Source organism: Coregonus lavaretus (assembly GCF_964263955.1).
Source record: "Coregonus lavaretus genome assembly, chromosome: 40".
NCBI lineage: Eukaryota > Metazoa > Chordata > Actinopteri > Salmoniformes > Salmonidae > Coregonus > Coregonus lavaretus.
Window position 1 is genome coordinate 5,857,383 of NC_140027.1, and position 144,179 is coordinate 6,001,561.

Here is a 144,179-nt window from a genome sequence, read left to right on the forward strand (position 1 = left end):
GACATTGAAATAAATATAGAAATTTGGGCAACACACTCATTTTAATGAAATTAATCCTTCCGATAAGAGAAAGAGGTAGCGCATTCCAAAAAGCAAAAGATTGTTTCAAACTGTCTGCTAGAGCAACCAAGTTTTCCTGAAACAGATTTGAATATTTCCTTGTCACTTTGACTCCCAAGTAAGTGAATTGATCCCGGACAATCCTAAACTGAGAGCTTGTAAAAGAGCACTTTAAAGCAGCCTTGTTTACAGGAAAAAGCTCACTCTTGCCTAGATTCAGCTTGTACCCTGAGATTGATCCAAACCTTTTAAGAACAGATAAGGCGCGTGGCAATGAGGTATCAGGGTTAGAGATAAACAAAAGGAGGTCATCCGCATATAGCAAGACTTTCTGCTCTGAGCCCGTCCGGATTATTCCTTGAATGGCATCATTAGAGCGTAATGCAATGGCGAGAGGTTCGATTGCCAAAGCAAACAACAAGGGGGAGAGTGGACAGCCCTGTCTGGATCCGCGGTGCAAGGGAAAATAGTCAGAGGACAAGTTGTTAGTCCGTACCGAAGCCATGGGGGAAAAATAAAGAATCTTTATCCACGCAATGAATTTGGGGCCAAAGCCAAATCTATAAAGGGTGGCTGTTAGGTAATCCCACTCAACGCGGTCAAACGCTTTTTCTGCATCAAGTGAGACCACTACCTCTGGGTCCTCCGACGCAGGGGAGTACAGTATATACATAAGGCGCCTAATATTGAAAAACAAATGCCTATTTCTCATAAAGCCAGTCTGGTCAGAGTGTGTTACTTGATGCAGCGAGCCTTCCATACGGATGGCTAAAAGCTTGGCTAGGATTTTGTAATCACAGTTTAAAAGCGAGATTGGGCGAAAGGATCCACATTCCAGAGGGTCTTTGTTTTTCTTTAATAGTAATGAAATTGAAGCTTGATAAAGACTAGGCGGTAGCTTTGAGGCATTAAGGCACTCTGCAAATAGTCGAGACAAGAATGGGCAAAGCAGACCAGAAAACGTCCTGTAAAATTCGGTTGGAAAACCATCCGGACCCGGTGATTTACCGCTTTTCATTGCGGACACTGCTGTTGCCATCTCCTCAGGTGTAAATTCTTCTTCTAGATAGTCATGGGTGTCTGTATCAATTGAAGGCATATTCAGGCCATTAAAGAAGGAATCAATCAGCAAAGGGTCTTGAGGGGATTCAGAGGTGTATAGCGCAGAATAAAATTGTTTGAATTGATCATTGATCTCTTTATGTATAACTGTGGTGGCACCAGACGGGGTCCTTATTTGTGGGATTAAACGTGAGGCCTCAGATTTACGGATCTGATGTGCAAGGAGTTTACTGGCCTTGTCGCCTTGTTCATACACTCTGTACCGAGCTCGCAAGAGTAGCTGTTCAGCTTGCCTGGTAGAAAGCTCATCAAATTCAGATTGGAGCAGTTGGCGCTCTTTATGCAGATCAGAGGAAGGAACCGTGGCATACTTCTCATCCAATGTGGCTATAGATTCGCTCAGGTCCCGAAGTCGCTGAGAACGAACTCTGTTTTGGTTGGCTGTATAAGAAATAATTTGGCCACGTAGGTATGCTTTGAGAGACTCCCATATGGTAGAGCCGGACATACCTGGTGTTGAATTAGTTTCTAGGAATAAGGTGATTTCAGAAGAAATGAAATTGACAAACTCCTTATCTGAGAGTAAAATGGGGTTAAGACGCCATTGATAACACATAGGAGGTCGCTGGGGAAACTCTAGTTCAAGCACTAATGGTGAATGGTCCGAAATAACAATACTCTTGTAAGTACACTGCCGAAGGTTAGGCAAAAGTTTTTTGTCCAAAAAGAAGTAATCAGTCCGGGAGTATGTTTGATGAACATGAGAATAAAAGGAATACTGTCTATCTGTAGGATGTAGGAAACGCCAGGCCTCAAACATGGCATATTTCTGAAGAAAGGCTTGAATAAGTAGGGCACATTTAGATGGGCCTGTAGTTGTTCGTGAGGACTTGTCAAGAACTGGGGACATTTTGCAGTTGAAATCCCCCCCTAAAATCAATAAATGAGAATCTAAATTGGGTATAGCAGACAAAAAGGAAGAAATGAAACTTGTGTCATCCCAATTGGGAGCATAAACACTAGCCAAAACAAGAGGGGTAGAAAACAGTTTACCGGTTACTATGACGTATCGTCCCTTAGGATCAGCGATAACCTCAGAAGCTACAAAGGGAGTGACTTTATCAACCAAAATGGCAGCCCCTCTTGATTTACTATGAAAGTTAGAGTGGAACACTTGACCAACCCAGTCCCTACGCATCCTAAAGTGCTCACCAGTCCTCAAGTGAGTCTCTTGTAGAAATGCAACATTTGCATTCAAACCCTTTAAGTGTGTCAACACCCTCTTACGTTTCACTGGGTTATTAACCCCTTTGGTGTTCCACGAAATGTATTTGATCGCATTGTTTCGGCCCCTCTGGGCATTCCCGTTATACAACCCCGTCATTAGAGCATAGAATGGAAAAGCAATGAGCGCCCAGAAACCCCAGAATAACTTGTCTCAGAGTAATAATGTACGGTGGTAGATGTTGAGAAAAAGTACCGAAAAAAAACAAAAAAGACAGAATGACAACATTAGAACTGAACAATTCAACCCCTCCCCCCACCCCCTTCCCCCATCCCAGACAGTACCTCCCCAAACGAGGTACAAGCCTAAATAGAGCATGTTCTCTTCGCACAGTATGTCTGTGAGAGTGCGGTCTTAAACCTAAACCCACAGTCCCGCTCTTTAAAGTCGTGTTTTGTTAGTGGATCAAACAGCAAAAAGAGATAATCATTTTTTAAATAAAATAAATTAAGGTGAATCCCTTGTGCAGACGAAATTACAAAAGCACCACTTGTAGATGTATATAATTATATTCCCAGTCTTATAACAGGCATTTGAGAGAGAAAATAAAGAAAATAAATAGAATGTGTAACGGCTCTCAGCCGAAAACCTAATTTGAAGTAAGGAAATCGTAGTAAGACAATCAAAAATGATAATAATTATTATTATTATAATAGTTGTCTAGTTGAATGCTGAGACAGCTTACAACCAAGACCAAAAAACTACGTGTGCGCAACGTTTAACGCTTGCTGGGCATAAATGACGCTCTGAACCTTAAAATTTAAGTGAAGACCCCAAAAAAAACGTGTCGCCTCGGGAAGCATTTACTGTTTACTGGGTCAATGCAAACAGATGCAGTAAGCAAATAACCAAGAATATTTTGAGTCACTGAGACACTATGTAAACAAACTGAATAGGTGAGCAAGACAGCCTAGAAAACACAGGAGTATAGTAAAACCGCAATACAATGAGATTAAAATGACTGAATGCTTGTAAGGCAAGCACACTAGATGATCAAAACATTAGATCACATCAAATAAGCCTGAATGGGTACGCCAACCCCCAAACTATACAAAATTAGCATGTTGTAGCTAAACATAGTTGTACCACAGGTGGGTTACTTACTATCCACCGTTCGCTAGCAACAGTTGCTGAACTATGAGCAAGTTCAAGACTTCTTGATGTGACGTTGAATGTGAGAGAGAGCCTCATCCGGAGATTCAAATGTGTAGTCTTTACCATCATGAGATAGCCATAAACGGGCCGGGAATCGCAGTCCGTACTTCACACCTGGATGGTCCCGAAGTAGTCGTTTGGCCTGTCCGAAAGCTGCGCGCTGCCTGGAAACAGTGGGGGAGTAGTCCTGGTAGATGGAGAAGTTCTGTCCTTGAAAGCTCAGAGTGGTATTGCGGGCTCGTCGGAGAATCTCCATCTTCTCATGGAAAAAGTGCACTCGAAGAATTATGTCACGGGGCCTCTCCCCATCCCGGGGCTTTGGGCGCAGCGACCGGTGGGCACGATCAATCAGGGGCTTTTCATCCAAGGCTAGAACATCCTTCAGCAGCCCAGAAACGAAATCCGTGGCGCGAGGCATTTCCGCTGACTCTGGGACTGATACAAGTCTCAGGTTATTGCGGCGAGAGAATCCCTCCAAACTTACACAGCTCTCCTTCACCTTTTTCAAGTCCGCAGCTAGGCGTTTCACGTCAGCCTCCAGGGATGTAGTTAAGTCGGAGACATTTGTAGCGAAGGTCTCCAGTGCTGCAATCGTTGTAGTGTGCGACTCCATTGTTGTTTTGAGTGATGCGATTGCCGGCACTGTCTCGTTCCGCAGGATGGTTAGATCTGCTTTTAAAGTATCAGAAACCTCCTTTTTTCGGGCCTCAATCGTAGCAACCACCTCCGTTTTCATTTCAACTATCTCAGAGCGTAGTAGTTTGATGGCCTCGAGAATGTTCACTTCAGCGCCGCCAGGCCAAGCCGCCCCCCCGGGTAGAGTATCAGTCCCCGGGTCGTCAGGCTCAGGGGAGGGCGGTGATGAGAGTGTGTCTTGTAGGCCGGGTTTTCTCAAAGTCATGCTTTTGGCCTTATGTTTCGTCGACATGCTGATATTTGGAAGTAAAGTAGTCTTGGTTTTTACGGGAAGGGATCACCAAAATAATATATGAAAATAAATACGGTTTTGCTGCAAAATTCACATAAACTTTAAAAATACCACGGGAGCAAACGGAAAACACGTCAGTCGCACATGGCGTCCCTCCAATCCCCCTCCAAGCTGTTTAAAGGCACAGTCAATTTAGTGTATGTAAACTTCTGACCCACTGGAATTGTGATACAGTGAATTATAAGTGAAATAATCTGTCCGTAAACAATTGTTGGAAAAATTACTTGTGTCATGCACAAAGTAGATGTCCTAACCTACTTGCCAAAACTATAGTTTGTTAAGAAGAAATTTGTGGAGTGGTTGAAAAACAAGTTTTAATGACTCCAACCTAAGTGTATGTAAACTTCTGACTTCAACTGTATATATATATATCCATCCATGCATGCAGGCCAGTGCATGTTAGCGTGAGAGAAGTTTGAAGATCAAGAGACTGAATATGGTTAGCGACTTTTCTTACGTAGTTCTTACAGTTTTTGCTTCCTTCTTCCAGGCTAGCTCCAGTACCCCAGCCAGCACCCCAACACAACCCCCAGCAGCAACCCCATCCTCAGGCTCTACCCAGGGAGACCTGGACCTGTTCAGTGAGACTGGTGGTGGAGTTGGCATTAAGGGGGAGGACACCGGGGCCAAGAAACACCTCTCCAAGGACTCCATCCTGTCCCTGTATGGGAACACCAGTATGCCTCAGATGCCCCAGCACCAGCAGGCCCCGCCTGGTAAGGAGAAATACAGACAAGCGTACACATGCACATACTGTACACTCATGCAGGGCTCTACACTGACCCTTTTTACAAGGAGCACATGTGCGCCTAAGTTGAAAAATGTAGGAGCACAAAAAGACATTTAGGAGCACAATGACAAATATGAGGTTAACAAGCCGTTTTCTTTATAGTAATGAATCTGTGCTCAGTGTATTCTCCATGGCACTCAGGGGCTTCGGTACAGTAAAGTAATCATTACAACAATTATCATCTGGGGGATTTTTTTAAAATCCAGGCGCACTTGTGCTCCTAAATTAATATTCCAGGTCGCACAGCAAAATATTTAGGCGCATATGCCAGTAAAATGGTCGCCCTGTCATGCATCATTTTGGGCATGTGCACGCAAACACCAACCAATAACACAGAAATTGGAAATGGTCCCCAACTGGCTCTGGGCTATATAGTGTAAATACCAAACACTTCTAAAGTAGCAAGTCACCAACCAAGTTGTTCAGTCACTTTCCCACTCTCTCAATATATCTGTGGCAAGCTGTCATAAAGGTTAACAGAACGTTTTATTTTGAAAGAAAGACAAACTGTGCAACCCTGTTCTCAGTATTTCTCCTCTCTTTCCCCAATCCAGCTGGTATATACATGAACCCCGCCCAGATGCAGTTTCCATTCGGCATCCCCCAGCAGCAGGTCCCCACTGGCTACCAGGCCTTTCCTGGCATGGGCACGGGCATGCCCCCCACCACCGTCATGGGTGCCATGATGGCTCAGAGCGGAGCCGCCATGATGGGACCCAACACAGGCATGATGGTTGGCATGACGATGCCCAACGGTTTCATGGGACAAGCGCCTGCGGCCGGGATGGTTGGCATGGCTCCGAGGATGATGGGGGTACCCCAGGGGGGGATGCCCGCGGGTATGGTGCCCGCTCAGGGCATGCAGGGGATGTATGCCGTCCAGCCTGGGCAGCAGGGCCAGTGGAACATGGGACAGGTATGGTAGTTATTTTGTTGTCTCGTTCTTTGGCATTTTGGGGTTTTTCCCCTAGGAGTAAGCTTTGCATTTGAAGTATAAGATGGTTTAATGAGAATACAAGATCAGTATCTTTGGGAGTTAACTTAATTAGATAATGTTACCATATTGCCATAACTATCCAATTTTCTGAGATCAATATAGATGCATTGGGGTAAGGGGTTTGATTTTGTATTAGGCAATATTGTGTTTCCCTGACCCTGACACCTTTACCTTACTACTCGTCTCTCTCTTTCTTCCCCAGATGATTCAGCAGATGTCAGGGATGAGTCTGAACGGTGCCGGGGGGGGGGGGCTTCGGTCAGTCTGCCTCCACCATGGGAGGCTGGGCCGCTTCACCCTCCGGTCAGACCCTCAGCACACAGCTCTGGAAGTGACCCACCTGGAGGTCAAAGATCAGGGATTGGGGGTCAGGGCAGCGGAAGAGGGGGTCTCAACCAGGGGGTCCGAAATTCAACATCCAACCCCCCCAGCAACCTTACTATGAACTGATGCCCGTTCTCCAACTGTTACTGACCAGTCTCCAACATCAAGCTTATCTGTCTCTGTTCGCATGCTGAAGAGATGCATCCTTTCTTCAGTTAAGCACAGATCCATTGGTGATTGGACAGGTGAAAGCAAGGTGACGGTCTTATTACTCTGACTGGCCCAACCAAATCAGATCAGTGATTACTTCAAGGAAGGAAGCATTTCTGAAGTATTCAAACGGGGCACATCTCTCTCTCTCTTTGTCTCTTTCTGTCTATCTTTTGTGAGTGAATTGGGCGTCATCATACATACACCATCATACGCAGGATGGCAGTCTGTGCCTGTTATGTGTTAGAAATCATAACTCTTTTAATTTTCCTTTTTTGGAGAAAAAAAAATGTGCCCTGTCACACAACAATGACATCATCGACAACATATCGAAAAAGCTGCAGGACCAGTTACACAAGCTTTAATTGTATCATTATTATAAAAAATTATTATAGAGAATTAAATAATAGTATTTAAACTTTGGGAGAAGACATGGCTATCATTTCTGTGAATACTGCTCTACTATGTACAGCTCTGTTTAACCTTCTTTTAAAGTACCTGTGGTTCCCCTACAAAATAAAGTATGATAAACTGTGTCTGATGTGTGTTCTAGAGTCTAGACTTCTGGGTTCTAGATTTTGCCATTAACAACATTCAAAGTCAATTCTACCAGAACACCTAAGAAGGTAAAGAAGTTTGCATTAAAACATGTCTACTCCATGTATCTCTTTTTTCCAGGGGTAGGCTACAGACATGCAAATGTCAGGGTGGTATCATTCTTTAACCATCCTTTGCAGAGCTGGCAAGTTATATACACCACATTTACAGTATTACATAAGAGGGAAAATAGACACGGTGAGACAAAAGCTCCCTGTAAGTAGGCTAAATATTTGAAAGAATTCTGTTGATGGTGCAATATGGTAAAAAACATTTAAGAATAATTTTCTGAAAAATAACTGAATGAAGAAGAACTGAACTGAAGAGTTTGGTAGAAAAAACGAATTCCCAGTTGAGGAAAAGCGAGGGACATGATTTTAGCATGGTCCCTTTTGAGTGCATAAACAGTGAGGGTGTTGACCCTAGTTTACTCGATATTCTACAATCAATTACAATATTCAGAGGACGACATATTCTTAACATTTTGGTATTGGCCAGCGTGTGACTCTCATGTGATACACCTTCGGTTGTTGATGATCCACTTGAGGAGGAGAATACAGCGAAGGTGCCCGATTAAGAGCTCCGGGCCCGTCTATCCGACTGACGCTTCTCCCTCCCTGTACCATCGACGCTCCCTCCGCTGCTACTACCTTTCTGAAGTGCCTCAACACCGTCAGCTGTGGAAACCATCCCCCAAGTCAAAACCAGCCAATGTCAGAATCCTACATTAGTTTTGTTTTTAAAGCGTATTTGAAATTCTCTTTAATGAAAAGTGCTATATAAAATAAATGTAGTATTATTAAACAGAGATAGAATTCCTGGTCACACTTTATTTGGATAGTCCCGTATAAATAATCTACAGATGGGCATACTTTCAACAAACGATCTGTTGATAAGCAACTGCTTGCCAAGGTTAGGGTTAGTTTAGAATAAGGGTAAGGGTTACGTTTAGGGCTAAGGTTAAGGGTTAAGGCTTAGGGTTAGTGGATAGTTAGTTGAAATGCTGACAGTTATTGAACATCTACAAACCATCCACTTGGGACTATCCAAATAAAGTGTAACCGAATTCCATTCGAAACCCTGCGTAATGGCATTCTGGACATAAAGAATTCCATCTCTATGCGACAGAGAGGGTCACAATGCCGACGCTTCGTATGGAACTCCAGAACCAGAGAGTTATGTTCAGAACTCTCAATAAATCTTCAGTTCTTGATCGACAAACGAGAGATACAGCATCATGGCAAGCTTTTCATTCATCCTCCCTGAAGACGGACATTATTCTATTAAGGACAACGCAGTTAACTCAGGTAAGAATAATTAAATTATTTCAGTCTTAAAACTAAAATATTAATTTATTTAATTCTTAGTAGAAAGGAAATATCTTCAAACTTAGAATAAGATGGCTGTAAAGGCTTTTGTTGTTAGTTACCAAGCAATGTAACCATGCAAAATGAATATTTACAGCTGTAGATGGTTTTACTTAGGCCAAGTAAAATATGCAATGTCTCAATTATCTCTCCTTCCTCCCAAAGTGCGCACTTGTTCACTTCACTGAATTGAAAAGAAATGACTAGTATAAGAAATATGGTTGAAACTCCCACTAGCCTATGCCTCCACCAATCCAACCGTTTAAGATGTCTGGGAAGTAGAGAAGGAGTGCACACTTTAAGGAAATAGGAGATATTATTGGAACACACATTATTTGCCATGAGTGAAAAGGAAAATATCCCTCCCTTTCTTATAATGCTAAAAATATGTTTTGTTGATCCTGTGCTGTCATGGTGTTTCTTTCAGGGTGGATTTCAATGGTGACCCAACTCAACACCCTTGAAGGTCCAGAGTCAGAGAGTGAGAACATCCGTCAGAGCATTGCAGAGATACTTGGCGACAAGTACCACTACGCGAATGCCATCAACAGCTCTCTGCTCTGGACTGTTGGGTACACCCCCTACATTCCCCCAGTTCTGAAAGGAAGAAGCTTCCCCTCTGTCGAGAGCTTCTTCCTGGATGAGTGGGAGCCACTGACACTCCAGCAGACTCCTCAGGTTCTGTCCACCAGTGTTTCCATCGAGGAAGACAACCTGAACCAGTCGTCTGCAGGCCTAGTATCTCAGGTTCTGTCCACCAGTGTTGCCATTATGGAGAATGACCTAATCCAGTCTGCTGCAGGCCTAGTGTCTCAGGTTCTGTCCACCAGTGTTTCCATTGTGGAGAATGACCTGATCCAGTCTGCTGCAGGCCTAGTGTCTCAGGTTCTGTCCACCAGTGTTTCCATTGTGGAGAATGACCTGATCCAGTCTGCTGCAGGCCTAGTATCTCAGGTTCTGTCCACCAGTGTTTCCATTGTGGAGAATGACCTGATCCAGTCTGCTGCAGGCCTAGTGTCTCAGGTTCTGTCCACCAGTGTTTCCATTGTGGAGAATGACCTGATCCAGTCAGCTGCAGGCCTAGTATCTCAGGTTCTGTCCACCAGTGTTTCCATTGCGGAGAATGACCTGATCCAGTCTGCTGCAGGCCTAGTGTCTCAGGTTCTGTCCACCAGTGTTTCCATTGTGGAGAATGACCTGATCCAGTCTGCTGCAGGCCTAGTGTCTCAGGTTCTGTCTACCAGTGTTTCCATCGTGGAGAATGACCGGTTCCAGTCTGCTACAAATCTAGTGTCTCAGGATGAGGACTCCACCCTGAGAGCCTCCAACCAACCTGAGGTCCATGTGGCTGATGTGTCAACCAAGGGAAGTAGACTTACCATCACTATTTCTATGGGTTCAACCAAGAGTAGCCATGTTGCTTTACGTGAAGTTGATGCTAGTGCTACCAGCCTGGAGCAGTCTGCTGAGAAAATGTCTACCTCTCCTACTGATGTCAACGACATCTCATCAACTGCTGCTGCCAAGAAGAAGAAGAGGTGTGGATTATTCTCATCTCTCTGGAGAGCTCTCAGGGGGAAGAACAAGAAGCCTGTAAGTAATAACTCATACTGTAATTCACTTTTGTACTTAACATAATCATTTATAAACTATTTTGATGCTAATATCCAGTGATAATGGCTGTCTGTAAAATAGGTTTTCTATATTTTATACCTTTCGTTTTTCAGGCTAAAGTGGCTTCCAAGAAAGAGGATGAAATCAACAAGGATGAGAGCCGCCTCACCTGCCACCACAACACTGTACAGGGAGATCACTGATGCAGGCACCAACAATGGTGTTTCTATTTTTTCTTCATCCCCAATCCCCTTCCCACACCCCACCCATTTTATCTTCATTAAACCTTTTGTCGTTGCATTTGATTGTGTTTTGTCTTTGATTGGTATCACTGTCATTGATAAGGGCAGGGGTTTAGTAGTTCAACTACATGTCAATCAATCGCTGGTTAACTTTCAAACTCCGAAGGGAGACAACCGAGGCAAAGACGTAAGCAGGAGGGCAACTGTGACCTTCAGAAATGTGCAAAGATGTGAACAGTTTGTAACAATGTAACAACGCTAATGCGATCAGTTATCTCCACATTTTCTGGAGAATAACATGCATTCTCGCTCAGGGCCTCTAGATGGAGTAGCAATCACAATTCTGAGGGTTCCCCTCATAATGCTTTTATCAGCTGTTGGATATGGGGATATTCCCATATTAGGAATTCCTGTGGGAGATTTATACCATGAAATCCTGCAGCGCCCACAAGGTCCCCCTGCTCAAGAAAGCACATATACAGGCCCGTCTGAAGTTTGCCAATGAACATCTGAATCTCCTGAGTGGCGCAGTGGTGTAAGGCGCCGCATCGCAGTGCTAACTGTAACACTAGAGATCCTGGTTCGAATCCAGGCTCTGTCGCAGCCGGCCGCGACCGGGAGACTCATGGGCGGCGCACAATTGGCCCAGCGTCGTCCAGGGTAGGGGAGGGAATGGCCGGCAGGGATGTAGCTCAGTTGATAGAGCATGGCGTTTGCAACGCCAGGGTTGTGGGTTCGATTCCCACGGGGGGCCAGTATAAAAAAAAATAAAAAAAAATGTATTCACTAACTGTAAGTCGCTCTGGATAAGAGCGTCTGCTAAATGACTAAAATGTAAAAAAAAAAAATTCAGAGAAGAATTGGGTGAAAGTGTTGTGGTCAGATGAGACCAAAATGGAGCTCTTTGGCATCAACTCAACTTGCCGTGTTTGGAGGAGGAGGAATGCTGCCTATGACCCCAAGAACACCATCCCCACCGTCAAACATGGAGGTGGAAACATTATGCTTTGGGGGTGTTTTTCTGCTAAGGGGACAGGACAACTTCACCGCATCAAAGGGACGATGGACGGGGCCATGTACCGTCAAATCTTGGGTGAGAACCTCCTTCCCTCAGCCAGGGCATTGAAAATGGGTCGTGGATGGGTATTCCAGAATGACAATGACCCAAAACACACGGCCAAGACAACAAAGGAGTGGCTCAAGAAGAAGCACATTAAGGTCCTGGAGTGGCCTAGCCAGTCTCCAGACCTTAATCCCATAGAAAATCTGTGGAGGGAGCTGAAGGTTCGAGTTGCCAAACGTCAGCCTCGAAACCTTAATAACTTGGAGAAGATCTGCAAAGAGGAGTGGGACAAAATCCCTCCTGAGATGTGTGCAAACCTTATGGCCAACTACAAGAAATGTCTGAGCTCTGTGATTGCCAACAATGGTTTTGCCACCAAGTACTAAGTCATGTTTTGCAGAGGGGTCAAATACTTATTTCCCTCATTGAAATGCAAATCAATTTATACCATTTTTTGACATGCGTTTTTCTGGATTTTTGTTGTTGTTATTCTGTCTCTCACTGTTCAAATAAACCTACCATTAAAATTATAGACTGGTCATGTCTTTGTCAGTGGGCAAACGTACAAAATCAGCAGGGGATCAAATACTTTTTTCCCTCACTGTACATGCACAACATATTACCTATATGTCTACATCTCAATGATGGCTCAGTTGATAGAGCATGTCGCTTGCACCGCCAAGGTTGTGCGTTCATTTCCCATGGAGGACCAGTGGAAGAAAAAAAAGTATATAGAGTTGAAGTCGGAAGTTTACATCTTAGCCAAATAGATTTAAACTCAGTTTTTCACAATTCCTGACATTTCATCCTATGTAAAATTCCCTGTTTTAGGTCAGTTAAGATCACCACTTTATTTTAAGAATGTGACATTTCAGAATAGTAGTAGAGTGATTTATTTCAGCTTTTATTTATTTCATCACATTCCCAGTGGGTCAGAAGTTTACATACACTCAATTAGTATTTGGTAGCATTGCCTTTAAATTGTTTAACTTGGGTCAAACGTTTCGGGTAACCTTCCACAAGCTTCCCACAATAAGTTGGGTGAATTTTGGCCCATTCCTCCTGACGGAGCTGGTGTAACTGAGTCAGGTTTGTAGGCCTCCTTGCTCGCACACGCTTTTTCAGTTCTGTCCACATGTTCTGTAGGATTGAGGTCAGGGCTTTGCGATGGCCACTCCAATACCTTGACTTTGTTCTCCTTAAGCCATTTTGCCACAACATTTTGCCACAAATGGAAGTTTGTCCATTTGGAAGACCCATTTGCGACCAAGCTTTAACTTCCTGACTGATGTCTTGAGATATTGCTTCAAAATATCCACATCATTTTCCTTCCTCATGATGCCATCTATTTTGTGAAGTGCACCAGTCCCTCCTGCAGCAAAGCACCCCCACAGCATGATGCTGCCACCCCCGTGCTTCACGGTTGGGATGGTGTTTTTCAGCTTGCAAGCCACCCCATTTTTCCTCCAAACATAATGATGGTCATTATGGCCAAAAAGTTATATTTTTGTTTCATCAGACCAGAGGACATTTCTCTAAAAAGTATTATATTTGTCCCCATGTGCAGTTGCAAACCGTAGTCTGGCTTTTTTATGGTGGTTTTGGAGCGTTGGCATCTTCCTTGCTGAGCGGCCTTTCAGGTTATGTCGATATAGGACTTGTTTTACTGTGGATATAGATACTTTTGTACCTGTTTCCTCCAGCATCTTCACAAGGTCCTTTGCTGTTGTTCTGGGATTGATTTGCACTTTTCGCACCAAAGTATGTTCATCTTTAGGAGACAGAACGCGTCTCTTTCATGAGCAGTATGACGGCTGCGTGGTCCCATGGTGTTTATACTTGCATACTATTGTTTGTACAGATGAACGTGGTACTTTCAGGCCTTTGGAAATTGCTCCCAAGGATGATCCAGACTTGTCGAGGTCTACAATTTTTTTCTGAGGTCTTGGCTGATTTTCTTTTGATTTTCACATGATGTCAAGCAAAGAGGCACTGAGTTTGAAGGTAGGCCTTGAAATACATCCACAGGTACACCTCCAGTTGACGCAAATGATGTCAATTAGCCTATCAGAAGTGTCAGGGCGTGCTGAAGGTGGGTGTGGTGTAGGAATCAAGCGCAGGACGCAGAGGCTCAGTCCAAAGGCTTTAGTGCAAAATATATAATATATATCCAACAGAAGCACCATAAGCCCGAAGGCAAAAATACAAGACGCACACAGGCGACCAAACAAATGACGCACAAACATGTGCAAACAACCCTCTCAAAACACTGGAGGGAAAATGTAGCTCCAAACACGAAAACAGATGCTCAATCACACACAACGACAAGCACACACAACAAGAACTAAATAGGACACTAACGAGGACTAACAAGACACAGGTGTACAACATCCAGACAAAACCAAACGAACATGAAACATAGATCGGTGGCAGCTAGTACTCCGGGGACGACGACCGCCGAAGCCTGCCCGAACCAGGAGGAGGAGCAGTCTCGGCCGAAACCGTGACAGTACCCCCCCCTTGACGCGCGGCTCCAGCCGTGCGCCGACCCCGGGCTCGGGGACGACCAGGAGGACGCAGAGCAGGGCGCGCGGGATGGTCCCGGTGGAACTCCGACAGGAGAGATGGCTCTAGGATGTCCCTCCGCGGCACCCAGCACCGCTCCTCCGGGCCGTACCCCTCCCACTCCACGAGATACTGGAGACCCCCCATCCGGCGTCTAGAGTCCAAGATGGACCGAACGGTGTACGCCGGAGCCCCCTCGATGTCCAGTGGGGGCAGAGGAGTGTCCCCTATCTCATTGTCCTGGAGTGGACCAGCTACCACCGGCCTGAGAAGAGACACATGGAACGAGGGGTTAATATTCTTATACTCAACAGGTAGATGTAATCTATAACACACCTCGTTCAATCTTCTCAGGACTTTAAAGGGCCCCACAAACCGCCGACCCAGCTTCCGGCAGGGCAGGCGGAGGGGTAGGTTTCTGGTAGAGAGCCAGACTCGATCTCCGGGTGCGTACACCGGCCCCTCACTGCGGTGGAGATCGGCGCTCGCCTTGTGACGAAGGACGGCCCGCTGCAGGTGGACGTGGGCAGCGTTCCACGTCTCTTCCGAGCGCCTCATCCAATCATCCACCGCAGGGGCCTCGATCTGGCTCTGCTGCCAAGGTGCCAGAACCGGCTGGTAACCTAACACACATTGAAAAGGGGTTAGGTTAGTAGAGGAGTGGCGGAGAGAGTTCTGGGCCATCTCGGCCCAGGGAATGTACCGTGCCCACTCCTCCGGCCGGTCCTGGCAATACGACCTCAGAAACCTACCCACATCCTGGTTGACACATTTTTACATTTTTACATTTTAGTCATTTAGCAGACGCTCTTATCCAGAGCGACTTACAGGAGCAATTAGGGTTAAGTGCCTTGCTCAAGGGCACATTAACGTCATTTAGCAGACGCTCTTAGCCAGAGCGACTCACAAATTGGTGCGTTCACCCTATAGCCAGTGGGATAACCACTTTACAATTGGGGGGGGGGGGGGGGGGGGGGGTAGAAGGATTCCTTTATCCTATCCCAGGTATTCCTTAAAGAGGTGGGGTTTCAAATGTCTCCGGAAGGTGGTGAGTGACTCCGCTGTCCTGGCGTCGTGAGGGAGCTTGTTCCACCATTGGGGTGCCAGAGCAGCGAACAGTTTTGACTGGGCTGAGCGGGAACTATGCTTCCGCAAAGGAAGGGGAGCCAGCAGGCCAGAGGTGGATGAGCGCAATACTCTCGTTTGGGTGTAGGGACTGATCAGAGCCTGAAGGTACAGAGGTGCCGTTCCCCTCACTGCTCCATAGGCAAGCACCATGGTCTTGTAGCGGATGCGAGCTTCAACTGGAAGCCAGTGGAGTGTGCGGAGGAGGGGGGTGACGTGAGAGAACTTGGGAAGGTTGAACACCAGACGGGCTGCGGCATTCTGGATGAGTTGTAGGGGTTTAATGGCACAGGCAGGGAGGCCAGCCAACAGCGAGTTGCAGTAGTCCAGACGGGAGATGACAAGCGCCTGGACCAGGACCTGTGCCGCTTCCTGTGTAAGGCAGGGTCGTACTCTCCGAATGTTGTAGAGCATGAACCTGCAGGAGCGGGTCACCGCCTTGGCTCTTCGCACTCTGGGAGGAGGACACAGCGGAGTTGTCAACCGTGATGGCGAGATCATGGAACGGGCAGTCCTTCCCCGGGAGGAAGAGCAGCTCCGTCTTGCCAGGGTTCAGCTTGAGGTGGTGATCCGTCATCCATACTGATATGTCTGCCAGACATGCAGAGATGCGATTCGCCACCTGGTTATCAGAAGGGGGAAAGGAGAAGATTAGTTGTGTATCGTCAGCGTAGCAATGATAGGAGAGACCATGTGAGGATATGACAGAGCCAAGTGACTTGGTGTATAGGGAGAAAAGGAGAGGGCCTAGAACTGAGCCTTGAGGGACACCAGTGGTGAGAGCACGTGGTGCGGAGACAGCTTCTCGCCACGCCACTTGGTAGGAGCGACCGGTCAGGTAGGACGCAATCCAGGAGTGAGCCGCGCCGGAGATGCCCAGCTCGGAGAGGGTGGAGAGGAGGATCTGATGGTTCACAGTATCAAAGGCAGCAGACAGGTCTAGAAGGACAAGAGCAGAGGAGAGAGAGTTAGCTTTAGCAGTGCGGAGAGTTTCCGTGACACAGAGAAGAGCAGTCTCAGTTGAATGACCAGTCCTGAAACCTGATTGGTTTGGATCAAGAAGGTCATTCTGAGAGAGATAGCAAGAGAGTTGGCTAAAGACGGCACGCTCAATAGTTTTGGAAAGAAAAGAAAGAAGGGATACTGGTCTGTAGTTGTTGACATCAGTGGGGTCGAGTGTTGGTTTTTTGAGAAGGGGAGTAACTCTCGCTCTCTTGAAGACGGAAGGGACATGGCCAGCGGTCAAGGATGAGTTGATCAGCGAGGTGAGGTAGGGGAGAAGGTCACCGGAGATGGTCTGGAGAAGGGAGGAGGGGATGGGGTCAAGCGGGCAGGTTGTTGGGCGGCCTGCAGTCACAAGTCGCAGGATTTTATCTGGAGAGAGAGGGGAGAAAGAAGTCAAAGCATAGGGTAGGGCAGTGTGAGCAGGACCAGCAGTGTCATTAGACTTAACAAACGAGGATCGGATGTCGTCAACCTTCTTTTCAAAGTGGTTGACGAAGTCATCCACAGAGAGAGAGGAGGGGGGGGGGGGGGGGGATTCAGGAGGGAGGAAAATGTGGCAAAGAGCTTCCTAGGGTTAGAGGCAGATGCTTGGAATTTAGAGTGGTAGAAGGTGGCCTTAGCAGCAGAAACAGATGAAGAAAATGTAGAGAGGAGGGAGTGAAAAGATGCCAGGTCGGCAGGGAGTTTAGTTTTCTTCCATTTCCGCTCCGCTGCCCGGAGCTCTGTTCTGTGAGCTCGCAGTGAGTCATCAAGCCACGGAGCTGGAGGGGAGGACCGAGCCGGCCGGGAGGATAGGGGACACAGAGAGTCAAAGGATACAGAAAGGGAGGAGAGGAGGGTTGAGGAGGCAGAATCAGGAGATTGGAGGGAGAAGGATTGAGCAGAGGGAAGAGATGATAGGATGGAAGAGGAGAGAGTAGTGGGAGAGAGAGAGCGAAGGTTGCGGCGGCGCATTACCATCTGTGTAGGGGCAGAGTGAGTAGTGTGGGAGGAGAGCGAGAGAGAAAAGGAAACAAAGTAGTGGTCGGAGACATGGAGGGGAGTTGCAGTGAGATTAGTAGAGGAGCAGCATCTAGTGAAGATGAGGTCAAGCGTATTGCCTGCCTTGTGAGTAGGGGGGGACGGTGAGAGGGTGAGGTCAAAAGAGGAGAGGAGTGGAAAGAAGGAGGCAGAGAGAAATGAGTCAAATGTGGACATAGGGAGGTTGAAATCCCCCAAAACTGTGAGGGGTGAGCCATCCTCAGGAAAGGAACTTATCAAGGCGTCAAGCTCATTGATGAACTCTCCAAGGGAACCTGGAGGGCGATAGATGACAAGGATATTAAGCTTAAATGGGCTAGTGACTGTGACAGCATGGAATTCAAATGAGGAGATAGACAGATGGGTTAGGGGAAAAATTGAGAATGTCCACTTGGGAGAGATGAGGATTCCTGTGCCACCACCCCTCTGACCAGATGCTCTCGGGGTATGCGAGAACACATGGTCAGATGAGGAGAGAGCAGTAGGAGTAGCAGTGTTTTCAGTGGTAATCCATGTTTCCGTCAGCGCCAGGAAGTCGAGGGACTGGAGATTAGCATAGGCTGGGATGAAGTCAGCCTTGTTGGCAGCAGAACGGCAGTTCCAGAGGCTGCCTGAGACCTGGAACTCCAGGTGTGTGGTGCGTGTAGGGACCACCAGGTTAGAGAGGCAGCAGCCACGCGGTGTGGGGCGTTTGTGTAGCCTGTGCGGAGAGGAGAGAACAGGGATAGGCAGAGGCATAGTTGACAGGCTGCAACAGATGGCTACAATAATGCAGAGGAGATCGGGATGAAATGCACTGAACATCAGGGAAAGGAGAGTGCAGGCCTCCCTCACCAAAAAATAAATAAATATATAACTCTCCCAACTTCCACCTCAGAAACTATGATTGTTTCACTGAACCACCCGAATAAAACTCTCCCAACTTCCACTCTAGAAATTAGAATTGTTGTAAGCTACAGCAGACTGTTATCAGTAGCTGTAATTAAGTACAGCAGCTACCAACCACCTAACGTTAATGCCTCGGATGAGGTTAGAAAAACAGCTGAATGGTAGCAGCTAGCTGGCTCAATCACAGGTACTCTCAAGCATGAAATAACATTGGAAACAGCTAACCACAGTTGCTAAAAGTTACCGATAGCTACCCTCTAGCTAGCTAGGTTTGTTGGTCCAGGTAGTGGGTAAGCTAGCCTCGTGCTTCGCCTGGGCTCCGCCGAATAAAATCCTAACCTACAATAATAACCTACAATAACTACCGGAGTAAGCTGCCTATAATACCAGACTACAATACCTACCTACAATCTAAATACATGGTTTAAGCTTAACTCAACACCATATAAGAAGCCAAGCTTACCTTTCATAACGCAGCAATGATTAAACGTTGGGTAGCTAGCACAAAGATATTGTATTTAGCTACCACAGCCTGCTGGTAGTGTTGGCTAGCTAACAATGGCTACTGTGTTGACTTTGTTTGAAAAACGGCGTCGCTGTGAGCGAATGTAGCTGGCTAAAAGGATATTGTTTTTAGTTGCAACCGTTGCTAATAGCAACTCGCCAGCTAATCCAGGAGGTGAGTTAGCTAGCTAGCTTCTTGCTACATCCGGCACCGCCGAATACAAAAGTAACCTACAATAACTACACACAACAGCTACCCGCAACAGCCCACGATGCCTCCCTATACTACTTAATAATATACAGCCCACGATGCCTACCTATAGTACTTAACAATCTAAATACATAGTTTAAGCCTTACTCGACAAAGCCCAAGCTATGTATAAAGCCAAACTGGCAGACTGCAATCAGTAGCCGAAATTAGGTACAGCAGCTACCGACCACCTAACGTTAATGATAATGAGGTTAGAAAAACAGCTGAAGGTGGCAGCTAGCTGGCTCAATTACAGGTACTATTAAGCATGAAATAACATTGGAAACAGCTAACCACAGTTGCTACAAGTTACCGATAGCTACCCTCTAGCTAGCTAGGTTTGTTGGTCCAGGTAGTGGGTAAGCTAGCCTCGTGCTTCGCCGAATAAAATCCTTACCTACAATAATAACCTGCAATAACTACCGGAGTAAGCTGCCTATAATACCAGACTACAATACCTACCTACAAACTAAGTACATGGTATAAGCTTAACTCAACACCATAAACGAAGCCAAGCTTACCTCTCCTGCTAGAGAAAAACACAACCTCTCCCGTCTCCCGTTCTCCGTCTCTCTCATTCTACCTGCCCGTTACTCTCCGGGTGGTACCCTGAGGTAAGGCTAACCGAGACCCCCAAACGCTCCATGAACGCTCTTCAAACACGAGAGGTAAACTGGGGACCTCGATCAGACACTATATCCTCGGGTACCCCGTAATGCCGGAAGACATGGGTAAAGAGGGCCTCAGCGGTCTGTAGGGCAGTAGGAAGACCCGACATAGGGAGAAGACGACAGGCCTTAGAGAACCGGTCCACAACGACCAGGATGGTGGTATTCCCCTGAGAGAGGGGAAGGTCTGTCACAAAATCCACCGAGAGGTGGGACCATGGTCGTTGTGGAACGGGCAGGGGTTGTAACTTACCCCTGGGCAGATGTCGGGGCGCCTTACACTGGGCGCACACCGAGCAGGAGGAGACATAAACCCTCACATCCCTAGCCAAAGTGGGCCACCAGTATTTAGTGCTAAGGCAATGCACCGTCCGGCCGATACCCGGATGTCCAGAGGAGGGTGACGTGTGAGCCCAGTAAATGAGTCGATCCCGAATCTCGCGCGGAACGTACTTCCGACCCTCAGGACACTGTGGAGGGCTGGGGTCGGTACGCAACGCTCGCTCGATCTCGGCATCGACCTCCCACACCACCGGTGCCACAAGGCAAGACTCCGGTAGTATGGGGGTGGCTCAACGGACCTCTCCTCCGTGTCATACCGCCGGGACAGCGCATCTGCCTTACCATTCTGGGACCCAGGGATGTACGTGATTTTAAATACGAACCTGGTGAGAAACATACTCCATCGAGCCTGGCGAGGGTTCAGTCTCCTCGCTGCCCGGATGTACTCCAGGTTCCGATGGTCAGTCAAAATGAGGAAAGGGTGTTGAGCCCCCTCAAGCCAATGCCTCCACACCTTAAGGGCTTGAACTACAGCTAACAGCTCCCTGTCCCCAACGTCATAGTTACGCTCCGCCGGGCTGAGCTTCTTAGAGTAAAAAGCACAGGGGCGGAGTTTAGGTGGCGTGCCGGACCGTTGAGAGAGAACGGCCCCGATACCAGCCTCAGACGCGTCTAACTCGACCTGAAAGGGTAATGCGGGATCCGGATGCGCCAGCACCGGAGCCGACTTAAACAGGTCCTTCAGTCTCCTAAAGGCCCTGTCGGCATCGGCTGACCACTGCAGGCGCACCGGACCCCCCTTCAGAAGGGACGTGATGGGAGCTGCCACCTGTCCAAAACCCCGGATAAACCTCCGGTAGTAATTCGCAAAGCCCAAAAACTGCTGCACCTCTTTTACAGTAGTTGGGGTTTGCCAATTACGCACAGCGGACACATGATCCACCTCCATTCTCACCCCTGACGTGGACAACCGATAACCCAAAAAAGAGACCGACTCCTGGAAAAACAGACATTTCTCTGCCTTGACATATAGGTCGTGCTCCAACAGCCTCCTCAACACACGACGCACCAGGGTTATATGCTTGGCTCGGGTAGACGAGTACACCAGAATGTCATCAATGTACACGACCACCCCTTGTCCCTGCATATCCCGGAAAATGTTATCTACGAAGGATTGGAAGACTGAAGGAGCATTCATCAACCCATATGGCATGACGAGATATTCGAAATGACCAGACGTGGTACTAAATGCTGTCTTCCATTCGTCACCCTCCCTAATGCGCACCAAGTTATACGCGTTCCTGAGATCCAGTTTTGTGAAAAACCGCGCTCCATGCAATGACTCCGTCATGGTCGCAATCAGAGGGAGTGGATAACTGTATTTCACAGTAATCTGATTGAGACCACGGTAATCAATGCACGGGCGCAACCCTCCATCTTTCTTTTTCACAAAAAAGAAGCTCGAGGAGGCGGGAGAAGTGGAGGGCCGAATGTATCCCTGTCTCAAAGATTTGGCTATATAAGTCTCCATAGCTTTTCTCTCCTCTTGAGACAAAGGATACACATGGCTCAGTGGGAGCGCTGCTCCTGCCTGGAGATCAACCGCACAATCCCCCTGTCTATGAGGAGGCAACTGCGTCGCCCTAGTCTTGCTAAACACGAGTGCTAAATCCCCATATTCAGGCGGAATGTGCAGTGCGGGCACTTGGTTTGGACTTTCCACCGAAGTCGCCCCCACGGAAACACCCAGACATCGCCCCTCGCACTGAGCAGACCACCCATCGAGAGCCCTCTGTTGCCACGAAATAGCAGGGTTATGGGTGCTTAACCAGGGAATCCCCAGCACCACTGGGTACGCAGGAGAGTCGATCAGATACAACTGTATAGTCTCCTCATGACCCCCCTGCGCACACATCCGAAGTGGTGCTGTGATCTCCCTGATCAACCCCGACCCCAACGGGCGGCTGTCTAAGGCATGAACGGGAAAAGGTTTGTCAACAGGTAGGAGAGGGATCCCTAACTCAAAACAAAACTTACGATCAACAAAATTCCCAGCTGCGCCTGAATCTACTAGCGCCTTATGCTGGGAATGAGGTGCAACCTGTGGGAAACAAACAGGTATACAAAAGTGTGCAACAGAAAGCTCTGGGTAAGTGGGACGTCTACTCACCTGGGAGGCCCCCCCAGTGCGTGGCCTGTTGCCGTTACTCCCGGAGAACCCTCCCCAGCACCTGGCCGTATTGTGCCCTCCACGACCGCACTTGGTGCAGGAGACCGGCCCCCTCGGGCTCTTCCTACTCCGTTCTCTAGCGCCGGCACCCCCGAGCTCCATAGGGCTCGGCTCGGAGGTGCCGGAGGGCGGAATGTACGGACCCCCCTCGGGACGTCCACGGGTGGCCAGCAGGGTGTCCAGACGGATGGACATATCGACCAACTGGTCGAAGGTAAGATGGGTATCCCTGCAGGCCAACTCACATTGAACATCCTCTCTTAGGCTACATCGAAAATGGTCGATGAGAGCCCGTTCATTCCACCCTGCATCCGCCGCTAGAGTCCGGTACTCTAGAGCGAACACCTGAGCGCTCCTCCTCCCCTCTCTCAAATGGACTAGCCGCTCCCCCGAACTCAGCGTAGGTGATGGTGTTGGTGTCCATCCTCCTCCACTCGGCGTTAGCCCACTCCAACGCCTTGCCCGTGAGACAGGATATGAGAGCGGACACGCTCTCGTATCCCGAGGGCACCGGGTGTACAGTGGCCAGGTAGAGCTCCACCTGTAGGAGGAACCCCTGACACCCGGCAGCTGTTCCGTCATACGCCCTCGGGAGTGAGAGCCGAATCCCCCTGGGTTCCGAACCTGGGACTGGTGGACCGACCGATGGGGTGGAAAGGGTAGGTGGAGGTGTGGGTACCCTGCTGGCCTCCCATCGGTGCATGTTGTTGATTACTTCCTGTAGAGCGGTCTCCAGTTGTCGGATCTGGTCCTCTTGCCCACGGAGATGCTCCTCGAGCGACACAGGCGTCCCTGCCGATCCTGCTGATTCCATAGTTATGGTGTGTGATTCTGTCAGGGCGTGCTGAAGGTGGGTGTGGTGTAGGAATCAAGCGCAGGACGCAGAGGCTCAGTCCAAAGGCTTTAGTGCAAAATATATAATATATATCCAACAGAAGCACCATAAGCCCGAAGGCAAAAATACAAGACGCACACAGGCGACCAAACAAATGACGCACAAACATGTGCAAACAACCCTCTCAAAACACTGGAGGGAAAATGTAGCTCCAAACACGAAAACAGATGCTCAATCACACACAACGACAAGCACACACAACGATAACTAAATAGGACACTAACGAGGACTAACAAGACACAGGTGTACAACATCCAGACAAAACCAAACGAACATGAAACATAGATCGGTGGCAGCTAGTACTCCGGGGACGACGACCGCCGAAGCCTGCCCGAACCAGGAGGAGGAGCAGTCTCGGCCGAAACCGTGACAAGAAGCTTCTAAAGCCATGACATAATTTTCTGGAATTTTCCAAGCTGTTTAAAGGCACAGTCAACTTAGTGTATGTAAACTTCTGACCCACTGGAATTGTGATACAGTGAATTATAAGTGAAATAATCTGTCCGTAAACAATTGTTGGAAAAATTACTTGTGTCAGGCACAAAGTAGATGTCCTAACCTACTTGCCAAACTATAGTTTGTTAAGAAGAAATTTGTGGAGTGGTTGAAAAACAAGTTTTAATGACTCCAACCTAAGTGTATGTAAACTTCAGACTTCAACTGTATATATATATATATATATATATATATATATATATATATATATATATATATATATATATATATCCATCCATGCATGCAGGCCAGTGCATGTTAGCGTGAGAGAAGTTTGAAGATCAAGAGACTGAATATGGTTAGCGACTTTTCTTACGTAGTTCTTACAGTTTTTGCTTCCTTCTTCCAGGCTAGCTCCAGTACCCCAGCCAGCACCCCAACCAGTGGCGGCTCCTGAAAAAATTCTCAGGAGGGGCAATTTTTCTGATGATTTAGGTGACCTACACACATTTTAAAAAAGATATGTCCAGCAACAACATGAAGACAGGGGCAGCATATAAGTCAATACCAGAAGCATTTATTGACTGATCTGGGGAGATGGATTCCAGTTTCTGTGACAGATTATAAATAATCTCTGATGCCTTTGTTATATTAGCTTTTGGTTGAATGTACTGTCGTAGTAAATATATAATGTTATAGCTTGGTCTGACTAAAATCTTGTGCATGACACATTTTGTGTTGGGCCTTTGTATTCAATACAATGAACAAGAGTCCTATCTTGTCAGCCTTGTCAGCAGGTGGCTAAGGATAACACCCACGCCATAGGTCTCTCAGTTCTTCCAACTCACGAGTTCTTGCCCTGAGGACACACACACACACACCCACACACACACACACACACACACACACACACACACACACACACACATCATCACTGATAAACACACACACACACACACACACACATCATCACTGATAACAAACACACACACACACACACACACACACACACACACACACACACACACTGATAACAAACACACACACACACACACAAATCCTCTTCTCTTAGGCTGAACATCTGAAGACAGAGAACCCGACTCAGAGCCAATGCAACAGTGACACTAGCCTGGAGGTGACCTCGCCCAACTCATCAGGACCAATCAGAAGATCAGAACTACTAGATTCAACCTACTTCATTTTATTGTATAAAATGTCAGCACACAATGTTTAGGGGCTCTTCTGATAAACTCCCTACGAGTTTGACGAACGGGTCCGTGCACGCGATTCCAGATATCTTTACCTCTGAATAAACTGCCTTATATTATACAATTATCCACCTTGTCCAAAAGTCTCTACTTGGTCTCCGTTCTCCAGTAAACTTGTTTTATCAACAATAGTAAGGTTCAATGACACAGAAAGCAGTTCAATGTCGGGGTACAGAGTCGCTCTCTTACCAGGATCGCGGTCCGCTCTGACCAGGGTGAAGCCGGCCGGCTCCACCTCTCTGTCCGGGACTCTGTCATCCAGCCAAGTCTCCCAGCTGTATTGGGATTCCGCTGCCAGCAGCGTTTTCATTATTTAGTCCGTTCGTAGCGGGTATGTACACGATCAACAAGATCAGTCCAAAACCGAAGATCAGTCCAAAGCAGAATGTTTGCAGAATGTTTGTAAACTAAGTCTACAAATTAAAAACATAAAATAACGCCACACTGCAGGTCGCAACATAGACGCTGTTAGCCGCCATTGTCTTAGTTACGTTCAACGTTACGTCACGTATGACTCCTGTAAGTCTCCTGAGTGGCGCAGTGGTCTAAGGCACTGCATCGCAGTGCTAACTGTGTCACTAGAGATCCTGGTTCGTATCCAGGCTCTGTCGCAGCCGGCCGCGACCGGGAGACTCATGGGCGGCGCACAATTGGCCCAGCGTCGTCCAGGGTAGGGGAGGGAATGGCCGGCAGGGATGTAGCTCAGTTGATAGAGCATGGCGTTTGCAACGCCAGGGTTGTGGGTTCGATTCCCACAGGGGGCCAGTATAAAAAAATATATATATATATATATATATATATATATATGTAAGTCGCTCTGGATAAGAGCGTCTGCTAAATGACTAAAATGTAAAATGTAAATGTAATGACGAAAGCGCGTAAGTGCATGCCCACAGACACCCATAGAGAATGTATTGAAAGCTTTGAAATTTGAAAAAAATAGATTTTACATGACAGGCTATGAGAGACTTCTGGGCGATTTTCAACATGACTGAAATCGCCCAAAAAACGGGCGGGGCCATTTGAAGCACGACTTTAGCCTGATTTGACATTTAGTGGCTGGCAGATCAGACGTGAACACTGATAACTGCTGTTGCCGTGATATAATTGATTAGAAAAAAAATCCCTTCCTTTTCCCGTTTGGCAGTGCGTCGCCCATATCGCCCTATTGAACAAGCCGTCCCTGACCCCAACACAACCCCCAGCAGCAACCCCATCCTCAGGCTCTACCCAGGGAGACCTGGACCTGTTCAGTGAGACTGGTGGTGGAGTTGGCATTAAGGGGGAGGACACCGGGGCCAAGAAACACCTTTCCAAGGACTCCATCCTGTCCCTGTATGGGAACACCAGTATGCCTCAGATGCCCCAGCACCAGCAGGCCCCGCCTGGTAAGGAGAAATACAGACAAGCGTACACATGCACATACTGTACACTCATGCAGGGCTCTACACTGACCTTTTTTACAAGGAGCACATGTGCGCCTAAGTTGAAAAATGTAGGAGCACACAAAGACATTTAGGAGCACAATGACAAATATGAGGTTAACAAGCCGTTTTCTTTATAGTAATGAATCTGTGCTCAGTGTATTCTCCATGGCACTCAGGGGCTTCGGTACAGTGAAGTAATCATTACAACAATTATCATCTGGGGGAATTTTTTTTAAATCCAGGCGCATTTGTACTCCTAAATTAATATTCCAGGTCGCTCAGCAAAATATTTCAGTAAAATGGTCACCCTGTCATGCATCATTTTGGGCATGTGCACGCAAACACAAGTGCATGCACACACACACTCACCAACCAATAACACAGAGGTTGGAAATGGTCCCCAACTGGCTCTGGGCTATATAGTGTAAATACCAAACACTTCTAAAGTAGCAAGTCACCAACCAAGTTGTTCAGTCACTTTCCCACTTTCTCAGTATATCTGTGGCAAGCCGTCATAAAGGTTAACAGAACGTTTTATTTTGAAAGAAAGACAAACTGTGCAACCCTGTTCTCAGTATTTCTCGTCTCTTTCTCGGCTCCAGCTGGTATATACATGAACCCCGCCCAGATGCAGTTTCCAGTAGGCATCCCCCAGCAGCAGGTCCCCACTGGCTACAAGGCCTTTCCTGGCATGGGCACGGGCATGCCCCCCACAACCGTCATGGGTGCCATGATGGCTCAGAGCGGAGCCGCCATGATGGGACCCAACACAGGCATGATGGTTGGCATGACGATGCCCAACGGTTTCATGGGACAAGCGCCTGCGGCCGGGATGGTTGGCATGGCTCCGAGGATGATGGGGGTACCCCAGGGGGGGATGCCCGCGGGTATGGTGCCCGCTCAGGGCATGCAGGGGATGTATGCCGTCCAGCCTGGGCAGCAGGGCCAGTGGAACATGGGACAGGTATGGTAGTTATTTTGTTGTCTCGTTCTTTGGCATTTTGGGGTTTTTCCCCTAGGAGTAAGCTTTGCATTTGAAGTATAAGATGGTTTAATGAGAATACAAGATCAGTATCTTTGGGAGTTAACTTAATTAGATAATGTTACCATATTGCCATAACTATCCAATTTTCTGAGATCGATATAGATGCATTGGGGTAAGGGGTTTGATTTTGTATTAGGCAATATTGTGTTTCCCTGACCCTGACACCTTTACCTTACTACTCGTCTCTCTCTTTCTTCCCCAGATGAACCAGCAGATGTCAGGGATGAGTCTGAACGGTGCCGGGGGGGGCATGGCCTTCGGTCAGCCTGCCTCCACCATGGGAGGCTGGGCCGCTTCACCCTCCGGTCAGACCCTCAGCACACAGCTCTGGAAGTGACCCACCTGGAGGTCAAAGATCAGGGATTGGGGGTCAGGGCAGCGGAAGAGGGGGTCTCAACCAGGGGGTCCGAAATTCAACATCCAACCCCCCCAGCAACCTTACTATGAACTGATGCCTGTTCTCCAACTGTTACTGACCACTCTCCAACATCAAGCTTATCTGTCTCTGTTCGCATGCTGAAGAGATGCATCCTTTCTTCAGGTAAGCACAGATCCATTGGTGATTGGACAGGTGAAAGCAAGGTGACGGTCTTATTACTCTGACCGGCCCAACCAAATCAGATCAGTGATTACTTCAAGGAAGGAAGCATTTCTGAAGTATTCAAACGGGGCACATCTCTCTCTCTCTTTGTCTCTTTCAGTCTCTCTTTTGTGAGTGAATTGGGCGTCATCATACATACACCATCATATGCAGGATGGCAGTCTGTGCCTGTTATGTTTTAGAAATCATAACTCTTTTAATTTTCCTTTTTTGGAGAAAAAAAAAAAGAGCCCTGTAACACAACAATGACATCATCGACAACATGAAAGCTGAAGGACCAGTTACACAAGCTTTTATTGTATCATTATTATAAAAAATTATTATAGAGAATTAAAGAATAGTATTTAAACTTTGGGAGAAGACATGGCTATCATTTCTGTGAATACTGCTCTCCTATGTACAGCTCTGTATAACCTTCTTTTAAAGTACCTGTGGTTCCCCTACAAAATAAAGTATGATAAACTGTGTCTGATGTGTGTTCTAGATTCTAGACTTCTGGGTTCTAGATTTTGTCATCAACAACATTCAAAGTCAATTCTACCAGAACACCTAAGAAGGTAAAGAAGTTTGCATTTAAAACATGTCTACTCCATGTATCTCTTTTTTCCAGGGGTAGGCTACAGACATGCAAATGTCAGGGTGGTATCATTCTTTAACCATCCTTTGCAGAGCTGCCAAGTTATATACACCACATTTACAGTATTACATAAGAGGGAAAATAGACACGGGGAGACAAGAGCTCCCTGTAAGTAGGCTAAATATTTGAAAGAATTCTGTTGATGGTGCAATATGGTAAAAAACATTTAAGAATAATTTTCTGAAAAATAACTGAATGAAGAAGAACTGAACTGGAGAGTTTGGTAGAAAAAACGAATTCCCAGTTGAGGAAAAGCGCGGGACATGATTTTAGCATGGTCCCTTTTGAGTGCATAAACAGTGAGGGTGTTGACCCTAGTTTACTCGATATTCTACAATCAATTACAATATTCATAGGACGACATATTCTTAACATTTTGGTATTGGCCAGCGTGTGACTCTCATGTGCTACACCTTCGGTTGTTGATGATCCACTTAAGGAGGAGAATACAGCGAAGGTGCCCGATTAAGAGCTCCGGGCCCGTCTATCCGACTGACGCTTCTCCCTCCCTGTACCATCGACGCTCCCTCCGCTGCTACTACCTTTCTGAAGTGCCTCAACACCGTCAGCTGTGGAAACCATCCCCCAAGTCAAAACCAGTCAATGTCAAAATCCTACATTAGTTTTGTTTTTAAAGCGTATTTGAAATTCTCTTTAATGAAAAGTGCTATATAAAATAAATGTAGTATTATTAAACAGAGATAGAATTCCTGGTCACACTTTATTTGGATAGTCCCGTATAAATAATCTACAGATGGGCATACTTTCAACAAACGATCTGTTGATAAGCAACTGCTTGCCAAGGTTAGGGTTAGTTTAGAATAAGGGTAAGGGTTACGTTTAGGGCTAAGGTTAAGGGTTAAGGCTTAGGGTTAGTGGATAGTTAGTTGAAATGCTGACAGTTATTGAACATCTACAAACCATCCACTTGGGACTATCCAAATAAAGTGTAACCGAATTCCATTCGAAAGCCTGCGTAATGGCATTCTGGACATAAAGAATTCCATCTCGATGCGACAGAGAGGGTCACAATGCCGACGCTTCGTATGGAACTCCAGAACCAGAGAGTTATGTTCAGAACTCTCAAGAAATCTTCAGTTCTTGATCGACAAACGAGAGATACAGCATTATGGCAAGCTTTTCATTCATCCTCCCTGAAGACGGACATTATTCTATTAAGGACAACGCAGTTAACTCAGGTAAGAATAATTAAATTATTTCAGTCTTAAAACTAAAATATTAATTTATTTAATTCTTAGTAGAAAGGAAATATCTTCAAACTTCGAATAAGATGGCTGTAAAGGCTTTTGTTGTTAGTTACCAAGCAATGTAACCATGCAAAATGAATATTTACAGCTGTAAATGGTTTTACTTAGGCCAAGTAAAATATGCAATGTCTCAATTATCTCTCCTTCCTCCCAAAGTGCGCACTTGTTCACTTCACTGAATTGAAAAGAAATGACTGGTATAAGAAATATGGTTGAAACTCCCACTAGCCTATGCCTCCACCAATCCAACGGTTTAAGATGTCTGGGAAGTAGAGAAGGAGTGCACACTTTAAGGAAATAGGAGATATTATTGGAACACACATTATTTGCCATGAGTGAAAAGGAAAATATCCTTCCCTTTCTTATAATGCTAAAAATATGTTTTGTTGATCCTGTGCTGTCATGGTGTTTCTTTCAGGGTGGATTTCAATGGTGACCCAACTCAACACCCTTGAAGGTCCAGAGTCAGAGAGTGAGAACATCCGTCAGAGCATTGCAGAGATACTTGGCGACAAGTACCACTACGCGAATGCCATCAACAGCTCTCTGCTCTGGACTGTTGGGTACACCCCCTACATTCCCCCAGTTCTGAAAGGAAGAAGCTTCCCCTCTGTCGAGAGCTTCTTCCTGGATGAGTGGGAGCCACTGACACTCCAGCAGACTCCTCAGGTTCTGTCCACCAGTGTTTCCATCGAGGAAGACAACCTGAACCAGTCGTCTGCAGGCCTAGTATCTCAGGTTCTGTCCACCAGTGTTGCCATTATGGAGAATGACCTAATCCAGTCTGCTGCAGGCCTAGTGTCTCAGGTTCTGTCCACCAGTGTTTCCATTGTGGAGAATGACCTGATCCAGTCTGCTGCAGGCCTAGTGTCTCAGGTTCTGTCCACCAGTGTTTCCATTGTGGAGAATGACCTGATCCAGTCAGCTGCAGGCCTAGTATCTCAGGTTCTGTCCACCAGTGTTTCCATTGCGGAGAATGACCTGATCCAGTCTGCTGCAGGCCTAGTGTCTCAGGTTCTGTCCACCAGTGTTTCCATTGTGGAGAATGACCTGATCCAGTCTGCTGCAGGCCTAGTGTCTCAGGTTCTGTCTACCAGTGTTTCCATCGTGGAGAATGACCGGTTCCAGTCTGCTACAAATCTAGTGTCTCAGGATGAGGACTCCACCCTGAGAGCCTCCAACCAACCTGAGGTCCAAGTGCCTGATGTGTCAACCAAGGGAAGTAGACTTACCATCACTATTTCTATGGGTTCAACCAAGAGTAGCCATGTTGCTTTACGTGAAGTTGATGCTAGTGCTACCAGCCTGGAGCAGTCTGCTGAGAAAATGTCTACCTCTCCTACTGATGTCAACGACATCTCATCAACTGCTGCTGCCAAGAAGAAGAAGAGGTGTGGATTATTCTCATCTCTCTGGAGAGCTCTCAGGGGGAAGAACAAGAAGCCTGTAAGTAATAACTCATACTGTAATTCTCTTTTGTACTTAACATAATCATTTATCAACTATTTTGATGCTAATATCCAGTGATAATGGCTTTCTTTAAAATAGGTTTTCTATATTTTATACCTTTCGTTTTTCAGGCTAAAGTGGCTTCCAAGAAAGAGGATGAAATCAACAAGGATGAGAGCCGCCTAACCTGCCACCACAACACTGTACAGGGAGATCACTGATGCAGGCACCAACAATGGTGTTTCTATTTTTTCTTCATCCCCTATCCCCTTCCCACACCCCACCCATTTTATCTTCATTAAACCTTTTGTCGTTGCATTTGATTGTGTTTTGTCTTTGATTGGTATCACTGTCATTGATAAGGGCAGGGGTTTAGTAGTTCAACTACATGTCAATCAATCGCTGGTTAACTTTCAAACTCCGAAGGGAGACAACCGAGGCAAAGACGTAAGCAGGAGGGCAACTGTGACCTTCAGAAATGTGCAAAGATGTGAACAGTTTGTAACAATGTAACAACGCTAATGCGATCAGTTATCTCCACATTTTCTGGAGAATAACATGCATTCTCGCTCAGGGCCTCTAGATGGAGTAGCAATCACAATTCTGAGGGTTCCCCTCATAATGCTTTTATCAGCTGTCGGATATGGGGATATTCCCATATTAGGAATTCCTGTGGGAGATTTATACCATGAAATCCTGCAGCGCTCGCAAGGTCCCCCTGCTCAAGAAAGCACATATACAGGCCCGTCTGAAGTTTGCCAATGAACATCTGAATTATTCAGAGGAGAACTGGGTGAAAGTGTTGTGGTCAGATGAGACCAATATCAAGCTCTTTGGCATCAACTCAACTTGCCGTGTTTGGAGGAGGAGGAATGCTGCCTATGACCCCAAGAACACCATCGCCACCGTCAAACATGGAGGTGGAAACATTATGCTTTGGGGGTGTTTTTCTGCTAAGGGGACAGGACAACTTCACCGCATCAAAGTGACGATGGACGGGGCCATGTACCGTCAAATCTTGAGAGAGAACCTCCTTCCCTCAGCCAGGGCATTGAAAATGGGTCGTGGATGGGTATTCCAGCATGACAATGACCCAAAATACACAGCCAAGGCAACAAAGGAGTGGCTCAAGAAGAAGCACATTAAGGTCCTGGAGTGGCCTAGCCAGTCTCCAGACCTTAATCCCATAGAAAATCTGTGGAGGGAGCTGAAGGTTCGAGTTGCCAAACGTCAACCTCGAAACCTTAATAACTTAGAGAAGATCTGCAAAGAGGAGTGGGACAAAATCCCTCCTGAGATGTGTGCAAACCTTGTGGCCAACTACAAGAAACATCTGACCTCTGTGATTGCCAACAAGGGTTTTGCCACCAAGTACTAAGTCATGTTTTGCAGAGGGGTCAAATATTTATTTCCTTCATTGAAATGCAAATGAATTTATACCATTTTTTGACATGTGTTTTTCTGGATTTTTTTGTTGTTATTCTGTCTCTCACTGTTCAAATAAACCTACCATTAAAATTATAGACTGGTCATGTCTTTGTCAGTGGGCAAACGTACAAAATCAGCAGGGGATCAAATACTTTTTTCCCTCACTGTACATGTACAACATATTACCTATATGTCTACATCTCAATGATGGCTCAGTTGATAGAGCATGTCGCTTGCACCGCCAAGGTTGTGCGTTCGTTTCCCATGAACGACCAGTGGAAGAAAAAAATATATATACAGTTGAAGTCGGAAGTTTACATCTTAGCCAAATACATTTAAACTCAGTTTTTCACAATTCCTGACATTTAATCCTATTAAAAATTCCCTGTTTTAGGTCAGATTAGATCACCACTTTATTTTAAGAATGTGACATTTCAGAATAATAGTAGAGTGATTTATTTCAGCCTTTATTTATTTCATCACATTCCCAGTGGGTCAGAAGTTTACATACACTCAATTAGTATTTGGTAGCATTGCCTTTAAATTGTTTAACTTGGGTCAAACGTTTCGGGTAGCCTTCCACAAGCTTCCCACAATAAGTTGGGTGAATTTTGGCCCATTCCTCCTGACGGAGCTGGTGTAACTGAGTCAGGTTTGTAGGCCTCCTTGCTCGCACACGCTTTTTCAGTTCTGTCCACATGTTCTGTAGGATTGAGGTCAGGGCTTTGCGATGGCCACTCCAATACCTTGACTTTGTTCTCCTTAAGCCATTTTGCCACAACATTTTGCCACAAATGGAAGTTTGTCCATTTGGAAGACCCATTTGCGACCAAGCTTTAACTTCCTGACTGATGTCTTGAGATATTGCTTCAAAATATCCACATCATTTTCCTTCCTCATGATGCCATCTATTTTGTGAAGTGCACCAGTCCCTCCTGCAGCAAAGCACCCCCACAGCATGATGCTGCCACCCCCGTGCTTCACGGTTGGGATGGTGTTTTTCAGCTTGCAAGCCACCCCATTTTTCCTCCAAACATAACGATGGTCAATATGGCCAAACAGTTCTATTTTTGTTTCATCAGACCAGAGGACATTTCTCTAAAAAGTATGATCTTTGTCCCCATGTGCAGTTGCAAACCGTAGTCTGGCTTTTTTATGGTGGTTTTGGAGCGGTGTCATCTTCCTTGCTGAGCGGCCTTTCAGGTTATGTCGATATAGGACTTGTTTTACTGTGGATATAGATACTTTTGTACCTGTTTCCTCCAGCATCTTCACAAGGTCCTTTGCTGTTGTTCTGGGATTGATTTGCACTTTTCGCACCAAAGTATGTTCATCTTTAGGAGACAGAACGCGTCTCTTTCCTGAGCAGTATGACGGCTGCGTGGTCCCATGGTGTTTATACTTGCGTACTATTGTTTGTACAGATGAACGTGGTACTTTCAGGTGTTTGGAAATTGCTCCCAAGGATGAACCAGACTTGTGGAGGTCTACAATTTTTTTCTGAGGTCTTGGCTGATTTTTTTTTTATTTTCCCATGATGTCAAGCAAAGAGGCACTAAGTTTGAAGGTAGGCCTTGAAATACATCCACAGGTACACCTCCAGTTGACGCAAATGATGTCAATTAGCCTATCAGAAGCTTCTAAAGCCATGACATAATTTTCTGGAATTTTCCAAGCTGTTTAAAGGCACAGTCAACTTATTGTATGTAAACTTCTGACCCACTGGAATTGTGATACAGTGAATTATAAGTGAAATAATCTGTCCGTAAACAATTGTTGGAAAAATTACTTGTGTCATGCACAAAGTAGATGTCCTAACCTACTTGCCAAAACTATAGTTTGTTAAGAAGACATTTTTGGAGTGGTTTTAATGACTCCAACCTAAGTGTATGTAAACTTCAGACTTCAACTGTATATATATATATCCATCCATGCAGGCAGGCCAGTGCATGTTAGCGTGAGAGAAGTTTGAAGATCAAGAGACTGAATATGGTTAGCGACTTTTCTTACGTAGTTCTTACAGTTTTTGCTTCCTTCTTCCAGGCTAGCTCCAGTACCCCAGCCAGCACCCCAACACAACCCCCAGCAGCAACCCCATCCTCAGGCTCTACCCAGGGAGACCTGGACCTGTTCAGTGAGACTGGTGGTGGAGTTGGCATTAAGGGGGAGGACACCGGGGCCAAGAAACACCTCTCCAAGGACTCCATCCTGTCCCTGTATGGGAACACCAGTATGCCTCAGATGCCCCAGCACCAGCAGGCCCCGCCTGGTAAGGAGAAATACAGACAAGCGTACACATGCACATACTGTACACTCATGCAGGGCTCTACACTGACCCTTTTTACAAGGAGCACATGTGCGCCTAAGTTGAAAAATGTAGGAGCACACAAAGACATTTAGGAGCACAATGACAAATATGAGGTTAACAAGCCGTTTTCTTTATAGTAATGAATCTGTGCTCAGTGTTTTCTCCATGGCACTCAGGGGCTTCGGTACAGTGAAGTAATCATTACAACAATTATCATCTGGGGGAATTTTTAAAAAATCCAGGCGCATTTGTACTCCTAAATTAATATTCCAGGTCGCTCAGCAAAATATTTCAGTAAAATGGTCACCCTGTCATGCATCATTTTGGGCATGTGCACGCAAACACAAGTGCATGCACACACACACACACTCACCAACCAATAACACAGAGGTTGGAAATGGTCCCCAACTGGCTCTGGGCTATATAGTGTAAATACCAAACACTTCTAAAGTAGCAAGTCACCAACCAAGTTGTTCAGTCACTTTCCCACTCTCTCAGTATATCTGTGGCAAGCCGTCATAAAGGTTAACAGAACGTTTTATTTTGAAAGAAAGACAAACTGTGCAACCCTGTTCTCAGTATTTCTCCTCTCTTTCTCCGCTCCAGCTGGTATATACATGAACCCCGCCCAGATGCAGTTTCCAGTAGGCATCCCCCAGCAGCAGGTCCCCACTGGCTACAAGGCCTTTCCTGGCATGGGCACGGGCATGCCCCCCACCACCGTCATGGGTGCCATAATGGCTCAGAGCGGAGCCGCCATGATGGGACCCAACACAGGCATGATGGTTGGCATGACGATGCCCAACGGTTTCATGGGACGAGCGCCTGCGGCCGGGATGGTTGGCATGGCTCCGAGGATGATGGGGGTACCCCAGGGGGGGATGCCCGCGGGTATGGTGCCCGCTCAGGGCATGCAGGGGATGTATGCCGTCCAGCCTGGGCAGCAGGGCCAGTGGAACATGGGACAGGTATGGTAGTTATTTTGTTGTCTCGTTCTTTGGCATATTGGGTTTTTTCCCCTAGGAGTAAGCTTTGCATTTGAAGTATAAGATGGTTTAATGAGAATACAAGATCAGTATCTTTGGGAGTTAACTTAATTAGGTAATGTTACCATATTGCCATAACTATCCAATTTTCTGAGATCAATATAGATGCATTGGGGTAAGGGGTTTGATTTTGTATTAGGCAATATTGTGTTTCCCTGACCCTGACACCTTTACCTTACTACTCGTCTCTCTCTTTCTTCCCCAGATGAACCAGCAGATGTCAGGGATGAGTCTGAACGGTGCCGGGGGGGGGGGGCATGGCCTTCGGTCAGCCTGCCTCCACCATGGGAGGCTGGGCCGCTTCACCCTCCGGTCAGAGACTCAGCACACAGCTCTGGAAGTGACCCACCTGGAGGTCAAAGATCAGGGATTGGGGGTCAGGGCAGCGGAAGAGGGGGTCTCAACCAGGGGGTCCGAAATTCAACATCCAACCCCCCCAGCAACCTTACTATGAACTGATGCCCGTTCTCCAACTGTTACTGACCACTCTCCAACATCAAGCTTATCTGTCTCTGTTCGCATACTGAAGAGATGCATCCTTTCTTCAGTTAAGCACAGATCCATTGGTGATTGGACAGGTGAAAGCAAGGTGACGGTCTTATTACTCTGACCGGCCCAAACAAATCAGATCAGTGATTACTTCAAGGAAGGAAGCATTTCTGAAGTATTCAAACGGGGCACATCTCTCTCTCTCTTTGTCTCTTTCTGTCTATCTTTTGTGAGTGAATTGGGCGTCATCATACATACACCATCATACGCAGGATGGCAGTCTGTGCCTGTTATGTGTTAGAAATCATAACTCTTTTAATTTTCCTTTTTTGGAGAAAAAAAAATGTGCCCTGTCACACAACAATGACATCATCGACAACATATCGAAAAAGCTGCAGGACCAGTTACACAAGCTTTAATTGTATCATTATTATAAAAAATTATTATAGAGAATTAAAGAATAGTATTTAAACTTTGGGAGAAGACATGGCTATCATTTCTGTGAATGCTGCTCTCCTATGTACAGCTCTGTTTAACCTTCTTTTAAAGTACCTGTGGTTCCCCTACAAAATAAAGTATGATAAACTGTGTCTGATGAGTGTTCTAGAGTCTAGACTTCTGGGTTCTAGATTTTGCCATTAACAACATTCAAAGTCAATTCTACCAGAACACCTAAGAAGGTAAAGAAGTTTGCATTTAAAACATGTCTACTCCATGTATCTCTTTTTTCCAGTGGTAGGCTACAGACATGCAAATGTCAGGGTGGTATCATTCTTTAACCATCCTTTGCAGAGCTGCCAAGTTATATACACCACATTTACAGTATTACATAAGAGGGAAAATAGACACGGGGAGACAAGAGCTCCCTGTAAGTAGGCTAAATATTTGAAAGAATTATGTTGATGGTGCAATATGGTAAAAAACATTTAAGAATACTTTTCTGAAAAATAACTGAATGAAGAAGAACTGAACTGGAGAGTTTGGTAGTTTGGTAATTCCCAGTTGAGGAAAAGCGCGGGACATGATTTTAGCATGGTCCCTTTTGAGTGCATAAACAGTGAGGGTGTTGACCCTAGTTTACTCGATATTCTACAATCAATTACAATATTCATAGGAAGACATATTCTTAACATTTTGGTATTGGCCAGCGTGTGACTCTCATGTGCTACACCTTCGGTTGTTGATGATCCACTTAAGGAGGAGAATACAGCGAAGGTGCCCGATTAAGAGCTCCGGGCCCGTCTATCCGACTGACGCTTCTCCCTCCCTGTACCATCAACGCTCCCTCCGCTGCTACTGGCGGCAGGTAGCTTAGTGGGTAAGAGCGTTGTGCCAGTAACCGAAAGGTCGCTGGTTCTAATCCCCGAGCCGACTAGGTGAAAAATCTGTCGATGTGCCCTTGAGCAAGGCACTTAACCCTAATTGCTCATGTAAGTCGCTCTGGATAAGAGCGTCTGCTAAATGACTAAAATGTAATGTAAATGTACTACCTTTCTGAACTGCCTCAACACCGTCAGCTGTGGAAACCATCCCCCAAGTCAAAACCAGCCAATGTCAGAATCCTACATTCGTTTTGTTTTTAAAGCGTATTTGAAATTCTCTTTAATGAAAAGTGCTATATAAAATAAATGTAGTATTATTAAACAGAGATAGAATTCCTGGTCACACTTTATTTGGATAGTCCCGTATAAATAATCTACAGATGGGCATACTTTCAACAAACGATCTGTTGATAAGTAACTGCTTGCCAAGGTTAGGGTTAGTTTAGAATAAGGGTAAGGGTTACGTTTAGGGCTAAGGTTAAGGGTTAAGGCTTAGGGTTAGTGGATAGTTAGTTGAAATGCTGACAGTTATTGAACATCTACAAACCATCCAATTGGGACTATCCAAATAAAGTGTAACCGAATTCCATTCGAAACCCTGCGTAATGGCTTTCTGGACATAAAGAATTCCATCTCTATGCGACAGAGAGGGTCACAATGCCGACGCTTCGTATGGAACTCCAGAACCAGAGAGTTATGTTCAGAACTCTCAAGAAATCTTCAGTTCTTCAAAGTACTCCTGAGTGGCGCAGTGGTCTAAGGCACTGCATCGCAGTGCTAACTGTGCCACTAGATCCTGGTTCGTATCCAGGTTCTGTCGCAGCCGGCCGCGACCGGGAGACTCATGGGCGGCGCACAATTGGCCCAGCGTCGTCCAGGGTAGGGGAGGGAATGGCCGGCAGGGATGTAGCTCCGTTGATAGAGCATGGCGTTTGCAACGCCAGGGTTGTGGGTTCGATTCCCACGGGGGGCCAGTATAAAAAAATATGTATTCACTAACTGTAAGTCGCTCTGGATAAGAGCGTCTGCTAAGTGACTAAAATGTAAAATGTAAAATGTTGATCGACAAACGAGAGATACAGCATTATGGCAAGCTTTTCATTCATCCTCCCTGAAGACGGACATTATTCTATTAAGGACAACGCAGTTAACTCAGGTAAGAATAATTAAATTATTTCAGTCTTAAAACTAAAATATTAATTGATTTAATTCTTAGTAGAAAGGAAATATCTTCAAACTTAGAATAAGATGGCTGTAAAGGCTTTTGTTGTTAGTTACCAAGCAATGTAACCATGCAAAATGAATATTTACAGCTGTAAATGGTTTTACTTAGGCCAAGTAAAATATGCAATGTCTCAATTATCGCTCCTTCCTCCCAAAGTGCGCACTTGTTCACTTCACTGAATTGAAAAGAAATGACTGGTATAAGAAATATGGTTGAAACTCCCAGTAGCCTATGCCTCCACCAATCCAACGGTTTAAGATGTCTGGGAAGTAGAGAAGGAGTGCACACTTTAAGGAAATAGGAGATATTATTGGAACACACATTATTTGCCATGAGTGAAAAGGAAAATATCCCTCCCTTTCTTATAATGCTAAAAATCTGTTTTGTTGATCCTGTGCTGTCATGGCGTTTCTTTCAGGGTGGATTTCAATGGTGACCCAACTCAACACCCTTGAAGGTCCAGAGTCAGAGAGTGAGAACATCCGTCAGAGCTTTGCAGAGATACTTGGCGACAAGTACCACTACGCGAATGCCATCAACAGCTCTCTGCTCTGGACTGTTGGGTACACCCCCTACATTCCCCCAGTTCTGAAAGGAAGAAGCTTCCCCTCTGTCGAGAGCTTCTTCCTGGATGAGTGGGAGCCACTGACACTCCAGCAGACTCCTCAGGTTCTGTCCACCAGTTTTTCCATCGAGGAAGACTACCTGATCCAGTCTGCTGCAGGCCTAGTATCTCAGGTTCTGTCCACCAGTGTTGCCATTATAGAGATTGACCTAATCCAGTCTGCTGCAGGCCTAGTATATCAGGTTCTGTCCACCAGTGTTTCCATTGTGGAGAATGACCTGATCCAGTCTGCTGCAGGCCTAGTGTCTCAGGTTCTGTCCACCAGTGTTTCCATTGTGGAGAATGACCTGATCCAGTCTGCTGCAGGCCTAGTGTCTCAGGTTCTGTCCACCAGTGTTTCCATTGCGGAGAATGACCTGATCCAGTCTGCTGCAGGCCTAGTGTCTCAGGTTCTGTCCACCAGTGTTTCCATTGTGGAGAATGACCTGATCCAGTCTGCTGAAGGCCTAGTATCTCAGGTTCTGTCCACCAGTGTTTCCATTGTGGAGAATGACCTGATCCAGTCTGCTGCAGGCCTAGTGTCTCAGGTTCTGTCCACCAGTGTTTCCATTGCGGAGAATGACCTGATCCAGTCTGCTGCAGGCCTAGTGTCTCAGGTTCTGTCCACCAGTGTTTCCATTGCGGAGAATGACCTGATCCAGTCTGCTGCAGGCCTAGTGTCTCAGGTTCTGTCCACCAGTGTTTCCATTGTGGAGAATGACCTGATCCAGTCTGCTGAAGGCCTAGTATCTCAGGTTCTGTCCACCAGTGTTTCCATTGTGGAGAATGACCTGATCCAGTCTGCTGCAGGCCTAGTGTCTCAGGTTCTGTCCACCAGTGTTTCCATTGCGGAGAATGACCTGATCCAGTCTGCTGCAGGCCTAGTGTCTCAGGTTCTGTCCACCAGTGTTTCCATTGTGGAGAATGACCTGATCCAGTCTGCTGCAGGCCTAGTATCTCAGGTTCTGTCTACCAGTGTTTCCATCGTGGAGAATGACCGGTTCCAGTCTGCTACAAATCTAGTGTCTCAGGATGAGGACCCCACCCTGAGAGCCTCCAACCAACCTGAGGTCCATGTGGCTGATGTGTCAACCAAGGGAAGTAGACTTACCATCACTGTTTCTATGGGTTCAACCAAGAGTAGCCATGTTGCTTTACGTGAAGTTGATGCTAGTGCTACCAGCCTGGAGCAGTCTGCTGAGAAAATGTCTACCTCTACTACTGATGTCAACGACATCTCATCAACTGCTGCTGCCAAGAAGAAGAAGAGGTGTGGATTATTCTCATCTCTCTGGAGAGCTCTCAGGGGGAAGAACAAGAAGCCTGTAAGTAATAACTCATACTGTAATTCTCTTTTGTACTTAACATAATCATTTATCAACTATTTTGATGCTAATATCCAGTGATAATGGCTGTCTGTAAAATAGGTTTTCTATATTTTATACCTTTTGTTTTTCAGGCTAAAGTGGCTTCCAAGAAAGAGGATGAAATCAACAAGGATGAGAGCCGCCTCACCTGCCACCACAACACTGTACAGGGAGATCACTGATGCAGGCACCAACAATGGTGTTTCTATTTTTTCTTCATCCCCAATCCCCTTCCCACACCCCACCCATTTTATCTTCAGTAAACCTTTTGTCGTTGCATTTGATTGTGTTTTGTCTTTGATTGGTATCACTGTCATTGATAAGGGCAGGGGTTTAGTAGTTCAACTACATGTCAATCAATCGCTGGTTAACTTTCAAACTCCGCAGGGAGACAACCGAGGCAAAGACGTAAGCAGGAGGGCAACTGTGACCTTCAGAAATGTGCAAAGATGTGAACAGTTTGTAACAATGTAACAACGCTAATGCGATCAGTTATCTCCACATTTTCTGGAGAATAACATGCATTCTCGCTCAGGGCCTCTAGATGGAGTAGCAAGCACAATTCTGAGGGTTCCCCTCATTATGCTTTCATCAGCTGTTGGAAATGGGGATATTCCCATATTAGGAATTCCTGTGGGAGATTTATACCATGAAATCCTGCAGCGCCCACAAGGTCCCCCTGCTCAAGAAAGCACATATACAGGCCCGTCTGAAGTTTGCCAATGAACATCTGAATTATTCAGAGGAGAACTGGGTGAAAGTGTTGTGCTCAGATGAGACCAAAATCAAGCTCTTTGGCATCAACTCAACTTGCCGTGTTTGGATGAGGAGGAATGCTGCCTATGACCCCAAGAACACCATCCCCACCGTCAAACATGGAGGTGGAAACATTATGCTTTGGGGGTGTTTTTCTGCTAAGGGGACAGGACAACTTCACCGCATCAAAGGGACGATGGACGGGGCCATGTACCGTCAAATCTTGGGTGAGAACCTCCTTCCCTCAGCCAGGGCATTGAAAATGGGTCGTGGATGGGTATTCCAGAATGACAATGACCCAAAACACACGGCCAAGACAACAAAGGAGTGGCTCAAGAAGAAGCACATTAAGGTCCTGGAGTGGCCTAGCCAGTCTCCAGACCTTAATCCCATAGAAAATCTGTGGAGGGAGCTGAAGGTTCGAGTTGCCAAACGTCAGCCTCGAAACCTTAATGACTTGGAGAAGATCTGCAAAGTGTAGGACAAAATCCCTCCTGAGATGTGTGCAAACCTGGTGGCCAACTACAAGAAACGTCTGACCTCTGTGATTGCCAACAAGGGTTTTGCCACCAAGTACTAAGTCATGTTTTGCAGAGGGTTCAAATACTTATTTCCCTCATTAAAATGCAAATCAATGTATAACATTTTTGACATGCGTGTTTCTGGATATTTTTGTTGTTATTCTGTCTCGCACTGTTCAAATAAACCTACCATTAAAATTATAGACTGATCATTTCTTTGTCATTGGGCAAACGTACAAAATCAGCAGGGGATCAAATACGTTTTTTCCCTCACTATAAGTACTTTACACCACTGTGCACTACGCTACCCTGTGCCCCAACCTTCCCAAAAGCAAAGAAATATACAAAATTAGGCAACCCCCCCAGTAAACTTAGAACTATCCCTTAGGGCCCCCAAAAAGCTAGGGCTGGCCCTGAACTTGTGTATCAGATAGCCATATGTCAGAAGCTAGTGGACTCATGACAGTGGAGAGTGGAATGGGGAGGACAACAAATTGTTAGCTAGCTAAATGTCTAAAAGGAAGTTGGTTAAAAAGTTATGAGCTATACCTCCGTGTCAGTGGAGCCTCCTCAGAGGAGGAAGGGGAGGACCATCCTCCTCAGTGAATTTCATAAAAAATGTAAATGGTAAAACATTAAAAAAGTTATCCTTTTTACATAAAACTATACTAAATATAATCACGTCACCAAATAATTGATTAAAACACACTATTTTGCAAAGGTCTACCGTAGCCTCAACAGCACTCTGTAGGGTAGCGCCATGGTGTAGCCGGAGGACAGCTAGCTTACGTCCTCCTCTGGGTACATTGACTTCAATACAAAACCTAGGAGGCTCATGGTTCTCACCTTCTTCCATAGACTTACACAGAAATTATGACAACTTCTGGAGGATGTCCTCCAACCTATCAGAGCTCTTGCAGCATGAACTGACATGTTGTTCACCCAATCAAAGGATCAGATAATTAATATAGTACTGAAAGCATAAACTACAGCTAGCTAGCTAGCACTGAAGTGCATAAAATGTGCTGAGTAGTTGACTCAAAGAGAGAGAAAGACAACAGATGAACAGTTTTGAACAAATTCAGCAAATGCAGCTAGCTAGTTTAGCCTACTGAAACACCCTTCTCAAACAGAGGGATGCTATGTTAGCTAGCTGGCTATGACTATCCAACACAACATTGGAACTCTTCCAAGTCAAGGTAAGCTTTTGGTTTTACTAATTTATTGCCACCGGGGCCTGCCGGTGTAACTGCTTACTGACGATGTAGGCTGTGTGTAGCGGCTTGGCTTGGAAAGTTTTTTTTTGCCTGGTCACATACAGCTAATGTGTTGTGCATTGAAGTCCACACGCGAAGGGATGAAGTGAGAGGAGGAGAACGCATGGATGCGAGAAGGAATACAACGTGGCTGTGTGTTCAGGGGTGTATTCATTCCGCCGTTTCTGTTGAAAAACGTTTCTTAAACGGAAGCAATCTCATGATGGGTATCATGTAGTAGCCTAAACCTATCGCTGTTACATTGAACTGGGTGAATGGAATATGAATGACAGTCATCCAATATGCTGTAATAGAAATAAGGCCACCCTCATCTTAAATGGCACTGACCGCCACTGCTCCACAAGCCAGACAACTGTTCTGCCTCTTGGCTGGTTGAATATGAACTTGAGACCCTTACTTTTTATACTGTAATGTCTGGCTTTATTTATACTAACTAGCTAGAAAGCACTGTAATTGTAGCTACCAGGGGTGGACTGTTTCGCTAGCAAATTATGTGAGCTACAGTAGCTAGTTGTCACACCTGTCTGTGGTGTTCTAATCAAATGACAATTTGACACAGGTGAGGAGGAGCAGCGCGTGCTCCTTTTCGCTGTGAGTAGCTGTGAAATACAGTTTACATATAGCCATTTTATTATGTCAAATTGAGAGGAGAAACGTGTCTGACCTTTCCCATTTCTTGATCAATTATTCTTGAGGAAGAATAGACATGTAGTTATTCTAAGTGAACAAGCAGAAGTGTCAAATTATTGCAGCGAAGACCTTCTTCCGGTTTGTACCCACTGAGGTATAATAACAACGGTTGTACCACAGACAGAAGGAGCAACCCAGACAGGGGCTATAAAGCTGAAGCGTTCGTTTTCTCACCACCAAATATGGCAGTGAGAGAATGTACAGTCGCGGGTAGTGGGAGAATATGGAACTAGGTGAAACTGGGCCGACATTCTGCTATTTTTTTCATCAATTAAACATCTGCTCTCAATACATTTATGTTCCCAAAACTATAATCTGTTACGAACACAGTGCACTGAGTTTTATAGACTTGATGCTTTGCCAAAGTTTAAAAAATGGCGTTGTTTAGAAGGAGTGCAACGTCGAATTGAGTCTGTGCACATGCGCACTTCAAAGGAGGCGTTCCCTAACGAAAATATGCAAATACATGCTATAACGCGCCAATAGGATCTCGCTAGCTCGTGCTTGGCTTTGCCCACCTCCTTGCGTGTTCTGCCCACTATGCTGCATTTGCTCCCACTGTAAACCACACAGATAAGCTGTCTTGGGTTAGTTATAAATATCTTTGGTCGTACTTTGTGTTGTTTCGTGACGTCTCTCCACGTTCCCAACTAGGGTTCTGACTGCCCTCTCAATTTCCCCTGTGTTTAGCTTAAAGCTTGCTGCTAGACTCTCCAAATCCCTCCTGAACCCCCCTGTTCCTGTCTTAGGGTGCACTACACCCTCTATAGCTCTTACTACCTCTTTCTCTCTATCTAACTCTACCCTTCTATCATTACTGAATCAATGATAATACATTTACATTCTAGTCACCCAGCAGACACTCCTATCCAGAGCGACCTACAGTTAGTGAATACATATATATATATTTTTTTACTACATTCCTACCATCTGAACTTATGTACTGTCTCTCACTCGCTCTCTCTAGCCCCTCCTTTTGCTGTTTTTTCAAATTCATTTTATATGCAACTTTTTACTTCGAGATGCCCAATAAATTCATACCTCTTCTCCCAAATGGATCCATAAAACATATTTCTTCGATCTCTTCCTAACATATATCTTTCATCCCCCGTTAATTCCCGGACCTCTTTAGAAGATTTATTTCCCATGGTGGAAAAATAAAAATCCTCCCCTTTAGTAATAATTCCCAGAATGATTCTTCTAGGAGCTATTATTTTAGTGCGTCTCTTGAGCCAATGTATGATCTGCTTTTGTGATTAACCATTTAAAATTATTTAACCCCTAACCCAGAGTTTTTTATTTAAAACTCCGGTTTCATGAAAGGGGTCGATAACCATTTTTTCTCACGCGACCTATTTTTTTTTTTAGCTCCTTCCTTGAAACAATTATCACGTATACTGATGGATTCTCAAGTCTCACATGTACACAACATTATACAGTCATTTGCTAAACCTATTTGTAACCTAGAGCTCGTAACTGCTCTAGTTTCATGAAACAGACAGAGTTCTAGCAAATCCCCAGTCGTATACGCGACTTTTGACCTGTTTTATGTATCCATAGCACACAACAAAAATCATCCCTTTCCCTGTTTATCGTAGCACTGTACCCAGTACAGTCTCAATAAAAACTAGTTTACATTGATGATGGCCTTTCACCCCTTGTCATTTCGGACTAGATTATTCTGGTAATAGCTATTTACCTAGGGTCAATTGCGGACCCTCCCCGTTTCGTAATAATTATTACTTCCTTTGAGATTTTGGTAACTTTTCTCTGCACTCCACAAGAATTACTATTCTCATACAAGTTCAAATCATTTCACCAAAATCCATGAATAAAAATTACTGACCTTTTCCTTGCAGTTTGGATTTAAATGTTTTTTCAAACTCGTTAACGTCTTTATCGTTCATAAGAGTAATCACCGGCCTGTTTATAACCTTAACGTCGAAGGCCAGGACTCTTTCACGGATGCTATGCACGGATTCGGTGTCCTTAGAACGATAAAGACGTATTTAAGCTCCGCTCAAAGGACCAATCTGTCATGTGAATTTCTATCTCTAATTCAACCTAAGCTTGAATCATTACCAGAGGTTGTAAGGCTCTGGTTTTAATCATCAATGATTCAAGGTCCATAACCACGAAGAATGATTTTTTGTATGTTTATTCATGGAGAGCTCTGGCGCCAAAGACACATACATACTGTTTTTATACCTCTTGACAAACAAAGGCACTATGCTCCTCCCACCTTTAGGTGTCTTTCTTAAACAGTTTCCGCCTTCCCCTTCACCCTTGAATGTTTAGTACCGCCCCCTCTGTTAGTGGGTTGACACTACATGATAATTCTAACATTTATACTGTATTTGGGGTGAAATCCTTTAGTCATTATTCTTAAAATCCAAATTAATCTAACAATCTTTAGGAGACAGAACGCGTCTCTTTCCTGAGCAGTATGACGGCTGCGTGGTCCCATGGTGTTTCTACTTGCGTACTATTGTTTGTACAGATGAACGTGGTACTTTCAGGCGTTTGGAAATTGCTCCCAAGGATGAACCAGACTTGTGGAGGTCTACAATTTATTTCTGAGGTCTTGGCTGATTTTCTTTTGATTTTCCCATGATGTCAAGCAAAGAGGCACTGAGTTTGAAGGTAGGCCTTGAAATACATCCACAGGTACACCTCCAGTTGACGCAAATGATGTCAATTAGCCTATCAGAAGCTTCTAAAGCCATGACATAATTTTCTGGAATTTTCCAAGCTGTTTAAAGGCACAGTCAACTTAGTGTATGTAAACTTCTGACCCACTGGAATTGTGATACAGTGAATTATAAGTGAAATAATCTGTCCGTAAACAATTGTTGGAAAAATTACTTGTGTCATGCACAAAGTAGATGTCCTAACCTACTTGCCAAAACTATAGTTTGTTAAGAAGAAATTTGTGGAGTGGTTGAAAAACAAGTTTTAATGACTCCAACCTAAGTGTATGTAAACTTCTGACTTCAACTGTATATATATATATATCCATCCATGCATGCAGGCCAGTGCATGTTAGCGTGAGAGAAGTTTGAAGATCAAGAGACTGAATATGGTTAGCGACTTTTCTTACGTAGTTCTTACAGTTTTTGCTTCCTTCTTCCAGGCTAGCTCCAGTACCCCAGCCAGCACCCCAACACAACCCCCAGCAGCAACCCCATCCTCAGGCTCTACCCAGGGAGACCTGGACCTGTTCAGTGAGACTGGTGGTGGAGTTGGCATTAAGGGGGAGGACACCGGGGCCAAGAAACACCTCTCCAAGGACTCCATCCTGTCCCTGTATGGGAACACCAGTATGCCTCAGATGCCCCAGCACCAGCAGGCCCCGCCTGGTAAGGAGAAATACAGACAAGCGTACACATGCACATACTGTACACTCATGCAGGGCTCTACACTGACCCTTTTTACAAGGAGCACATGTGCGCCTAAGTTGAAAAATGTAGGAGCACACAAAGACATTTAGGAGCACAATGACAAATATGAGGTTAACAAGCCGTTTTCTTTATAGTAATGAATCTGTGCTCAGTGTATTCTCCATGGCACTCAGGGGCTTCGGTACAGTAAAGTAATCATTACAACAATTATCATCTGGGGGATTTTTTTAAAATCCAGGCGCACTTGTGCTCCTAAATTAATATTCCAGGTCGCACAGCAAAATATTTAGGCGCATATGCCAGTAAAATGGTCGCCCTGTCATGCATCATTTTGGGCATGTGCACGCAAACACCAACCAATAACACAGAAGTTGGAAATGGTCCCCAACTGGCTCTGGGCTATATAGTGTAAATACCAAACACTTCTAAAGTAGCAAGTCACCAACCAAGTTGTTCAGTCACTTTCCCACTCTCTTAATATATCTGTGGCAAGCTGTCATAAAGGTTAACAGAACGTTTTATTTTGAAAGAAAGACAAACTGTGCAACCCTGTTCTCAGTATTTCTCCTCTCTTTCCCCGCTCCAGCTGGTATATACATGAACCCCGCCCAGATGCAGTTTCCATTAGGCATCCCCCAGCAGCAGGTCCCCACTGGCTACCAGGCCTTTCCTGGCATGGGCACGGGCATGCCCCCCACCACCGTCATGGGTGCCATGATGGCTCAGAGCGGAGCCGCCATGATGGGACCCAACACAGGCATGATGGTTGGCATGACGATGCCCAACGGTTTCATGGGACAAGCGCCTGCGGCCGGGATGGTTGGCATGGCTCCGAGGATGATGGGGGTACCCCAGGGGGGGATGCCCGTGGGTATGGTGCCCGCTCAGGGCATGCAGGGGATGTATGCCGTCCAGCCTGGGCAGCAGGGCCAGTGGAACATGGGACAGGTATGGTAGTTATTTTGTTGTCTCGTTCTTTGGCAATTTGGGGTTTTTCCCCTAGGAGTAAGCTTTGCATTTGAAGTATAAGATGGTTTAATGAGAATACAAGATCAGTATCTTTGGGAGTTAACTTAATTAGATAATGTTACCATATTGCCAAATCTATCCAATTTTCTGAGATCAATATAGATGCATTGGGGTAAGGGGTTTGATTTTGTATTAGGCAATATTGTGTTTCCCTGACCCTGACACCTTTACCTTACTACTCGTCTCTCTCTTTCTTCCCCAGATGAACCAGCAGATGTCAGGGATGAGTCTGAACGGTGCCGGGGGGGGGGGGGCTTCGGTCAGCCTGCCTCCACCATGGGAGGCTGGGCCGCTTCACCCTCCGGTCAGACCCTCAGCACACAGCTCTGGAAGTGACCCACCTGGAGGTCAAAGATCAGGGATTGGGGGTCAGGGCAGCGGAAGAGGGGGTCTCAACCAGGGGGTCCGAAATTCAACATCCAACCCCCCCAGCAACCTTACTATGAACTGATGCCCGTTCTCCAACTGTTACTGACCAGTCTCCAACATCAAGCTTATCTGTCTCTGTTCGCATGCTGAAGAGATGCATCCTTTCTTCAGTTAAGCACAGATCCATTGGTGATTGGACAGGTGAAAGCAAGGTGACGGTCTTATTACTCTGACTGGCCCAACCAAATCAGATCAGTGATTACTTCCAGGAAGGAAGCATTTCTGAAGTATTCAAACGGGGCACATCTCTCTCTCTCTTTGTCTCTTTCTGTCTATCTTATGTGAGTGAATTGGGCGTCATCATACATACACCATCATACGCAGGATGGCAGTCTGTGCCTGTTATGTGTTAGAAATCATAACTCTTTTAATTTTCCTTTTTTGGAGAAAAAAAATGTGCCCTGTCACACAACAATGACATCATCGACAAAATATCGAAAAAGCTGCAGGACCAGTTACACAAGCTTTAATTGTATCATTATTATAAAAAATTATTATAGAGAATTAAAGAATAGTATTTAAACTTTGGGAGAAGACATGGCTATCATTTCTGTGAATACTGCTCTCCTATGTACAGCTCTGTTTAACCTTCTTTTAAAGTACCTGTGGTTCCCCTACAAAATAAAGTATGATAAACTGTGTCTGATGTGTGTTCTAGAGTCTAGACTTCTGGGTTCTAGATTTTGCCATTAACAACATTCAAAGTCAATTCTACCAGAACACCTAAGAAGGTAAAGAAGTTTGCATTTAAAACATGTCTACTCCATGTATCTCTTTTTTCCAGGGGTAGGCTACAGACATGCAAATGTCAGGGTGGTATCATTCTTTAACCATCCTTTGCAGAGCTGGCAAGTTATATACACCACATTTACAGTATTACATAAGAGGGAAAATAGACACGGGGAGACAAGAGCTCCCTGTAAGTAGGCTAAATATTTGAAAGAATTCTGTTGATGGTGCAATATGGTAAAAAACATTTAAGAATAATTTTCTGAAAAATAACTGAATGAAGAAGAACTGAACTGAAGAGTTTGGTAGAAAAAACGAATTCCCAGTTGAGGAAAAGCGCGGGACATGATTTTAGCATGGCCCCTTTTGAGTGCATAAACAGTGAGGGTGTTGACCCTAGTTTACTCGATATTCTACAATCAATTACAATATTCAGAGGACGACATATTCTTAACATTTTGGTATTGGCCAGCGTGTGACTCTCATGTGCTACACCTTCGGTTGTTGATGATCCACTTGAGGAGGAGAATACAGCGAAGGTGCCCGATTAAGAGCTCCGGGCCCGTCTATCCGACTGACGCTTCTCCCTCCCTGTACCATCAACGCTCCCTCCGCTGCTACTACCTTTCTGAAGTGCCTCAACACCGTCAGCTGTGGAAACCATCCCCCAAGTCAAAACCAGCCAATGTCAGAATCCTACATTAGTTTTGTTTTTAAAGCGTATTTGAAATTCTCTTTAATGAAAAGTGCTATATAAAATAAATGTAGTATTATTAAACAGAGATAGAATTCCTGGTCACACTTTATTTGGATAGTCCCGTATAAATAATCTACAGATGGGCATACTTTCAACAAACGATCTGTTGATAAGCAACTGCTTGCCAAGGTTAGGGTTAGTTTAGAATAAGGGTAAGGGTTACGTTTAGGGCTAAGGTTAAGGGTTAAGGCTTAGGGTTAGTGGATAGTTAGTTGAAATGCTGACAGTTATTGAACATCTACAAACCATCCACTTGGGACTATCCAAATAAAGTGTAACCGAATTCCATTCGAAACCCTGCGTAATGGCATTCTGGACATAAAGAATTCCATCTCTATGCGACAGAGAGGGTCACAATGCCGACGCTTCGTATGGAACTCCAGAACCAGAGAGTTATGTTCAGAACTCTCAAGAAATCTTCAGTTCTTGATCGACAAACGAGAGATACAGCATTATGGCAAGCTTTTCATTCATCCTCCCTGAAGACGGACATTATTCTATTAAGGACAACGCAGTTAACTCAGGTAAGAATAATTAAATTATTTCAGTCTTAAAACTAAAATATTAATTTATTTAATTCTTAGTAGAAAGGAAATATCTTCAAACTTCGAATAAGATGGCTGTAAAGGCTTTTGTTGTTAGTTACCAAGCAATGTAACCATGCAAAATGAATATTTACAGCTGTAAATGGTTTTACTTAGGCCAAGTAAAATATGCAATGTCTCAATTATCTCTCCTTCCTCCCAAAGTGCGCACTTGTTCACTTCACTGAATTGAAAAGAAATGACTAGTATAAGAAATATGGTTGAAACTCCCACTAGCCTATGCCTCCACCAATCCAACGGTTTAAGATGTCTGGGAAGTAGAGAAGGAGTGCACACTTTAAGGAAATAGGAGATATTATTGGAACACACATTATTTGCCATGAGTGAAAAGGAAAATATCCCTCCCTTTCTTATAATGCTAAAAATATGTTTTGTTGATCCTGTGCTGTCATGGTGTTTCTTTCAGGGTGGATTTCAATGGTGACCCAACTCAACACCCTTGAAGGTCCAGAGTCAGAGAGTGAGAACATCCGTCAGAGCATTGCAGAGATACTTGGCGACAAGTACCACTACGCGAATGCCATCAACAGCTCTCTGCTCTGGACTGTTGGGTACACCCCCTACATTCCCCCAGTTCTGAAAGGAAGAAGCTTCCCCTCTGTCGAGAGCTTCTTCCTGGATGAGTGGGAGCCACTGACACTCCAGCAGACTCCTCAGGTTCTGTCCACCAGTGTTTCCATCGAGGAAGACAACCTGAACCAGTCGTCTGCAGGCCTAGTATCTCAGGTTCTGTCCACCAGTGTTGCCATTATGGAGAATGACCTAATCCAGTCTGCTGCAGGCCTAGTGTCTCAGGTTCTGTCCACCAGTGTTTCCATTGTGGAGAATGACCTGATCCAGTCTGCTGCAGGCCTAGTGTCTCAGGTTCTGTCCACCAGTGTTTCCATTGTGGAGAATGACCTGATCCAGTCTGCTGCAGGCCTAGTATCTCAGGTTCTGTCCACCAGTGTTTCCATTGTGGAGAATGACCTGATCCAGTCTGCTGCAGGCCTAGTGTCTCAGGTTCTGTCCACCAGTGTTTCCATTGTGGAGAATGACCTGATCCAGTCAGCTGCAGGCCTAGTATCTCAGGTTCTGTCCACCAGTGTTTCCATTGCGGAGAATGACCTGATCCAGTCTGCTGCAGGCCTAGTGTCTCAGGTTCTGTCCACCAGTGTTTCCATTGTGGAGAATGACCTGATCCAGTCTGCTGCAGGCCTAGTGTCTCAGGTTCTGTCTACCAGTGTTTCCATCGTGGAGAATGACCGGTTCCAGTCTGCTACAAATCTAGTGTCTCAGGATGAGGACTCCACCCTGAGAGCCTCCAACCAACCTGAGGTCCATGTGGCTGATGTGTCAACCAAGGGAAGTAGACTTACCATCACTATTTCTATGGGTTCAACCAAGAGTAGCCATGTTGCTTTACGTGAAGTTGATGCTAGTGCTACCAGCCTGGAGCAGTCTGCTGAGAAAATGTCTACCTCTCCTACTGATGTCAATGACATCTCATCAACTGCTGCTGCCAAGAAGAAGAAGAGGTGTGGATTATTCTCATCTCTCTGGAGAGCTCTCAGGGGGAAGAACAAGAAGCCTGTAAGTAATAACTCATACTGTAATTCACTTTTGTACTTAACATAATCATTTATCAACTATTTTGATGCTAATATCCAGTGATAATGGCTGTCTGTAAAATAGGTTTTCTATATTTTATACCTTTCGTTTTTCAGGCTAAAGTGGCTTCCAAGAAAGATGATGAAATCAACAAGGATGAGAGCCGCCTCACCTGCCACCACAACACTGTACAGGGAGATCACTGATGCAGGCACCAACAATGGTGTTTCTATTTTTTCTTCATCCCCAATCCCCTTCCCACACCCCACCCATTTTATCTTCAGTAAACCTTTTGTCGTTGCATTTGATTGTGTTTTGTCTTTGATTGGTATCACTGTCATTGATAAGGGCAGGGGTTTAGTAGTTCAACTACATGTCAATCAATCGCTGGTTAACTTTCAAACTCCGAAGGGAGACAACCGAGGCAAAGACGTAAGCAGGAGGGCAACTGTGACCTTCAGAAATGTGCAAAGATGTGAACAGTTTGTAACAATGTAACAACGCTAATGCGATCAGTTATCTCCACATTTTCTGGAGAATAACATGCATTCTCGCTCAAGGCCTCTAGATGGAGTAGCAAGCACAATTCTGAGGGTTCCCCTCATAATGCTTTTATCAGCTGTTGGATATGGGGATATTCCCATATTAGGAATTCCTGTGGGAGATTTATACCATGAAATCCTGCAGCGCCCACAAGGTCCCCCTGCTCAAGAAAGCACATATACAGGCCCGTCTGAAGTTTGCCAATGAACATCTGAATTATTCAGAGGAGAACTGGGTGAAAGTGTTGTGGTCAGATGAGACCAAAATCAAGCTCTTTGGCATCAACTCAACTCGCCGTGTTTGGATGAGGAGGAATGCTGCCTATGACCCCAAGAACACCATCCCCACCGTCAAACATGGAGGTGGAAACATTATGCTTTGGGGGTGTTTTTCTGCTAAGGGGACAGGACAACTTCACTGCATCAAAGGGACGATGGACGGGGCCATGTACCGTCAAATCTTGGGTGAGAACCTCCTTCCCTCAGCCAGGGCATTGAAAATGGGTCGTGGATGGGTATTCCAGAATGACAATGACCCAAAACACACGGCCAAGACAACAAAGGAGTGGCTCAAGAAGAAGCACATTAAGGTCCTGGAGTGGCCTAGCCAGTCTCCAGACCTTAATCCCATAGAAAATCTGTGGAGGGAGCTGAAGGTTCGAGTTGCCAAACGTCAGCCTCGAAACCTTAATGACTTGGAGAAGATCTGCAAAGTGGAGTAGGACAAAATCCCTCCTGAGATGTGTGCAAACCTGGTGGCCAACTACAAGAAACGTCTGACCTCTGTGATTGCCAACAAGGGTTTTGCCACCAAGTACTAAGTCATGTTTTGCAGAGGGTTCAAATACTTATTTCCCTCATTAAAATGCAAATCAATGTATAACATTTTTGACATGCGTGTTTCTGGATATTTTTGTTGTTATTCTGTCTCGCACTGTTCAAATAAACCTACCATTAAAATTATAGACTGATCATTTCTTTGTCATTGGGCAAACGTACAAAATCAGCAGGGGATCAAATACGTTTTTTCCCTCACTATAAGTACTTTACACCACTGTGCACTACGCTACCCTGTGCCCCAACCTTCCCAAAAGCAAAGAAATATACAAAATTAGGCAACCCCCCCAGTAAACTTAGAACTATCCCTTAGGGCCCCCAAAAAGCTAGGGCTGGCCCTGAACTTGTGTATCAGATAGCCATATGTCAGAAGCTAGTGGACTCATGACAGTGGAGAGTGGAATGGGGAGGACAACAAATTGTTAGCTAGCTAAATGTCTAAAAGGAAGTTGGTTAAAAAGTTATGAGCTATACCTCCGTGTCAGTGGAGCCTCCTCAGAGGAGGAAGGGGAGGACCATCTTCCTCAGTGAATTTCATAAAAAATGTAAATGGTAAAACATTAAAAAAGTTATCCTTTTTACATAAAACTATACTAAATATAATCACGTCACCAAATAATTGATTAAAACACACTATTTTGCAAAGGTCTACCGTAGCCTCAACAGCACTCTGTAGGGTAGCGCCATGGTGTAGCCGGAGGACAGCTAGCTTAAGTCCTCCTCTGGGTACATTGACTTCAATACAAAACCTAGGAGGCTCATGGTTCTCACCTTCTTCCATAGACTTACACAGAAATTATGACAACTTCTGGAGGATGTCCTCCAACCTATCAGAGCTCTTGCAGCATGAACTGACATGTTGTTCACCCAATCAAAGGATCAGAGAATTAATATAGTACTGAAAGCATAAACTACAGCTAGCTAGCTAGCACTGAAGTGCATAAAATGTGCTGAGTAGTTGACTCAAAGAGAGAGAAAGACAATAGATGAACAGTTTTGAACAAATTCAGCAAATGCAGCTAGCTAGTTTAGCCTACTGAAACTCCCTTCTCAAACAGAGGGATGCTATGTTAGCTAGCTGGCTATGACTATCCAACACAACATTGGAACTCTTCCAAGTCAAGGTAAGCTTTTGGTTTTACTAATTTATTGCCACCGGGGCCTGCCGGTGTAACTGCTTACTGACGATGTAGGCTGTGTGTAGCGGCTTGGCACGTTTTTTTTTGCCTGGTCACATACAGCTAATGTGTTGTGCATTGAAGTCCACACGCGAAGGGATGAAGTGAGAGGAGGAGAACGCATGGATGCGAGAAGGAATACAACGTGGCTGTGTGTTCAGGGTTGTATTCATTCCGCCGTTTCTGTTGAAAAACGTTTCTTAAACGGAAGCAACCTCATGATGGGTATCATGTAGTAGCCTAAACCTATCGCTGTTACATTGAACTGGGTGAATGGAATATGAATGACAGTCATCCAATATGCTGTAATAGAAATAAGGCCACCCTCATCTTAAATGGCACTGACTGCCACTGCTCCACAAGCCAGACAACTGTTCTGCCTCTTGGCTGGTTGAATATGAACTTGAGACCCTTACTTTTTATACTGTAATGTCTGGCTTTATTTATACTAACTAGCTAGAAAGCACTGTAATTGTAGCTACCAGGGGTGGACTGTTTCGCTAGCAAATTATGTGAGCTACAGTAGCTAGTTGTCACACCTGTCTGTGGTGTTCTAATCAAATGACAATTTGACACAGGTGAGGAGGAGCAGCGCGTGCTCCTTTTCGCTGTGAGTAGCTGTGAAATACAGTTTACATATAGCCATTTTATTATGTCAAATTGAGAGGAGAAACGTGTCTGACCTTTCCCATTTCTTGATCAATTCTTCTTGAGGAAGAATAGACATGTAGTTATTCTAAGTGAACAAGCAGAAGTGTCAAATTATTGCAGCGAAGAACTTCTTCCGGTTTGTACCCACTGAGGTATAATAACAACGGTTGTACCACAGACAGAAGGAGCAACCCAGACAGGGGCTATAAAGCTGAAGCGTTCGTTTTCTCACCACCAAATATGGCAGTGAGAGAAAGTACAGTCGCGGGTAGTGGGAGAATATGGAACTAGGTGAAACTGGGCCGACATTCTGCTATTTTTTTCATCAATTAAACATCTGCTCTCAATACATTTATGTTCCCAAAACTATAATCTGTTACGAACACAGTGCACTGAGTTTTATAGTCTTGATGCTTTGCCAAAGTTTAAAAAATGGCGTTGTTTAGGAGTGCAACGTCGAATTGAGTCTGTGCACATGCGCACTTCAAAGGAGGCGTTCCCTAACGAAAATATGCAAATACATGCTATAACGCGCCAATAGGATCTCGCTAGCTCGTGCTTGGCTTTGCCCACCTCCTTGCGTGTTCTGCCCACTATGCTGCATTTGCTCCCACTGTAAACCACACAGATAAGCTGTCTTGGGTTAGTTATAAATATATTTGGTCGTACTTTGTGTTGTTTCGTGACGTCTCTCCACGTGCGCAGGACAAAGGCGGAACCAAACAGCTCTTGCCGCGTTCAAAACAACTGGGAACTCGGAAATCTAGTTTTTAATGATCATCCAAGTCGGAATTCCAAGTCAGAAACACGGCATCTTTCTAGAGCTCCGGATTTCCGACCTGACGATCACGGACGTTATGATTTGACCTCGTTTTTTTCCCGAGGTCCCAGTTGTCTTGAAAACCCCAAGTGTCACACAAAAGTTCAAATGTAGCAGTTTCATTGCAGTGGCACTAAATCCTAACTTGTCTTTAGATTGTGGGCTGTGTTCATGGTCTGTTCCATATTTGTTGATTGCCACGTAGTGGGCATTAGGCAGTAGTACCTTGGACAGCTCCTCAGTACCCATATACTTTTATTTATTTATTTTTATTTCACCTTTATTTAACCAGGTAAGCCAGTAAGCCAGTCAATATACAGTAATTAACTTTTTTTGATGTTGCCAAAAAAGCACTTTCAAATGACATTTTAAGCTTCGAACTGGCCCTCAGTGCATACTATACAGCTGTAATTCAGAGACCATGTTCCATGCCCTTCTAAAAACCCACCTTTTCACCCTCGCTTGCATGTAATCCAGTCCATCCATCGGTTCACCCATTCATCCACTCAAGGAATGTTCAACTCTTTCTGATGATAATTTTGCCTGACTGATGTGTGACAGCTCAAGTCACCTACATACAGATAACTAAATGCATCCACGTTGACACGGTCAAATTGAGTTTAAACTAAGATTGCAGCGTGCATCGCCCAATCATAGGTTGAAGCCGGATAAAAAATTTAATGATACACTACATGACCAAAAGTATGTGGACACCTGCTAGTCAAACATCTCATTCCTAAATCATGGACATTAATATGGAGTTTGTTATAATAACAATAAATAATATGCCATTTAGCAGACGCTTTTATCCAAAGCGACTTACAGTCTTGCGTGCATACATTTTTTGTGTATGGGTGGTCCCGGGGATCGAACCCACTACCTTGGCGTTACAAGCGCCGTGCTCTACCAGCTGAGCTACAGAGGACCCCTTTGCTGCTATAAACAGCCTTCACTCTTCTGGGAATGCTTTCCACTAGATGTTGGAGCATTGCTGCTGGGACTTGCTTTCATTCAGCCACAAGAGCATTAGTGAGGTCGAGCTCTGATGTTGGGCGATTAGGCCTGGCTCGCAGTCGGCGTTCCAATTCATCCCAAAGGTGTTCGATGGTGTTGAGGTCAGGGCTCTGTGCAGGCCAGTCAAGTTCTTCCACACCGATCTCGACAAACCATTTCTGTATGGACCTCGCATTGTGCACGGGGGCATTGCTGAAACAGGAAAGGGCCTTGCCCAAACTGTTGCCACAAAGTTGGAAGCACATGATCATCTAGAAGGTCATTTTATGTTGTAGCGTTAAGATTTCCCTTAACTGGAACTAAGGGGCCTAGCCAGAACCATGAAAAACAGCCCCAGCCCATTATTCCTCCTCCACCAAACTTTACAGTTGGCACTATGCATTCGGGCAGGTAGCCGCCAAATCCAGATTCGTCCATCGGACTGCCAGATGGTAAAGCATGATACATCACTCCAGAGAACGCAGTGATCTTAGGCTTGTGTGTGGCTTCTCGGCCATGGAAACCCATTTCATGAAGCTTCTGATTAACAGTTATTGTGCTGACGTTGCTTCCAGAGGCAGTTTGGAACTCGGTAGTGAGTGTTGCAACCGAGGACAGACGATTTTTACGCGCTACAGCACGGTGGTCCAGTTCTGTCAGCTTGTGTGGCCTACCACTTTGTGGCTGAGCAGTTGTTGCTCAGATGTTTTTACTTCACAATAACAGCACTTACAGTTGACCGGGGCAGCACTAGCAGGGCAGAGATTTGATGAACTGACTTGTTGGAAAGGTGCCATCCTATGACATTGCCACATTGAAAGTCACTGAGCTCTTCAGTAAGGCCATTCTACTGCCAATGTTTGTCTATGGAGATTGTATGGCTATGTGCTAAATTGTATACACCTGTCAGCAACGGGTGTGGCTGAAATAGCCAAATCCACTCATTTGACATCAAAAGTATGAAAAAAACACATATGGAATCATGTAGTAACCAAAGAAAAATGTTAAACAAATCAAAATATATTTTATATTTGAGATTCTTCAAATAGCCACCCTTTGCCTTGAAGACAGCTTTGCACACTCTTGGCATTCTCTCAACCAGCTTCATGAGGTAGTCACCTGGAATGCATGTCAATTAACAGGTGTGCCTTGTTAAAAGTTAAATTTGTGGAATTTATTTATATCCTTAATGCTTTTGAGCCAATCAGTTGTGTTGTGAAAATGTAGGAGAGGTATACAGAAGATGGTCTTTTACCAAATATGGCTAAGTCCATATTATGGCATGAATAGCTCAAATAAGCAAAGAGAAACGACAGTCTATCATTACTTTAAGACATAAATGTCAGTCAATATGAAACATTTCAAGAACTTTCTTCAAGTTTCTTCAAGTGCAGTCGCAAAAAAATATCAAGCGCTATGATGAAACTGGCTCTCATGAAGACCGCCACAGGAATGGAAGACCCAAAGTTACCTCTGCTGCAGAGGATAAGTTCATTAGAGTTGCCAGCCTCAGAAATTGCAGCCCAAATAAATGCTTCACAGAGTTCAAGTCACATCTCAACATCAACTGTTCAGATGGGACTTTGTGAATCAGGCCTTCATGGTCGAATTGCTGCAAAGAAACCTCGACTAAAGGACACCAATAAGAAGAAGAGACCTGCCTGGGCCAAGAAACACGAGCAATGGACATTAGACTGGTGGAAATGTGTCCTTTGGTCTGGAGTCCAAATTGGAGATTTTTAGTTCCAACCGCTGTCTTTGTGAGACGCGGTGTGGGTGAACGGATGATCTCCGCATGTGTAGTTCCCACCGTAAAGCATGGAGGAGGAGGTGTTATGGTGTGGGGGTGCTTTGCTGGTGACACTGTTGGTGATTTACTTAGAATTCAAGGCACATTTAACCAGCATGGCTACCACAGCATTCTGCAGCGAAACACCATCCAATCTGGTTTGGGCTTAGTGGGACTATAATTTGTTTTTCAACAGGACAATGACCTAACACACCTCCAGGCTGTGTAAGGGCTATTTTACCAAGAAGGGGAGTGATGGAGTGCTGCATCAGATGACCTGGCCTCCACAATCCCCTGACCTCAACCCAATTGAGATGGTTTGGGATGAGACGGACCGCAGAGTGAAGGAAAAGCAGCCAACAAGTGCTCAACATATGTGGGAACTCCTTCAAGACTGTTGGAAAAGCATTCCAGGTGAAGCTGGTTGAGAGAATGCCAAGAGTGTGCAAAGCTGTCATCGAGGCAAAGGGTGGCTATTTGAAGAATCTCAAAAAAATGTGTTTAACACTTTTTCGGTTACTACATGATTCCATATGTGTTATTTCATAGTTTTGATGTCTTCACTATTATTCTACAATGTAGAAAATAGTAAAAAGAAAAGAAAAATCCTTGAATGAGTAGGTGTGTCCAAACTTTTCACTGGTACTGTATATGTTACACAAACAACAGGACAACTTTTAATTTTCATAATTCAAGTTTAATCATTTCAAAAAATGTAAAGGCGCTATTTTATATTAATTTAAAGTTATTTTTTAAACATAATTATTAATTTCAAGGGAAATAAAGATATGCAACATTATCGTTGTCTCATAGGAAGGGAGGCTAGACGAGAGAATGGGAAACAACAGGAGATGGTTGGTGACAGACAAACTAGACAGAAATAGCCCTCATATGTAAATGAGATAAGTAGAAGTGAAGGTTGACAGAAGTTGAGTAAAGCAGGTGACATAGCAGATACATTTCAGTCTTTGCAGTGACACTATGTTGTTGAGGTCAGTTGATGAAACTGAAAGGGAACTGAAGATATCAGTCTCTGGTTTCAAACAACACAGTGAGACACTTCTAAAGCACTGTTTTAATAATAATAATAATAATAATAATAATAATAATAATAATAATAATAATATGCCATTTAGCAGACGCTTTTATCCAAAGCGACTTACAGTCATGTGTGCATACATTTTTACGTATGGGTGGTCCCGGGGATCGAACCCACTACCCTGGCGTTACAAGCGCCATGCTCTACCAATTGAGCTAACTAACATTGAACACGACAGGAGTGTGAGGGGACAAAGAGACATATCCAGGACTGGAACCGTTCTCCAAAGCTTGGTGAACCGTTGAGCATGTTACACATTGTGTTGATATTATGTTACACATTATGAGTTTCCTTTGATAAAGAGCTGGAAAGTAGGAAACTATGCTAGTCTATGCCTAGACATGCTTCAAGGTTAAAATGAGTACAGAAGAAGAGAAGTTAAGTTCAACTATACATCCTCAGACCTGACATGGGCGACACCCTTACAGATATTTACAGTTATTCATTATTTCATTTATTCACTTTCTGTTTTAATTTAATTCTGAGCGGGTCCTTTCCTCAGTGAGCAAAGCCTTTCATGATATTCCAGTTAGACACACACTGTACATTATAGACTGGTCACTTTGACCTTGGGCTTCATTATCATCAGCAGTTAAAAACAGACAGGTGCTGCTAGCCTGATTGGCCGATAATCATTGGAGTGAGATCCGATGCCCATCAACAAACACGTCTTTGGCCCTCTGTAACATCACGCAGCAGCACGGTGGCACTCTGACCAAGCTGGATGGGCTTACTTGTCTTGAGAGAGCCTCAGCTTTTCAATGGAAGGCAAACTGTTGGGTTTTATTTTTCTCATAATTGGATCTGTATGAGATGACTACCTTGGAAGGAATGCATTGATGTAGATTGTTTCACTTGGCAAGCTGTGATTAATGTGAGGAGCTGTTTTAGGGAGTAAGGGGAGATAAGAACTTGTGTCTCAAAGTACTAGACCTCACTGCCTCTTTGTATTCTGTGAAACTGTCCTTGAACCTGGATACAGTGGAGATTGTGTATTCTCGGTGCTGGCTCTGCAGGTTATTATCATAGCAACCAAGCCTGGCAACAACTGGAATGCCAAGGAGTTGAGACCAACCCCTGCGCCAACGGATTGGCTGAACCACACTCAGTCCTTTGCTCTGGTTGGCCAACAGAAGAAGGGACTGCTTTCTGTCAGAGTATTTGAGAAAGAATCTGAAAACAGATTCTTAGTTCTCTGTCGGCCCTGCGTGGTTTGACAGTGAGCCCGTATACGAACCTTCATACTTATCATACAATACATTTTGCATATAATAAATTAAGCTTAGATTGAAGATCTCTTGATTCTTATTCCAATACCAGATTTGAATTACGCAATCTCGACAATTGGTGACCCCGACGTGATCTGGTAGCGGAACTTCACTTCGCTGGAATTCACCCAGCCTATTGGACATCACTGTCATCGAACTGTGTTTCACAAATTGCCCGGGCTTTTAAAAAGGTAAGCAAAACACCTATTGTAATATAACTGAAGTTTTGCACATTGGCTTTATCCAAATTAATTTTGTGAAACACCTGTTTGATGTAAGTGAACCCTATTCTACTATAAATAACAATTACAGTATACTATTTCGATTTCATAATGTACTATGCAAATGTTTGATAATTGTGATGGTTAAACCCATGGGAGTGCAAACTATGACTAGAAGTTCATAGGTGGCACTTTAAAGCGAATAAACAGTGTGACCTATGGTTAGAGGGTGTGACTCCCATAGGATGTATTTTAAATAAACACTGTGACCTATGGTTAGAGGGTGTGACTCCCATAGGATGTATTTTAATTAAACACTGTGACCTATGGTTAGAGGGTGTGACTCCCATAGGATGTATTTTAATTAAACACTGTGACCTATGGTTAGAGGGTGTGACTCCCATAGGATGTATTTTAATTAAACACTGTGACCTATGGTTAGAGGGTGTGACTCCCATAGGATGTATTTTAATTAAACAGTGTGACCTATGGTTAGAGGGTGTGACTCCCATAGGATGTATTTTAAAATAGATTAGACAGTGCGACGCTATGACTGAAGGCTCATAGGAGGTACTTTAAAATAGATTAGACAGTGCGACGCTATGACTGAAGGCTCATAGGAGGTACTTTAAAATAGATTAGACAGTGCGACGCTATGACTGAAGGCTCATAGGAGGTACTTTAAAATAGATTAGACAGTGCGACGCTATGACTGAAGGCTCATAGGAGGTACTTTAAAATAGATTAGACAGTGCGACGCTATGACTGAAGGCTCATAGGAGGTACTTTAAAATAGATTAGACAGTGCGACGCTATGACTGAAGGCTCATAGGAGGTACTTTAAAATAGATTAGACAGTGCGACGCTATGACTGAAGGCTCATAGGAGGTACTTTAAAATAGATTAGACAGTGCGACGCTATGACTGAAGGCTCATAGGAGGTACTTTAAAATAGATTAGACAGTGCGACGCTATGACTGAAGGCTCATAGGAGGTACTTTAAAATAGATTAGACAGTGCGACGCTATGACTGAAGGCTCATAGGAGGTACTTTAAAATAGATTAGACAGTGCGACGCTATGACTGAAGGCTCATAGGAGGTACTTTAAAATAGATTAGACAGTGCGACGCTATGACTGAAGGCTCATAGGAGGTACTTTAAAATAGATTAGACAGTGCGACGCTATGACTGAAGGCTCATAGGAGGTACTTTAAAATAGATTAGATAGTGCGACGCTATGACTGAAGGCTCATAGGAGGTACTTTAAAAGTTAGACAGTGCGAGTGTTGTCGTATGCATGAGAGTGTGAATGACAAACCTGTATACTTTGTTAGAAAACTAATTAGAAGTTAAAACGTCTGTGGCTGTCCAAACTGTGTAATTTGGGGATAACTGTTGGGTTCGTGATTGTTTAAACCATATAACCCATCAATAACAATTGGGAACATAAAGCTAAAGTGATTAATTGTGTGACTGAACTGGTTTTGAATAGTTGTGTTGAAACAATTTGGTTTATTATTTGATTTAACGTTTGATGTTTGACCCTGCAAAATACTGGTTAAACAATTAGACTGAAATAATTCGGTTTATCGTTGAAAAATAAATATGCACCAACTTTAACTAATTAGGTGGGAATGATTTGTTTTAAATAAATAGACTAAAGTAGTTTAAATAACGGCAGAATATTTGGAACACTAAAACGAAAAACAGCTCCTCAAAAGCTGAAGAGAGAGTTGCGAGGGGAGGGGCTGGAGAGAGCGAAACTGTGGCTTTTGGAGCGAGGAAAGACTGGAGTTGGCTGGGAACACCACGGGGTGATTATTTGAGAGGTGCATGTGGGTTTCTGACGAGGGATGAGATGGGTGAGAAAGTAGAGAATATTTACATTTGCATTTTTGGTGATTTGGCAGATGCTCTTGTCCAGAGCGACTTGCAGGAGCGATTGGGGTTGAGTGCCTTGCTCGAGGGCACATCGGCAGATTTTTCGCCTGGTAGGCTCGGGGATTGGAACCGGCGACCTCTCGGTTGTTGGCGCGGCGCTACTGATCACTAAGCTGCCTGCCGCACCATATGGGTTTAAGGTTGTGGCGTTGTTTGATCATGTGATAAGGTTTAATTTGTAATCGGACCATAACTAAAGTGGTTGTAGAAGTAATGTATAGGTAGGGGAGAGCCAATAGGGGGCTCCATTGAACTATTATGGTCTATTTGGCATTTCAATGGCATAAGGTGAAATCTGTATGCATGAGGGGAATTCGATTATGTATTATTATAGTATTATGGACACTTCGTAATAAATAAATTCAACCAAACAAGACGTTACTACAGCAAGAGAGAATAGTTAATGTTGTTACGTTAGTTCTTAAACCCGATGATAGAGGAAAATGCAGAACGCTGTTAGAGTGTGTTTTATTTTGGCTACTAGGTTGTTTGAGACGGAAGGGCTGGCTAGACGGGGATGATGACGTGGCTGGATGTGCGACGTGAAAGTATTTACTTTGAGAGAATAGTAGATGGTGTGGAGTGACTGGCGATGTCACTGGTTCGAACACAGGTAGGGACAGTAGATAAAGCTTACGCAGTGGGGCTATATACCTGAAAGGTTGAATTAGATAGACTTTTCTAGAATATTTCTATTTAAGCTATGTAAATATGTTATAAGGTTACCATGCGCTCTCTCCGAAGGAGAAAGGGGAGGGTGAGAGACAGTACAGTTCAGATGGTAGGAACATAATTAAATGTATGCTAATCAACGATAGCAAGTATTTGTTTTATTAATTACGGCATAATCAGAGAGAACAGTTAAATAAATTGAATAGCGAACTGAAATGGTTTAGCTGGGAAATATTTATTTATTTTTTTTTTTTTTGGTACATTTTAGAACGATAATGTATTTTGGTTAAGTGGATGCAAGTGACATTGGCTGTTGTGATGGGGGAATGGCGCCAGCCTGTGGTGGGTTATGGATTTGTTACATAAACTTATATTTTAAACTAAAAGTGATGGAATAGGCTACAATTATGACATTATCAGAAAAAAGACACAATTTAATGTGAAATAGTTATTACAATTATTATTGATAGTTATTACAGTTATTATCATTGATCCAGTAATGATATAAGGATAGTAGAGGAAGGCAGGGGATTTAATCTCATTTAGGGAAGTTATATTAGGAAGAAAATACCATTAGAAGAGGGAACATTTGATGTAACCGTGATTGTATTGGCTAAAAACTCAAATATGACATTTACAGGGGGGACAGGAACAATAGAAGGGGAGAAAGATTTTCCTAGGGGGTTGAATAAATAATTGATAAATGGATCATTTGAGATGAGATCACATGTAGCAGAGTTAGGGTAATCAATTAAATAATCATAGTATACTCGAGGAATTTTGAGTGGTTTAATGGATTAGTTAGGAGGAATTAGAATGATACAAACAATTATTGATGGGTTAAGACTGGGAATATCTATCATGTTTTGTGTGTACTACCATCTTTAGAATATCACTAGGAGAAAGAGATTAGCTCATCTCAGTTAGGCTGTATTTAGGTCATAAAAGTGAACTACCAAATTAAGGCCTGGCTATTTGTGGTTGTTTTTCAAATTGGGTTTTCAAATAAAAAACAACACACCTAGTATGATGTTTATAAAGCCTTGTTGTTTCAATTTTGGGGGGTTTCAGCAGGTCAAGGGTGATAGGTCTTAGAGGAGCACACAGTGAATTTTATGGAGTTTTTTAGCTTTTTGGCTGAGTTTGGGGTATATATGATTTCTTATGAGAATGAATGTCATGAGGATTTAATGAACACTTGGGATAGCTAACATTTATGAAGTATTTAGAATAATGGTAATGTTTAGTATACTATGGGATTAAACAGTTCGTTAAATGATTTCAATTGCCTCTGAACTCTGTTTTAACATTCTGGTGTTATTTTAATCATCCACACTAGTAAATTCTAAAGGCATGAGAGGAGGACTTTAGGATAGTTTATTTTACTAAGTTGAGGGTAATTTATAGTACTGTGAAAATTGTGAAGAAGATTATAATTTGGTAATAATATATTTGATTTGAACCATAAAATAACAGAAGAGAGAGTGGAGGAATGGCAATCGGATAATGAATTACCAATATTAACTAAAGTGATTGTTTAGATAGGTGGTAATATTGACACATGGCCAAATCATGTGTCAAAAGGGGGATGGTTGGATTAAATATTAAATATATACAAAGGAGAGGACAAAATACTTAAAAAAAACAACAAACATATATGATAGTTTATTAACCACACCTGTATGTCAGAGGTTTTGTGCCCCACAGGTGAACTAAAGGAGAAGGTGACCCACTCTATCTAACCAGGAGACTGAAGCAGGCCTGGCGGGAAGGGCCCTACCAAGTACTGCCTTTGCCAGCTGAGAGATCCATCTGGGTGCATGTCACACACTGTAAAAAGGCAAAACCCAGCTACACCTGACGAACAAACACAGAGTTAGGAGAAAGATCCGATAACCACAAGGGTCCGGGGGTTGGCTCCTTAACGAAGATTCCCTTACCCTGTCTGATCATCCCTGTGTGAGTTCGATAGAAGGTGAAGCAATGGGTTGGCCTCTGGCATCTGACATGTTCTCAGGGCAAGGGTGGGGATTCACAGGTCTCCCGACGGTAGGTAGCTGTCTGATTGTGGGGGCCATATTCCTAACACGCACGGACCCTCCTGTTTCAGCCAGAAGTAGTAGTTAACCTAACACAAGTTGAAAAGGCATAAGAGACAGCTAGACGTAGGGAAAGGGGAAATTCTAGAGTAAACCTCTCTGAGGGAGGTGGTGAGACCGGGGCTGTGGTAAAGATAGTGCAAAACTATAGACCTGGAGGAAGTAGTACAGGTGAGAACGGGGTATAGAAATCTTAACCTGTGGTTGGAATGGATTCACTATACGGCAAAAAACTATGTCTAAAGAGGACTGTTTTGCCTGTGGGACAGCCAAACCAGGGTTGACAACTACTCCGTTCCCCTTGACAGGCTTTGACTCTCTGTCAGGTTTATCCTCCATGCAAGCCCGATAACGGGGTCGTCCCGACCTGGGTTGCCTACGTTTGAAGTCTCAGGGGATTCTAATTGTTTTTCTAGGACTAGTAAGATAGGATACAGAGTAGGGCATCTTAGCTCTGCTCCTACACAGAGAATATCACAACTGAAAGAAAACATGACTAATATTTCCTTTTTGTTGCAGTCAGAGGATTATAGGAGTCAAAACCAGGCCCGTGCTGACATCTGATGGATGTGTGGTGATAACTGATTGTGAACTCACCTACATACGCAAACAATCAAACGTGTCAGAGACTGGTGAGTTGTCACATAGAAAGTAGGACCTCCTCCCGGGAGCCTTTGATGAAAGGATCCTGTGATGGGATAGGAGTACCTCGAGAGGTTACAGAACAATTCAAAGCTAGGAATCAGATCGCAGCTGAGTTTGAATCAAGTATTTTCTGATGGTCAACAATTAATAAAAATATAGATTGGATAAATTATATTTAATATAACCAGCAAAATATTTATAAACCACACTCGTGATGCAATAAAGGGATTAGCTGAGCAGACAGCGGCAACTAGCTTAATGACATGGCAGAATAGAATAGCTTAGATATGCTTTTGGCTGAGCAGGACGGGGTTTGTGTTCTGTTTGGATATATGTGCTGTACTTTCATCTCCAACAATATAGCACCGGACGGGCCCGTGACCAAAGCGCTTGAGTGACCATCACCACGCTGGCGAACGAACTGGTTGAGAACTCTGGTATTGATAGCTCCATAAACGGTTGGTTTGATAACATATTTGGTAAATGGAAAACTATTGTTGTGACTATTCTGGGTGAAGTTATAGATTCTATGGGTATACTTGTTCTTTGTGGATGTTGTCTTATTTCCTGGCTGAGTGACTGGTTTGGTGAGTACTCTTCTATGGTGGTTACTGGATTTCTGACCCTAGTAATTGTGTTTTTGCTGTTAATGTGTTGTGCTGCTTGCATCGTCCCCTGTCTCAGGAGGTCAGTGGTAGGAGCGGTGCAGGCGTCAGGTATGATGCTGTTGTTACCGGCCCAGGATGATGCGGGTGACTCTGCTACTGACTCTGAGACCAAGCTGGATGATCCATGGTTTGCCTAGTAAAATACATACACGCATTTATTTTCAGTTCTTGCTCATTTATTACCTTATGTTTTTACTAACCACTGTGATTGTTTATTCTTCCTGATGTGAAGGTAAAGGATTCCTGGGTGGCTGGTAGCCAACTCAGTACATGTTAGGTGTAGGGGAGGAATAGAGGGTTAAAATTATAATTTTTTATTTTTTATTAACATTAAATGTTGTGATTTAATTTCCATATCCTGTTATTCTTAAGGGTGATTATACTCTGTTTAGAGTGACACCATAAATGGTGTCAAAAGAGGGAATTCAAAAATGTCCCTTTAAAAATCTTTAATCACACCCTAGAGTTTTAATAATCTTGTGTTTTGTGTTCTATTAATCCTGTGTTTTATGCTTTATTAATCAAGTTAGCCATGTGAATGTTTGTCTTTCCTTATGTGATGGTTTGAACTTCTTTGATGACTAGTAACAGTTTGCAAGTTGGGTGTCGATGGAAGGATGGAAGGACTGAAGGACTTTTATTATCAAATTGTCTATTAATAAAAGTGTTTATTTTTGTTTGTATTGTATTTTAATGAGTGACACCCTAGAGGGCGTCAAAAGAGGGAATTGTTGGGTTTTATTTTTCTCATAATTGGATCTGTATGAGATGACTACCTTGGAAGGAATGCATTGATGTAGATTGTTTCACTTGGCAAGCTGTGATTAATGTGAGGAGCTGTTTTAGGGAGTAAGGGGAGATAAGAACTTGTGTCTCAAAGTACTAGACCTCACTGCCTCTTTGTATTCTGTGAAACTGTCCTTGAACCTGGATACAGTGGAGATTGTGTATTCTCGGTGCTGGCTCTGCAGGTTATTATCATAGCAACCAAGCCTGGCAACAACTGGAATGCCAAGGAGTTGAGACCAACCCCTGCGCCAACGGATTGGCTGAACCACACTCAGTCCTTTGCTCTGGTTGGCCAACAGAAGAAGGGACTGCTTTCTGTCAGAGTATTTGAGAAAGAATCTGAAAACAGATTCTTAGTTCTCTGTCGGCCCTGCGTGGTTTGACAGTGAGCCCGTATACGAACCTTCATACTTATCATACAATACATTTTGCATATAATAAATTAAGCTTAGATTGAAGATCTCTTGATTCTTATTCCAATACCAGATTTGAATTACGCAATCTCGACAAAACGCTTACCAACCCTTTGAAACAGCCCTACAGTCTAATCTGTAGAGAAGTTCATTATCTCTTCTGTGAACTAGAAGCTCACAAAATAGCCCCTAAAAACAAACATGGAAGCTAGAAGACGGAACGGACAGTTTTTTTGTTGGCTGGTCTTTGGCGCTTTAGAAGCACAAGGTGACTGTACAGAACATTATTTGCATGGGTACATTGCATTACAATGGAAACATCGACAATTTTGTCCACGTCACTCAGGCGAGGCAAAGGGGGTGTCCCCTAAAGCAGATATATTTCTTATATACATGGTTAGTTACAAAGGCTAAAATGGTCCTAACAAATGGCTCATGAGTAGTATCTGTTACTATGGTAACTCCTAAACTAAAATCATCAATCAACCATATGAGCATGCAGCAACACACTTCACTCTCACTGAAAACTGTAACAAAATCCAACCAGCACTAGTCCAAGTACATGTATCCATCAATACATTTCTACAAATGGCGCAGTAGCAAATGATAAGCTTCACCACAAAAAAACATTCACTTCCTCCCTCTCTATATCTACACCTCTAAAAAGAATAGCAGTTTGACCTAGTCAACCTCTGACCCTGACAGTTCGGGGAATTCCATTGGCTAGCAAAATCTCACCTGACTGATCATCAGTAGCACATTCAATCAATGGCCACTCAATGACAAGGCATCTCAATAACAACCACACCTACCTACGTGTCAAGTTCATTCCTGCAGACAGGGACAGACAGGAAACACTCAGTTTGGGGTGGAATCCATTCAAATTAAAGTCAGAGTAATTGAAATTCAAGAATTTAAAAGTCATCACTGGTTAAGTGTCTTGTGCCAAAAAGAGACTAGTAGATGTGCACATGAATTTGCAAACACATTCAAAATGTGTCAATTCAAATTCCATTTGTGAATTCAAATGTAAAAAATAACCTCTGGCAATTTATTTAGGTAATTTCTCCAAATGAAAGTTTAGCTAAATTAAATGTGTCTGTCTGTCTGTCAGTCAGTCAGTCAGTCAGTCAGTCAGTCAGTCAGTCAGTCAGTCAGTCAGTCAGTCAGTCAGTCAGTCAGTCAGTCAGTCAGTCAGTCAGTCAGTCAGTCAGTCAGTCAGTCAGTCAGTCAGTCAGTCAGTCAGTCAGTCAGTCAGTCAGTCAGTCAGTCAGTCAGTCAGTCAGTCAGTCAGTCAGTCAGTCAGTCAGTCAGTCAGTCAGTCAGTCAGTCAGTCAGTCAGTCAGTCAGTCAGTCAGTCAGTCAGTCAGTCAGTCAGTCAGTCAGTCAGTCAGTCAGTCAGTCAGTCAGTCAGTCAGTCAGTCAGTCAGTCAGTCTGTCTGTCTGTCTGTCTGTCTGTCTGTCTGTCTGTCTGTCTGTCTGTCTGTCTGTCTGTCTGTCTAGCCACACCCGGTAACTGGAAGGTCACCTATACATTGCACATAGCACACATGAGGACAAACCTCCATACACACATTTTCATGATAAATAGAAATGTAATTATGTCAATAGTAGAAATTCAAACTCTGCTTATTGCTTCTAAACGATACCTCGCTACGGCTTTACCCCAATCATGACCTATAAACAATTCATCAGGTAGAGACAAACCCCACTGGTGATATGGCAAATACTGTGTATTTTTGTATGTCATTGCAGGTGTGTTTATGGTTTGTGTGTATTCAGTATGTTTGTGTGTGTTCCTATGTTTGAGCATGTTTGTCTGTAGGTTTGAGCATGTTTGTCATCAACACCTTGGAAATGTGCATGGGTGTAAAGTATTCTAATGCATACAGTGGGGAAAAAAAGTATTTAGTCAGCCACCAATTGTGCAAGTTCTCCCACTTAAAAAGATGAGAGAGGCCTGTAATTTTCATCATAGGTACACGTCAACTATGACAGACAAAATGAGAAAGAAAAATCCAGAAAATCACATTGTAGGATTTTTAATGAATTTATTTGCAAATTATGGTGGAAAATAAGTATTTGGTCAATAACAAAAGTCTCAATACTTTGTTATATACCCTTTGTTGGCAATGACACAGGTCAAACGTTTTCTGTAAGTCTTCACAAGGTTTTCACACACTGTTGCTGGTATTTTGGCCCATTCCTCCATGCAGATCTCCTCTAGAGCAGTGATGTTTTGGGGCTGTCGCTGGGCAACACGGACTTTCAACTCCCTCCAAAGATGTTCTATGGGGTTGAGATCTGGAGACTGGCTAGGCCACTCCAGGACCTTGAAATGCTTCTTACGAAGCCACTCCTTCGTTGCCCGGGCGGTGTGTTTGGGATCACTGTCATGCTGAAAGACCCAGCCACGTTTCATCTTCAATGCCCTTGCTGATGGAAGGAGGTTTTCACTCAAAATCTCACGATACATGGCCCAATTCATTCTTTCCTTTACACATGACATTCTCCCAATCCTCTTCTGGATCATCCAAATGCACTCTAGCAAACTTCAGACGGGCCTGGACATGTACTGGCTTAAGCAGGGGGACACGTCTGGCACTGCAGGATTTGAGTCCCTGGCGGCGTAGTGTGTTACTGATGGTAGGCTTTGTTCCTTTGGCCCCAGCTCTCTGCAGGTCATTCACTAGGTCCCCCCGTGTGGTTCTGGGATTTTTGCTCACCGTTCTTGTGATCATTTTGACCCCACGGGGTGAGATCTTGCGTGGAGCCCCAGATCGAGGGAGATTATCAGTGGTCTTGTATGTCTTCCATTTCCTAATAATTGCTCCCACAGTTGATTTCTTCAAACCAAGCTGCTTACCTATTGCAGATTCAGTCTTCCCAGCCTGGTGCAGGTCTACAATTTTGTTTCTGGTGTCCTTTGACAGCTCTTTGGTCTTGGCCATAGTGGAGTTTGGAGTGTGATTGTTTGAGGTTGTGGACAGGTGTCTTTTATACTGATAACAAGTTCAAACAGGTGGCATTAATACAGGTAACGAGTGGAGGACAGAGGAGCCTCTTAAAGAAGAAGTTACAGGTCTGTGAGAGCCAGAAATCTTGCTTGTTTGTAGGTGACCAAATACTTATTTTCCACCATAATTTGCAAATAAATTCATTAAATATCCTACAATGTGATTTTCTGGAGAAAAAAAATCTCAATTGGTCTGTCATAGTTGACGTGTACCTATGATGAAAATTACAGGCCTCTCTCATCTTTTTAAGTGGGAGAACTTGCACAATTGGTGGCTGACTAAATACTTTTTTCCCCCACTGTATATGTAACGGTGCATCCATTTTTTATCCGGTCCCACAACTCCTTAAGAGTGTGACAATTGCTTGACCCGGCATTGCGCTCCATGGGTGTGACACTTCCCACACCTACCAAAGTCTCAGCAAGCCAAAAACATTCTGCCAACGTTCTGTTCAGCAGCCCAGCAGAAAGCTGGGAAGAAATATACATGGCCTTCTGCAAGAAAAACGGAGCCCTTTAAATCACAAGTCTTTGTTTTCAGTTTTTCAACCGCCGACATCTTCTTTATCCTCTGTTGTGCAAGCATGCTTCAGTTCCACATTGTGACTGACTAATAGTAGTACAGGTTTCAGGTGGTTAGGGTGGAAAGTGTGGACTGAAGGCTGGAGGAGCTGGGACTTTTAATCCAGCAGAGGGAGAATTGTAGTCCTTGGCAGGAGTTGTAGTCCTCTACCTGGAGATCATGGAGCTGGACTGGGAGTGGTTAGAAGAGGAGGTGGCGTGGCTGAGCTGGGAGAAACCACTGTGACTCGACTCCAAACTGGTCATAGAGCCCCTGAGAGAGAGAAATAAGGTATAATGATTTTAATTTTGTAAAAACGTATTGTTGGCCTAACTAAGGTTTTAGAACTACATACTAAATGGTCTTAAATCAGGGTGCAAATACTATTTGAAATCTTTCAATTACTTTGAGCGTTTGCATTAGGAGTGACAGGTGGGAGGGGTTTGTGCTTGTGGGACTCTTTTATTGGTTATATTGCAACAGGAAAGCTCAATCAAGCACAGCTTAAGTATAAACAAATAAAATGTTTTATTGTCAAATAGGAATTATTTCAAATAGTATTTGATCCACGGTCTGGTATTAATGATGCCCAGCTCCTGCTTTGTCAAGTCTAGTGCCAAATAGTGTAGATCATGCAGCAAGTCAAACCAAAGGGAGGTGAATCCACTCTGTGACATAAATTTAGCATACTGCCCTAAATAGGTTGTTCTTCTAACCCACAGTGACTAAAACATGGCCTCTCATGCTTCAGTGAGAGTTTTGAGGGGCATGAATGAAAGACTTATCCTTATCAACCAATTTGCAGAGGCAGAAAAACACAGCAGGGATCATCAACTACATTCAGCTGTGGGCTGATTTTGTCTTGAGCGGATGGTTGGGGGGCCGGAAGATCATTACAAATAATTTGCAAGAAGCCCAAACAGATATCATACTTGGATTAAAACATAATAATTTTGAATGTACTTCACATGCCTCTATTATGCGTGGGAATACTTTGGAGCAGATTTCCTACATTAAAATCACTTGGAGCTGATTTCCTGGTGTTTTTACAGTTATTTTATGTCCAACAATGAAAATGCACACAAAAAAACTTGCGGGGCCAAAAAAACTTTGGGGGCCAAATAAAACCACCTGCGAGCCGCCAGTTGGGGAACCCTGAAATACAGGTAGCCCTTTGTGGCAAAGGAGGAAGGCAACTCAAACTAAAATGCATGTGTCTGTTAGTCATTCATGCAAGCAAGGGTGAGACTAGCTAGCTTAGTGAGTGAGTGTGAGTGCCCTTTCTCTAACTGAAGCACAAAGAGAAAGCATTGCTGGGGAGGTCAAATAAAGCCATAAGCGAAGGGTCAGGATGCTAGCATCTTACAGAGCTGTCGCCAACTGTTAAACGGGAGTTCTCATAAGCAACCAAACACAATGCAAAGCTAAGGGAACACAAGTCCACTTACAAACTTTGAACATCAAAGCAAGCCGCTCTTCACAGGAAGAGAGAAGGAGTGGAAGAGGGGTTGATGAGCGATAGGAGGACAGGAGCACATTGAAAAGAAAGAGTGGAGGGTAAAAAGGCCGTCTATCTCTTTAGGAGGGGAAGCCTACACTTGGCACTTCATCATGGCTACAATGGACATTAATGTTAATGTCAATATTGTATAAAAAACATATCAAATGGAACAAAAGTGATGATACAATACAATCATAACACTAAATACAGTATGATTTAAAAAATTACATTTACTATGATGACCTATTTGATCTGAGCTTTCTCACAGACACAAGCACACACAGCTACTAACCTGAAGTCCTCGGAGCCAATGACCTCTGTGTAGTACATGACTTTGCACTTGTGTGAGGAGACCTGCAGGGAGGCGAGGACGTCGTCCACGCGGGGCAGGTTGGTGGAAGCGCTGCCCGGCATGGTGTGGAACCTCCACTGGAGGATGTAGAACCCGGGCCATCTGGTCACGTGGGAGCCCTGGGAGAGGGACGGCGAGAGGGGGAGGAGAGAGGGAGAGAGGGAGAGATGGGGGAAAGAGAGATGCATTAGATGAGAGGTTTTAATCATTGTCAATCTGGATGTTCTTAACATTAGATTCATGAAGTATTGAATGGCATTTAAATCACACTTAACACTAAACAACTGCTTTCAACATTGGTGTAATATGCAAACCTGTATATTTTAATGAGTCAATCTTAAATTTCGTTAATTGAGTCAAGAGATTTTATCAGGCACTGACAAAGTGCCACCTGCATGCCTCATATCTTTCTCAACACTATGAATAACTAGTCTGCTCCAATACTGACCTGCACGCTTTCCCCCTCCTTGCAGGTGAGTGGTGACTCCACCATGCTGTAGTCCCGGCCTAAGGTCCAGGACTTGTCTATGAGCTGGACGTTGTTCCCCCCGGGGGTGGTGATGCTGCTGTGTTGCCCCACTAGGGGGTCCTTGCGGGGGGGTTGGGGGGCACGCTTGGAGTGGTAGATGTGGAAGACCACGTCGCCCTTACACACGTCAAAGTCCCAGGTGATCACAGAGGAGGCGTCGATGATCTCGATCCCCACCTGAGAGGGAAAGCAGGGAGAGGAAAAGAGGAGGGTTGAAGAAGGGAGGGGAGAGAAAAGGAGAAAGAGAGGGAGGGATGAGAAAAGAGAAGAGTAGAAATAAGAGAGAGATTGAGAAATAATTAAAGAGAGCGAAAAGAACAGATGACAGACGGAGGTAAGACTGCAGATTTCTACCGAATAGTATCCACATGGCATGGCTCCTTTTTTAACAGATTATATCACCTCTCTACTTTTATGTAACAGAAACATGGGTGCAGATTCCTGTCAAAGCAAAGTTCATGTTCAATTTGTGACAGAACAGTGGCTAAATGTCTGAAGATCAGTTTGAATGCACTTTCAGGATTTCTCCAGTGGGTGGCAGTGTTGGTCAAGTAACTTCAGCAGACCAACGTTTGGCTTGTTTTTTTCCTCCGTCTTTCTATCCACATCTTTCTCTCATTCTTCCCATATCTCTTTCCCCATCTCTCTCTTTCTCTCCTCTCACCTATCTGCCCTTCTCTCTCTCTCTCTTATTTCTCCTCCTCCCACAAATGACTTCAAAGCTCCAGCTAAGGCCCCAGTCGCCCCTCTCTCCTCGAGTCCTCTCTGCTCTCCCCCAGCCGAGGTGCAGTGTGTTGGGGCTCACCTCGTGGGGTGCTCCCTTAAAGACGCTGGCACTCTGGTAGATAGTCTCTGTCCACAGGCTGATGTCTTCGTTCTCCAGCTCCTCTGCAGTACGGTACAGAGACTTGGGCACCAGGCCTCCCTCTGGGACTTCACACTGCACACAGACACACACACACACAGAATTAGGCCATATGACAACAAAAACGTCATAGAAAGTATATGTTTGCTATGATCCTCAATGGAAATTCTGCTTTATATGCACGCACAGACACGAAAAAGGGACATAAACATTATCATGGCAACCATACGACAATGTGACTATGCTGGGTGATGACGCCACACACACGGTGACTCACCATACACTCTCCTCCCAGGAAGTCAGGGATGACCTCCTTGTCTATGTAGTCCAGCAGGCCGCCAGGGCCCTGGTAGTCATTACCGGCGTAGATCAGGAACTTCTTACGGGTGTTCTCATCGATAAATGGGCTCACCTGAACACAGGACAGAGAAGGGGGGAGGAGTCATCACCCTACTGCTCCCAGCTAAATACCTCATGCCAAAATTGCCCTACGAGCACTACATAGGGAATAGGGTGCCATTTAGGAGTCTCCAGCCCTAGTGTTTCATAGTGTCTCACCAGGGTCCAGAGCACAGGGAAGACTCTAGGAGCCCTCAGTATGAGCAGACGTCCCAGGGTCTCTGGGTAGTTGGCCTCCACCACCTCAATGATCCTCAGAAGGGCCTTAACCCCCGGTCGCCACAGGTGGCGCATGTTTAACCCTTCGAGGTCCACCAGACACGTCCAACAACTAGAGGGAAGAGCGAGAGAGAGAGAGGAGGTAGGAGGGCGAGATTTTAAATACTATACACAGATTGTAAGTACAATACACATTACATTTCCAAATATGATCCTATGACGTCAAAAAACGGAGACAGATTCCTCCCACTCTCTCAATCAGGGGCTATCTCGCTCCCTATGTCTTACGTGAGCGAAGCTCCGTAGCTTTCCACCCTAGCACACTTCAGATACATTCCTGCATGGCTTCGCTCCACAGTCACGTCCATCTGATAAGCCTGACAGCTGCCAGATAACGGCGCCATTCTCACCTTCTCTCTTTTTTCCCCCCTCTCCCTCTCTTCTCCGTTTCTCCTCTCACTCGCTCCATTTCCCTCTCTCTCACACCCACACCTTTCAGAGAGGAACCCTCCACATTTTTGTCCATCTTGCCTAGAGATAGCTTTAACTTTAAAGAGAATCCCCCACACTCAGCACTCTCTGCGTTAATAATCCCACTGCACCAAGGCAATTCCCATGATACACGTTAGCTTAGCAACAGCTACAGAGCTCCCACAGGACTCATTACTGTTTAGTCCTCTTCTCCCACGGAACTTATGTCCTGTAGATCTGAGAGGCTTGGACGGGTGTATGCAATATGGCTTAAACTCTACTTGACCTATCAGAGGGAGTGGTGGAGCTACTACCAAATAGCAACGGGTGTGTACCTGATTGGTCGGCCGAAGACTTTGGTGTTCTCCTCACAGCGCCTGAGGCCCTCCTCGTTTATGGATAGAACCTGAAGGGTTAAAACACACACACACACACTTAATGTGGGTATGCTTACACACACACACACACACACACTTTGGTTACCACGTGTGATTGACAGCAGAAGAGGCCCACTCACATGTCTGAGTAGAGACTCCTCCCCCAGGGCTCGGACCAGCCCCTTGGTGTCCATCTGTCCCAGACGCAGGATATAGAGAGGACGACCCTCTGGAAGGACACACAGACATAAGTATATTTGAATAGTCTAGGGATGCAGATTTCGATCAATTTTGCTGTCGACTAACCAACCCTCATTAACCAGTCAACAAACAGTTACAGTTTTTATGCATGCATACAAGGAATGGATATTTTTCATTACGAGACACATGCAACAATAGCAAGCCTATCGTCTTACAGTCAAAAGGCTATAGCCTATTATTGAACATGCAACTCCTGTAATGAAGCAGCTAAAAAAATTTCATTTTCAAACATTTGCCAAAATGCAATTTGTGGGAAAACACCGTTCTAAACAGCGCACCTCATGCAAGTTGCTCCATATATAACTAGAAACCTGGAAAGAGGGAATCTAATAGCAACAACTAGGATGGGTTACTAATATGACCAGGATTGTGCCTTTGGCTTCTGGACAACGAAATAAAGTTGATATGAAAACCAATAGAACAGGAGAGAAATGCTGGTTAAATGGTATGAGGAAGTCTTTATAAAATAATTCTGGTTAAATGGTATGAGGAAGTCTTTATAAAATAATTGCCTCCAGTTTCTAGGATTAATTTTGGCAAGGCTACTTTGAAGCAGGGAAAGACATGCCTCGTTATTTGAAGTAAAGTAAAACGTTCTGGTTTCAAACAATCATACTGTCTCAAGCTCACATTGCAAAGTGGTGGGTGTCGCGCTGATAGCCTGCCTACCATTGACTTTAGCCTATGCACTCGAATGGCGAATGGGAGGCGCGCTTTAATTACGAGTTGAGATTGAGAAATAAAAACAGTAGCTCTTTTTCTAATCGTGGCCATCAAAACAGTTTAACACACGATTGCATTTAGAGTTGTTATTTGTTGTGCTATGACTGGGCTTCGAAAAGCACGTTAGACTCCAGTATCTGCTTTCTGAGGAGCTGCTCTCGCGCTGTCTGACTGGTGATTGGATATTCCGCTCCTCATACTAGGCTCTTATGCAAATTAACCTATAGACCGATAAGCATGACCTGTCAAATGTATTTCGGCAGCTAACAGATTAACGGTTAACATCCTTAATACAGTTAATTGTGTGATGAGGGCAATGCCTTGGGACTGCCGTTAAGACAACAATAAACCAGAGCATGCAAATACCCAGAGCAAGTATGAAGTAACAACAATGTATTTGAAATTTGGACTGCAATGCAGTCAATTCTAAGTTGTATTCCTTCATTGGACAAATATGGTGTGTGTCAGGAAGTTGTGGCTTAGACAGGGACTTCTTTTTCTATTTGTGAAATAGAAAGTGGCGTTTTGGGAAGTTACTTCTGTTAACAACTTATAAAGAAACAAGACACACACAAAACAGTTTTTTTTTACCATGCGTAAATAATACGAGTGCAGGAGGTTTTGTGCCATGTGGGTCTAACTCTGAGTGACCACTGTATTTTGTGAACATCATATGACTACCCCTCTACATCAAATCAAGACTCCATGACAATTATTAGCGACTAATTGTGTGTGCATGCGTGCGTATGCCTTAGCATCTCTCTCTCTCTGTGTCCATCCTCCATACCTTTATCATGGTGGTGCCACCCTCCAGTGTAGTAGTCGTTGAGGACCTGTGGTGACGTCCACGTCTCTAACAGATAGTCCACCTGGTGCTGTTTCCTCCATGTTAAGGACTGACACAGGATCTCCCTGGCCTTCTCCATGTTAAAGTCCCTGGCCCGCAGGAAACGAAGGATGTGCTCGTCCTTAGGGATCTGGAAAGGTGGCGAGGAGGGAGAGGAGGGAGTGAGGGCAAGGGTCTCCAAGGGGGGGAGGTGGGGGGTGGTGTTCAGAGGGGGCAGGGTAAGAGTGTGCGTGTGCGAGCATGTCACACATGCCTCTGTGTCTCAAGTAGCCGAGTATGATTTTAAAGATAGAATATGCTTTAGTATGTGTGTATTGAAAGCTGTAAGGGTGTGTGTCTCACCTTGCCCTTGTGGCTCTCTTGCAGCCATTGGCGTAGTCGGATCAGACAGCTCTCCTGCAGAGGCGTCAGGTCTCCCAAGTAGCGCTTGATGTAGTCTGCATCCAACTTGTCTACAACACAAACACACACCATTTAGAGAATTCTCAATTCAGTCAATTCAATCTCATTCAAATCACTCACACAGCTAAACACCACTTAAAAAGAGAGTTTCCCATTGTACTAATGTAATGAAACTTTTTAACAGTGTCTCAATCATTCATTAGTACTAACCATCAGGTGTGCCCGTCTGGTTCTCTGTCTGGTTGTCAGGCTGGCTATTGGCATCGTTGCTGGTGGCATCACTTTGGTTGGCATCATTATTGCTGGCATTGGCAATCTCATGGTGATTGGCATCAGTAGACACAGGGATTGAGACGGCGGGAGTGACAGGGAGCTCCAGGTGGAGGACCTTTGGGGTGGCACAGATGGGTTTGGTGGTGATGGAGGAGGAGGGAGCATCCAGGGAGGGAGTCCAGCGGGGCACGTGGGTTATCCCCTCTTCCTCTAGCTGGTTTAGGTAGAACTCTATGATCTCCTTACCCTAAAGAGGAGAGAGGGGGAGGGGGAGGAAGGAGAGAGAGGGGGAGGTGGGAGTACGGGGGAGGAGAGAGAGTGAGAAAAATAAGAAAGAGAGAGAGAGAGTTAGAGTTATTATTAGGGAAGGGGGCTCAGTAGGGACTAGGAGTTTACACAAGCTTACCTTTGTTTACACTGGCTCGGCAAATTGGCTTACATTACATAAGAAGAGCCACTTAGCACTAGACGGCCCAATGGTATGTCTGCTGTATCAACACTGCATTCCGTGGTTGGGGTCGGTTCCATTTCAATTAACTCAATGCAGGAGATGCATTAAATTCCCAATACAATTAGGTTATTTTCGAATGTTGAATTGGAATTTCAATTCACTTGAAATGGAGCCTAGTTGGAGTCATTATTTTTGCACGAGGGAAATGTTTGGCGTCTGGTGAATTCTCTAAATGTGATACATCTGGGTTGTATTCATTAGGGCGCAACGTACCAATGGAAAACGAAAGCCAGCATTTCTTATTGGACAAGGTTCAGGTAGTCCCGCCACCTTTCAGTCTGTTTTCTTACTGTTACTGTCTAATGATCTGGCTCATACACACCTTCTTGATACTGCTGGCGTACTGCTTCATGGCTATCTTCTCCACCGTGCTCTCGAAGCCGAAGAAGGACTTGATGTCCAGGCTGGCCGACTGCTCGAAACACGTCCAGTCGTCATTCTCAGGGTGGGCCTGCACACACACGAAAGAGAAGAGACACGTGTTACCGTGGCAACCACACACGGCAATGTGACTCTGTGCTGAGCACTGACGCACACTGCAAGCTACACATCCTCAGCTATGTGTGGGAGTGCGTACCGATGACACACTATCCACTGGCATTTTACCAATACTGACAGGTTGTGCCGTTATATGCCAACAAATATTGATATGGTATCAAGCAGACAGCACATTCACACACAGCCCGAGATGGTATAAAAATAGATTTTGTCGGATGTCAGTGAGTAGAGTGTGTTAGATAGGTCGGGAGTGAGAGTGTTGAATGTCATAGACCCTGCCAGGCAAACCAAGGCAAGTCATACAGTAATCCCTCCGTGACATACAACTTATGAAAGAGCTTATTTTACTATGTAGCTCTTTGGCTAGCTCCGATGGCTATTTCCGTAATTGGATACCTGTTTTCTTTGGCTACCAAATTATGTCAGCTTTAGCCAACTCTAGCCTATTAGCTCAGTCTAATTGAGCTGCCTAGCCTTGTTAGCATCCGCTAGCTAACTGTAACTGTTCTTCATAAGGATAGCTGCGTAATGGATTTAAAATAGCCACGCTAGCCTCGTTAGACGCTAATGCAATGTGCTTGACCTCATTAACTCACAGCGCATTCATTCACCATGGGAGCCTGCTGAGAGTAGCACTGAGGTCAGAGTAGGGAGTGCCGTAACACACTGCAGTAGGCCTGGGAGGTGTGAAAGAACTGACTCCAGAACAGTGTGTGAGTGTCTTGAGGCGGAGTGATGCAGGGAGCAATGGGAGGTCTGAATTATTCAGTGGGAAGGAAGCAGCATATGAGAGGCTGGTTGAACACAGCTTTCTCTGTCTATCTGGAGAGAAGCATTGAGAGTGCAAGGTGGGAAGGGGTCAAACATAAGTGTACTGTCGACAACTTGCTTTTACAGGGCTATGAGTGTTTGTGTGTGTGTGTGTGTGAGTGTGTGTGCCATGTGAGATAAGGTGATATAAAACCAAGGCTTAAGTTTAGTGTGTGTAGCTCCATATGAGGAGCTGGATGGAACACAGCTTGATCCTTCCATTTGAAGAGAAATTGTGAATGCATGGAGGAAGCGGGGGGCTTCAAAGTGGTTTAACAGCGCTTTGTGAGTGTGTGATTGAGTGTGTGTGTGCGCGCGTGCGTGCATGCGGTTGACTAAATAAAACAAAGGCTTGAATGTGTGTTAGCGAATGGACAGGTAGCTTACGTAACCATTCTAACCAAAGCTACATTTTAATGTGTGTGTGTGTGACTGTGTGTGTAACACACCGAGTAGCTGCAGAGTTCGTGGATGATGACTCTGTTGGAGAAGGTCTCGTTGTGGGACTCGATGTGGAGCGTCCTTTCTCTCTTGTTCAGAGTGTTCTCCTGGCTGAAGTACACATAGTCCACCCCCGCAATCTGAACACAAAGGACACTCATGAAATCAGTTGCAGCAAAACTAATGGTCAAAAAGGAAAATCAGATACACGGATTACAAAATTCTTGCTATTTCCTCATAGAACATGATGTCATCTCCCTGAGGAGGATGAGCTGGCCAATCAGCGGTCTACTCACATGAGTAGACCGCTGTGGTTGGGGTATGCCCACACCATTACAACACAGGAAAGCTACTTTTTAACATACTTAATTAACATTTTTGGGAAGGAAAACTATTTCACTCATATTTTAAGTAATTATAGGTCATATTTCATAGAAATCTGGAAACACTGGGCAGTAAACAATACTCAAACATTCATATGGATTCTGCTTTTGCTTGTCCTTTGGGGTCTAGGCTGGGTTACTGTAAAGCACTTTGTGACAATCCCTGATGTACAAAGGGCTTTAAAAATACATTAGACTGATTGATTGACTTACAGTACAAGACTCACATTAACTGACAATGCTTTATAAATACATTTGATTGATTGATTGATTGATTGATTGACTGACTGACAAGACTCATGAGAGAAGATAGCAACAGGTTAGTGACGTCAGGCGTACCCGCTTGAGGAGGCGAGGGGCGTCCACGTCCAGTTTGCAGCGGCGCTGGACCTGGTGTAAGGAGCCGTCCTCGCTCTTAGTTTCCTCCAACACCTCGCTGTCCACAAACATGGGAATCAGGTGACACGTGGGGAATCGCCTCTCGTAGGCCTGAGAGAGAGAGATGGAAAGAGAAAGAAAATGTTATTATTGTGGGACTAATTTGTTTTGGCAATGCAAGCTCCTTTACTTTTCATGTTAATAAAGTTGATTGAATTGAGAGAGTGAGATGCATCAGACAAGACAGTCTAGCCATTGCATATCCAACAATGACATCTAATGAAATAGCCTAGTTCCCAAAATCAATATTGTCAGCAGGAGAGCAAGAGAGAAAGAAAGTGATAAAGGTAGGCAAGAGAGGTTAGGGTAGAAAAGATAGGTACACAGATAGACAGCGAGAGACAAAACACCATTCAGGTCTATTCAACTCTATGACCCGCACATCTCCTCACTATAAGGTCCTTGGCATACTACTGATCCTGGACCTGATTTGCAGGGTTATGTAACCAGCCAGGGGAAAAGAGAGGACATGTATCGACAGTGCCCCGATCAGTTTGGACAGGTGTGGGAGACAAGGTGACGCTCCAGCCCACCTAAATGACACTGAGCTCAGAACAGTCAAGGGACTTGTACATTATGTCAGCATCTTTGCTAATTCTAGGCCTAAGTCTGTGCCATGTGTTGTAATAAAGGACCTTGTTGACCTACAGTCCCTCATTTTGTCTACTTCTTCCTGACTGGTCTAGACACCATTATTTCTTTCATTTTGTGCTGAATGGGCAGATTTTTTTCCTGACCCAGTTGGAGTCTGCAGTCTTGAGAGAGCGAGAGAGAGAGACTGAGAGAAAAGAGGAAGGAGAGAGAGAGAGAAAGGAGCAAAGTTGCGTTGGGGCACTATGAGGCCACCACTTAGTCAAGATGGCTCAGACTGGAAACATACATGTAAAAGCACTCACCAAAAACTAAGTAAGACAGCAAGAGAGAAAGAACAATAATTGTTTTACTCTAGGTTGGCAGGGTTCACAGCTCCATCTTCAGTTATAATGGAGCAAGATGTCCCTGTCCTCTAGAAAGGGCTTTGGGTTCAGCTCAGGTCCTCTAACACCAGTGTTCTGCTATCTTTTCCATACCAGGGACTCGCATGCTATGGCTTTTCCTTTTTGGGGCCACAGACTGGAGGTTGAGAAACAGCGCTCTAGCCTAGACTAGGGCCTTGTCGTAGAACTGTAATAAGGGTTAGAGCTTACCCTGCTAAAATGGGACCGGTATTCAGGCCAGGGTGTGAGGCGGCGAGCAAACCAGGCTAAGTAGGGGCTTTGGAAATTGGCAATAGCTGCACCTCCCATTCTTTGTAGTTCCAGTCAGCATGGTACCAGACTGCCTAATAACACTTCCAGGGCTATTGGTTGTGTCCCAAATGGCACCATGTTCCCTAAAGTGCTAAAGTAGTGCACTATATAGGCAATAGGGTGGCAGTAGGGAGGCAGCCATTGAGCTGTGCCCACTATCATCAGTCATGCTGAGTTGTGTTTTTCTCTCTGGTCTAGAACAGAGGCTCTCAGAGCTGTACAGTCAGCACTATGGCAGGAGTAAACACTGTTTGGTGTTCACCCATCAAAACAGGCTACTGCATCAACATCAACAAATGCTCTCAACGGTGGTAAACATCACATGAAGGGGCAGGCCAAATACAACAAACTGAATTCTTCACACCCAACAACATACCTCAACACAAAACAGACTGGTATATATATATATATATATATATATATATATATATATATATAACAGACACTCAACGTCAAACATCATGTCAGACCCAATAACAACAATTCAAACCTCAAACAGACTGCATAAACAAAGCAAACATTTCTTGGTAAATCTACTTGAATTCAATCACTTTTTGACACCACCCGTTTTGATTTGAACGAAACATTCCATAAATATTTGCCCATTGTAGAAGTGCTCAGAAAGTGACTTGTTCGACCTGAATGCCAAAACATTAACATAAAGGTGATCAAAGTTAACCCATTTTGCATACCCCACCATACCATGAGACATCCATGTCTTAATCACTGGGAAATATAAAACAGTTGAGATTGATATTTAAAAGCTTACAAAACAGGGTTGTTAACCTATTTGATAATTTCTGGAAAAAGTTTAAAAAAAAAAATCAATTATCTAAAAACGGTGAACAATTATTTGTTTTTGTTTTTTACATATTTGCATATGTTGTAGCTTAGACCCTATTTTGCATCATCAAAGGTTGTGTTTTGCCCGCTATTGGTTGAGACACAACATGCTCTTGAATACTGGGTGGGTGTTATGTTTTGGCTGATAAATGTACTAAAATGGGAATAAAATTGAAATTTCTACTTTCAGATTGTAACACAAAGATGGTTAGATGTCCACACATCAGAGAATGCTGACCTGAATGGGAATATCTGTTCATTTAAATTATACTGTTAATCCTCCATAGGAAACCTATTGAAATCATAGAAATCTAGATCATAGAATAGACATGACCATTTCAGTTGACATTCGACGTTGGGTGGAATGACGGCATCTTTGTGGTAGTTAAAAAAAGAAGCTAAATTGCAGTGGTCTGAAGGGATAGGTCCATTCTATGAATTCTATTTCTATGATTGAAATTACACCCACCCCTGTATTCAAGAGTATGTTTTGTCTCAACCGATGGCAGGCACAACACAAAAACCTCAGATGATGTGAAATAGTGTCTATGCTACAGAATATGTGAATTTTGCGAAGTTGAAACAAATCTGAGTTTAAAAGGTTTAACATTTGTTTTTTTTGGTGAAATAATAAAATAGTTTGACATCGCTGTAAGCTTTTCAATTATATCAAACTCAACAGTTTATATTTTCCAGTGATGAAGACATGTCTCATGGTATGGTGGGGTATGCAAAACTGGTCAACTTTTATCTCCTGAATGTTTTTAAAGTCATTCTATGACCACTTCTTCCATATGAAACGTTGTTTTAATTAAAAGCAGTCAAAAAGTGATTGAATTCAAATGGATTTACCCTTATGTAAAACAAAGAACACTAGGCTATATACACAGGTAACTGCCAAAATAAAGGAAACACCAACATAAAGTGTCTTAATAGGGTGTTGGGCCACCACGAGCCAGAACAGCTTCAATGCACCTTGGCATAAATTCTACAAGTGTCAAACTCTATTGGAGGCATTAGACACCATTCTTCCACGGGAAATTCTATAATTTGATGTTTTGTTGATGGTGGTGGAAAACGCTGTCTCAGGCACCGCTCCAGAATCTCCCATAAGTGTTGAACTGGGTTGAGATCTGGTGACAGACGGCCATGGCATTTGGTTTACATCGTTTTCATGCTCATCAAACCCTGTGGATGGGGTCATTGTCATCCTATTGGGGCATTGCCATGGTAGCCAAAATAATGGCCTGCCCAGCATTTTTATACATGACCCTAATCATGATGGGATGTTAATTGCTTAATTAACTCAGGAACCACACCTGTGTGGAACCACCTACTTTGTATCCCCCATTTACTCAAGTGTTTCATTTAATTTTGGAGGTTAGATGTACATAAGAGTCAATATACACCCAATGCTAAACAAAAGTCACATGACAATGAATAGGAAATGTCCTACTTATTACATCTGTATCATTCCGTATCAAAGGCCCGAGTCACATCACCGAAACTCAAATACCACATTTGCAAGCATGACTCATTGCTTTGTCACAGCTGAGCACATGCTCAAACATCAGAAACTCACAAGGGCGACTGGGTCAATATTTAGGCCTTAGGCCGTCTAATATTGACACAAAGCATCATGGTCCTCTTAAAAGTCAATTCAAGGGTGTCGGTAAAAGTCACGGAAGAAGCGTGTCACGCTCTGTGTTGACAGGTGGCAAGAGGAAGACGAGGACATGTTCCAATACTCTGACATGGTCTCCTTCCTTGTTTCATTTCCATCATTACTGTTGATAGGTGAAATGGCGGGATGGTTTCCCAACATGTTGCTTTAACCGATCATATCAGAGGTTGTGTATTGTGACGGAAAGTCACATGATTCTAACAGAGCTACAGTCAGTCAGATGCAACTGTTGGCGCTCCACCACAGTACGGCAATTATTGATTCGATTGCCTCCAGCTCAACCCTTACCTGGAGCAGATTAGGCTAGCTATCAAACGAAACGGAAAGAGAAAACATTTTACTAAATTCGGTTTGAGGTTTCCAAATAGGCACGCAAGCGTTTGTGTGTTTATGTGTGTGTGTGTGTGTGTGTGTGTGTCAGCCCAGGTCTCCATAGCTACAAAATACAGGATAGGCAGGCCAAGTGTGTGAGTAACATTCCCAGGAATTTAGCTGGGATGTTTATAGGATATCACTTTCCAGACACGCATGGGGGAAATATCAAAACAATACACTGTTACCTAATCATTTCCAGGAAATAGAAAACATGCTTTCTTCCTTTAGGAAAGGATCGTAAGACTCTGGCATGGAAGACAGGAAGTGGAACTATTTCTTAGGGTTTTCAGGAAGGGGAACGGAGGACACTTTGGAATGGAAAGCAAGGAAGTGAAGTCAGTGGGAATAAATGAGTCGGGTGGAAAAGGAATCAAAGGATATTATTGAGGCTATTTCCAGACAAGAGGGGACTAGATGGTGTGTGTGTGTGTGTGTGTGTGTGTGTGTGTGTGTGTGTAGTGTGGCTTTGAAAGAGGCTGGTCATTAGAAAGGGAAGGACACTGGCAGCTCTGCCAAGGTCAGGCTGAAGAACTGATCCCAGAGCAACCCTTAGCTTAATTAGAGCTGATGTAATTGGCGTGATGTGAGGATGATCTGCGTGTGTACCATGCAGACAGCCTGCTCCGCGCCTAAGCAACATGAGCCTCTACCCAACCCCACTTCTTTCACACATACAGTAGGCCTACATAGCAGGACGGGTCTCAGAAACACACAGAGGTCAAGTTGTCATTGACTTCGCAGGGCACGTCAATTTCCCTTCCCAACACACACACACTCAAACATTATCACTGCTAGTGACGAACGTTGCGGCAACACTGAGGCGGTCACACGCCCACACATCAACTCCAGCAGCCTGAAGTTGATGTGAGTCCTAGCACCCTGCCCTTCAATCAGCAGAGATCTAGCCGACACGGAGAACCGACACTAGATCAGATGACAGGATCTGATTAAGAGCAGCTTAAAAAAATGGACAATGCAGACAGGCCCTACTACAATCTGAGATCACAGATACCTAGTCCTACACTCTCCCTAACACACACACACACACACACACACGGAGGGAATATTGATGTAATTGCACAGTGCTGATGTAGCCTAATGGTTAAATCAATTTACAGTAACCACAGATTGTTGGGAGCTGGGGGGACACACGGCTTATACAGTGAGGGAAAAAAGTATTTGATCCCCTGCTGATTTTGTACATTTGCCCACTGACAAAGAAATGATCAGTCTATAATTTTAATGGTAGGTTTATTTGAACAGTGAGAGACAGAATAACTACAAAATAATCCAGAAAAACGCATGTCAAAAATGTTATACATTTATTTGCATTTTAATGAGGGAAATAAGTATTTGACCCCCTCTCAATCAGAACGATTTCTGGCTCCCAGGTGTCTTTTATACAGTTAACGAGCTGAGATTAGGAGCACACTCTTAAAGGGAGTGCTCCTAATCTCAGTTTGTTACCTGTATAAAAGACACCTGTCCACAGAAGCAATCAATCAATCAGATTCCAAACTCTCCACCATGGCCAAGACCAAAGAGCTCTCAAAGGATGTCAGGGACAAGATTGTAGACCTACACAAGGCTGGAATGGGCTACAAGACCATCGCCAAGCAGCTTGGTGAGAAGGTGACAACAGTTGGTGCGATTATTCACAAATGGAAGAAACACAAAACACCTGTCAATCTCCCTCGGCCTGGGGCTCCATGCAAGATCTCACCTCGTGGAGTTGCAATTATCATGAGAACAGTGAGGAATCAGCCCAGAACTACACGGGAGGACATTGTCAATGATCTCAAGGCAGCTGGGACCATAATCACCAAGAAAACAATTGGTAACACACTACGCCGTGAAGGACTGAAATCCTGCAGCGCCCGCAAGGTCCCCCTGCTCAAGAAAGCACATATACAGGGCCGTCTGAAGTTTGCCAATGAACATCTGAATGATTCAGAGGAGAACTGGGTGAAAGTGTTGTGGTCAGATGAGACCAAAATCGAGCTCTTTGGCATCAACTCAACATCATCGTGTTTGGAGGAGGAGGAATGCTGCCTATGACCCCAAGAACACCATCCCTACCGTCAAACATGGAGGTGGAAACATTATCCTTTGGGGGTGTTTTTCTGCTAAGGGGACAGGACAACTTCACCGCATCAAAGGGACGATGGACGGGGCCATGTACCGTCAAATCTTGGGTGAGAACCTCCTTCCCTCAGCCAGGGCATTGAAAATGGGTCGTGGATGGGTATTCCACAATGACCCAAAACACACGGCCAAGGCAACAAAGGAGTGGCTCAAGAAGAAGCACATTAAGGTCCTGGAGTGGCCTAGCCAGTCTCCAGACCTTAATCCCATAGAAAATCTGTGGAGGGAGCTGAAGGTTCGAGTTGCCAAACGTCAGCCTCGAAACCTTAATAACTTGGAGAAGATCTGCAAAGAGGAGTGGAACAAAATCCCTCCTGAGATGTGTGCAAACCTGGTGGCCAACTACAAGAAACGTCTGATCTCTGTGATTGCCAACAAGGGTTTTTCCACCAAGTACTAAGTAATGTTTTGCAGAGGGGTCAAATACTTATTTCCCTCATTAAAATGCAAATCAATTTATAACATTTTTGACATGCGTTTTTCTGGATCTTTTTGTTGTTATTCTGTCTCTCACTGTTCAAATAAACCTACCATTAAAATTATAGACTGATCATGTCTTTGTCTGTTGGCAAACGCACAAAATCAGCAGGGGATCAAATACTTTTTTCCCCTCACTGTATCAACACATAGTGACGATACTACAGTGCTGGGGTTACACAAAGCAACTTTTACACCATTTTTGTTGCAGTTGCAAGGGACATCATCTCAAAAGCAATTGAAATTGCCTGGGACTCCAGTGGACTTCCTAGTTAGGTGTGAGTGTCGGCTCATCTCCTGACTGTATCAGCATTGTCGTGTAACAACAGAGCCAAGAGCCAACAGGACGTCAGTCCCTATATTTATAACAACCGTTTAACAGCGACTGGGAAGACATTTTGGTGAGGGGCCGCTTTTGAGATGAAGACATTTGATGAGGAGGGCTTGGTTGCCATGCAATATCAAAACAAAAGCAAAACAAGGCATTTAGATGTTCGTGATAGGGCCGGAATGTTCTTATTGGGGTTTTTGGTTGACAAAACGATTAGCTTGTTCGAAAAGACAGACGTTTACCTTAGAATTAAGCGATTTGTACAAAAGAGATTGAGGTATTTGGAGTGTTAGGTTACATACGAAGCTCTTTTGTCCAACATAGACCTACACAAGTCTTCAGATCACATTTCATACTAATATTTGAAATGAAAACAATCCCCTTTTTTCCTTTCCCTATATTCCATTATTCAATTTCTCTTCTCTTTTCCACCACAAACAGTGGCTTGAATTCAGGGCAGGGCCCACACACACACACACACTCACATTGTAAACAGAGGAACAAAAGGTGCATTATTGTGTTTGCTTGCGGCAATATTCTGGAAAGTACTGTACTGCCAATACCAGGCTTGGATGCCAGGGGCTTGCTGTGTTGCTGACTATGAGGGCAGTGATCAATAGACGCTTTGAGTGGGTCTGAAATGGTATCCTATTCCCTATACAGTGCACTACTTTTGACCAAGGCCCCTATTGAACAAGGCCCAGGGCTCCATGGTGGTTCAATATCTTCTTAAGCAGGACTGTAGGGTAGGGGCAGGTGTCAGAGTGCCACATGCTGGTTGTAGCCAGGTGGCGGTATAGGGTGGCATGGCCGTGGTGGCTATTGATTAGACTGACTGGCTCATGTCTACTGACCTAGCTGGCAGAGAGGATGGTGTGTTTGTGTACGTGTATGACGTGTGTTGGTCAGATAACCACTTGACCCTAGAGTGTATGTGACGCAGAGTGTATGTGACGCCTGCGGCTGGGTCCTGTGCTGCGGCTGGGTCCTGTGCTCCGGCTGGGTCCTGTGCTGCGGCCATGTAGTCCAACTGGCAATATTTTGGGCACCTCTCCTACTGGCATTTATGCTCAAATATGGAGCATACTTCCACATCTATTCAAGAGAGATGAAGAGATCACACACACACACACACATACATACACACGTCTGCTTACACAACTTGATTACAACAAGACTGCATCCATCCTAAAAGGGTCAGGGCAGGCTTTCAGGTGTGCTGCACTCTGCATTGCACCAAATGTAATGTGGGGGAAAAATTCCTCATGGAAAAGCCATAAAGTCAAAAATAGGTCACTGTGGAGCACTGGGAGAGAGAGCGAGGAAATCTACTGAGTGAGCAGTTTGAGAGACAGCTGTGTTCCAGACGGTTCTGAACGGTCGAAATGCAAAGACAATATTCTGGTTTTGTGCAAGTGCAGACTTGGTATAATGAAGTTCCATGAAGTGACTCCCTTTCCTTTGTGAGTAATGATATTTAAAAGGGGTGGAAAGGTTTCATAAACCATCATAAACGTTCAACCATCACATCCTTTAGCATTAGTGGTCAAGGAAAGGAGATGAGGAAGGAAGCCATTACAAGCTATTGAAACACAGCCTAGGGGCTTTAAGGATCTCTATTACATTTCTATGGTTTGTCTTGTCTGTAGACAGAGTAGAATATCCTACATCCCCTTTAAAAATGGCAAACTCCTGCCAGGTGTCATGGCTTCCATTTAAACCAGTCTTTTCACTGCTCACCAAAACCGGATTCCTTATTCTGCCCAGTCTCTCACCTCTCCTGTTTAGTAGGATAATAGCTATTGACTGAGTGATGAATGGGGAATAGCTAATGTGGCCTGGAGTAGGTGGAACCGCGCCGTTGGGAGTCCTTGGGTAAAACACTGAGACCTGTCACTCCTGCTCAATACAGAGCATAGACTAACAGGTTATACAGCTTTAAAGTGGGGCATCTCAGGGATGCAATGGCTTTCCATGTTATATTTTATACACAGAGTACAAATCATTTGGAACATCTAAATCCACTTCAATCAGTGTAGATGAAGGGCAGGAGATAGGTTAAAGAACGATTTTGAAGCCTTAAGACAATTGAGACATGGATTGTGTATGTGTGCCATTCTGAGGGTGAATGAAAGACAAAATATTTAAGTGCCTTTGAACGGGGTATGGTAGTAGGTGCGAGGTGCACCGGTTTGAGTGTGTCAAGAACTGCAACGCTGCTGGGTTTTTCACGCTCAACAGTTTCCTGTGTGTAACAAGAATGTTCCACCACCAAAAGGACATCAAGCCAACTTGACATAACTGTGGGAAGCATTGAAGTCAACATGGAACAGCATCCCTGTGGAATGCTTTCGACACCTTGTAAAGCCCATGCCCGACGAATTGAGGCTGTTCTGAAGGCCAAAGGGGGTGCAACTCAATATCAGGAAGGTGTTCCTAATGTTTTGTACACTGTGTATAGGCTACTTTATTGTCAATATCCTGGTTGTTTCATCTCAATGCTAAGTAGCTACAGAGTTGAACTGCAGTATTCACTATGGCGCACCAGCAGCATGGCTTTACAGCACACTCATTAAGATTGTGTTTCGGTGGAGAGGTGTGTAGGGGTGAAAACTATAAGAACTATTTGAATAGCTACATAGCTAGCCTAAACTCTGTATAGGGCAGCTACTTACCATCCACCACCAGCCACTCTACAGCTCTCATCAACACAGGGGTTATTGTCCGGGCAGCATTCTTGGCTCGGCCAAAGAGGGTATAGTGGGTATGAGCCCCCCTTTGTGGGAATGCAGTGGGCATGAGACAGTATGCGCGTGTGTGTGTAGACTGAGGAGAGCATGGGAGGAAGCCCATCTGTCAGCCGTCAAACACTCTTGCCATCAAAACAGGAAATGCTGAGCTAAAAGTACAACTAGACTGGCATTTAGAGAGGGCACTGTCTATGTGGCATACACAAAGCTAATGTGTTGCCCTGTAATGCTACAAATGCTTCTACCTCTGCAACATAAAGTTGTTCTTATATTTAACCAACTGAGTTAAGCTACTTGAAAAAGAGGAGTCAAATGTAGATACAAGTACAGAATGAGGTGGTCACAGGGCAGAATGAAGTGGTCACAGGGCAGAATGAGGTGGTCACAGGGCAGAATGAAGTGGTCACAGGGCAGAATGAGGTGGTCACAGGGCAGAATGAAGTGGTCACAGGGCAGAATGAGGTGGTCACAGGGCAGAATGAAGTGGTCACAGGGCAGAATGAGGTGGTCACAGGGCAGAATGAGGTGGTCACAGGGCAGAACGAGGTGGTCACAGGGCAGAATGAGGTGGTCACAGGGCAGAATGAGGTGGTCACAGGGCAGAATGAGGTGGTCACAGGGCAGAATGAGGTGGTCACAATTGATACGGAGTTGTTTCATAGCCTACATTTTGTCTGTCACACAGCATTTCCTGATGCTGACTACTGCATTAAACATAGCAGTCTGGTGGTTGGTATCAGGTTACATGACATCTCATTGACTGGAAGTTCCTGTAATGGGAAACTTGCATCGTCATCAACTACTGTAGAAAAACAAGAAAAACTGGCATCTTCATCAACTTTTAAAAGTAGACAGTATCATACCCTCATTGACTGTAAAGGGCATCTTGTATGAGCAGTGCTGCAGGTTCATTGATTGTAATGGGAAATACTGTAGGTATCAAATCTTAATTGCCTGGCGATGGGCACATTGACCAGCGCTGCACCGTCATTGACTGTTAAAGGAAACAAGAAACTCTGGCATCTACATTGAAGTTTATGAGTAATAATGTCTTCCTATCCCCCTTGACTACATATGGCCAGTGCTGCACCTCCATTGACTTACTACAGGAAACGCATATCCCTGGCATCTTTATTGATGGCTGTGGGAAACTGCCAATCTATAACATCTTCCCATCCCCATTGACTAGTTACAGGAATCAATGTGGCATCTTCGCTGACAGCGATTGGAAACTGGTAATCTTTTTTATAATGTCTTCCCATCCTCATTGACTGTGGTGCACCTCCATTGACTGTATTAGTGAATGGTGCAGAGGCTGCGTTGAGCATTATCATCACTTCCTGGAAATAAAGGCTGCTGTGTCAGGAGGCTATGGGCCGTGAAGTTTGGGACAGCAGGGAAGACAGGGGGAGCAGGGCGCAGGTGATTTGTGCTCTACTGCGTCAGAGAGAATTAACGGCACAGAGGGAGACAGTGTGTTACTGTGTGTGTGTGTGTGTGTGTGTGTGTGTGTGTGTGTGTGTGTGTGTAAGTGAATACGCAGGATGATAGGGGAGGGACTCACACACTGTACATATAGCCTAGCCTACATACTGGTATACAATATATGTACACACACACACACACACTATACTGTATGGGAATATGTAGGTCAATCATATTCCTATTAACGTCACACTGGCTCCCTACGTCTGCAGTGAGTCACTGACTGCAGCTTGGCTCTGCTTAGACTGCACCATGTAGGTGCAGCAGAATACGCTAACGGTCAGTTGTGTGACGAGTGTGTCTGTGTGTGTGCCACTGCTGGTAGAGCGAGGCGGTGGAGTAGGGGGGGGGCTGTCGTCGATTAGTCGTCGCAGCATCTCCACCTTGCAATGAGGAGTCTTGTGATAAGTGAAACGGATCAGGATAATTCTCTCACAGGCCAGAGTCAGTTGGTAGAAACCGATACACTCTTTTCAATGCAGCCTACTCACATATAGCAGGCCCAGAGTCAGTCTTTCATCAATGCTGCCTCACAGAGCAGAGCGCTTCTCTAGGGGCTGTAACCCGTCTCTGGCAGAAGCAGAACTGTCTCCGATGAAGTGAATTACACTCTGCAGGCGGATGCTGCTCGCTGACAGACTCATTCACAAAGTGTGTGGAGGAACATTTCTGAACCAAAAGATGTTGGCGTGACGCCAGCCACTGGGGAGACGGCAACTCTCTGCATAATGCATAAACAACTAGCATCATAGAGAATGGAAATTATACTGTAGGCAATATGTAACGAGTTCCCATGTTCCCCAAAACCTCAATTAAAAAGACCTCTAGCCAAACCAGCAGCAAAGAAAGAATGGAAAAACAGCTCCGTCTTGCATAAATTCTCATTAGCGCAGTAAGTGCACTATAATTCCCATTAGCTCAATAGGTTAACATAGGAATGAATCAGCTTTACTTAGCCTACTACTGTTTAAATCCTAATGACAAAATCCTGAAATGTGACGCGCTGGACAGGATGCATTGAGAGAATAAATCGACAATCCCCAGGCTTAGGGCCTATAGGAGATCGTAAAGAGATTAGAACAACAACACAGCTAGAGATAGAGATGAAAAGTTAAGCTATGGCACTTCAGGTGAGAATGTTCTAGATCTGGGATGGAGGAAGGGGGATGTAGGAAGTGGGTCAGGACATGGCAGGATGAGGATGAGGGATGGGATGGCTGCCATGTCATACCGAGTTGTTCTTCTACACTGGGCCAGAAACAGACAGAGACAAACAGAGACAGAGCGCAGCAGGCCAAGCCAGCAACCTAGTTTAGAAATAGTGCCTTGGAGGTAAAACAGATCCACCTGTAGTGAGTAAAGGAGAATGGACAGGTAGTGAGGTTAACTCAATCTAGTCTGACTGGTCTTCAGGTTTCAAATGGTATTTCCATTGGGCTGGGGAGACGTGTGTTTGGTGGATCTGCAATAATATGCTTGATTTAATAACGTCTGTTTGTGTGTTTTTTTTTTTTTTTACATTTTAGTCATTTAGCAGACGCTCTTATCCAGAGCGACTTACAGGAGCAATTAGGGTTAAGTGCCTTGCTCAAGGGCACATCGGCAGATTTTTCACCTAGTCGGCTCGGGGATTAGAACCAGCGACCTTTCGGTTACTGGCACAACGCTCTTACCCACTAAGCTACTTGCCGCCAGTGTTCATCTCCAATTCTACAATGTTTATTCCCCTTGGCTCTAGGTTCATCCCTGAAAGGATGAGACGAGCCTTTGAAAATGCTGTAAACACAGTGAAAACAGTACTATAGTGCCAGAAGCTCAGGGGGACAACCAAACGTGGCAGCAAACAGGCCTATTTGATCAAGCTGGCCATAGGCCTTGTTCACACACAGACCTGCTGCACTGTTGGCACAACTTTACACTGAGGCCAAACACCCCACAGAGAGAAAGTGAGAAAGGTGGAGAGAGAGAAACAGAGGAGTGAGAAACAGAAGTGACAAGGAGATAGAGGAGAGTAAAAAAGAGAGAAGTTAACCAGCCAGCTGACTACACACTGCACAGAGAGGGAGAGAGAAACAGAGAGAAAGTGAAAAGGAGAGTGGGTCCTCGGAAAAAGGACAGAGAGAGCGAATTGGAACAAGTTGACTGCGGTCTAGTTAACCGACATCAGCGCTGTCCAGCGGTTGCCAAGAGCAGTTGTTATCCTCATAATTAGTTGGTTACATACACAGTTACGGCATATATAGACCCAAGGGCTTCGTCTCTGCAGCCAATCCAACACCCAGTGCAGCCTTGGCCCAAGGGGAGTCGAGTGCCCTCAAACCTCTTGAGTGAAATCTAAACCCTCCCCACAAAAGTCTTTATATTTCACAATACACCTAAAAGATTCCACATAAAGATTCCACTAATAATACTGTAGCATTCAGAATCCTCATCTTGTGAGGTAGAGGGGTTGGAAGTTCAACATTTAGGAGTGTTGTCAAGTGGACATAATCTAGTTTAAATGATATCATCATCATCATTCTACAGGTTCTGAGGTTTCTACAGCCAAGCTTCTAATGCACTTTCCCTCAGCATAGAATCATAGTGGGGAGATTGTAAGGCTACAGTGGCTTCAGAAAGTATTCATACTACAGCCTGAATTCAAAATGGATTTTTTTTAAACACTCACCCTTCTACACACAATACCCCATAATGACAAAGTGAAAACATGTATTGAAAATTAACTATAAAATATGTCATGTACATAAGTATTCACACCCCTCAGTCAATACTTTGTAGAAGCACCTTTGGCAGTGATTACAGCTATGAGTCTTTCTGGGTGAGTCTCAGAGTTTTTCCACACCTGGTTTGTACAACATTTGCCCATTATTCTTTTCAAAATTCTTCAAGCTCTGTCAAATTGGTTGTTGATCATTGTTAGAACCATTTTCAGGTCTTGAAATAGATTTTTAAGTAGATTTAAGTCAAAACCGTAACTCGGCCACTCAGGAACATTCACCATCTTCTTGGTAAGCAACTCCAGTGTAGATTGTACCTTGTGTTTTAGGTTATTGTCCTGCTAAAAAGTGAATTCATCTCCCAGTTTCTGGTGGAAAGCAGACTGAACCAGGTTTTCCTCTAGAATGTTGTCTGTGCTTAGCTCCATTCTGTTTCTTTTTTATCCTGAAAAACTCCCCAGTCCTAAATGATTACAAGCATACCCATTACATGATGCAGCCAGCCAGCCACCACTATGCTTGAAAATCTGGAGAGTCGTACTCAATAATGTGTTGTATTCGATTTGCCCCAAACATAACACTTTGTATTCAGGACAAAAAGTGAATTGCTTTGCCACATTTCTTGCAGTACAACTTTAGTTCCTTGTTGCAAACAGGATGCCTTATTTTCACTCTTTCAATTAGGTTAGTATTGTGGAGTAACTACAATGTTGTTGATCATAGCTGCGGTAAGATGTTTGGGGGGTGGGGGTGCCGCAATCTTTTTTGGGAGGGGGGCGGGAAAAATGATTTTGCCCGTGCTAAAGATGGCTATATTGGTCCACTAACACAGGACTAGTAAAGGCCCAGTGCACTACTTTTGTGAAGAAATATACACTACCATTCAAAAGTTTGGGGTCACTTAGAAATGTCCTTGTTTTTGAAAGAAAAGCATTTGTCCATTAAAATAACATTGAATTGATCAGAAATACAGTGTAGACATTGTTATCATTTTAAATGGCTTTTGTAGCTGGAAACTGCTGATTTTTAATGGACTATCTACAGTTGAAGTCGGAAGTTTACATACACCTTAGCCAAATACATTTAAATTCAGCTTTTCACAATTCCTGACATTTAATCCTAGTAAAAATTCCCTGTCTTAGGTCAGTTAGGATCACCACTTTATTTTAAGAATGTGAAATGTCAGAATAATAGTAGAGAGAATTATTTATTTAAGCTTTTTTTTTCTTTCATCACATTTCCAGTGGGTCAGAAGTTTACATACACCCAATTAGTATTTGGTAGCATTGCCTTTAAATTGTTCAACTTGGGTCAAACGTTTTGGGTAGCCTTCCACAAGCTTCCCACAATAAGTTGGGTGAATTTTGGCACATTCCTCCTGACAGAGCTGAGATGTTGCTTCAATATATCCACATAATTTTCCTTCCTCATGATGCCATCTATTTTGTGAAGTGCACCAGTACCTCCTGCAGCAAAGCATCCCCACAGCATGATGCTGCCCCACCCCCCAAGGATAAACCAGACTTGTGGAGGTCTACAATTTTCTTTCTGAGGTCTTGGCTGATTTCTTTTGATTTTCCCATGATGTCAAGCAAAGAGGCATGTCTTCACTATTATTCTACAATGTAGAAAATAGTAAAAATAAAGAAAAACCCTTGAATGAGTAGGTGTTCTAAAGCTTTTGACCGGTAGTGTGTGTGTGTATATATATATATATATATATATATATATTTTTTTTTTTTGTCTGATTTGTTAGGAGGAGCTGCAGCACCCTCAGCACCCCTACTTCCCGTGGCTATGTTGTTGATCCATCCTCAGTTTTCTCCTATCACAGCCATTAAACTCTAACTGTTTTAAAAAATCACCATTGGCCTCATGGTAAAATCCGAGCGGTTTCCTTCCTCTCCCGCAACTAAGTTAGGAAGGACGCCTGTATCTTTGTAGTGACTGGGTTTATTGATACACCATCCAAAGTGTAGTTAATAACTTCACCAAGATCAAAGGGATATTCAATGTCATAATTATTTTATTTTTTTACCCATCTACCAATAGGTGCCCTTCTTTGAGAGGCATTGGAAAACCTCCCTGGTCTTTGTGGTTGAATCCATGTTTGAAATTCACTGCTCGACTGAGGGACCTTACAGATAATTGTATGTGTGGGGTACAGAGAAGAGGTAGTCATTCAACAAACATCCATGCAACTTATTACGTGACTTGTTAAGCAACTTTTTACTCCTGAACTTATTTAGGCTTGCCATAACAAAAAGGTTGAATGCTTATTGACTCAAGACATTTCAGCTTTTCCACTTTGACCTTATTGGGTATTGTTTGTAGGCCAGTGACAAAAATTATCTCAATTTAATCCATTTAAATTCAAAATGTGGAAAAAGTCCAGGGGTGTGAATGCTTTCTGAAGATTTGAGGTGAGGAAAGTTCTCAATTCTGAGATGACGTTAACCATTAAGATGTTTAAAGTGTGTTCTTCAACCAGAGAAATTATATCGAAAGAGAGTAAAGAGTCTACCAAAAACAGGGCCCCACAAGGTTATTAAAATTATATCCAGAAATTCTTGGAATCTGGCCTGAAAATCCACTCATCAGGACCACACAGACAAACATAGACTACTCTCTCCTCCCTTCTCTCTCTCCATTAATGTGATGCTGTCTGATACAGTATCAAAGCTCCAACCCATATTAACCTATAGGCTACTATCCACAAGCATACAACCATCCGCCCAATGACATCAATTCGTCGAAAAGCTACTTATTTCACTAGTGCCATGGAAAATCGCATCAGTAGTCTATGCCACACAGATGCTTGGCTGATGGCAAAACCCAGACATTCCCATAAAATATTAAGGGAGATTACCCTGAGATGGCCTATCTCTATCCGCTAGAGAGTGTGTCGGTAGCCAGGCTGCAACCCAAAGAGGATGACTAAAAAGAGGACACTTCCACTTCTCGAAACGGTGCACTGATGTGCAGCTGCAACAGCAGGCTGGCATGGGTCACACTGTTCATTCCCAAGGTCTAAGGCGTTTTGTCCTAGCGGATTAGCCTAGCGCAACCCTCCACTTATAATGGGCATGCTAGACTAGGCTTATGGCCACGCTAAATCACCTTTCTGACCGTGCCCAGATGTGCAGCAGGCTGGCATGGGACACACTGTTCTGTTCCTTCCCCCGATGACCCGGTGGTGCTTTGTCCTAATCTAGTGGATTAGCGCATCCCCCTGTCTGTTGTGGCTCAGTTGGTAAGAGCGTGGCATTAGCAACCCAAAGGAAGTGGGTTCTATTCCTACAGGGATCACAAACACATAGGCTAGACCCACTAACAATGTATGTACTCTAAGTCGCTTTGGATGGTATCTGCTAAATAGTGAGCTATGCGAGGCTACTCTAATTCATCTGGACACTATTGGAGTCTGAGGGAGAGGAGGGAGGGAGGGGTGGGGGTTGGTTGCTTCAATGAGAACGCAGAACCTCTCTTCACCTGAAACAACAAACAGTGTTCGTCTCTCGCCTACTTTGGGAACACAATTTCCCCCAAAGGGCAAACCTTAAAACTCATATAGTCTGTAGGGGAAATAGTGGTTGTTTGTTTCAAGGAGGAGGACACTGAGTCCTCTAACCTGGAACAACAAGTCTCTCGACATTCCCCTCTCCTCCCATGGGGAACACTATCTCAAATCAAATGTTATTGGTCGCATACACATATTTAGCAGATGTTATTGCGAGTTTGTGTAGCGAAATTCTTGTGAAATGGTCATGGGCTCCATGGACCGGCGCGGCGTGCTAATAGCAACAATAACATCGACTACACTTCCTGTTATTGCGGAGAAGGCACGCAGGAGTCGGGAGTGAGAAGGGAGGCTATGGGCCACTACTGTGTTTATGTAGCTATTGTTGTTTTCCCTTCCAAAGCCCTTCCTCTAGAGAAATATTACACGGGTGAAAGCTGGACGGTATGCGTGCGACCCATGCATATGCACGTGTCCAGATTACTGAAGCACACTAGTTAGCTGTTGCAGTAGTAGCCGATGGACACTTTCTTCTGAGAGACTCTGCTGACAGTGTCATGCGTTATCTAGCCTAGTTAAAGAGGAAGTTGTGTTTCCCATTGCTGGGCTGCTGGGTTCGGTGTTTCTCAGCAATTCTCGCTCCTTATCAGTCACGTTCACAGGAGTCCTTTGCAATTATTTCCTGACTCACCGTCCAAAAAAAACTGTAATTTTGGAAAATGATGAAGTGCTAATCACTCAAGACGGTGGTCTTATCTTTTTTAATTAATGTTCAGTGTTTCCGCTATTTCTTAGGAGGGCCGCAAAGGCAAACTAATTGGAGTCATATTGTATAACAGTATGCTACATAGGCCTAATCATCAGCCCCTAATACATGGGCCCAGCACAGGAGGTTGGTGGCACCTTAATTGGGGAGGATGGGCTCGTGGTAATGGCTGGAAAGGACTGGTATCAAATACACCAAACACATGGTTTTTCATTTTAAAAAGCGGTTTAATGTAACGTAGGCCTACTTTAACTTAACTCCTCTCAAATTGCCCAAGTCAAAGCAGGATCGAACTATTTTAATACTTAAGGAAAATAGACAGCTACAAGGCAAGAACGGGCTAAGGACTTCATGATGCTGTTAATATATTCCTTAGAGCCTAATGGCAACATCGTTATAGGTGGAAACATTTTGCTTCAATCCTGTCATCGCCTTGAGTGGGTGGTTGAGGCGCAGCAAAGAAAGAGGCTGTATTTCTTCTAGAAGGAATGTGTTTAAAGGTAATTGACAGATAGTCAGAGGAATGCAGCGCTTTAGTTCTCTCCTTCCAAAGACGGTAAGAGGGTGTTTCAGAAGACTGACAGTTTCCAAACAGAGAAGAAAAGTGGTCAGGGAGAGAAAGAGAGACATGCAACATTCCTCAAAGCAAAATGTCAAATAAAATCCCTTAAAGAGAGAATGAGAAGCCATGTTTTCCGTTGAAAGACGAACTGCAAGGGGAGAACTAGCCTAGTCATACCAAACAGAATCTAATGACAACACAGCACGGTCTATAACACACCCACACTGACATATCAACCACACGCACACTTCCTGCAAGAACGCCTAAAAACATGCACACACGTGCGGCGCAAGCCCACAGCTATGCTGCATGAAGGTGTGGAACGAAGTAGAACATCCTGCCTCACTATTAGGGACACTCAAATAGGTGCAGTCAAGGCGTTAGCTGGGGGCAGTGCAGGAATAGACAGCTTGCAAGGCTTTGTGATCTCACTGGGGCATCAATAACACCAGGGCAATGTTCTGTTCAGTAAGGCACACCGTAGCAAAACGTATTGTTTTCACTCAGCTCCATGGCAGAATATTTAGAATCGCAGGAAATTGCTTTAAAAATGCTAAAATGTCTCTACACCGCCAAGATGGGGGACCACCACCTAAGCCCCTTTTTGATCCAGAAAATACCTTGAGTGTCTGCCAATTTGTAAATTCCCAGTGGAGCATCGCGGAGAGCGAATAAATCAAACTGCCTCTTGAAACGCACCAGCTTTAGAAGGGGCCATATCAGTCAGTGTAAATGTTCCAATCTCGCATCAATAAAGAAAAGAACAGACAATAGGCTAGAGAATACGTGGCATAGTGAGCCACCTCTCTTATACCGATTTCATTTGATCTACTAGGCTACATCATTCTGAAGAGTCTAAAAAGAAGGCTCCGATTCTGACAACTCTGATTCAGGCCTACCTGTTAAAGAGATATCACTTTTTTTAAAAGACAGGACAGACAGACAATTGTTTTTTTTGGGCTGTTTTTCTCGAGGCAAGCTGAAGCCGGTAGTGAAGTCTTGGCCCCTTCGTCGGTGTTTGGTCAACAGTAGGGATTATTCATTCAAGTGTTTGTTGTCATTCAACGAGAGACTAATCGTTTTCATGCAATTTTTTTAACTTGAGAAATACTGCACCAAACATCTTAGTTAGATGTAAAACTGCACGACTAAGATCTCCTCGGGAAAAATGTCAAAATTAATGACAGATCTCTTGCGTTATCTTAGATTAATTCTGACTATTTTGAGGAAGTGTGTCTCAAGATGGACAAACAGTACTATTGCATCTTATTTCTCGTTTTTCAAGTTAAGGTCTTTTAAGGGTGTATGCGAGCACAATCGTTCGGTTCACCTAGCCGAGTTGGGCTAGGCGCCAGCCGAACCAAAGCATGCAGAAGCCTTAAGGCAGCTCGGATGTCCCTTAGGCAGGGTCATCTACAGTACAAAGCCCCTCAGGCAGCCCAATGTGGTTTTACTCCTATTTCAGTCCAGCCCCCCTCCCCTCTTCCTCCCCTGCTAATCCCCAGGTGTAGAGATCCAGCAGCCTCCACTCACAAGACTATTTATAGCCCCCTGTCCAGTGTTTGCCCACCACTCATCCAGCCCAGCGCTAAGGAGATTTGCCTCTCCTCGTCGCTTTAGTAGAGGACGCTGATTTGAGGCAGAAAATAGCACCTGCATGCATGGCTACAATCTTAAACTCAAGAGTTTATTGAATCACATTCAATCGAAATGCAGTTACATTGGATTGAACTGAAACAATGCTTTGGCTGCATAAAAGCCGTGCAAATCTTCTAGAAATAGTTACAGGTCTTGAAGTTGGCCAACCTTGATTTGCCAATGAACATTTTGTAACAACACCTATTAAGTAAAGCAAGACGAGGTGGTTAACCAAAATGATGAAAACATGTTGTCCTCCTCCTAGCTATGTACAACATGGTCATGAAGAAGTAACACTACTAAATTACCACAGATAATTATTCTGATGATAATCCACCATAACACAGTTCAATGTAGTGAACATGCGCCTCCTGGCCTGTAATAATAATAATATGCCATTTAGCAGACGCTTTTATCCAAAGCGACTTACAGTCATGCGTGCATACATTATTATTTTGTTGTGTCTGGGTGGTCCCGGGGATCGAACCCACTACCTTGGCGTTACAAGCGCCGTGCTCTACCAGCTGAGCTACAGAGGACCACATGTAGTCATGTAGCTACTTTACTGTGGTACTGTGGAGAGGCTGAATAAGCCAGTGTTTTTCCACTGCTCTTCTGCCACTGAACCGTTTATTCAGTGAACTCTCTGTGACAGCCCTGCCTGACTGACTGTCCTGTCCTCTAGCTCTGGAGGCTGAGCAGAGAGAGAGAGAGAGAGAGAGAGAGAGAGAGAGAGAGAGAGAGAGAGAGAGAGAGAGAGAGAGAGAGAGAGAGAGAGAGAGAGAGAGAGAGACAGAGAGACAGAGAGACAGAGAGACAGAGAGACAGAGAGAGAGAGAGAGAGCGAGAGAGCGAGAGACAGAGAGACAGAGAGACAGAGAGACAGAGAGACAGAGAGAGAGGAAGACCGGTGCCAAGAGAGGGAGAAAGATGGAGCGAAAGAGAGGGAAAGAAAAAGTGGACAGTGAGTGCATTTACATGTACAGTAATAATTAGATATTAAACTGATTATGGCAGTAGGCTGATTATGCAATAGTCATGTAAACACCTTCCTCTGCTTATCTTACAATCGGCGTAAGGTCAAAATCTATGTAAGCATACACCGATTACAACACCTAGTTTTAAATTGGCGTTCCAGCTGTGCATTTGATCTGCGCATGGGCTAGCACCAGCCGAGCGAGCCTCCCTCTTTAGTGCAAGTGAAGTGAGTTTGGAACAGCTAAATGTATGCAAAGTAGTTTTCAGAATTAAATATGCTTCCCAAAAATAACATGGTCGCTGTGGTAGAACATTTATTTTTGTTGGCGATTTTCTGCATTTATCAGAGTGCCATCAGGTAGCCTGATTTCAGATGTGTCCATGTAAACAGGATTATTAGGGAAATTGTTCTTCTTGCAAAGCTTGTAAACGTTTTAATCAAACTATTATATTAATCTGACTATCCACAATAATCACATTATTGTGTGCATGTAACCATACTCATTGAGGCAGAGAGAGTGGAGGAGAGAGAGAAAGTGGTAGAGATAGAGGGAGAGAGAGACAGAGAGAGAGAGACAGAGCTAGACAGAGAGAGACAGACAGACACAGAGAGACTGATAGCGAGAGAGACAGACAGCGAGAGAGACAGACAGCGAGAGAGACAGACAGCAAGAGAGACAGACAGCCAGAGAGACAGACAGCGAGAGAGACAGAGAGCGAGACAGTGACAGAGACAGAGAGAGAGAGGCAGACACTGTCTATACTTCTAGTTTTTGTACTGCACACATCCTCTCATCGGATCTGAGTGAGTGAGTACAACTCAAGCATACTGTAGGAGCCAGAGTAGACACTCACTCACCAAAAGCCTGCACAGGTGCTGCATTTTTTAACAGAGGAAGCAGACCAGCAACCAACTCAGCAGTGGTACTTTTGTTCAACATAACAGTGCCCATCATTTGCTACTCAGATATTTAAAGGGTTTGTGTAGGGACATAGCTGGCAGCGGTTCCACAGCTGGCTGAACAGTGTTCAGGTTCTCAACAATGGCCTGAGATGGTGTGGAGGTTTGAGTTGTCTACATACTAGTTGGACTGGAAGTGATTTGTGCATCCTGGACTGGACTTGGCTGGACAATTCTTGAGTGGTATGCTTGGTACATTACACAAATGACCAGTCAAGACAATCACAGTATTATGACCGCTAGTGCATGTTAGACCCAAGCAGCTAGATCGTTCGCAACAGTGCAACACAACCACACATCATGTGGCACACATATTCAATATGAAGCCAAGGACAAGGTTGCCCTGATGTACTTTACCAACCATTCCCTCAAGGTGGTCTTGGAGACCCATTCATTACCATTACATAACCCAACCACTACTGCCTGTGTATTTGTTAGACCTAGGCTTCATCTCATACAACCATTTTGTCAAGTTCAAGTCAATCATATGAAGGACAATGTTGCCCTAACATCCTTACTAACCATTTCCTAGAAGTGGTCTTGGGGACCCATTTATTACCATTACATAACCACTACAGTACATATAATATTCATGTGAAGTGTCAATGGAGGTCAAGAGTAGAGGGCAGAGTAACACTTACCTCCATCACCAGCTCAAAGGGCTGCTTGTACACCCTGATGGGTGACTGATACTTCTGCACCATGGTGGGAACGACTGTGGTGCCAACGACCTGAGAGAGAAAACAATCTGATATTAGAGCTTATATAACTATCTTCACAGATTTGTCCCCATGTCTTGGTGGGAGAAGAGAATGGGCCACAATGCATCAGATTGGGTGAATAACACACAAAGAAAATAGTGCTTGAGGTGGCAAAATGTCAGTATCGTTCTGGATGGCCCCGCAGGAGGCATTTGACATGTCATTAAGTAAGCTTTGTTTGTTTGTTTGTTTGTGTTTGTGTTTGTGTTTGTGTTTGTGTTTGTGTGTGTGTGTGTGTGTGTGTGTGTGTGTGTGTAGCAGCAGTTGGCGGGGAGCCCGGAGCACTAGGCAGTTGTCTGCAGTGATAGATTGCAGGAAAGCACTCTGCTCTGCTGTGGGTGAGGAAGCGCGTCTCATTGAGCTGATCAATGAATGCAGCGTTTTGCACCATACATCACACATTCAGGAACTGAACTGCATAGGGAACAGAGATTGGGATAGACATGGCCAAAAACAGGAAAGTCAGGGACTGCTAAATGCCAACTAGTCACTACTGCATGACTGATTAGTTATTTAGGTAGACCTACATTGATGAGTATGGGGGGGGATGGGGGGGTAAAAACGTGTATTTTTTCATATATAGGACACACCATATGTGATTAAATAAAATAAACTATATATGCATTGAGCTTGTCTGATGCTTTAAGCACACTGTTTGATGAAATAAGACACAAATGACTCAAGAGGGAACCAGAGATCAAGATAACAAAAAAACATGACCTGACCATTCTCCTCCCACTCCTACTGGCTTTCGCATATTCTGCCATTACTCTCCTGAAGTTGCCTGTAATAGGCTACACGAGGAGTCGGCAACCTTTCTCATGTGGAATGCCAATTTATCTTACAATTTCTACCGATCTGCGTGCCAGTTATAGTTTTCATGTGCATATTTTGTGAAACTTTTTAATCTCATTTATAATAACGTCTTAGTATCTCAAAATCATTGTCATGTGGTTAATCAAAATTCTATCCAAATCTAAATGAAAATGATACAATCCTAAAAAGTAACTTCTATTGCCATTGCCAACTATGTAAAAATATCCTATAAAGCCAACAAATAAAAACATTGTAACCTGCAGGTAGATAATATATCCTGATAAAAATAAATATCCTATAAATCACATTGGCTACGCATGGCCTGTCTGCAACGAACTTGAAACATTGTATCAACTATTAACTTGGGACATTGGATAAATTATTCTGGGCCTTCAGAGTTTCCTGTGCCAATGAACTCGGGACAGACACAGCTGTAGGCTATTTGCACAACGGATAAGAAGTAATTAAGTAGGCCTATTTTATGACGTTTCCACTGGATCAGAGCATTACATTTTTCCCTTTCACTCTGAGTGGTTATCGAAAGGGTGAAAGCTGGAAAGATTTTTCAAATACTTTTAGGAACTATCGTCATTCTCAATTAATGTAAAAAGAGACTGTTTGCATACTGTTTCAGCTGAAGAAAACATTAGAGAAGCTCCACAGCTCATTAGTGGTGGTGCGTTATGCCAATCAGAAATACTATCATATCCCCAAATGGGCACATTTATCTGCCTACATTTGCACACAGGCCAGGTAGCCTATAGGCCTACTTCTATGCGGAATCAGGTGCACGTCCTTACTCAACATTGACAGGAGCGCTCCAAACAAAAGACAATGAATAAATTGACAAAACTCATAAATGGAATGAAATAAACCAAAACTTGTTTCTCACAAGTGTAGCCTAGGCTATGCACTCTGCAAACAACGTGTCCATTCCGACAATGACAACGGTAAGACTGTAATAATAATATATTGAATGCATTAACAGAAATTACAGTAACCAAACAAACATTGTAGATTAGAAATTATAGGAATTAACGGTACATTTACTACTGGTGATCTACTGTATGTAATGGGGAATTGATAGACACTAACAATCAAACGCAAACAATGCATACAATGAAGTTATGAAACAATGAATGTGCACAAATTGGCAGGAGAGAGCACATTCTGGAGAAAGACATGCATCTTAAAGGCATTGCATGGTCAATCCAACATTTTGCATTGGCCGTGCAGCATTTACGGTGATACGGCATCTGCAGAAGTCAGGGCATTCATCCTTATTGTGCTTGTGGAGCAGCGCATAGCTGTTGTGAAGGAAGTTGTCAAGGAAGTGACTGTGTTTATACAGGACCTCCCGCCCCCACCTACTGTCAACCAATCATGTCAATGCAGAGCTATAGGGAGCCCTCCACATTGTTACAAAATTTGAGAGGCGCACGGCGATGCGGTACAGAGCTCGATTTGGCCTCTGCATGCCACCGGAGGCTCCGCAATTGCGCCACACCCTCCATATGGAGCATCCGCCACATTCTCGGATCAAGCATAAATTGGGTTTAATCCATAGCGCAGGCCGCGGAGATGGCACAGTCCAATAAGAAGGGGAGTGTGGCGAAAAAGGCCATTCATGCTTGATCTGAAAAATGCTCCGTATTGCAGAGGCCAAATCGTGCTCTTTACCGCATCGCTGTGCGCCTCTCAAATTTTGTAACAATGCGGAGGGCTCCGTATAGCTCCGCATTGACATGATTGGTTGACGGTTATGTGAGAGCGGGAGGTCCTGTATATACACATATTCACTTCCTTCACAACAGCTCTGCGCTGCTCCGCGAGGAGCAAGAAGTATGAATGCCCTGACTTCTGCAGAGGCCGTTTCACTGTAAATGCTGCACGGCCAATGCAGACTTCGGATTGACCATGCAGCTCCTTTTAGTCTCTGCCTCCGCAATGAATTAGTTCACTGAGATGGGCGCGAATAAGACAGGTGTCTCGTGTGCCATAAAAAGGATATCTATATATATTTGCTACTGCTCGACTAAAAAAATCTTGGTCGACCAACAGGCTATAGACCTGTCCTAGTACAATGTTGATACAGTCCCAAAATGTTTTGCATCTCAGCAGTCAAGTTAACACATTTTGCATCAACATGATGGTGTGGCAGGTGACACTTTGCTTCTTGAAAGTCCAATATATCTTGAAAACTTGACTGCTGACAAGCAAAACATTTTAGGAGGTATCAAATGTCTAAGGAACTAAATATATATATATATATATATATATATATATATATATATATATATATATATATATATATATATATATATATATATATATTATTTTTTTCTTCTTCTTTAATTACCTATAATGTCAATTTTTAAGTACCAGAGTCCACTGGAAATATTGTTCCAAACAACAATAAGCTAAATCAAAAAAGGTACTTTTGAGATATTCATATTTGTTATGTTGAATAAATGAAGTGATATTTTTTATTTCAGAATCTAGACATACTCCATATTTGAGAGCACACTGTAAGGAGTACAATGACACCAAGATGGTGGCAATGTCCGAACACCCATACTAGCGTACTCCATCCTTAAACTGAATACTCAGCGCTCCAACCCCAGCTGTAAATAACCTGGTCAATCTTATCAACCAGCTAATTATTAGAATCAGGTGCATTAGATTAGGGTTGGAATGAAAATCTACATGATGGTAGCTCTCCAGGAACAGGGTTGGAGAGCCCTGATCTAGTAGAATTCACTCATCGTTTCTGACAACAACTGATAATCCGATAAATTGATGCGCCATACCAAAATAAACTAAACTAATGGTGGGAGTCAACGCCATCGGAGTACTATTTTCAAAATGTCACATACTTTAACACTTTATTTACGCATGCTATTTAGTACGCTAGTATGGGTATTAGGACATAACCGTTATCTGTATCTTGTACGGTTCAGCTCATAGGGTCTTACAGGAGTTATGTAGGCCCTATTTACATTTGACATTTTAGTCATTTAGCAGACACTCTTATCCAGAGCGACTTACAGTTAGTGAGTGCATACGTTTTGTATTAATTTTTTCATACTGCCCCCCCCCCCCCGTGGGAATCGAACCCACAACCCCTGGCGTTGCAAACGCCATGCTCTACCAACTGAGCTACACGGGAGTCTAAAAAGGGCCTAAATTGGCCACTTTCATCATGATTTTCTCAAATGGTTTGTGATACAAATGTAAAAAGCATGTCAAACATTCTTCCTCCCAATGAAGTTTCTATGTGAGAATTGCCAGACCAATCTGAGATACGTTAAATATTTCCGTCCTGGCGTGGAATCGCCCTGTTGTCTAATAGCTATTTGGTAAACATGGGTTGTGTTTATTAGGGGCACAACGAGCGCTTCTTATTGGACACGTTCAGATTTTACTACCTCCCTGTTTCAGACCATTTTCTTATGCTTTGTGCATACTGAACACAATCCAGATGTACAAGATCTCAAAAACTAAAATCACATTGCGAAATGTTAGTGTTGCTGTAAACCAATTCCGATACAAGGACATGTAAAGACAGGCGGAGTACATGCCCAGTCTTAGCGCACCTTACTTGTTCAGTGTTGTTGATTTATTTAACGTGCAGATACATGTTCCTGAGCAGTAAGTGTTGCCTGACCTTTTCAGCAGCTGTGCCGCAAGAAAGGGATCTTGTGTGATAGGGGTGTTAACACTTGCTACACAGCACTACTTCTGGTAGGTCTGGTCCAGGACGTTAGGTTCGGCTTGAGCCTCCTTCAACGTTTAAGAAGGCATACACCGCACGCACGTAACGCACTGGACCAGAGCTATACTTCTGAGGGATATGGGGCTATTCAACTAAAACATCACACTAGCCTCGGTATCAGTCTGTTTCCCCCAAAGAAATTTGCATGACAATTTTATAGGAGTTGGCAAGAGACCAGAAGACTGGTACCAAGGCTACATCTATGCTAGTGTCTGTAAAAGCTAACCATCTTCTACGAAAGTGACAACTAGGCTACGCCTTTCCATTTAGCCAACTATAGGGGTTATTTAGGCTACTTTAAACAGTTGAACAATTGTTACCGTCATGTTTTAAAGAGAGATGATACTTCTCTGTTGAACAAAATATGTAAGTCAAGGGGAAAAGAACAGGCGACATTTCAGAAACCAAACCACAATATTTACAGGTTCTTTGTTCACTGTTATCCATTACGCCATAGCGATGGCTAGCAGCACTGTAATCTACTGTACAAGCAAGCAGTGCCACTCAAAACACTTAGCTACAGCTGAGCCCTTCAGAAATCAAGAACACTCACTCAGTGATGCTCAGTGAGTGACAATCTCGCACACGCACGCACACACACACACACACACACACACACACACACACACACACAGCCTATATAGCTATAACATGTGAAGTCGTTAGAAGCCTAGTTTAGGCTACTTTGTCTACATTTTAGGTAAATTAGCTGGTCATCACAGTGCACAATCACAGCAAGCAATACGAATTCACACATGTATAACTGAACAAATATAAATGACACTCACCAATTAATTAACAGAACTTCTTCAACAATTATCTGGTTCTTTCGATATATTTGGCTTGTACTGTTTAGTCTGGACAGGGCACTCAAGTACCGTTATACTGTTAATCCATAGCCTTCTTCGGTTCCTTTTCGCCGGTCGGTGATGAACCAGTGCTGAACCTTAGCTAGCTGTTTTGCTAGCCAGTTAGCCATCGACCTGACAGCGACAACAACAGCATTTTAAAAAGGCATAGCTAGCTAACAACAGGTTCAGAATTGGGTTTTCACCGCGAAAAGATTCCAGATGCCGCTAGCGAGCTAAAGACAGCCAGCTGAAGGTTTGAGCCTTGAGGACAGGAGAGAATTAATGTATTTGAATGCTCGAGCTTTCTCATGGACAGTTACGCCCCTCCCCTTTGGTACCGACAGAGCGCAGCAGTGCCGCGGTGCGGTGTGCGGTGTGCGGAGCGGTGCGCTCATTCAAACAAAATCCACTGCTTCTCCATCCTTTTCATATGCGATTACAATAAAAAATCTGTTTCTAAATAGTATGTAGGTCTATCAGGGAAATAATAGTTGAGTGCTGGGACAGAATATTAGAGACAGATGAGCTGGCATATTATGCTACCAGCTCAGCTGTCATAAGATTAATGTCAAATGTTTTTTTATACTGTGAAGAGAGACAGGGGATAAAGGTACATGATATGAGTAAAGCCATGTCATCTTCACTGCTCAGGGAACTGTCCACATGCAAATTTGACATACGTTTTTTTCATGACCATGCATCAATTCATATTGGACAATAGGCCCATGTGACATTTGTTAATTGGTCTCTTTCATCATACTTCCGTTTGCAAAATGAGTGTAATTTACTGTACGTGGATCCCCTAAAATCCATACTACATTTATAAAATAATATTTGCCTAATTCTGCACTCAAATATAATATAATCTTGCATAATTTATAAGAGGGCTTTATCCATTTAAAATACAGCATGACATGGCATGCACTTCACAACTCATGAGCAGAACTCAGTGTCTAGAACCCATTTATTGGATTTCAGCTTAGTTCTGCTAAAGTCCATGTGCCAGTCTTTCAAATAAGTGTGTGGCATAAGTGAGTTGGCAGTGCAGTTGATCATAAGCATGAGTTGAAGGGTCCCCCAAAATGATTGGGTTATGGTTACTGTATAGGATAAGATTGCATGAGGAACATGTTCAGTAGGCTGCATTGAGTCACCGTTGGGAATTCAATCACCCATGTACTATACAGCAAAATGAGTCATGGGATACAAAGAATGAAATATTTTATAAGATAGTTTCAGGATTTCCATCTAACCTGAAAATCATTAAATGTTTTGAACTTGACTGAACTGGTAATGACATTTTCAATACCAACCCCATTAGCCATGTAATAAGATCTGCTTCCACCGCTGGAATGCCTTTATCAATATTCCATTGATTCAATTCGGTTGTTGATTTCATACATTTAGGACATTATGGCACAGAGGGACTGTTGCATAAGGCATATCCTTGTGTCCTCCAAAAAAATATTACATGTGTAATTTCACAACTACCCACTTCCCCTAGGGCAGGGCTTCCTGTTGGATAACCATTTGAGAACGCCAAATCCCAGCAGGGATATTAAGAGGTAAGAATATTTTGCATTCAGCTGCAATATGGAATCATGCACATGTAGTTATCTGCACAGAGTTTGGATATTAGATCCAAGTAGAACAACTAAGATAATCCTCTTTAAGATCCACACAGGGTAATGTCATTCTATCCTCTCCATTCTGGGCACATGTGCGTGTCAAACAGGGATTTTAGGTCATATTTCATAACAGTGCCATCAATGACCTTCTGGGCATAAGCAGCAGCCTTGGGATGAAGCTTATTCTTTGGGCCATGGAATTACACACACACCAAGTATGCAATACATTTAGTGCAGATGGATAGTGCCGATAGCATGGAGGCAATTACATTTCAAAGGCAAACTAGTAACATGATCCATCCAGCCTCAAACCAAGGTCTACCATCAAACTACAGTAGGTGGTGCAAATGCCTTCATTTGGATTGTTTGCTGTATTAAAAATGAATAGATTGACATAGATACAATGAATTTGTTTAGTTTTATTGATGAATCATGGCCAAACTACAGTTCTGACATCATGCCACAGTTTACTCCACCAAGAGAACAGCATGTTCCAGAAATACATTCATACAAATGTGATATGGTCTTGGCTGAGAGTCAAGTTGTTACAGAACCCTCTGCAAGGTCATTGCAATAACATTCTGTCATGAACACATTTTTCATGGTTGTAGCATTTGTTGCTTGCTACCTTCTCCTTGAGGAAGTGGATAATAACATACTTCACTGAATCTTTGACAATGGTTCTCCTGATGACAATACACCCCTTTAGATACCATTTAATCTATTTCTATGAAAATACATCAGTCAAAACATCAACGGTTAGTCCGATTCTGCTCCTTCACTCCATCAGGACAAGTCTTGGAACCAGGATGTGGTACGAAACCTAACAAGAGAGGAAGTTCATCAACTGACGAGTCAGAACCCACTGGGCTGATGAGGGGCACAGCAGAGCACGGGGCATCACCTCCTTGGGGGTTCAAACAAACAGATGGGTTAGGAAACTTTATACCAGGGGTCTCCAACAGGTAGTTCGCGAGCTACTAGTAGCTCGCCAAGCAATTCTGAAAATACATGCTTTTTCTTTCTTTTACATGTTCTAATCGCATACTGTCATAAACAAAGCTCCCGGCTGCTTCCCAATCAACGCCACATTGACATTATCCCACACCTGGTTAGCAACCATTGGCTTAAAAAGCCAAACGTAACAATATCTGCCAATTAGTTTCCAGCAATATTGCCCCAGTCTGTCTGTTTGGTGCGCGCATTTGTCTAGCACTCTGTATGTAGCCAGTTAGCGATGCTAATGTTTGCCGTCTTGTGGGTAGACAGACTTTCCCCAAAAACCTTCTCAATTAAATGTTAACTGCAAAGTAGGCTTACCTGACAAAAATATATGATTATGTATAAATTAGGTGGCCATTGTTTAGCAAACTGTGCTGCAGCAGGCATAACAGCAGAAACATCGCTAGACTGACATTCCTTTCTTGCTTAATGCGCAATTAAAAGGAGAATTAAACTCAAATTGAAATGTGTTCGTTTTTCCCCAGAACTCAATTTACCTGATGTGATTTAATCATTGACATGGACTCAGAACATCATTTATTGTTTCTATAATATATATTTGTAAAAGGCCTATTGAGAGTAACATTTTAATTCCAGAAAATACAACATTTATGGGGCCCCCTTAGTTGTTTATTAAGCATAATTTTACCAGTTATATTGACCAAAAAAACATCTTTCATACACCAAGGACCCGGGGGAGAGGAGAAGAATGTGCCCATTTGAAAGCTATAAAAATAAATTTGTAGCTCGTGACACGTTACATATATATACATACATATATATCTATTTTTTAAGTAGCTCTCATGCTAGAAAAGGTTGGAGACCCCTACTTTATACCATGGCATTGTTAAATACTCGTTTCAGATTTAAGGGCATTCTAGAGCATGCATTATTTCCCTATAATGCACAGTATATCAGCACGGTAGAATTCAATGGCTAGAGTTCATTCTTACATGTTCTATGTTTGAACTGCTTTTGAAAGCAAAAGTCAAATTGAAAACATTCTTGGCATTGTTGAATTCGATTTTCATAATAGCAAGCTAGGACTGCTGGTTTGGTCAGAGATACTTTTGAGGAGATGGAAATTCCATTGGAATCGTATTAACGCCCATTGTGTAAGTTGCCCACGTGTCGTCAATGGGCCGCACGGTACATTCTGGGACAAAGAAAGCTCTCCTTCAAGTAGTGAATGGGAGTCAATTGGGCGCTAGCTCAAAAACCCAACAGCAGCATGAATTTCGTCAACAAGTGCAACATCACATATTTTTTCAGAGATAATGAACTTGTTCTCCGTAATATCATAAATCTTTGGAATAGTGACATTACGTACTGTTGAGGAAAATGGGCAGGTTTCACAACTCATACCCTGACTTTGAGAAGGGATTGCGTGACAATTAGCTTAGCAACCGCGTGACGCAGCATGACAACGTGAACGCGATTGGTCAACAACCTGCTGGGTGAGGCATTATACGTTCCTCCACTGCCCAATGGGAGTCCCATCTCTGGTTTGGTTAGCTAAACAAGCAAGTCTGTCTGGTTACCAAGTCAACTACTGTAGCTATCAATTAAACTTGCTAGCTACTTCAGTGGATGTTGAACACATTTCTACCGGTAAATGTGTTAAATTATAGCCATGGTACAAAAGGGATAACCAACGCAGGGTTCTATGCGTTCTCTGGGAAAAAATGCAACTCTGTGGAAGGTTAGTTCCACTCCAATAGCGCGTCGTAGGACATGCCTTCCACGTCGTTCATAATTTTCCATAGAACGCATAGCCCCTCGATTATCCCTTATGTAATTGACAAATCTTTACACAAGATGTAGTGTTGAAAATGGTGAGAATATAGCCTACGAAGCATGACACATGCAATGAGGAAATAGGATAGGAGTTTCACAATACATCTACAGCATTTAACCACCATTAAATATAGAAGGAAGGGATTCATCTGTTTTCTAAAGACATTTGTGTGCAGTATCATACAAGAGCATCAAACTGCTGTATACATGCTCACACCTGCAACTGCCAGGGCAGGCTTCACAGAACCCACTCTGTTATAGTATAGGTTCAACAAGGCACGCTGCAGCATACAGCCATGATGGCTACACTGCAGCACCTGCCCAAGACCAGATTAGCAAAAGTTGCACGCCCCAAATGGCACCCCACTTCCTATATAGTTCACCACTTCTGACCAGAACCATATGGGCCCTGGTCAAAAGCACTGCATTAAATAGGGAGTCATTTGGGACAGATACACTTTAAGCCATGTAGCCTACTTACCAGGTAGGCCAATTACAGCAGAGGTGAGAGGGATCCATGGATCTTGGCGCCACAGAAATAGAATCTATGTGATACTATTTATATGCTTTGCCCCTTCATTGTCATCATGCATCTCGTCTCAATGGCCCCCATCATGTGACTTCAAGGACATTGACTTGTTCAGATATCGTTCCCATCTGTAGTGGTTCAGGATTAGAGACAAATGTTTTAGTAAAGCAGTTTTTTGCTGAAATGATAAAACATTAGTTTCATATGTCAGACAGTTCAATTTAGAAAACAGAAGATTTGATCTGTCCCTCATGACCATTGATCTTATCCTAGTATGCCTTCACTGGAAGACGTGTATCATTACCACCAACAGGGAAATCTTTCTGGGCCTAGACTACTAGCTAACCCTGTATACTATTTTTGCTACAGTACCGCTTTGCCACTAAATTTAGCTAACTGGTAAAAGCCTATCTAGTTTCAATTAATTGCAAAGACGTCTACAGCATTAGATTTCTTTCAACACTAAAATATATAGAAGGGACACAAATTCAGTTTTCTAAAGACAAAGTTTGTCTGCAGTATCATACATGAGCATCAAACTGCTGTATACATGCTCACACCTGCAACTGCCAGGGCAGGCTTCACAGAACCCACTCTGTTATAGTATAGGTTCAACAAGGCACGCTGCAGCATACAGCCATGATGGCTACACTGCAGCACCTGCCCAAGACCAGATTAGCTACACAGTGATTCACTAATGGCACCCTAGTACCTATATAGTGCACTACTTTGACCAGAGCCCTGGACAAAAGTAGTGCACTAAGTAGGGTATAGGGTGCCATTTGGGACAAACCCAGACTATAGGCCAAGCCATGTAGCCTACTTACCCAGTAGACCAATTAAAGCAGAGGTGAGAGGGATCCATGGATCTTGGCGCCACAGAAATAGAGTCTATGTGATACTATTTATATGCTTTGCCGCTTCATTGTCATCATGCATCTTGTCTCAATGGCCCCCATCATGTGACTTCATCAAGGACATCTGACTTGATGAGATGCTGAACCACTACGGGTGGGAAACAGAAGAGAAGTGTTTAGTAGAGTAGTTCGTTGAAATGATAAACATCTGTTTCATATGTCAGACAGTTCAAATTATAAGACATTTGATCAGTCCCGCATGAGTTTATTGATCTTATCCTAGTATGCCCTCTACTGGACAACGTTATCATTAGCACCAACAGGGAAATCTTTGTCACTAGACCACGTGTCAAACTCATTCCGTGGAGGGATGAGTGTCTGCAGGGTTTTGCTCCTCCCTTGATAAGTTTGGAACTCCTGTCACCTGGTTGTCTAGGTATTTATTGGACACAAATTGAAAGGAAATAAAAACCAGCATACATTCAGCCCTCCATGGAATGCGTTTGACGCCTCTGCACTAGACTACTAAACCTGTATACTCTTCTACAGTACCCCTTTGTCACTAAAGTTAGTTGGCAGGCGAAAGCCAATCTAGTTTAATTTAATTGTAAATACGTCTACAGCATTTTATTTCAAGACCAAAATATATAGAAAAGTCACTTCTGTTTTCTAAAGACAAAGTTTGTCTGCAGTATCATACATGAGCATCAAACTGCTGTATACATGCTCACACCTGCAACTGCCAGGGAAGGCTTCACAGAACCCCCTGTTATAGTATAGGTCCAACAAGGCACACTGCAGCATACAGCCACACTGCAGCACCTGCCCAAGACCAAATTAGCAACACTGTGCGTTCCAAATGGCACCCCATTCCCTATATAGTGCACTACTTTGTACAAGAACCCTGGTCAAAAGTAGTGCACTAAATAGGGTGCCATTTGGGATGCAGCCAGTCTATAGGCCAAGCCATATAGCCTACTTACCCAGTAAACCAATTGCAGCAGAGCTGAGAGGGATCCATGGATCTTGGCACCACAGAAATAGAATCTGTCATTCTATTTCTATATTTTGCACCTTTATTGTCAGCATGCATCTATTGACTTCAAGGACATCCAACTCGTTGAGATATGTTGAACCACTACAGGTGGGAAACATTGGAGATGAGTGTTTTAGTAGAGCAGTTTATTGTTGAGATGCTAAACATTGGTTTCATATGTTAGACAGAATATTTTCTGTCCCGCATGAGTTTATTGATCTTATCCTAGTATGCCCTCTACTGGACAACGTGTATCATTACTACCAACAGGGAAATCCTTCTGGCACTAGACTACTATCTAAACCTGTATACTTTTTTCTATAGTACCTTTGCCACTAAAGTTAGCTAGCTTGCTAGTGAAAGCTAATAGTTTAATTGAATTCTAAATACATCTAAAGAATGTTACATATATCAACACAAAAAAAAAAATTGAGGGAAGGGACACAATTTGTTGTTTTCTAAAGACAAAAGTTTGTGTGCAGTATCATGTGAGCGTCAAACTGCTAGTCCAGGCTTCACAGAACCCACTGTTATAGTATACGGCAAAATAAAGGAAACACTTGAGTAAATGAAGGATTCAACGTAACGTTATATTGAAAGCTTCCACACAGGTGTGGTTTCTGAATTCATCAAGCAATTAACATCACATAATGTTCAGGGTCTTGTATAAAAATGCCAAGTAGCCCATTACTTTCACTACCATGACTAGAAGAGATCTGCATCTTTGAAAGACGGGTCTCAAAAGAGCATAGGTGGTTTAAATTGTGTGTGCGTCAGTCACCAGATCTTAACACGCTGCAGCCTACGCCGACCATGATGGCCCAAAACCAGATTAGCTACACAGTGATTGGCACCCTATTCCCTAAGAGCCCTGGTCAAAATAGGGAATAGGGTGCCATTTGGGACGGATACAAATATTATAACAGTTACCAGAAACACGTTCGCTTTGTTACGAAATGTGACCCCGTCACCTAGCTCGTCTTGTTTGGCCTGGTTGGACGTTTAACAAACCCAGCTCGATGAAGTTCAACAAATTTAGCTAGCTAATGTTAGCGTTTGGCCGGCAGGTTAGCAAGGAAACTTTTCTTACCTTGTTCGTAAATGTATTTCGGTCATTTCCATCCATGCGAATCGTCTCCTTTGCTCAATACATAACAAAATTAAACGTTTTAACAAAAGTTAAAAATGAGCTCTACTTAGATAGCTTGCCACCCTCGGACAAGAACAAAAACACTTATTCTTTGGGATTGTGTTGGCGGATCGCACCCAATTTAAGGTGCATACACCGCCACCTACTGTATTGGAGTGAGGCCATTCACCGCCTACCTATACTGAACAAAAATATAAACGCAACATGTAAAGTGTTGGTCCCATGTTTCATGATCTGAAATAAAAGATCTCCGAAATTTTCCATACGCACAAAAAGCTTATTTCTCTCAAAGTTTGTGCGCAAATGTATTTACATCCCTGTAAGTGAGCATTTCTCATTTGCCAAGACAATGCATCCACCCGACATGTGTTTTTATTTATTTGTATTTATTTCACCTTTATTTAACCAGGTAAGCCAGTTGAGAACAAGTTCTCATTTACAACTGCGACCTGGCCAAGTTAAAGCAAAGCAGTGCGATAAAAACAACAACAACAACACAGAGTTACATATGGGATAAACAAAACGTACAGTCAATAACACAATAGAAAATCTATATACAGTGTGTGCAAATGTAGTACATTATGGAGGTAAGGCAATAAATAGGCCATTGTGCAAAATAATTACAATTGAGTATTAACATTGAAATGATAGATGTGCAGAAGATGATGTGCAAATAGAGATACTGGGGTGCAAATGAGCAAAATACATAACAATATGGGGATGAGGTAGTTGGGTGGGCTAATTACAGATGGTCTGTGAACTGGTGCAGTGATTGGTAAGCTGCTCTGACAACTGATGCTTAAAGTTAGTGAGGGAGATAAGAGTCTCCAGCTTCAGAGATTTTTGCAGTTCGTTCCAGTCATTGGCAGCAGAGAACTGGAAGGAATGGCGGCCAAAGGTGGTGTTGGCTTTGGGGATGACCAGTGAGATATATCTGCTGGAGCACAGACTACGGGTGGGTGTTGCTATGGTGACCAATGAGCTAAGATAAGGCGGGGATTTGCCTAGCAGTGATTTATAGATGACCTGGAGCCAGTGGGTTTGGTGACGAATATGTAGTGAGGGCCAACGAGAGCGTACAGGTCACAATGGTGGGTAGTATATGGGGCTTTGGTGACAAAGCGGATGGCACTGTGATAGACTACATCCAATTTGATGAGTAGAGTGTTGGAGGCTATTCTGTAAACGACATCACCGAAGTCAAGTATCAGTAGGATAGTCAGTTTTACGAGGGCATGTTTGGCAGCATGAGTGAAGGAGGCTTTGTTGCGAAATAGGAAGCCGATTCTAGGTTTAACTTTGGATTGGTGATACTTAATGTGAGTCTGGAAGGAGAGTTTACGGTCTAACCAGACACCTAGGTATTTGTAGTTGTCCACATATTCTAAGTCAGACCCGCCGAGAGTAGTGATTCTAGTCGGGCGGGCGGGTGCAAGCAGCGTTCGATTGAAGGGCATTATTTAGTTTTACTAGCATTTAACATTTACATTTACATTTTAGTCATTTAGCAGACGCTCTTATCCAGAGCGACTTACAGGAGCAATTAGGGTTAAGTGCCTTGCTCAAGGGCACATTTACGTCATATAGCAGACGCTCTTATCCAGAGCGACTCACAAATTGGTGCATTCACCCTATAGCCAGTGGGATAACCACTTTACAATTTGGGGGGGGGGGGGGGGGGGGGGGGGGGGGGGGGGTAGAAGGATTACTTTATCCTATCCCAGGTATTCCTTAAAGAGGTGGGGTTTCAAATGTCTCCGGAAGGTGGTGAGTGACTCCGCTGTCCTGGCGTCGTGAGGGAGCTTGTTCCACCATTGGGGTGCCAGAGCAGCGAACAGATTTGACTGGGCTGAGCGGGAACTATGCTTCCGCAGAGGAAGGGGAGCCAGCAGGCCAGAGGTGGATGAACGCAATGCCCTCGTTTGGGTGTAGGGACTGATCAGAGCCCGAAGGTACAGAGGTGCCGTTCCCCTCACTGCTCCATAGGCAAGCACCATGGTCTTGTAACGGATGCGAGCTTCAACTGGAAGCCAGTGGAGTGTGCGGAGGAGGGGGGTGACGTGAGAGAACTTGGGAAGGTTGAACACCAGACGGGCTGCGGCATTCTGGATGAGTTGTAGGGGTTTAATGGCACAGGCAGGGAGGCCAGCCAACAGCGAGTTGCAGTAATCCAGACGGGAGATGACAAGTGCCTGGATTAGGACCTGTGCCGCTTCCTGTGTAAGGCAGGGTCGTACTCTCCGAATGTTGTAGAGCATGAACCTGCAGGAGCGGGTCACCGCCTTTATGTTAGCGGAGAACGACAGGGTGTTGTCCAGGGTCACGCCAAGGCTCTTCGCACTCTGGGAGGAGGACACAACGGAGTTGTCAACCGTGATGGCGAGATCATGGAACGGGCAGTCCTTCCCCGGGAGGAAGAGCAGCTCCGTCTTGCCAGGGTTCAGCTTGAGGTGGTGATCCGTCATCCATACTGATATGTCTGCCAAACATGCAGAGATGCGATTCGCCACCATGTTATCAGAAGGGGGAAAGGAGAAGATTAGTTGTGTATCGTCAGCGTAGCAATGATAGGAGAGGCCATGTGAGGATATGACAGAGCCAAGTGACTTGGTGTATAGGGAGAAAAGGAGAGGGCCTAGAACTGAGCCCTGGGGGACACCAGTGGTGAGAGCACGTGGTGCGGAGACAGCTTCTCGCCACGCCACTTGGTAGGAGCGACCGGTCAGGTAGGACGCAATCCAGGAGTGAGCCGCGCCGGAGATGCCCAGCTCGGAGAGGGTGGAGAGGAGGATCTGATGGTTCACAGTATCAAAGGCAGCAGACAGGTCTAGAAGGACAAGAGCAGAGGAGAGAGAGTTAGCTTTAGCAGTGCGGAGAGCCTCCGTGACACAGAGAAGAGCAGTCTCAGTTGAATGACCAGTCCTGAAACCTGACTGGTTTGGATCAAGAAGGTCATTCTGAGAGAGATAGCAAGAGAGTTGGCTAAAGACGGCACGCTCAATAGTTTTGGAAAGAAAAGAAAGAAGGGATACTGGTCTGTAGTTGTTGACATCAGTGGGATCGAGTGTTGGTTTTTTGAGAAGGGGAGCAACTCTCGCTCTCTTGAAGACGGAAGGGACATGGCCAGCGGTCAAGGATGAGTTGATCAGCGAGGTGAGGTAGGGGAGAAGGTCACCGGAGATGGTCTGGAGAAGAGAGGAGGGGATGGGGTCAAGCGGGCAGGTTGTTGGGCGGCCTGCAGTCACAAGTCGCAGGATTTTATCTGGAGAGAGAGGGGAGAAAGAAGTCAAAGCATAGGGTAGGGCAGTGTGAGTAGGACCAGCAGTGTCATTAGACTTAACAAACGAGGATCGGATGTCGTCAACCTTCTTTTCAAAGTGGTTGACGAAGTCATCCACAGAGAGAGAGGAGGGGGGGGGGGGGGGGGGATTCAGCAGGGAGGAAAATGTGGCAAAGAGCTTCCTAGGGTTAGAGGCAGATGCTTGGAATTTAGAGTGGTAGAAAGTGGCCTTAGCAGCAGAAACAGATGAAGAAAATGTAGAGAGGAGGGAGTGAAAAGATGCCAGGTTGGCAGGGAGTTTAGTTTTCTTCCATTTCCGCTCCGCTGCCCGGAGCTCTGTTCTGTGAGCTCGCAATGAGTCATCAAGCCACAGAGCTGGAGGGGAGGACCGAGCCGGCCGGGAGGATAGGGGACACAGAGAGTCAAAGGATGCAGAAAGGGAGGAGAGGAGGGTTGAGGAGGCAGAATCAGGAGATTGGAGGGAGAAGGATTGAGCAGAGGGAAGAGATGATAGGATGGAAGAGGAGAGAGTAGTGGGAGAGAGAGAGCGAAGGTTGCGGCGGCGCATTACCATCTGTGTAGGGGCAGAGTGAGTAGTGTTGGAGGAGAGCGAGAGAGAAAAGGAAACAAAGTAGTGGTCGGAGACATGGAGGGGAGTTGCAGTGAGATTAGTAGAAGAGCAGCATCTAGTAAAGATGAGGTCAAGCGTATTGCCTGCCTTGTGAGTAGGGGGGGACGGTGAGAGGGTGAGGTCAAAAGAGGAGAGGAGTGGAAAGAAGGAGGCAGAGAGAAATGAGTCAAATGTGGACATAGGGAGGTTGAAATCCCCCAAAACTGTGAGGGGTGAGCCATCCTCAGGAAAGGAACTTATCAAGGCGTCAAGCTCATTGATGAACTCTCCAAGGGAACCTGGAGGGCGATAGATGACAAGGATATTAAGCTTAAATGGGCTAGTGACTGTGACAGCATGGAATTCAAATGAGGAGATAGACAGGTAGGTTAGGGGAAAAATTGAGAATGTCCACTTGGGAGAGATGAGGATTCCTGTGCCACCACCCCTCTGACCAGATGCTCTCGGGGTATGCGAGAACACATGGTCAGACGAGGAGAGAGCAGTAGGAGTAGCAGTGTTTTCAGTGGTAATCCATGTTTCCGTCAGCGCCAGGAAGTCGAGGGACTGGAGGTTAGCATAGGCTGGGATGAAGTCAGCTTTGTTGGCAGCAGAACGGCAGTTCCAGAGGCTGCCTGAGACCTGGAACTCCAGGTGTGGGGTGCGTGCAGGGACCACCAGGTTAGAGAGGCAGCAGCCACGCGGTGTGAGGCGTTTGTGTAGCCTGTGCAGAGAGGAGAGAACAGGGATAGGCAGAGGCATAGTTGACAGGCTGTAGCAAATGGCTACAATAATGCAGAGGAGATCGGAATGAAATGAACTAAACATCTGGGAGAGGAGAGAGCAGGGCCTCCCTCACCAAAACTTCCACCTCAGAAACTATAATTGTTTCACTGAACCACCCGAATAAAAACTCTCCCAACTTCCACCTTTAGAAATCAGAATTGTTGTGAACCACAGCGGTTCAATGTTTAAAGGAATAGACTCAACCCACTTTATTCAGCTAGCTAACTATGACACCATAGCTAACTAGCATGCTAGCATCCAATAACACACAGTTTAGCACCAACACTTGGTCACAACAAACCACCAATAGTGTGTTAACACACTAAGCAGATAATTCGTGTCCGTGTCTAGTTCCTTTCATAACGCAGCAATAATTAAACGTTGGCTAGCTAGCACAAATATATTGTATTTAGCTGCCACAGTACAGCACACAATGGCTACTGTGTTGACTCTGTTCGAAAAACGGCTAGCTAGATAGCTTCGTGCTACACCCGGCACCGCCGAAAACAATGCCAACCTACAGTAACTACCCACAACAGCCCACGATGCCTAACTATGACACCATAGCTAACTAGCATGCTAGCATCCAATAACACACAGTTTAGCACCAATACTTGGTTACAACAAACTACCAATAGTGTGTTAACACACTAAACAGATCATTCGTGACCGTGTCTAGTTCCTTTCATAACGCAGCAATAATTAAACGTTGGCTAGCTAGTACAAGTATATTGTATTTAGCTACTACAGTACAGTTAGCTGGTCGTGTTGGCTAGCTAGCAATGGCCACTGTGTTGACTTTGTTTGAAGAACGGCTAGCTAGCTAGCTTCGTGCTACACCCGGCACCGCCGAAAAACAATGCTAACCTACAGTAACTACCCACAACAGCCCACGATGCCTAACTATGACGCCATAGCTAACTAGCATGCTAGCATCCAATAACACACAGTTTAGCACCAATACTTGGTTACAACAAACTACCAATAGTGTGTTAACACACTAAACAGATAATTCGTGTCCGTGTCTAGTTCCTTTCATAACGCAGCAAAAATTAAACGTTGGCTAGCTAGCACATTAACATTGGAAACAACTCTCCACCGTTGCTAAACGTTACCAGTAGCTACCCGCTAGCTAGCTAGCCTCGTGCTTCGCCGGGCTCCGCCGTAAACAATACTTACCTACAATAATTACCTACGGAAACCTACAATAACTACCTAAATAACTACCTATATAAACTACCTACAATACCTAACTACAACTACCTACCTACGATCTAAATACATGGTTTAAGCTTTACTCAACACCATATAAGAAGCCAAGCTTACCTCCTGCTAGAGAAAACACAACCTCTCCCGACCACAGCTCTCTTAAGAGCCATTGGAGGCTACAGAAGGAGTGCTGTATGGCATTGAAGCTCGTTTGGAGGTTTGTTAACACAGTGTCCAATGAAGGGCCAGATGTATACAAAATGGTGTCGTCTGTTTAGAGGTGGATCTGAGAGTCACCAGCAGCAAGAGTGACATCATTGATATACACGGAGAATAGAGTCGGCCCGAGTATTGAACCCTGTGACACCCCCATAGAGAGTGCCAGAGGTCCAGACAACAGGCCCTCCGATTTGACACATTGAACTCTTATCTGAGAAGTAGTTGGTGAACCAGGCGAGGCAGTCATTTGAGAAACCAAGGCTATTTAGTCTGCCAATAAGAATGAGGTGATTGACGGAGTCGAAAGCCTTGGCCAGGTCGATGAAGACGGCTGCACAGTACTGTCTTTTATCGATCGTGGTTATAATATCGTTTAGGACCTTGAGCGTGGCTGAGGTGCACCCATGACCAGCTCGTAAACCAGATTGCATGGCGGAGAAGGTGGCATATCAAGAAGCGGATTAAACAGCATGATCATTACACAGGTGCACCTTGTGCTGCGGACAATAAAAGGCCACTTAAATTTGCAGTTTTGTCATACAACACAATGCCACAGATGTCTCAAGTTTTGAAGGAGCGTGCAATTGGCATGCTGACTGCAGGAATGTCTACCAGAGCTGTTGCCAGATAATTTAATGTTAATTTCTCTACCATAAGCCATCTCCAATGTCTTTTTAGAGAATTTGGCAGTACGTCCAACTGGCCTCACAACTGCAGATCACGTGTAACCACGCCAGCCCAGGACCTCCACATCTGGCTTCTTCACCTAAGGGATTGTCTGAGACCAGCCACCCGGACAGCTGATGAAACTGAAGAGTATTTCTGTCTGCAATAAAGGCCTTTTGTGGGGAAAAACTCATTCTGATTGGCTGGGCCTGGCTCCCCAGTGGGTGAGCCAGGCTCCCAAGTGGGTGGGCCTATGCCCTCCCAGGCCCACCCATGGCTGCGCCCCTGCCCAGCCATGTGAAATCCATAGATTAGGGCCTAATGAATTTATTTCAATTGACTGATTTCCTTATATGAAGTGTAACTCAGTAAAATCGTTGAAATTGTTGCATGTTACATTTATATTTTTGTTCAGTATACATTACATTATTTGTGATAAGGTACTATACAATTGGGGAAAAGGAACAATTACCCTGGCAACTATTAGCACTCTTAAAAAATAAAAAATAAAATACATCAATAAAAATAACACCACCCCATTCCACTATTTACCCTATCTAATTCTCCAGACCAACGGTCTGGGAGGACAGAACACTACCACTCAACACCCCCTGCAACTGTGTTGCAGGTAAAACCTCGCAATCGCAAGTATTGCTCTGTCGCTGCCACCACTAACCTTTATTTTCTGTGACTTTCGATCCATTTCTGCAGTACAATTAACAACCATAGCTATGAATGCCAAGAAACCTACCTTACTGAAGCACATATTCTTCCAATCACTCTCTGCTTACTCACATTAATCCTCTCAGGATCGTTCACCCTGTACCCATTGTCCTCTGCCACTCTCTTCACTGCTTCAGCATATGACACTTTCTGTACTACTCTGACCCTAGCAACCTCAACCTGACTTTCTCTCACCGGACACCTCCGATCTCCAGCCCCATGGGCATCCCCACAACTAACACACACAACTTTCTCCACCAAAACGACACATTCCTTCGTCTCATGCCCTCCTGCACACTTCTCACATCTAGGACTCTCCCTCCTATATACTGCTGCAACATGGCCAAAAACTTGACACCTAAAACACCGTAGAATAGTCTACTGAATGAATATAGCCTATTCAAGTAGCAGTTATAACGGCTTTTGCGCTGTGTCCTCCTGCATGTTGTTGGAAGACCAAAGCGAAAGTAATATGAAGATTGGGACACACAAGTGATGCTTCATGATACTCATAACTTGATTTAAAGTGAATATTTTTGTCCAATAAACAAATGACTTGCATGGATACGTGGTTTTGTGTAGGAATTTTTGTTCGTTTGTAACAAATAGTTGATATCTGATTCGAATTATATCACATAACTAGGCTGTGTGAAAACGCCAAGTTAGGGATCATCAACTAGATTCAACCGCATGCCGAATTTTTTATTTAGTGGATGGTCGGGAGAACGGAACATAATTACAAATAGTTTGTAGACTGCAAATTGACCGCAAGAAGTCCAAACATATATAATATTTGACTAAAACATAATAATTTCAAACCTTACTTACTTTGTATATGATCACGTGTCTCTCTATTATGCGTTGGGGGACCCTGCTCTAACGGTTCTCTTCAATCTGTAAAACTGAAGCGTTACAGATTCCGCAATAGAAATTTAGCCTAAAGGTAATTTCCGATTGAGCCGACATATGCATCGTTTATCGTGAATGCAGTATCCTCTAAAGCAGGAACATGCATTTACATTTCAATCACGCTGTGAAGTTGGACTAACGCCATGCGGATTGAATAGACCCCTAAAATGAATAGCCAGTCATGCAATAGTTCAATATAAAGCAGTCGTTAACGCACACCCAAAAATGTTGGAGAGGTGCTGACTAACGGAATAGTGAACTTGTGTAAAACATTTATAAAGATACTCTCAACTGGATACACGCTAAATATGCTCCCAATAATTTCATGGATTAACACCAACCCTGAAGAAGTCTATGGTAAATGTCTACTTTAAAACCTTGTCACAATGGCATTCGTTATTGAAATATCAAATAAAGGCAACATCATATCATGAAATTCTTTATTCAACTCATCACATCAATAAGCAGAAATTCCTCAGATTACTTCACAAGCAATACAGCATTCATCATCAGAGGTCCCTATTCACAAAAAGAGACATCATGAAAAAAACTAAACTTCAATAACTTCTAAAGCAAGTTGCCAATCTATCAAAATATATGAAGCACACTAACAGTCTATCTTTCTCTGTCTCTCTCTCTCTCTATATATATATGTCTCTCTCTCTGTCTCTCTCTCTCTCAGAGTGAACCTTGCCACTCCGGGGTGAAGTTTTCCCTAGGTACAGATCTAGGATCAGCTTCCCTTCTCTCAATCCTAACCTTAACCATTAGTGGAGGAAATGCAAAACTGACCCAAAATCAACTTCTAGGGACTAACTTCACCCTACACCGAACACTGCCCATTGCTCACACTCCTGCTCAATGGGTTGGTCAGTACTGTGTGGCTCAGGCAACAGGTGAAGGTCTGTCCAGAGCTCCAGCATGTGGAGGGCAGAGTAAGGAGGCTGCTTAGGGCGTACGTGCCGTCAGCCTGGCGCTGAGACTCGCCCTTCTGGATCTCTGCACCAAGTCAGAGAGCCACCATCGTCAGACCAGGCCAGGGAGGCACCGTCAGGGTGGAAGCCCTGTGCCAGGCACACCAGGGTTGGTCTTGTCCCCAGAGAGAGGGGCCTGGGCTGGGGCCATTAGGACCAGAGAAGGGGGTGATGGAGGGCGGGCTGACAGGGGAGGAAACATAAAAAACACAGACTGCAACAGTGAGGTGAATCAAGATCCTTTCTCATTGAAAACAATAAGAATGGAATTAGACTTAAAATACACTGTAATTGTTTCAAATTCAGTCTATTAAATAAGGTAAACAGGTTATTTTTCAAACCAGATGTTGATATTTTCAGTATTTTACTGTTTTCATTCAAAATTAAAACAATTCATTATTTATCTTTAAGAAAAATAGCTGTATTATCCACATTTTCAACTTTGAACTGCCTCAGTAGTCTATTTATATTTTCCAGAATATCACTTATAATCCTGAAACCCCCCCCAAAATGTCCCTCTTTCTCATAAGATATTTAGTTTACTTTACTTTATTAGGTTTATTTGAAAGGGACTATCAAATCAAATCTTATTTGTCACATGCGCCGAATACAACAGGTGTAGACCTTACCGTCAAAATGCTTACTTACAAGCCCTTAACCAACGATGCAGTTCAAGAAATAGAGTTAAGAAACTAAATAAAATAAAGTAAAAAATAAAATAAAAAAGTAACACAAGAAAATTACACAACAATAACGAGGCTATCTACAGGGGGTACCGGTACCGAGACTATGCACATTGATCAACATCATCTACAGTGGGGAAAAAAAGTATTTAGTCAGCCACCAATTGTGCAAGTTCTCCCACTTAAAAAGATGAGAGAGGCCTGTAATTTTCATCATAGGTACACGTCAACTATGACAGACAAAATGAGAAAGAAAAATCCAGAAAATGACATTGTAGGATTTTTAATGAATTTATTTGCAAATTATGGTGGAAAATAAGTATTTGGTCAATAACAAAAGTTTCTCAATACTTTGTTATATACCCTTTGTTGGCAATGACACAGGTCAAATGTTTTCTGTAAGTCTTCACAATGTTTTCACACACTATTGCTGGTATTTTGGCCCATTCCTCCATGCAGATCTCCTCTAGAGCAGTGATGTTTTGGGGCTGTCGCTGGGCAACACAGACTTTCAACTCCCTCCAAAGATTTTCTATGGGGTTGAGATCTGGAGACTGGCTAGGCCACTCCAGGACCTTGAAATGCTTCTTACGAAGCCACTCCTTCGTTGCCCGGGCGGTGTGTTTGGGATCATTGTCATGCTGAAAGACCCAGCCACGTTTCATCTTCAATGCCCTTGCTGATGGAAGGAGGAATTCACTCAAAATCTCACGATACATGGCCCCATTCATTCTTTCCTTTACACGGATCAGTCGTCCTGGTCCTTTTGCAGAAAAACAGCCCCAAAGCATGATGTTCCCACCCCCATGCTTCACAGTAGGTATGTTGTTCTTTGGATGCAACTCAGCATTCTTTGTCCTCCAAACACGACGAGTTGAGTTTTTACCAAAAAGTTCTATTTTGGTTTCATCTGACCATATGACATTCTCCCAATCCTCTTCTGGATCATCTAAATGCACTCTAGCAAACTTCAGACGGGCCTGGACATGTACTGGCTTAAGCAGGGGGACACGTCTGGCACTGCAGGATTTGACTCCCTGGCGGCGTAGTGTGTTACTGATGGTAGGCTTTGTTACTTTGGTCCCAGCTCTCTGCAGGTAATTCACTAGGTCCCCCCGTGTGGTTCTGGGATTTTTGCTCACCGTTCTTGTGATAATTTTGACCCCACGAGGTGAGAAATTGCGTAGAGCCCCAGATCGAGGGAGATTATCAGTGGTCTTGTATGTCTTCCATTTCCTAATAATTGCTCCCACAGTTGATTTCTTCAAACCAAGCTGCTTACCTATTGCAGATTCAGTCTTCCCAGCCTGGTGCAGGTCTACAATTTTGTTTCTGGTGTCCTTTGACAGCTCTTTGGTCTTGGCCATAGTGGAGTTTGGAGTGTGACTGTTTGAGGTTGTGGACAGGTGTCTTTTATACTGATAACAAGTTCAAACAGGTGCCATTAATACAGGTAACGAGTGGAGGACAGAGGAGCCTCTTAAAGAAGAAGTTACAGGTCTGTGAGAGCCAGAAATCTTGCTTGTTTGTAGGTGACCAAATACTTATTTTCCACCATAATTTGCAAATAAATTCATAAAAAATCCTACAATGTGATTTTCTGGATTTTCTTCTTCTCAATTTGTCTGTCATAGTTGACGTGTACCTATGATGAAAATTACAGGCCTCTCTCATCTTTTTAAGTGGGAGAACTTACATTTACATTTACATTTTAGTCATTTAGCAGACGCTCTTAACCAGAGCGACTTACAGGAGCAATTAGGGTTAAGTGCCTTGCTCAAGGGCACATTAACGTCATTTAGCAGACGCTCTTAGCCAGAGCGACTCACAAATTGGTGCGTTCACCCTATAGCCAGTGGGATAACCACTTTACAATTTGGGGGGGGGGGGGGTTAGAAGGAATACTTTAGCCTATCCCAGGTATTCCTTAAAGAGGTGGGGTTTCAAATGTCTCCGGAAGGTGGTGAGTGACTCCGCTGTCCTGGCGTCGTGAGGGAGCTTGTTCCACCATTGGGGTGCCAGAGCAGCGAACAGTTTTGACTGGGCTGAGGGGGAGCTGTGCTTCCGCAGAGGAAGGGGAGCCAGCAGGCCAGAGGTGGATGAACGCAATGTCCTCGTTTGGGTGTAGGGACTGATCAGAGCCTGAAGGTACAGGGGTGCCGTTCCCCTCACTGCTCCAAAGGCAAGCACCATGGTCTTGTAGCGGATGCGAGCTTCAATTGGAAGCCAGTGGAGTGTGCGGAGGAGGGGGGTGACGTGAGAGAACTTGGGAAGGTTGAACACCAGACGGGCTGCGGCATTCTGGATGAGTTGTAGGGGTTTAATGGCACAGGCAGGGAGCCCAGCCAACAGCGAGTTGCAGTAGTCCAGACGGGAGATGACAAGTGCCTGGACCAGGACCTGCGCCGCTTCCTGTGTAAGGCAGGGTCGCACTCTCCGAATGTTGTAGAGCATGAACCTGCAGGAGCGGGTCACCGCCTTGATGTTGGCGGAGAACGACAGGGTGTTGTCCAGGGTCACGCCTAGGCTCTTCGCACTCTGGGAGGGGGACACAGCGGAATTGTCTACCGTGATGGCGAGATCATGGAACGGGCAGTCCTTCCCGGGGAGGAAGAGCAGCTCCGTCTTGCCAGGGTTCAGCTTGAGGTGGTGATCCGTCATCCATACTGATATGTCTGCCAGACATGCAGAGATGCGATTCGCCACCTGGTGATCAGAAGGGGGAAAGGAGAAGATTAGTTGTGTATCGTCAGCGTAGCAATGATAGGAAAGGCCATGTGAGGATATGACAGAGCCAAGTGACTTGGTGTATAGGGAGAAAAGGAGAGGGCCCAAAACCGATCCCTGGGGGACACCAGTGGTGAGAGCACGTGGTGCGGAGACAGCTTCCCGCCACGCCACTTGGTAGGAGCGACCGGTCAGGTAGGACGCAATCCAGGAGTGAGCCGCGCCGGAGATGCCCATTTCGGAGAGGGTGGAGAGGAGGATCTGATGGTTCACAGTATCAAAGGCAGCAGACAGATCTAGAAGGACAAGAGCAGAGGAGAGAGAGTTAGCTTTAGCAGTGCGGAGAGTCTCTGTGACACAGAGAAGAGCAGTCTCAGTTGAATGACCAGTCCTGAAACCTGATTGGTTTGGATCAAGAAGGTCATTCTGAGAGAGATAGCAAGAGAGTTGGCTAAAGACGGCACGCTCAATAGTTTTGGAAAGAAAAGAAAGAAGGGATACTGGTCTGTAGTTGTTGACATCAGTGGGGTCGAGTGTTGGTTTTTTGAGAAGGGGAGCAACTCTCGCTCTCTTGAAGACGGAAGGGACATGGCCAGCGGTCAAGGATGAGTTGATCAGCGAGGTGAGGTAGGGGAGAAGGTCACCGGAGATGGTCTGGAGAAGGGAGGAGGGGATGGGGTCAAGCGGGCAGGTTGTTGGGCGGCCTGCAGTCACAAGCACTTGCACAATTGGTGGCTGACTAAATACTTTTTTCCCCCACTGTATGTAAATGTGCCAGATTTTCATCTGTAGTCCCTGTTACCATAAATTAAATAAATATATGATTTTAATTAATAAGTTACCTCAACAATTATTATTATTAATTATTCATGACAATGTATATTTTGGGTTATATACACATTTGAATCAACACATACTGAAGATGAGTTAGAAAGTTAGCTTAAGTTTATAGTGGTGGTTTAAAGTTGAGGAACCATCTAACATGAAGTTGGAAAATACTGAACTTCCTTTTTAAATACACCATTGGGCAAACCATCCTCCAGTTTGGCACAACAAATTCTAATCTAATGTGTATTCTAACTTATATATATATATATATATTTTGTGAGGATTAAATACCCAATAAAAAATACTTAATTAAGTTACAAAACACTTTCCATGACAGACTGACCAGGTGAATCCAGGTGAAAGCTATTATCCCTTATTGATGTCACTTGTTAAATCCACTTCAATCAGTGTAGATGAACGGGGAGGAGACGGGTTAAAGAAGAACTTTAAGCCCTGAGACAATTGAGACATGGATTATGTATGTGTGCCATTCAGAGGGTGAATGGGCAAGACAAAATATTTAAGTGTCTTTGAACGGGGTATGGTAGTAGGTGCCAGGCGCACCAGTTTGAGTGTGTCAAGAACTGCAAAGCTGCTGGGTTTTTTACGCTCAACAGTTTCCTGTGTGTCTCAAGAATGGTCCACCACCCAAAGGACATTCAGCCAACTTGACACAACTGTGGGAAGCATAGGAGTCAACATGGGTCAGCATCCCTGTGGAACGCTTTAGACACCTTGTAGAGTACATGCCCTGACCAATTGAGGCTGTTCTGAGGGCAAAAGGGGGAGCAACTAAATATTAGGAAGGTGTTCCTAATGTTTTGTACATTCAGTGTAGCATGCACTTTATGTCTGGTATCAATCAATCAATCAATCAAATGTATTTATAAAACCATTTTTACATCAGCAGATGTCACAAAGTGCTTATAATGAAACCCAGTCTAAAACCCCAAACAGCAAGCAATGCAGATGTAGACGTATGTCCCTGTATCACCTAACCAACAAATGAATGTCCGATATACTAACCGATTGAAATTCAAACACTTACCAAGAGGGTGTGTCCTGCTCAAGGTTGGTCTCATCAAAGGTTTCTACAATAAGGGGGAAAATAAAATTGATATCCGTGACACTTCATGTATGGACAATCTGCATGCCAGTGTTGTTACAGAGACAAGCCATAGATAGAAGGCCTAGGTATGGAAGGGTCAAGTCAGAGGCAGTCCCTATTATGAAGACTAAATCTGTATTTCAATATTATGAAAACTTGTGTGAGGTCAACATTGCCGTGAGAAATGGGTTCCTGAGACTGAAAAAAACAAACAAACATTATAATCTCCTGTGTAGCTCAGTTGGTAGAGCATGGCGCTTGCAATGCCAGGGTTGTGGGTTCAATTCCCACGGGGGGCCAGTATGAAAAATGTATGCACTCACAAACTGTAAGTTGCTCTGGATAAGAGCTTCTACTAAATCAGAGGATAATGCTGGAAAAAAATCAGAATTTATTAAAAGTCTGATATTGGAACAGCAGGATTAAAAATAGTTCAAAAGCACATCTTTAACTCACTCAGTGTAGGTGAGGAGGACTTATTTATTAGAGAGTGAGTCACAAGTAGTATCTGCAGGTTCGGGTCAACTGAAGAAAAAGGAGCACTTCTATATATTAACTTCACATGGTTACAAGGAAACAATCCTGAATTTCTATAAATCGTTACCCAGTTATGGAGCTTAGGGTGATAACGTTTTGCTGATTGAGAAGATAAAAAAATGTGACCGCTTTTAATCAAGATAGGATAACAGAGAATCTTCAGTCAAAGTCAAGTGATAGGAATGATTACAATATCACATTATGGTGGTGGTGTTGTTGTTGATGATGATGATGGCATTCTGTATAAGAGAAAGGCTGAAAATAAGAGAAAGCCTGCAATGACAATGTAACCATTTCCTAATTTACAGTACAATCACATGAGATGGAAATATTTAAACATAGAAAACTCATTAAATATAAAATCATCATATAGGCTCCGTATTCATGGAATAGGAACTCTTTGTTGCCTCAGTTGCATCACTTATGTGTTTAAAGATAATCAGCATTTCACGCATGCTCACTCGCACGATGCAGGCACATGCAGACACACACACCAAACGCTATGTTCCTACAACAAACATAAACCATCCCTCTGCTGATGGCCAGTGCACAGCACAGCTAGTCCTGAAAAGACATCAAACCACATCTGGAGGTGATAGCAAAACTCAATCATGATCAGTTGACACACATAGCACCAGAAAATACAAGTGGACGTGTGTAAGAAATTCAGAACTTTATGTAATACATTATAAAGAGTCAAAGGAATGTACTGTACTGAATAAATAATTCAAACTTTCCTGAACCAACACTTGCACTTGACCCCCCCCCCCCCCCCTCCCTTCTAACTCTGACTTTGCTGATAACTACATTATTGAGGAAAAGTGTACTTACTATGCCTGTGATATGTGGTTGTCCCACCTAGCTATCTTGAGATGAATGCACTAACTGTAAGTCGCTCTGGATAAGAGCGTCTGCTAAATGACTAAAATGTAATTCTATAAGCTAGAATTCAATAGATTGTATAAGAGAGGTATATAAGCTACCTATATAAGATCTGTTTATCGTCTGTGTTACATCATACCTTTCATTACTTACAGTTTTTCTCAATCGTGTACAATCATTTTTAGGATCTGTGTTGAAACGTATCTATAGCAGAAAACCAATGATAAAATGTTCAAATACATTTTTGGGGAGCTGCAGAACGTCAAGGCCAGCCTGAAGAGAAGCTAGTTCAGTGGGGCCATGCAGCAGAGAACCATTGAGAAGCGGCAGAGGAAGTTGGATGAGGTGGAAGTCAGGGCCTTGTGGATGGAGAGAGGCCTTGAATAGACATCTCATCAACTGAGCAGAGCAGGGCCTCCCAGCTGGAGAAAGCTCTGAAAGACAGACTTAAGATCAGCGAGGAGTCTGAGACCAGGGCCTCCCAGCTGGAAAGGGAGATGGCAGATATGGAGGCCAGACTGCAGGGTGAGGAGAGCACGGCCTCTCAGCTGGCCAGAGCTTTGAAGGAGGAGCAGACCGCCTGCGACCACTAAGGAGTGAGCCGGGGAAAATGGAGGAGAAGAAGAGTGAGTTGGAGAACAACTTGGCTGAAAGGGAAACAGTCACGACTATCTGCACCCAGCTGAGGAGGGAGATCCAGGCTAATTTGGCCAAAGTGGAGCACTGGCAGGTGAAGAGGATTCCCTTTGAGCAGCTCAAGGCTGAGCTGGAGGGCAAGATGGCAATAATGGAGGAAGAGAGGCAGTCTGAGAAGACCGCCTGGGACCAGCTCAGCACTGAGCTGGCCACAAAGCTGGTGAAAGTAGAGAAAGAGATTGCCAGACTCTGGCAGCCCAGCGGCAGGCTGAAGAGGGGAAATCACTGCTTTGAAGATTGAGATAAACCAAAGTCATTTGTTGGGCAAAGAGTTAGCCTGTTTATGTGAATTGTGCCACGAGCTAATGTGTTAATGTGTTATACTCTCTTTCAGATGCTCAACAATAGGAGGGTTTTTTGCTGCCTTCAGAAGAAAAGGAAAGAGAACATGAAATGCCCAATGCAGTCAAAAACTAGATTTTCTTGTGTTTTATGCATATTTCCACACTATGAGGTTGGATTAATACTGCGGAATTGTGAAAATGAAGAGAACGCCCTTTTAGTGTAAGAGCTATTTAAAAAGGCCGCCTGAAATTTCAGCCTGTTTTGGTCGGATGGAGATTTGGCCATTCCATGGTGACATCACCAGGTGGTAAATTAGGTCATAGACCAATAAGAAAGACTTCCAAACCTCTCTGCCAATAACAGCTAGTTCTCCCCTCCCCACTCAGACCACCCAGCAAAATTCTTGCAAAATATGCCCCTACACACTGTCTTCTTATTGGGTCTGGGATGATAAAACATTTTCTGTATTGAACCAATAACAAATATGGATGCAATATGCTGCTGTAGTGTCTGAGGGTCTATGATTTTGCTGACATTTGCAAATGGTGTAATGGATGAACTCTACTCTGCTTTGCTGAAACATCTGGAAAGCATTACTACATAGGCTTCTTGGAATAGAGGACATTTGGAGATATGCGGAAGCCGGTGATTGGTCTGTCAAAAACCACCCATCTTATGTTACATAGGATAAATACCATGTTTTGAACAAAGGACGGGGAGGAATAACATATCAGAGATTTGGGTCCGGTTATTCTCCAGATATCTGCAGATGTCTGTAAATTGACGCTGGAATCCTTTGATGGAATAAACCTTTATAATCAAAGTACAGCGTCAGCGGAATTCTTATCATCACAGCATAATTAGCAACATATTTTTAGATACCACACTGCTTTTGTGGTTTTATTCATCAAGTCTTGATGACCCTATAGCCATACTTCTAAATGATATCATTACATTTCATAAGCTACAGTAGCAGTAGTAGCTACTGGATACGATCTGTTCATCTTCACTCAGTTACATCAGTCTCTTTTTCTTTAAAGAGAGGAGAAGATCAAGCCATGGTCAGTTATATACTGTAACAGTGACCCTGGGTCATCTCTAGAATATTAGGTAATCTCTAGAACGTTATGGCCTAGGCTACATCTTCGGCTGATAGGTTGGAATGTCCCAAGGAATCCAAATGGAATTCTAAATTCTATGTTTGCTACACATTCTGGCCATAAGAAAAATGGAGAGAAAGCTATTTTCATTGGTTAGGCATTTAGAATATAACACCCTCTTTATTCCTGCACTCAGAGAGATCATGCGTAGGAGAGAAGCAGGTACGCAAGGGTAGCCTATTGCATTATATATATTTTATCCATTTGTCATGTCGTCTATCAAATTAAATTAAAATTCAATAAAAATAGTAACTATAATTTCCTGTAAGGGAACTTATTTTGTTGAGTGCGTCATACAGCAATCACATTGCACAGCCATATCATGTAAGCTATTATGAGTAAAACTCATGGCAAAAATAGATAACTGTTCATTGAACTTCTGTCTCCTGTTTCTTCTAAAAAAAACAGCCACTAGATGGAGCCATACGCCATTTTATGTAGAGAACTTGTAAATGAAAAAGTCCTGCTAAAGGCAGTTGTTTTGGTGATTGACAGACAAAATGTTGTCCCTCTAGATCACGTGATGCCATAAGATAGGCTACATGGAACTACAACCGTCCCAAGAAGATCGCCAGTTCTGACATCAGCAGCACTAGCCCTGCTTAAAACATCATCATCATCATCATCATCATCATCATCATCATCATCATCATCGTCATCGTCATCGTCATCATCATCATCATCATTGTCACCACCAACCTTTACCTTACATTCCCTCTGTTCAACAATCATATCAATAATCCTTAAACCCCACAGCATCACATAATCCCTTTAATAAGGTAAACTTTGGAGTGAAATTAAAAAGGATCAACACAATGATGGTCCCCAATGTCAAGAGTTGCCGACTAAACTAGAGCAAAGCCAGAGCACAGCTCCATTGATTACCATGGTGCATTGCAGGCCTCTCCTCTCTTTTCCAATTCAACTCTAATCATCAGTGGGGCTATGTGTGAGAGGGTTGGTTGTGGTGGAGCTGTTAACTCTCTGCTGAAAGTTTTGGGGCTGACTGGGTGTCTGTAGCTGAGAGTGCTCTCCCTCCCTCTGTGGAGGCCAATCACCAGTGAGTGAGTGATGAAGAGCGTGCCTCCTTTGATCCCTGCTTTATTCCGGGCATGGAGCACCCCCTCCTGTCTGCCATTACCCCTGCCTTGCTGAGTTTTGGGGCTGACTGGGAAAAACAATATTTTCCTTGGTTCTCAGGAGGATAAGAAAAATGGAGAGAAAGCAATTTTCATTGGTTAGGCATTTAGAATATAACACCCTCTTTATTCCTGCACTCAGAGAGATCATGCGTAGGAGAGAAGCAGGTACGCAAGGGTAGCCTATTGCATTATATGTATTTTATCCATTTGTCATGTCGTCTATCAAATTAAATTAAAATTCAATAAAAATAGTAACTATAATTTCCTGTAAGGGAACTTCTTTTGTTGAGTGCGTCATACATCAATCACATTGCACATCCATATCATGTAAGCTATTATGAGTAAAACTCATGGCAAAAATAGATAACTGTTCATTGAACTTCTGTCTCCTGTTTCTTCTAAAAAAACAGCCACTAGATGGAGCCATACGCCATTTTATGTAGAGAACTTGTAAATGAAAAAGTCCTGCTAAAGACAGTTGTTTTGGTGATTGACAGACAAAATGTTGTCCCTCTAGATCACGTGATGCCATAAGATAGGCTACATGGAACTACAACCGTCCCAAGAAGATCGCCAGTTCTGACATCAGCGACTTATGTCCACTGTAGTGAACATTTGAGTTTCATCCCTCTTCTTGGAATCTTTTGTGCAAGTCTCTTAATTCCTGATGTACTGTACAGAGGACATCCTGGGCTTTTCAGTGATATGTCATTTGATTGGCTGGGAGGCCGGGAACCGCCTCTATCTTTCCTTTCAAAATGGACGGCATAGGAACAAGCACATTTTATGGAAAGATGAGAGGTAAGTCAAATATTGTTTGTCTATGGTTTTGTTACTATGATAATCATATATTTTCTTGTTCATGAAGGTGTTAGGAATCATATATTTAGTTCAGATAGCAACTAAATTATGTATCTTTTGAAAGATTTGCCATTTTATGAATGTCAATTATAGTGGACATCAGGACTATCTTCATGTAAATAATGACTCCACATTGTCGTAGGAAACAGAACTGAAGCAGAAAGAATTCTTTACCGAATAGTGATGAGAGAGATGAGGATAAATTTCAACCAGTGATACAAAACGGTGATGAAGAAGAGGAAGACAATGCAGAAGGCTCAGTTGAAGGGACAGATGCAGACACAGACACAGACACAGATACAGACAGGGATGAACAGGAAACTCGTCGCCCTCTGTGGGCCAGGAGTAACATGTATGTTTGATGCAGTTCCACAATTTTAAATTCAGCTGCATTGAGTATTTAAACTGTTATTACTTATCATTTATTATTCTTTTTTCCTTCATATCAGATTTGCACCTGTGTTACCTGGGCTTACCTGGGCTTCCTGTGTGTCAAGATGACCCTACAACACGTGCAGACTGGAGTCCAATTGAATACTTTTCACAGTACATTGACAACAAGGTCTTTGAAGATTTGGCAACATACACAAATCAAAGAGAGCTGCAAATCAAAGGAGTGTGCATGAACACCACGCCACAAGAAATAAAAATCTTCTTGGGCATTTCAGTCCACATGGCCTGCCTTGGCTATCCCAGAATTAAAATGTTTTGGGCCAACAAAACTAAAGTGCCAGTCATAAGTAGCAAAATGACTAGGGATAGATTCTTCAGGATAAGAAATTCCCTCAAGATTGTCAATGACCTGGCTGTAACAGAGGAAACAAAGAAGGCAGATATTCTTTGGAAAGTCAGGCCAATACTCGATCGTGTGCGCCAAGGCTGTCTCAGCCTTGCAAAGCCAGAAAGGGTCTGCATTGATGAGCAAATCATCCCATTCACAGGCCGTTGTCCAGTCAGGCAATATGTTCCCGGCAAGCCAAACCCTACTGGCCTAAAGGTCTTTGTCCTTGCATCCCCAAATGGTCTGATGCTTGATTTTGAAGTCTACCAAGGGAAGAATACCTTTACAGTCCAAAGGTTAGGAGTTGGAGCTGCAGCAGTTCTACGCATGGTTGAATCTGTTCCAACAGGAAGCCACATATTCTTTGACAGGTACTTCACAACCATAGATCTATTGGATGCATTGCTGGCAAAGGGCCTTCCTGCAACTGGAACTATAATGAAGAACCGTGTCCCAAAGCTGTGCCAGCTGCCAGTAGACAAACAGTTGAAAAAAGAGGGGAGAGGAACATCAGTGTCAGTGGCCAGAAAGAGTCCTGAGCTGGCCATCACAAAATGGTTCGACAACAAACCAGTGCTCATGGCATCCACTGTACATGGGAAAGACCCAGAAGACATCTGTACCAGATGGTCCCAGAAAGAAAAGCACCTGGTCCAGGTTAAAAGACCAGCAGTAATTAAGCAGTATAATGATAACATGGGTGGCGTAGATCTTTGTGATCGCATGCTTAGCTTCTATCGTATGTCAAGCAGGACCAAGAAGTGGACATCGCGCGTGATCAGTCACTTCTTTGATGTTGCCATCACCAACTCCTGGATACAATACCAGTCTGACAGCAAAGCTCTGCACAGACCATCCAAGAACACACATCAGTACCTGGACTTCAAACTACTCCTAGCTGAGGAGCTGTTGGAGAGTCCGGAACTGGAAAACAGCTGTGAAGAGAGTGAGGATGAGTATGAGCCACCATCTAAAATGAGGATCCCACAACCAGAGCCATCTGTGCGCAGACTAGGAGCCATGCACATGCCTGAGATGATGGATACCAAGCATGCAGAAAGATGCAGAAATAAGGGCTGCAAGAGCAAGACGTACATGAGATGTACCAAATGCAAGATGTTCCTCTGCATTACCAAAAAGAGAAATTGCTTCCAGGACTTTCACCACTAACAAAGAAAATACTAAGAACAAAATGAAGAGTGAAGGAAAAAGCTAGATTGGATTCAGTTTGACAGAAGGAAAAAATCCAAAATAAATCTGTTACACATTAGTTATATGTTCATTGTTCAAATAACACTGAAAGGATTCAAGGGGACCAATCAAAGGATATGGACATAACAAAGTGTTAAGCTTTAATAGTAAAGCTATCCTTGCGGAATGTAAGGAAAAGGATTCAAGAATGATTAATGTGTATTGTATAATCAAAATGTCTGTATTCTTGGATAATAATCAATCTACAGCCCAAAATGTATGTATTCTTAGTTCATAAAAACTCTGTAATCTGTAAGAACTCTGTAAAAATTTGTATCTACCAAATGTGTCTCTTTTCGTACTCAAATGATCCTGTTGTCCACTACAGTGGAAATGCTGTAAAATAAAAAATTAAAATTAAAATTAAAATGTGGAAATTGTAGGATGCTTTTTTTTAAAACCCTAAACAGTTATTGAATCACAAAAAATATGATTAGGAAAAACAATATTTTCCTTGGTTCTCAGGAGGATAAGAAAAATGGAGAGAAAGCAATTTTCATTGGTTAGGCATTTAGAATATAACACCCTCTTTATTCCTGCACTCAGAGAGATCATGCATAGGAGAGAAGCAGGTACGCAAGGGTAGCCTATTGCATTATATGTATTTTATCCATTTGTCATGTCGTCTATCAAATTAAATTAAAATTCAATAAAAATAGTAACTATAATTTCCTGTAAGGGAACTTCTTTTGTTGAGTGCGTCATACATCAATCACATTGCACAGCCATATCATGTAAGCTATTATGAGTAAAACTCATGGCAAAAATAGATAACTGTTCATTGAACTTCTGTCTCCTGTTTCTTCTAAAAAAACAGCCACTAGATGGAGCCATACGCCATTTTATGTAGAGAACTTGTAAATGAAAAAGTCCTGCTAAAGACAGTTGTTTTGGTGATTGACAGACAAAATGTTGTCCCTCTAGATCACGTGATGCCATAAGATAGGCTACATGGAACTACAACCGTCCCAAGAAGATCGCCAGTTCTGACATCAGCAGCACTAGCCCTGCTTAAAACATCATCATCATCATCATCATCATCATCATCATCATCATCGTCATCATCATCGTCATCGTCATCGTCATCGTCATCATCATCATCATCATCGTCACCACCAACCTTTACCTTACATTCCCTCTGTTCAACAATCATATCAATAATCCTTAAACCCCACAGCATCACATAATCCCTTTAATAAGGTAAACTTTGGAGTGAAATTAAAAAGGATCAACACAATGATGGTCCCCAATGTCAAGAGTTGCCGACTAAACTAGAGCAAAGCCAGAGCACAGCTCCATTGATTACCATGGTGCATTGCAGGCCTCTCCTCTCTTTTCCAATTCAACTCTAATCATCAGTGGGGCTATGTGTGAGAGGGTTGGTTGTGGTGGAGCTGTTAACTCTCTGCTGAAAGTTTTGGGGCTGACTGGGTGTCTGTAGCTGAGAGTGCTCTCCCTCCCTCTGTGGAGGCCAATCACCAGTGAGTGAGTGATGAAGAGCGTGCCTCCTTTGATCCCTGCTTTATTCCGGGCACGGAGCACCCCCTCCTGTCTGCCATTACCCCTGCCTTGCTGATTAGAACATTAGAATAGAACAGCCACCTTCTGGAGAAGACAGACTGAGGGAGGCTGATAAAGGCCCCAGGGAGGGTAGGATCTTTCCCAGCATGGACAGGGTTGGTTTGTCGTATAGCTGTAAACCTTGGGCTAGTTTATATAGCTAGAAAGGACTAACTAGACTAACTA

General features: G+C 43.9%; 2 protein-coding genes, 1 long non-coding RNA gene and 2 pseudogenes across 5 annotated transcripts; 3 read left to right on the forward strand and 2 right to left on the reverse strand.

The window, feature by feature from the left end:
• Positions 1 to 4,986: 4,986 nt before the first annotated feature.
• Positions 4,987 to 6,268, forward strand: LOC311113366 (stromal membrane-associated protein 2-like; the record flags this gene model as incomplete). Its single annotated transcript, XM_084156577.1, has 2 exons — positions 4,987 to 5,266; positions 5,895 to 6,268. 2 exons carry the CDS (start codon positions 4,987 to 4,989, stop codon positions 6,263 to 6,265), a joined length of 651 nt encoding a protein of 216 aa, XP_084012703.1. The 3' UTR covers positions 6,266 to 6,268.
• Positions 6,269 to 34,733: 28,465 nt separating this feature from the next.
• LOC311113368 (stromal membrane-associated protein 1-like) lies at positions 34,734 to 36,659 on the forward strand (annotated as a pseudogene). Its single transcript has 3 exons — positions 34,734 to 35,013; positions 35,659 to 36,020; positions 36,304 to 36,659. The product of its transcript is annotated as a stromal membrane-associated protein 1-like (transcript).
• A 10,769-nt stretch (positions 36,660 to 47,428) lies between these two features.
• On the forward strand, positions 47,429 to 49,251 carry LOC311113369 (stromal membrane-associated protein 1-like; annotated as a pseudogene). Its single transcript has 3 exons — positions 47,429 to 47,708; positions 48,337 to 48,698; positions 48,982 to 49,251. The product of its transcript is annotated as a stromal membrane-associated protein 1-like (transcript).
• Positions 49,252 to 72,850: 23,599 nt separating this feature from the next.
• On the reverse strand, positions 72,851 to 112,390 carry LOC311113493 (SEC14-like protein 1). The gene is made up of 16 exons (XM_084156722.1): positions 112,055 to 112,390; positions 106,556 to 106,645; positions 83,295 to 83,444; positions 82,581 to 82,712; positions 81,146 to 81,274; positions 80,250 to 80,559; positions 79,980 to 80,089; positions 79,578 to 79,767; positions 77,947 to 78,035; positions 77,765 to 77,835; positions 76,899 to 77,070; positions 76,618 to 76,752; positions 76,281 to 76,415; positions 75,395 to 75,652; positions 74,887 to 75,065; positions 72,851 to 73,366 (listed from the first exon to the last, which is right to left on the reverse strand). Exons 2-16 carry the CDS (start codon positions 106,616 to 106,618, stop codon positions 73,261 to 73,263), a joined length of 2,229 nt encoding a protein of 742 aa, XP_084012848.1. The 5' UTR covers positions 106,619 to 106,645; positions 112,055 to 112,390; the 3' UTR covers positions 72,851 to 73,260.
• A 1,754-nt stretch (positions 112,391 to 114,144) lies between these two features.
• Positions 114,145 to 120,192, reverse strand: LOC311113558. Its single transcript, XR_014611016.1, has 5 exons — positions 120,057 to 120,192; positions 118,914 to 119,068; positions 117,901 to 118,078; positions 117,026 to 117,201; positions 114,145 to 114,652 (listed from the first exon to the last, which is right to left on the reverse strand). It is a non-coding gene; the product is annotated as an uncharacterized lncRNA (long non-coding RNA).
• Between the last annotated feature and the right edge of the window lie 23,987 nt (positions 120,193 to 144,179).

Coding starts and splice junctions, on each gene's coding strand:
- LOC311113493 (XM_084156722.1), bottom strand. CDS start 106,618: ATGGTGCAGAAGTATCAGTCACCCATCAGGGTGTACAAGCAGCCCTTT. Junction 82,713..83,294: donor CCCCTCGCCTCCTCAAGCGG/GTACGCCTGACG, acceptor CTTTGTGTTCAG/ATTGCGGGGGTGGACTATGT. Junction 81,275..82,580: donor ACGAACTCTGCAGCTACTCG/GTGTGTTACACA, acceptor GTGTGTGTGCAG/GCCCACCCTGAGAATGACGA.